This window comes from Zootoca vivipara, chromosome 4 (assembly GCF_965207765.1).
Source record: "Zootoca vivipara chromosome 4, rZooViv2.hap1.1, whole genome shotgun sequence".
NCBI lineage: Eukaryota > Metazoa > Chordata > Lepidosauria > Squamata > Lacertidae > Zootoca > Zootoca vivipara.
The window spans coordinates 49,224,995-49,368,254 of record NC_142587.1 but is presented as its reverse complement, the minus strand read 5'-3'; the positions used below and the strand labels follow the sequence as shown (position 1 = coordinate 49,368,254).

General features: G+C 43.0%; 5 protein-coding genes across 9 annotated transcripts in view; 4 read left to right on the top strand and 1 right to left on the bottom strand.

Moving 5' to 3' along the window:
• Positions 1 to 16,508: 16,508 nt before the first annotated feature.
• On the top strand, positions 16,509 to 58,437 carry BACE2 (beta-secretase 2). Its single transcript, XM_035114869.3, has 9 exons — positions 16,509 to 17,554; positions 36,718 to 36,806; positions 38,624 to 38,840; positions 39,929 to 40,057; positions 42,551 to 42,685; positions 45,777 to 45,878; positions 49,933 to 50,082; positions 52,731 to 52,899; positions 55,281 to 58,437. The coding sequence occupies exons 1-9, from the start codon at positions 17,222 to 17,224 to the stop codon at positions 55,532 to 55,534; spliced, it is 1,578 nt and encodes a 525-aa protein (XP_034970760.1). The 5' UTR covers positions 16,509 to 17,221; the 3' UTR covers positions 55,535 to 58,437.
• Positions 58,438 to 66,330: 7,893 nt separating this feature from the next.
• FAM3B (FAM3 metabolism regulating signaling molecule B) lies at positions 66,331 to 84,413 on the top strand. Its single transcript, XM_035115077.3, has 8 exons — positions 66,331 to 66,751; positions 73,008 to 73,151; positions 74,032 to 74,155; positions 76,209 to 76,267; positions 78,117 to 78,167; positions 78,599 to 78,686; positions 79,958 to 80,090; positions 83,517 to 84,413. The coding sequence occupies exons 1-8, from the start codon at positions 66,730 to 66,732 to the stop codon at positions 83,598 to 83,600; spliced, it is 705 nt and encodes a 234-aa protein (XP_034970968.1). The 5' UTR covers positions 66,331 to 66,729; the 3' UTR covers positions 83,601 to 84,413.
• Positions 84,414 to 88,076: 3,663 nt separating this feature from the next.
• Positions 88,077 to 107,490, top strand: LOC118084932 (interferon-induced GTP-binding protein Mx1-like). Of its 3 annotated transcripts, XM_088667874.1 has the most exons (15): positions 88,077 to 88,136; positions 89,414 to 89,494; positions 90,624 to 90,771; positions 91,539 to 91,728; positions 92,687 to 92,824; positions 93,224 to 93,378; positions 94,248 to 94,386; positions 96,236 to 96,434; positions 97,129 to 97,207; positions 99,673 to 99,795; positions 101,009 to 101,150; positions 101,646 to 101,804; positions 102,935 to 103,011; positions 104,800 to 105,018; positions 106,595 to 107,490. In XM_088667874.1, exons 3-15 carry the CDS (start codon positions 90,679 to 90,681, stop codon positions 106,823 to 106,825), a joined length of 1,944 nt encoding a protein of 647 aa, XP_088524000.1. In that variant the 5' UTR covers positions 88,077 to 88,136; positions 89,414 to 89,494; positions 90,624 to 90,678; the 3' UTR covers positions 106,826 to 107,490. The 3 variants fall into 3 exon arrangements, with proteins under 3 accessions (XP_088524000.1, XP_034970966.3, XP_088524001.1); XM_035115075.3 differs by lacking the exon at positions 89,414 to 89,494; XM_088667875.1 differs by lacking the exon at positions 101,646 to 101,804.
• Positions 107,491 to 115,247: 7,757 nt separating this feature from the next.
• On the top strand, positions 115,248 to 135,760 carry LOC118085300 (interferon-induced GTP-binding protein Mx2-like). 2 transcript variants are annotated; one of them, XM_035115817.3, is made up of 14 exons: positions 115,248 to 115,381; positions 118,135 to 118,438; positions 121,777 to 121,969; positions 122,503 to 122,640; positions 122,941 to 123,095; positions 123,392 to 123,530; positions 124,567 to 124,765; positions 124,963 to 125,041; positions 125,830 to 125,952; positions 128,152 to 128,293; positions 129,936 to 130,094; positions 130,492 to 130,568; positions 133,338 to 133,556; positions 134,107 to 135,760. In XM_035115817.3, exons 2-14 carry the CDS (start codon positions 118,166 to 118,168, stop codon positions 134,335 to 134,337), a joined length of 2,127 nt encoding a protein of 708 aa, XP_034971708.3. In that variant the 5' UTR covers positions 115,248 to 115,381; positions 118,135 to 118,165; the 3' UTR covers positions 134,338 to 135,760. The 2 variants fall into 2 exon arrangements, with proteins under 2 accessions (XP_034971708.3, XP_088523999.1); XM_088667873.1 differs by lacking the exons at positions 115,248 to 115,381; positions 118,135 to 118,438 and adding an exon at positions 119,848 to 119,942.
• Positions 135,761 to 137,304: 1,544 nt separating this feature from the next.
• The window catches only part of TMPRSS2 (transmembrane serine protease 2), a 24,791-nt gene continuing 18,835 nt past the window's right edge, over positions 137,305 to 143,260 (bottom strand). The window contains exons 11-14 of one of the 2 annotated variants that reach the window (XM_060273562.2): positions 142,992 to 143,087; positions 141,680 to 141,822; positions 139,999 to 140,151; positions 137,305 to 138,687 (exon numbers count right to left, since the gene is read on the bottom strand). In XM_060273562.2, the coding sequence (XP_060129545.2) occupies positions 138,676 to 138,687; positions 139,999 to 140,151; positions 141,680 to 141,822; positions 142,992 to 143,087 (404 nt within the window). In that variant the 3' untranslated portion in view covers positions 137,305 to 138,675. Of the gene's footprint in view, positions 138,688 to 139,959; positions 140,152 to 141,679; positions 141,823 to 142,991; positions 143,088 to 143,260 lie in introns of those variants that run through there. The other variant, XM_060273561.2, reaches the window with a different exon arrangement.

Genomic DNA, 143,260 nt, shown 5'->3' with positions numbered 1-143,260 from the left:
GGTCTTGGTGGACCACAAGCTTAACATGAGTCAACAGTGTGGCAGCAGCAAAAAAGGCTAATGTGATTCTAGGCCGCATCAACAGAAGTATAGTGTCAAGGTCAAGGGAAGTAATAGTACCACTCTATTCTGCCTTAGTCAGACCACACTTGGAATACTGTGTCCAATTCTGGGCACCACAAATTAAGAAGGATGTTGACTGAGAGGAGATATGATAGCCAACTTCAAATATATTAAGGGCTGTAACATGGAGGAGGTAACATGCTTGTTTTCTCCTGCTCTGGAGGGTAAGACTCGAAACAATGGCTTCAAGTTGCAAGAAAGGAGATTCCAACTAAACATTTGGAAAAACTTTCTGACAGTAAGAGCTGTTCAGCAGTGGAACAGACTCCCAAGAGAGGTGATGGACTCTCCTTCCTTGGAGGTTTTTAAACAGGGGTTGGATGGCCATCTGACATAGATGCTTTAGCTGAGATTCCTGCATTGCAGGGGATTGGACTAGATGACCCTTGAGGTCCATTCCAACTCTAAGATTCTATGACTATGTGATTTAGAAGGAAAGGCAGCCGTCAGGCTGAAAATGATTCCCCCACCTTACCCCAGTGGAATCCTCACAAGTGGTGTCTCATCTAGCAGATGCAAGGAGACTAATGAAGAGAGCTCAGGGGCTTAGTTGCGGTAGCTGCTGGAAAATTATCTTTTCAGTCGCAATGACTGCCTCATCCCCGTCTACATAGAGAACTGAAAAAGCCTCTTTAGCCAATTCGTCATTAAATGAAAAGTGTGTCTGCATGGAGATCTCAGCCCTTATGCAAAGCAATGCACAGCATGTACTGCCGAAAATGTATTCAGCATCACAAATTCTCCCACTGGATCTGAATGCTGAAGTAATTATTTTGCAGTTTGGTCTGCCAAAAGATTTACTTCTCCTGGAAAAGTGTTTAGCAAATGTTGTGAGGATCAAAGGAGCAAACATTTTCATGACAAAAGGGAATTTATACTCCAGACTACACTAGACAGTGATTAGTGAGTCACACACAAGAAGTGTCTTGTTTTCATCTTTCAGGCCTTGTCGCATTTAACTAAATGCTAATTCCTCAACTAGTAGCTTCACATCCTTCACTGTGACTGCCTGAACTGCTCACCTTTCATCTGCTAATAACCATTCTGTTATGCTGAAGGGTTGTTGTTGTTATTATCAAGGTGTGTGTGTGTGTGTGTGTGTGTGTGTGTGTGTTATTAGCCACCTAAGTGACTCTGTCAAGTACATGTTGAGTGTGTGGATGTCTGCTGAGGATTTTTTTTAAAAAAGATTGTAATGTGGTCAAGTTCTGATGAGGGTCTGATGTGGAGGAAGCAGAAGTAACTTGGCTCAGGAATAGTGTGTCGAAAGCAGATGAAGTAGTGAGGCTCAGTAACAAAGAATGGGTGGTATGGAGGATCATGACAATCCTGTATTCTCAGAGTTCGGGTGCCTAAAATCCTTGTTGTTTTTTGCAGGAATAACTCAGAACAAACGAATAGGGAAGTAGGTGCAAGAAAGCTGCTAATGTTCAAGAGACTGAGTGTACAATACTATCACCCCAAAAGAGGTGTTCAGCATTACAGCAGGTATCAGGAAGAGATCATAGCTCAGTGGTAGAGCACACACTTTATACAGTGGTACCTCTAGTTATGAACTTAATTCATTCCAGAGGTCCGTTCTTAACCTGAAACTGTTCTTAACTAGAGGTGTGCTTTCATTAATGGGGCCTCTTGCTGCCGCTGCACTGCCGGCACACGATTTCTGTTCTCATCCTGGGGCAAAGTTCTGAACTCGAGGTAACTCTGCCAGGTTAGCAGAGTTTGTAACCTGAAGCATTCGTAACCTAAAGCGTTTGTAACCTAAGGCGTTTGTAACTCGAGGTACCACTGTATGTTGAAAGTGTCGAGTTTCAGTTCTGGTGTCTCCAGTTAAAAGGATTGTTCAAAGAGTCAGGTGATAGGAAGGGCCTCTGCCTCAGGCCTTGGAGAGCTGGGATAGAAGAGGACTGGATGAACCAATGGTTTGGCCTGGTATAAAGTAGCTTCCTGTGTTGGCAAAGCAACATGTAATGGGCTTGCCATATCTGCCTGCAAAACCTAAACCAATGAATGGCCTGTCCTGTAACAATATTCTAGTACGATCTGCACTAAGTCAGTTTCACAGCTCAGATATGATTCTAGGGCGATACCCAGGCAGTTCAGGACATCTGGAAGAAAGCTTGTGAACAACTACTGACCAAATGAGGGTTGGTGTGTATTTGTGAGATTTGGTTTAAAAAAAAATCCTTCCAGTAGCACCTTAGAGACCAACTAAGTTTGATTAGCTTAAAGAGGAAATCTTTGTAATGTTGGCTATTTCTTGTGTGGGTTGGGTTTGGTTAATGTCCTGCTTCCATGCCAATGCCCATCACAAAAAGAAGCCAATGGTCTAAGCAAGGTTGATATCAGTAGTTTTGGGGTTCTGGGACAGATTACAAGGCAAATCAGGACCTTGGATAAGGACCAAGCGGCTGTTTCAGGACCATGGTTAGTGGTCCTGCAGCTGAAGCAGAAAATTCAAACAGTGCCTTGGCACCCCCTGCAGAACTTTATTGTCTGGGCTAAGTAGTCAAGATTATCTTAGAAATGCCTATGGCGTATAAATGCCTTAAATAAGGAAGAAAATAAGATGGAAGCCCCACCTCCTGAATGATGTATCTGGCCTTTTTCTGCAGGCATTTGCTTTCCTTAGGCAGTGGGACTTCAAGCTGTGTGGGATGCTCTCCCAATTCTTCAAGGAGTCTGTGGTTCAGTCATCATGATCCAGTGGCAGAGGTGTCTCCTCAGCATTCAAGGGATGAGATGCAGGCTCCAATGCTGCTGGATTCGCATGGGAAGGGATTGAGTTTTCTTCCGAGGGCTCCTGTCGTACAAGGACCCACCACCTGAAAACTCTTGGTCTGGCACCATGACACATGTGTATTTATGCAAGTGGCTTGGGCTAGCGGATAGGATACTGCATGTCACTTATTTAGGAAGGCAAAGCAGTAAGTGATGAATTCAACTCCCTTTGACAATGAAAGTATAATACAGTACTGCTTAATTCTCATTCCCACTCTTCCATCTGCCACCTCCAGTAATTTAAATCCTTCCAAAGGAGACCAAAGCCGTACTGGTAGGGGAAAGCCGCATTAACTAGAGAACCTGTGAAACAAGCAAATGGCAACTTAACTGTCAAACCTTAACAACATGATGGGATTTGTGCAGTGCTTCAAAGTCCAAAATGTAGTACATGGTGCTCTGAAGCTTTGTATGTTTCTACTGTGCAACACAGAGCTGCTCTAGCCTGCTTTGAACACATCTGATTTTTTTTAATGGTTGCCTTTTTTAAAAAAAATTGCATCAACACACAAGATAAGAAAGCTAGTGGTTTAATCATGCTGCAACTGACACATCTGCAGGATATGGGACACACATCTTTGTTACACCTGATTACTACAGAGCCTCATTGCTCTGGCCAACAGAGTTCAGTGCTTGAGAAGGCATTGTAATCATTGCAGCCAGTTGGCTGGGATGTCAATCAAAGAATTGTTCAGTGCATTTGACATTGACAAGTGTTATCCCTGCACAAGTCAGTTGAGAAATCTTCATAGAGGAAGACTGCAAAGTTGTAATGAAAATGGTTATAGAGAATGGATCTTGGTGCAATGAATGCTTTGGGATACTACAGCTTTCTGTTGAGCATGGAAGGCCATGGCAAAGAGGCAGGATACAATATTCCTATCATCATCAATCATTATCATTAAATTTATATACCGTCTTTCCTCCCAAGGGAGCCCAGGGTGGAAAACAACAAGCCATAAAACAATAAAAACATATTTTAAATTATTCCAATGCAGATCCAAACTGGGAGGCATAGCTAATGCCACAGAAGACAGAATCAGGATTCAAGATGACTTTAACAAATTGGAGTACCAGGCCAAAACAAGTAACTTGAGTATCAGTAGGAACAAATGTCAGGTTCTACACTTAGGCAGGGACACCTGGCTTGCCAGTAGTATCTTTGAAATGGATCTGGGGGTCTTAATGAACCCCAAGCTTAATACATATAAGTCAACAGTCTGATGCAGCAGCAAAAAAGTGAATGCTTTTCTAGGATGCATCAATGAAAGTATAGTGTCTCGATTCTGAATTGTTTCAAAATTTGCATAGAGGTTATATGGCATTAAGGGACCCAGGTGGCACTGTGGGTTAAACCACAGAGCCAAGGGCTTGCCGATCAGAAGGTCGGAGGTTCGAATCCCTGCAATGGGGTGAGCTCCTGTTGCTCGGTCCCAGCTCCTGCCCACCTGGCAGTTCGAAAGCACATCAAAGTGCAAGTAGATAAATAGGGACCGCTCCGGCGGGAAGGTAAATGGCGTTTCTGTGCACTGCTCTGGTTTGCCAGAAGCAGCTTTGTCATGCTGGCCACATGACATGGAAGCTGTCTGCGGACAAACGCCGGCTCCCTCGGCCTATAGAGTGAGATGAGCGCCGCAACCCCAGAATCGGACACAACTGGACCTGATGGTCAGGGGCCCTTTATATGACATTGCCTAGTGTTGTTGATATCCCAACTTCACCACTGCAGTTGCCCATCAGTTTTCTTACCACAAAACAAACAGATTTTGTTTAGTTTCTGGAAGAGAATTGGTTGCAGAAGAGCACCAAATCCACATTCATCACACAGCTTACATTTTGCTGGTATATATGATTGAATCATTTCCACAAGACAGTGACAATCTGGAAGCAACCCTAGAAATCATTTCCTTCATTTTATGACATACAACAGAAAGCAAGATACAGACCTATTGAGAGATGTGCATTAAAACAACAGAAAGCAAGTTACCAATGAACTAAAACCAGCATTCTGCTGCGTGCTACCTAAATCATGTCCTTTTATATCCCACTTCCTCCAGAACTTTTAATACTGCTTTGTTATGTGCTCAGCTACAAATGTTAAGCTTAAAGACAGATGAACAAAGTAGCTTTAATGTGCTTAAACTTAATGTGTGGCAGAAGTGGCTTCATGGATGAGGGTGTAAGCTTCTAACATTTCTTGAACAGTAGACCAACGCATTAAAATGTGGTAATCAGACTTGGCAAAACACTTGTGTCCCATGATGCACTCTGTTGTGTCAGGCAATTTGTGTGTGCGTGCATTTGGTTGACTGCAATGCTGGGTTCACCACCAGGAGAGTAATGTAAAGGATACACTGAATGTGTCTCTAACGCCAAAGTGACAAAGGAAAATACACAGTGGTTTTATTTACTTCTTTATTTTAGACCATAAAAATCCAGCTTTTCCACTCCAGAGGAATCATTCAAAGTGGCTAACAAAGTATAAAAACAGAGACAGAAATAACAGCAATAATCGCAGCGTTAAAACAATTACCAAAACCAAACGAAATAAAAGCAGCCTGGGAGGGCAGCAAATGAGTCTAGGGAACCAGGGATAGTAGTACATAAATTAAAGAGTAATGAATAAACAACAGCAGAAGGGAGACAACACTTACATGCAGCCCCTTCTACCCTCTGAAAATCTGCTCTGCAGAGTTGGGGACCCTTTGGATTAAAATGAGAGAGAGTGCAAGAGGCTACAGGTGAAGGGCAATTTGGCAAAACACACACACACACACACACACACACACACACACACAACATCCCTTACGGCGGCGGAATCCTCCACTAAATTTTGGTCTTGTCTGTGAATGGAAGGAGTGCTTCCATTTCCTAGCACCTAGGCATTGTCAACAGAAGATTTCAGAAGTTGATGCCTATGTTATCCACCTCCAGCATGAATAGTGTGGGGGGGGGATGTACAGTGGTACCTCGGTTTGTGACCACAATTGTTTCCGGGGAGCCAGTCGCTCCCCGAGTTGGTCGCTCCCCGAGGCAAGCTTCTGCGCGTGTGCAAAGCGCAGAGTGCTTCTGCGCGCGTGCGCGCTGCACAGATCGTTTCTGCACATCTGAGATCTGCGGCACCCAGATATAAACACTTCCAGGTCTGCGGTGGTTGGAAACCGAAGCGGTCGCTCCCCGAGGCAGTCGCAAACCAAGGTACCACTGTATATGGAAGCACACATAGGATGAAAAAGTGTTGGGAAATTATTGTTGGACTACAGCTCCCATCATGGCTCAGTTGGTTAGAACATGGTGCTATAACAACAAGGTCACAGGTTCAATCCCCCTACAGGACAGCTGCATGTTCCTGCATTGCAGGGAGCTGGACTCGATGATCCTCAGGGTCACTTCCAACTCTGTGAATTGGAATAATTCTGTGAATTATTTCTATGAATTATTTCTATCCCTAAGAACTGGTCATGCTGGCTGAGAGTGATGGGAGTTGAACAAGTCCAGTGACACCAGGAAAACCACAGGGTTCCCGTCACTAAGTTAAACCAATTGAAACTGGTTTAGTTTGAAAGTGCAGACCTGCACTTAAGCCTTACATCTAGGCTAAAACTGGTTTCATGATCAATATTAGTTATGAGCTTTAGCAAGAGCCTATGTTGCTAAGTATTACATATTGCTTAGTATTATATAAAGCTTCTTGGTCAACCAGTTCAGAACATCAGTATTCTGGTCAAAGGAATATTTTGCTGGCACTCATTCTTGATATAGTTTGTGCTTAGGGCATGAACTCTGTTCATTGCTATACCAAAGAGACTTTTGTGGTAATTCTGCTGTGAATGTTCACTTCGAACTGGTGAACCCTATATACACAATCACAAATAGTAGAGAGAAAATGACTTCTTTTGTATTATATGGGGTATTGACTTTGGTGTACATCTTAGATAATGACCACCTGCAAACACACACACACACACACACACACACACACACACACACACACCAGCCAACCAGATTTTGCATGAAAAGGCAAAACATATACAGCCTAATTATATTACATGCAAAATAGGTTGCACTGTACATAAAATCCAATTGATTTGTGCAGGGTTGTGTTCCAGGGATAGCACATATATACAAAAACATGTAAAGTTAAGCCACTCCTTTGGCACTGCCCCTGTGCAACCATCTTTACCGTCTGGAGCTCGAACGCCAGGCAGGTCTTAACCTTTGCCCCCAAGAAAGGCAGAGGGCTTTTAAGGTTCCTACCTTCCTTACTGGGAAGCAGGTGGCACTGTGGGTTAAACCGCAGAGCCAAGGGCTTGCCGATCAGAAGGTCGGTGGTTCAAATCCCTGTGACGGGGTGAGCTCCCGTTGCTCGGTCCCAGCTCCTGCCAACCTAGCAGTTCAAAAGCACGTCAAAGTGCAAGTAGGTAAATAGGTACTGCTCCGGCGGGAAGGTAAATGGCGTTTCTGTGTGCTGCTCTGGTTTGCCAGAAGCAGCTTTGTCATGCTGGCCACATGACCTGGAAGCTGTATGCTGGCTCCCTCGGCCAGTAACACGAGATGAGCGCCGCAACCCCAGAGTCAGTCACGACTGGACCTAATGGTCAGGGGTCCCTTTTCCTTTACCTTCCTTACTGGGATCTGGGGTTTTCTCTAACAGGTTCTGGGAGGCTCCCGCAAGATCTCACAAAGCAGAGAGTTTAAAAGCTCTTTTTGCACATGCTTTTCCTGAAAATGTGTATATTAGAGAAAATGAACATGGACATGTGTATGAATTTTTGAGTGAACTGTTTCCTTTTCAAATGGCAAACTTGTGCAGAATTGGGATGAACTGAATTTGAGGCTGGAAAATGAAAGAAGTAGAAATTGACTGGTTTGCTCATCTCCAACAGGGCCATCCCTGTCGTGCAGCCGAGTTAAGCAACTTGCTTCCTGGGACACCATGAAAGGTGGAATATGTGAAGGCTGGAATTGGTGTCTGAGTGGTACTGCAAGATTTTGGAATCATGTTTAGCTGATCATTGGCCATCGTGGCTGGAGCTGCTGGGAGTTGGAAACCAACAACATCTGGAATTGTCACGGGCATTTGGGCATCTGAGTTCTGCTTCAGGTAGCAAAACAGCCTGCCCTAAATGCTGGCTATATGGCTGTTTCTGTGGTATTTAAATATGAGAAGTATTCTGTCAATTAATCTGCTGTTTGGCCTGAAATAGCAATAGATACCGAGAGTTAAGCATCGTGGTTTTATCACTGTTGCTTTAGCAGTTGTTTGGCTGTTATTGCGGTTATTTAAGGAGATGAAAGACTTTCTGCCTGTGTCAGCAAATGCACCTTGGCTTCTTTAATAATAAATAAATAACCTGACAGAAATTATTGGCTGGAGAAATCCAATCCTCCCTAACCTACGTGAGAGGTGAGTTGGGAGGGGAGCAATGGAAAAGAAAGGGGGGGAGAAGATCTCCACATTTCCCTTTTCCTTCTGTCATAAACATGCTGCACCATGGAAGAAGAAGAAGAAAAACCCACGTACAAAGCAAGTATATTTATTTATTTGCTTTTATATACAGCATATATACCTAACACGATAGCTCTCTGGAGAATGACAAGCAGCCTTCCATTAGCCAATTTGTGGCTCGTTTTCAAGATGCAAGGCTGTAGCACAGCGGGGCAAACTCAGCGTGAATGAAGTCAGAAGAATTACACCAGAGAGAAATTCCACCCCGTCATTCATACTGTTTCTTCGGTGTTTTCTGTTCATTTCCTCATATATATTTTTTAAATTTTTTTAAGTGCCCTGGGAATAATGAATTGCATTTGGATATGATGGCATATTACTTTCAAAAAACAAGTCGAAACACAACCATAGGATGTATTTCTTACCTTTGTCGTGGGAATTCAGTGAAATAACAGAAATAGAAATGGTGAGAAATATTTGTATGATACCCTCTGGCAGAGCTAGGAACCCTGCCCACTGCCTACTCATAGTGGCCCTATTTGTCACGGCCAGGCCATAAAGGTGAGAGCCCTGTTTGCATACTCATATTCTTATAAGATCAACCTATTTCCTGTCTCTCTATCTTTCACACAGCCATTCTAAAGGCTGTTTCATTCACTTTCTGCTTTTAAAAAAAACTGTAAAAAATTATAAGAACATGTAAATTTGCCTCATTAATCATTAATCCATTCAGCTCCATATTACCTACACTGGCTTGCAGCAGCTCTGCAGTGTTTCAGGCAGAGTCATCTCCCAGCCATACCTGGAGATGTTGGGGGCGGAACCTGTACCAGATTTGCATATAAAATAAACAAGCTATAGCTTAGGGTCCCACTGTCTTGGGGGTCCCCCAAAAAATTAAAGAGGAAAAAAACTGGATGTACATTTCCAAAATATAAGATAAAAAACAATTATGTGCAAATGGCTTTAGATATCTATTAGGTCCATAAATTACCATATAGCATATATTCAACATAAAAAAAACAGTGACAATTTGTTGTTGACAAAGGACAGCTGGACATATAAAGGGCCCCATTACCTTCAGTAGCTCAGGGCTTCATCAAACCTAAATCTGGCCCTGGACAGAACCTAGCACTTTCTGCATGAAAAGCAGATGCTGTTCCACTGAGCTAAGGCTCTTCTCCAATTCATTATTTTTCAATACAGTGGAACCTTGGTTCTCAAACATAATCCATTCCCGAAATCCGTTCCAAAACCAAAGCGTTCCAAAACCAAGGCACGCTTCCCCATAGAAAGTAATGCAAAACGGATCAATCCTTTCCAGACTTTTAAAAACAACCCCTAAAACAGCAATTTAACATGGTTTTTACTATCTAACAAGACCATTGATCCATAAAATGAAAGCAATAATCAAGGTACAGTATTATAAAATAAATAAGACAGTATTGTAGATGATAAAAACTAAAATTAATTTTTTTTTCTTACCTGCACTGATGATAATCATTGTTTGGAAGGGGGGCTTTTATCCATTTCTGCAGTCACACAATCGATCAATCAGTAGCTGAACTGCGTTCCACACAGTCACAAAAACCAATTAACCAAAAAAGCCTCAAAAACACAAACACAAAATAAATAGCAAAAACAAAAGTGCCAAACTTAATCCGTTCCAGAAGTCCATTTGACTTCTGAAATGTTCGAAAACCAAGGTGCAGCTTCTGATTGGTGCAGGCGCTCTGGAAACAATAGCCGACAGCCGCATCGGACGTTCGGCTTCCAAAAAAAGTTTGAAAACTGGAACACTTACTTCCGGGTTTTCAATGTTTGGGGACCAAGGCATTTGAGAACCAAGGCGTTTGAGAACCAAGGTTCCACTGTACATAACTTACAATATTTTTTTGGGGGGTGTCTTTTTTCCAGGTATTACCATAGTTGTTATCAGCATCTAGGAGGCCTGGCTTTCACTGCAATCACCATGAATATTCAAAATGAGTTCACAAATGCCCCTGAGAGCAAAGGGACAAGATGATGTGCAATCCCTTCTGGGGACATGACACATATATTGTCCCTGAGATTTATCTTGAATTTGTTGTGTCTTCTGCAGAATCAGCTACTCCTCTCAGCATTCCCCTCTCAGTACGAGGGGAAATCAAGAGAAATGGATAGAGAGCAAGGTATTTAAAAGCCACATGCCAAGAAAGAAACACACACACACACACACACACACACACACACACACACAAGCACTGCATGATTATTTTTGAGATCAAATCCTTCACTTGGTTCAGTGGAGTTATGTAAAAAGTATGTGGCCATGCAATTTTCCTTCACTTTAAGAGGGAAAAGTAATAGCATTTAAATGCAATCCTACGGTAGTTTCTGAGCATTTCTTAGGAGACACTCACTTTCTGTTTAGAATTATATTATACTGACATCTGGTGGACATGGGAATAATTGATTGAAAGGTTTGTGGGTTTAAAAACAACAAGGAGACATTCAATGCATTCACTGAAATTGTTCTACAGTAAATGCAGTGGGGTGTTTTTAGGGGAAAGAATCGTGCTGGTACTCACCATGATGTTGTTACAGTACGTGCCACACTTTAAACATGGTGGACTGTGGGGGGGAGAGAAAGGTGTCAGTACCACAGACCCTGTAAGGGACGCTGGGGGCACACTGTGGTCTAAACCACAGAGCCCATGGCTTGCCGATCAGAAGGTCGGTGGTTCGAATCCCTGTGACAGGGTGAGCTCCTGTTGCTCAATCCCTGCTCCTGACAACCTAGCAGTTTGAAAGCACGTCAAAGTGCAAGTAGATAAATAGGTACCGCTCCAAATGGGAAGGTAAACGGCATTTCCGTGTGCTGCTCTGGTTTTGCCAGAAGCGGCTTTGTCATGCTGGCCACATGACCCGGAAGCTGTATGCCAGCTCCCTTGGCCAATAAAGTGAGATGAGCACTGCAACCCCAGAGTCGTCCATGACTGGACCTAACAGCCAGGGGTCCCTTTACCTTTACTGCAGACCCTTGAGTGCTCCCAGAAAAAAAAAAGCACTGAATAATTGCATTCATTTAACATGTTCTCTAGTTTGGTCCTAAGAAGAAGAGAGTAGCACAGAATTTATGCAAGGAAAACCATTGCCAAGCTATGGTGATGGTAATGACCACCATGACGAAGCACACTTGAAAGGCTTTATGTATTGAAACAGAACTGCTGTGGCATTTGTCCTCTGTGGCTGGAACCACATGAAAGCAGCAGCACCATGGCCTCCTTTCAGGTGTTTTCCTCCGTGCAATGCACTCATAATCATGCAGAGGAAGAGAGTGGGGCAGCCCTGCTTCCACTGAACAACACCAGCTACATTGGGGGGGGGGGGGAGGCCCTAGCCTAGTGCGAAAAATAATGCCTGATCTGATCTATATTTGTAGGCTTGCTCCATGATGTAGAACCCTGAACATGCAAGCTCCCCTCTGATATCTTGCCCCCAACATGTGGACGGCAGAGATGCGATGGTGCATGCTGGGACGTGATGGCGAGGTCAGTGGGTGGTGCCCCACTCTCTTCCTCCATGTGATTTTGACTGTGTGGAAAACAACTCCTGAATAGATCTAATGAGTTATATTAACTACATTTGATATACAACAATGTGTGAGAACAAATGGCCCACTTGGATAATCAAAGAAACTCCTGTAGTCTTTGGGAAACCCTAATTGCTGAGAGCTTACAAAAAATCGGTGCAAGTTCTGAAATTGATGAGCTTCCCTAAGGAGACACAGGAGGGCAGGCAGAAATGCTTCTATGCACCTTTCAGGCAGTTGTCCATCACACTTTTGTTAACATAGGAGGACACTCTCTCCTATGCCTGGCAGAAGAAAGTCTCACTTCAATTCACTTATTCCCACATAAGTGTGCAGAATAACTCCCTTTCCCTAACTCCCCCTCCTCCCCCAGTTCTATAGCTGACTTTGCTTGTTTGTGTGGTTATTTTAAAAAATTGGCTAAACCATACATTTTTTAAAAAGTGTATCTAGGATTGCAACCTAAGAATGTGTTTATTCAGAAGTGAGATCCACTGAGTGAGATCTCAAGTAAATGTGCATAGGATTGTAGACCAAGTTTAATGTTTAGTAACTGGGGGCCATAATATGGAGTCTTAAAACAGGCTTTCTTTCCCAATGAGCATTTACATGGTTATGAAGCTACATGGCGATGAAGAAGGGTGTGGGGAGAAGAGTGTACCACAAACAATGACAGGTCTCCAGTACAGCCGCCAAGTTTCTGAAAAGCCATCCTTTGTGCTCAACTTTCAAAACCATATGCCTTTCCTGAAAAATTCCAGTATCACCGCATCCTTATCATTAAAATGGAAATGAAAATATTAAACCAATATGTAATATTTTGGGGCTTGATTAATGTTTGTATGATCCAGCCAAGAGAATGACTTAACTTTTTGGGATCTCACTAAGCATAGTACCCAATTTGGCTTTTATTGAGTTTGCAACCTAAAATTAATCTTTGGCTTTACTTGGGTGTTGTTGTTTTGCTTCACACTGTACCCTGTGTTTCTATCAGTGCTGGAGACAGCTGAGTTTTGCACCTAGCAAAGACTAATCTCATAAAGTCTGCCTAGCAACTCCTGTGCGTCACCTTAAAAACTGCTACAAGTGGCAGACTTTGGGGCTTCAACTTCATGCTGAGTACTACTTCTTTTTAACATCAAGCCTGAAGAGGAGTTCCAGAGAGGTTAAAGCCTTGGTCATTACTTTGTCACATTTGAATTGATCCTAATGAAAGTTATTACCCTACCGCTGCTTTTGGATCCTGCCCCCACAATAGGCCAGAAAAGCATTTGTGGCTGTTAAAGGAAGACTGCTGTTCTCTGTGGGAGAAGTGCTGTGTTTACTAAACCATTTAGCTCTGACCTAGTTAGATATGAATTAAGAAGGTAATTGCCTAGGTGTGCACACTATTAAGGTATTTCTAGAAATATGTGCATATTATGGAGTGGAATATTTTTTCATTTTGTCTAGCACTGGGGTAAAAATGTGGCACCGACTGGACTTGCTTGCTATTGTGTTTCAAGAGCTTCACTCTTCAGATCACTAAAACTGTCTGACATTTCCTTTTGTGCTACCTTAGAGATGCAAAGACAAATGTCCCAGGGGCTAGCAAAGGTGTAAGATTTCACATCTTTTAAAAAGGATGGTGATGAATAAGATCATTTCTACCGAGAATATCTTTTTAAAGCATGTTATTTGTCAGAATGTTTTACTGTGTTTAAAATACTTTATTCTCTTATTCATAGAGTCTAGCAAAAAAAAGGAGATGGCTCCTATTCTCTGTATGAGGCATGTCCAACAGGTAGATCGTGATCAACTGGTAGATCACTGTATGTCTATGGTAGATCATGGGCTCACCCCAAAGAAGCTCAGCAACTTTGGCTCCCCTAAAAAAGCTCTACAATACATCTTTGCCCTGAAGCCCCCAAAACAGGGCTTTCCTTCCTAAAAAAAAAAAAAAAGCTCAACCTTGACCCAGACCCCCCAAGACATGGATGGCTTTCCTTCCTAAATAAAAGCTCAACAACCTCGACCTGAACCCCCCCCCCCCAAAGAGGGTAGATCACTGCCAGTTTTTAACTCTGTGAGTAGATTGCAGTCTCTTGGAAGTTGCCCACCGCTGCATCTACATCTTATGCAGAAACCGTCTTCTGCATGGACCCACTGTTGGTCTCATCCACTCAGTCCACCGGAGCCTGTCTTTGCATGCAGGGCATGTTCCTAACTTACAGAGGGTTTGAGATCCTCACCTGTTTAACCAGCCAGGTGAAGCCATTCCAGGAGTGTGGCCACTGTCACATGTCGACAGCTTCTAGGAGCCACAGGTGAGAGCTGAGTGCAGGGGTGGACCAATGGTGAATGAACTATCCAGAAGGAAAAAGTAGTGTCCCCCACCAGAGATACTGCCCCTCCTGGCATAGGATTGATTCCCATTCTCTTCCATTTCGTTCATCTTAGGGGTGAGGAACCCATGACCCTTCAGGCATTATTGGACTCCAGGTCCCACCAGCTCCAGCTACCATGGCCAGAGATCATGAGAGTTTTAGTCCAATAACAACTGGAGGGTCAGTTTCCCATTCCTGATATCTGTACAGATCACAGCTTTATCATTCAACAAACTTACCAGACAAAACATTTCTACCACATATTCCCTTTCCTAACCTCTAAATAAAATAATGGTTATTTTGATTTAGAAATGGCAATCCTAACGCACTAGGAATTTTCTACAACAAGTGCTTTGGAGCTGACAGCCTCTGGTCAGTTGGGCTTCACAATATTTTACATTTCCTAAGTAAACAGAAAGGAAAGCATTCACTATTTTCATGGCAGTGTCTGATTGTACTCATTTTGATCTGCCCCCTGTAATTAACAGGATGGGTGGCCTTAGCTATTCATAAAAACTGCATTAAGTGAAGTGTTTTCAGGACTGCCTGTTTGGTGAGGTGAACACTCTACGGAAATGGAGGTATACAGGGATGGATTTTAATGTGCAGTAGGAAGAAGTGATTATCATGCCTGACTCTTGTGCAATGAAAAACAAATGGTAAATTATATGCAGGCACACAACCTCAATCATTTGGTGTTGTAAAACAAGCCTTTTTCTCTCCCCCTCTCTCTCTTTCATGCATTCAACAGTTCACAAGGCAAAGCAGCTTGACTTCTCCTGAAGGTGGAACAAACATGAACAAAACTGCTTCTATGGAGGTAAAGAGCATATCCCAGTCCCCATGTTTCCTGCATTTTGTGTTCCACATGGAGATAATTTACCTCCTGCAAAAAATACAGTATAGATTAAACTTATACATGTTGTTGTTTAGTCGTTTAGTTGTGTCCGACTCTTCGTGACCCCATGGACCAGAGCACGCCAGGCACTCCTGTCCTGCACCGCCCCCCGCAGTTCGGTCAAACCCATGTCCGTAGCCTCGAGAACACTGTCCAACCATCTTGTCCTCTGCCGTCCCCTTCTCCTAGTGCCCTCAATCTTCCCCAACATCAGGGTCTTTTCCAGGGAGTCTTCTCTTCTCATGAGGTGGCCAAAGTATTGGAGCCTCAGCTTCACGATCTGTCCTTCCAGGGAGCACTCAGGGCTGATTTCCTTCAGAATGGATAGGTTTGATCTTCTTGCAGTCCATGGGACTCTCAAGAGTCTCCTCCAGCACCATAATTCAAAAGCATCAATTCTTCGGCGATCAGCCTTCTTTATGGTCCAGCTCTCACTTCCATTCATCACTACTGGGAAAACCATAGCTTTAACTATACGGACCTTTGTCGGCAAGGTGATGTCTCTGCTTTTTAAGATGCTGTCTTTTAAGATGCTACATATGGTAGTGATTATAGATTCCCGAAGTGAGAACTGTGGGTAGGCAAAGCCGGGTCTTAATGTCTAGAAAAAGATGTGTTGGAGTTCTAGTTTGTCTGGAAATACTGTTTTATAATTAACCAATAATCCCCTCCCAATTCTCACTAATCCCGTTTGTGGTGGTGACTATCAGTACAGTAGTTACTCCGGGAGTGGGGAACCCCTTCAGATGTTGTTGGACTCCAACTCCCATCAGCCCCAGCTAGCACAGTTAGAATTATGGGAGTTGGAGTCTACAGACATCTGGAGGGCCTCTCCATTCCTGGATTAATCCGCAGTTCCCCCCTCCCTGGTTGTGATCAGAGCGACCTCCACCTTTCCCAGGGCTGTAAACGAAGGTGCAAACTTAGCTCTGAGAAAGATTAAGGAGGGTTCCTGGTCGGAGGCACTTGTCTTCACACAGGAGTAGTAAATGTTTGAAGAAAGACACCACAACTGTGGTGTTTCCAGCAGCTTATGAGAAATCCTTTGTGTAACTGGAAGCCTTAAATACTCTTAATTGCACAAACGTTGGTTCAAAAACAAAGCATTTTACCACCCAAGGTGGAGCAGCAAATTGCCAGGCCCAGTCTAATTTTGGTCCTGGAGACAGAAACCCCACAAGCGCCTCTTCGCTGCCCTGGCAAGAAAATTACAACCACTTTGTTAATTGTTTAATTGTTCACCTGCTACAGGTAGGTAGCCGTTTTGGTCTGAGTCGAAGCAAAATAAAAAAATTCCTACAGTAGCACCTTAAAGACCAACTAAGTTTTTATTTTGGTATGAGCTTTCGTGTGCGTGCACACTTCTTCAGATACACTTCAAACAGAAGTCAAGAAGTCAAGTGGCTTCTGTTCACCTGCTGCCCGCGTTCCTGGCCCACTCACTCTAGTTAATGGTCGAGCCGGCCCTGCTAAAGAAAGGCAGCCTGCCCACCCCACCCCGAAAGATGTTCTGAACTCTCACTCTTCTCCCCTCCCCACTTGAACTCCCTCCCCCGGGAGACCCGCGTTTCCCACTGCAACGCGTTGATTGGCCGCGTGGAGGAGGTGCGGACGGAGCAGCCCCGGCGGCGGGGAGGGTTGTTTGCGGAGCTGGCCGCCCTTCTGGGGACTTTTCCTGCGAGCAGTTTCCAATCCCGTCACATCCGCTGCTCGGCGAGGTTTGGAAAGTTACTTGGCAATTGTTTGCAGGATAGAAAAGAAAAGAAAAAGAGGAGGGGGAGGCGAGCCGCGGCGGGAGACTTTTTGAAGCGCCGCCTTCGCCAGACGAAACTTTCCTCACGAGCCAGGGGGTTGTCGAGGTTCGTCGAGGCAGGCATGCGAGGAAGAAGCGGAGGCGGCGAGCCCGGGAAGGCGAGATGACGCCGGGGCGTCGAGGCACCGCCGTCCCCTCGCCTCTTGGCGCTCGCACTGAGGAGCCGCGTGTGCGCGGCCGGCCGCTCTCTTCCCCTTAATCGTCGCCGGGCGCCGGAATGGGCAGGTCGCTGGCGGCCGGGTGTCTCCTGCTCCTGGTGGCCGTGGCCGCCGGGCAAGGCCGGGCTCCTTTCAGCCTTCCGCTGCGAGTGTCTCCGCCGAGCGCCCCCGACGGCTCCCTCGTGCCCGTGCCTGTGGCGTTGAAGCCGCGGGGCGGCGGCAACGGGACCGGGACCGGCAGCAGCCCGGAGCTCCAGCAAGAGGCGGAGGGCTTGGCTTTGGCTTCCGACCCCAGCGGCGCCGTCAACTTTGTGGCCATGGTGGACAACCTGCAGGGGGACTCGGGACGCGGCTACTACCTCGAGCTGCTCCTCGGCACCCCGCCGCAGAAGGTACGGGCGGACGGCGAGAGGGACGCAGGTGCCCGGAGGGGGGCGGGTAGAAGGCGGAGGCCGCGGGAACGCCACCCGGTTGTGGGTGCGGGTATGTCGGGCGCCCCTGGAGAAAGGAGCAGATAGGGATTGAATGCCTGTCAAGGAGCTCGCTGGAGCGGGATTCCCTCTCCCCTCCTCTTGTCTCTGTCGGGGATTCCGATTCCTAAAGTAGCTGGCGGCGTTTTAGTATGGATAGCTTACGACGAATTGCGCAACAATACCATAGGCTGTTGTGAGGAGCTTTGGGAGCTGCAGAAGGACATTAAAAGAGCCTGTTTGGATTAGACCAAAGCCTCCCTCCTCCCTACCTTAGTCCAGGGATCTGCTCTCCAGAAATTTTTGAACTGCAGCGCCCATACCTGAACATTGGCTATGCTAGCTAAGGCGGGTGGGAGTTGGATGGCTTGAAGAATGAACTTCTTTCTGTTCCACCACCATTCCCTTATATTGGCTGACCCCGTTCTCCTGCTATGGAAGAAGAGGGATTTTTGTACAGCTTACATAACTTCAGTAAACTTCTATCAAGCGCTCCCCCCCCCAATGTCCCTTTTCTTTTCCCCAACAAACAAATCTTGGATGCTTTCATCTTTGCTTGCAGGGAAAGAAAGTACTTTGTACTCCACAATATGTGGGTTTCCTTTCCCACCTGCAACTTTTCCTGCTTTCAGATTTGGTTTTTGGAATGGAGCGCCATCCTCCAAATGCAACAGCACCATAGATTTATGGGTGGAGAACCTGTGGATGTTCTTGGACTGCAGCTCCCACCATCCCTGACTATTGACCACGCTGGTTGGGGCTGATGGGAACTGGAGTCCAACAGTTTCTGGGGGACGGCACATTCCTTATTCTTGATATAAAGGAATTTCAATACTGTGCAAATAAATGCACACCTTTTTCTTAGTTTTCAGGGTATCCCATTTGCCTAAGCCCTTCCATTCACCCAAAGCATACCTTTAAAGGCCAGAAAGGCAGCCCATACCCACAACAAAACAACCCCAAAGAGCAAAGAACATTCAATTAAAAGAATGAAATGGTAAAGATTGTCTTGATTGGTGTCAAGAAGGGTGCCTCAGGGTACTGTGTTGTCCATGTTGTCCATACTGTGTTGTCCATACTGTGTTGTCAGTATGTTGGGGACACCATTGGTATGTTTTACACTTTATTTTTCCTTCAATATACTTCGTATCCCTCTATACATGAGTGACTGCTTTGAGAGTCGGCTTCTTGGTTTGGGAAGCACTCTTGAGTATTTCAGAATAAGCCCAGCAGAAGAACTGAGTGTTCCTTTGTGTAATTTTACCCAAGTGCTACTCAGAGTATACACATTAAAATTAGTGAGCCTAAGTCGGTCGTATCCTTTAACTTCAACGCTAAGCGAGTAGGACTTGTGTATAATGCCATCTCGTGTTGTGAAATGAGACTTGGCTGGTAATGTAATAAAACTGAGTCGTATGCCGTTGCCTAAATGTTGATCAAAAGTATCTTCTGTAGCTCATTACTGTGGCCAGACTGCTTGTTATATTATGTTCTCTTAGTTACCTCCATTGGGGGGGGGGGGAGCTAGAGTTTTACGACATGAAGTAAGAGGAGGGCCTCCCCTGTTGACAGTGTGTGTTTGTCCCTCACATTCTTTCTCTCTCCTTCCCACCCCCCTAAACATTTTACACATCTTAATCCTGTCTGTAGGCAGAATATGGCCAACTCATATCCCATGCCATTAAGCTGACTTGGAAGGGTTTTTTTAGGCCCATTTTAGTGAGTAGAAATCTGCACAGATTTGAAGGCTGTTAACAAAATCCTTGTGCCTTGAGTCTAGGCCAATGGGGCAAAATCCTCACTTTACGCGATGGTGGTAACAATATTACTGACATAATATATGTGCGCTGCCATATAAACACTGAGGATTATTGCATTTTGCAGGACATTTTGTTCCATGCAGTGCTTTCCTTGCCACCTTATTTCCATTTATTGACCTAGACTCATTCTGAACACAGGGGCACAAAGCATTTCTCCTATACAATGGTACCTCTACTTACGAATAACTCTACTTACGAATGTTTCTACTTACGAATGGAGCTCCGTCCGCCATCTTGGATGCAGTTTAGATAGGATTTTTTTCTACTTACGAATTTTTAGATAGGGTTGCTTCAACTTATGAATTTTTTCTCCCAATGCATTCCTATGGGATTCGACTTACAAATTTTTCGACTTACAAATGTGCGTTTGGAACGCATTAAATTTGTAAGTAGAGGTACCACTGTATTAGCAAGGGTGGTAAAACCTTTCTTTCTTGACTGTGTGAAGCTTGCCTAAGTCTAGGAAGAGTCCAGGAATCCTTGGTGTAGGACGCATGGAGTAAGATATGCGTGGCATCCGCTTTATGCAAAATGTCTCTTAACATCTTTACCCCTTTCTCCAAACCCCACAAACTTGTGTGACACATCAATGTAATATATCGGTACTAGATTCAGTGCATGTTCTGCTTTGACAATGTATAAGCACAAGTGGGAGAACAACAAAATACTGCAGTGTGAAGTTCAGGATGCCAGCCAGCCATGCCCTGTTTCAGGATATTCTGTTCCATTTCAGCACTCCCTCTTTCCCATCCTGCCCCAATAGTCAGCATTCTGTAACCACTGAGCTGTTTTGTGGTTTTCCCCCTTAGGGTTTTTCCTAAACGTTTTTTGTTTGCATGTGTTTGTGCCCAAGCCTGCTGATTTTACCTCCCCATTGTGTGTGGATGCTGCATAATCCTTATGTAATTCAAGGATCCATATTTGGATAATGTGTTCACTATTTACTATATACGATTAATATATAATGTGGAAGCATCAGTCGAAGCAGATTCTCAAAGTAGCTGTTGGAACACGATGCCATTTTAAAATGGTTTCCCTGATCACTGAAGCATTGTTTAGTTGCAAGCATCTACCGGTATATGCCAAAGGGTTAATGGTGTGAAAGTTGGCAAGACTTGGAATTGGTTGTGTGGCCACAGTCAGAAGAAACCTGGTTTGCTGCCTACCTATGAAAACAGATCGGAAATAGTAAGGAACTGACAGCTTTGAGCCGAAATGTGTGTTTGACAACAACAGTTAAGTTATAATTCATCCAAATGTGAGTATCGGCTTGTGAGAATCTTGCCCAGACAGGAAGGACTCCTCTGAGCATGCCATATGTTGCTTTTCTCTGTGCCTTCTGGTGCCACTCATATCACTGTATGAGGAATTGACATGACTGCAAGGGATGGGGGGGAAGAGGCATACACAGTTTGAATATGAACAAATTGTGCCTTCAGCACTTAAAATGCCACAGTTGCAGAGAATTTGGCAGAATTGGCAGATTCCTTGGGGAACACCACCATGGTTTCCCACCAGAAAAACCTGCTGGATCTCAGCCTAATCCGTTGCCCTATTAAGGGTGGGGAAAGATCTCCTAATATTTTAAAATAGCCTCAGGGGTCCTTATATTGGATTGCGGCAGCAGCATTAATGGATGAGGTGTTTAACCTTTTCTGTGTGCCATTTTCCTGATAAAATTGACCCCTCCTAAAACAGCTATTGTTCCCAGTAACAGGAAAATACATACAGTATAGGATACCACTACCTATAGTCTCCATCCTTATAGTGCTAATAGCAGCTAGAGAGGGTACAACTGGAGAAGGGTTAAACCACCCTTTACAGTGTGCTGCTCTGATAAAACCTAACTACCCATTTTTCTCTCTCCCCCCCAGCTTTAAAGGGAAGAAATTTGGGGAATCAATAGCAGATTTATTGTGCCACATCAAAAATAACGTGGGGGGGGGGGTTGATGGTTGATCTCGCAGTTTAGGCTTTAACTCTAAACTGCTGTTTGGAAATGCATGATAAGTCCCATATTCTGCAGCTCTCTAATATTCTAGTTTGCATGTCTACACCACAAAGTTAAACTGGCAGGAAAGTTTTGCTTGTTCTCTGATATTTTTTCTTTCAAAGAGCCTGGGAAGATGGCGAGTATTGTTTCTTAGAGCTCTTTTGTACTTTCTTTCCACAGAATTACAGTTGCTAGAGAACTATTTATTTATTTATGCACACACACACACACACACACACACACACCGCCCTATACCGAAGGTCTCAGGGTGGTTCACAGAATAAAATCAAAATATAACTCCCCAAAAACCCACCACATTTTAAAACGGCATAGGATGCCAATCAAATCAACCAAAGTTAAAAAGGAATGCTTTTGCCTGGCGCCTAAAGGTGTATATTCTTTGAACTGGTTTCAATTTGCATGCCTTTTACATTCAGATCTAGCTGTTCTACCTAAGTATTCAGGTTGGGGAAAATGCTGCAACCAAATTCAGGCCTGAGAACTGTAACTTAATTCCATCCTGTGGTGAAATAACTTGCACTTCCTTGTGTGAAGTCATATTTCTTTTGGCAAATACGTTGCTGGCATATCAGGGTATGTGCTGGTACTGTGTAAATGTAGGACTAACGAAAAACAGTTTAGAAAGGGAACAAAGTTCACTTTCCACATTACTGCTTTCATTTCCTGCATATTTTTCTATTCTGTCAAAAGGCAAGCAAAGAAGAAAATAAGTGAGAACACGTATTAACTCTTGCTTTACTGTTATGGTGAGATCAATTATTTTTAAATTATTCCTTGTTTATAGGTCCAGGCAATATTCTTAGATAGAAAAAAAGCACAGAAGAATGGCATGAAACTGAAATATATTACAGTATATATAAAGAGTGCCTGTCTAGTCCTGCATTTGTTTCCAGCAGTGGTCAACCAGAGATGCCTCTGGGAATCCCACAAGCAGGGCTTGCTATATTCCACAACCTGGAATATAGGGGCTTGTGGTGTCTGATCCTGGAGGTACCGTATCAGGATTGTCCTCTATGCATTTGTTGTGACTTCCCCTAACTGCCAAGTACTTGTATATGGCTTTCACTTCTTTTTCCCTAGAGGACATTCATAAAACGTATAATTTATTTAGTGCTTCCTAAGTGTTCGAAATGTTTCACATTGTTTCAGTAATCCTTACAACAACACTGTAAAGTAGATCAGCACCAATATGCTCCTATTGCAGATGTGAAGCTGAGGCTGAAAGACGGGACTTGAATAAAGCTTCCTAGATACACACTTGACTGGGGATAATCTCCAATGTGGTTAACTTCTGAGTAGCTATTTGGACTATAACCTATAAAATAAAGCTCTGATCTTTACTTGCGTACCTCTAAAAATATTGTTTTCGGTGACTGGTAAGAGACGGGGCAACTTGCCTCCTTTCTCAAATGCAGCAGTGTGCAAATCTTTCTTGGTGCGTTAAGTACTTGATCATCATTCCACATAAAGGAAAGTTTTATCAAAAATGTAACTTGATGTTAAACACAATCTAAGCTTCAAATATCATTCCTTTAAAGCAGTGAGTTTTCTCTGCAAGAGCACATGAGTTCATTGCTAAGGGAAGTTTTCAACAAAATCATGGGATCTCATGTGATTAAGGGATGCATTATTGGGCAGGATGACTAGTCAGATGATAAGGCTAAACTGTGTAATCCCAAATGTCCTCCAGGATTCTGAAGCCTGTTGGAATAAATTGAGTTTGTACTGAAGAAGCCTTTTGTGGAATGGAGCTTTTAATTTTTTTTCTTGAAAGCCTTTTATTTTACAAAGAACTGTAATAGTCCCTTGCAATATGTAGTTCCTAACTGTAGGACAGTACCTATATAAACTGCAGGGGGGGTGATCAGCGGGGAGGATGAAGAAGCTCCACTTTTCTGTTGTTTAGTCGTGTCCGACTCTTCGTGACCCCATTGACCAGAGCACACCAGGCACTCCTGTCTTCCACTGCCTCCCACAGTTTGGTCAGACTCATGTTGGTAGCTTTGAGAACACTGCCCAACCATCTCTGTCATCCCCTTCTCCTAGTGCCCTCAATCTTTCCCAACATCAGGGTCTTTTCCAGGGAGTCTTCTCATGAGGTGGCCAGAGTATTGGAGCCTCAGCTTCAGGATCTGTCCTTCCAGTGAGCACTCAGGGCTGATTTCCTTAAGAATGGATAGGTCTGATCTTCTTGCAGTCCATGGGACTCTCAAGAGTTATCCCCCCCCCCAGTCCCTTAATGTACATTCCTTATTAATTATTGTTACAGCACCACAGACCTCCAGCACCACAGACCTCCAGTATTGGCAACAAAATATTTGCATTCATGGGAAATAGGATTAACCTTGCTTAGCATTGGTGATATGGAATTGATGCTTAAAGGTAAAGGTAACGGGACCCCTGACCGTTAGGTCCAGTCACGGACGACTCTGGGGTTGCAGCACTCATCTTGCTTAACTGGCCATGGGAGCCAGCGTACAGCTTCCGGGTCATCTGACAAATCAGAGCAGTGCACAGAAATGCCATTTACCTTCCCGCCGGAGTGATACCTATTTATCTACTTGCACTTTGATGTGCTTTCGAACTGCTAGGTTGGCAGGAGCTGGGACCAAGCAACGGGAGCTCACTCCATCGCGGGGATTCGAACCGCTGACCTTCTGATCGGCAAGCCCAAGAGGCTCTGTGGTTTAACCCACAGCGCCACCCGCGTCCCTCGAATTGATGCTTAGGGCTACTTTTATTTCAGTCTGCAATCCATGCACCTTTTGTGCAAGCTGCATCCATGTGATTTCCCCCCAAATCCTTTCTTCCAGAACAGTAAAAGGTAAAAGGGCCCCTGACCATTAGGTCCAGTCGTGACCGACTCTGGGGTTGCGCGCTCATCTCGCATTATTGGCCGAGGGGGCCGGCGTATAGTTTCCAGGTCATGTGGCCAGCATGACAAAGCCGCTTCTGGCAAACCAGAGCAGCACATGGAAATGCCGTTTACCTTCACGCTGTAGCGGTTCCTATTTATCTACTTGCTTTTTGACGTGCTTTCGAACTGCTAGGTTGGCAGGAGCTGGGACCAAGCAACAGGAGCTCACCCCGTCACAGGGATTCGAACCACCGACCTTCTGATCAGCAAGCCCTAGGCTCAGTGGTTTAACCACAGCGCCACCTGGGACAGTACCCTGCCCCAATTTTCAGACTTTATTTAAGGGAGATGCTTTGTGGGGAGAGGGGGCAGGGAATTCTCCTTCCTCTTGCTCCCATAGTTTAGTATTCTGAAGCCGTGCACTGAATCGTTTGGTATGTTAAAAGATCGAGGTAGTGATCTACTTTGAATGCTTCCAAATAGTTAGTCATAATGCATATAACTTGCTTCTCACATCAATCTTCTTCATGCATTCAGAGTACAAATATGGGCATGAAGTAATAACAGATTTTGTTCATTCCTCCATTCCAACTTTCACTTGAGTGTAAACTTGAACACTGGCTTTGGCTCTTTAATGTTGGAAAATAAAATAGAAAGAACTGGTCCATGTGTTCCCAACACACCCTTTTTTTTCTTAACCTCCATCAACCTCTACTTTGCTGAACTCACTCACAAATTCTACCTATGGTACTAAGATATTCCCACATGTTTACCTTTTCTTTTTAAAAAAAGCATTTTTAAAAAAGAAGAAGATGAAATTTCAGTTATTCACTAAGTTACTGTCAAACAAAATAAGAGTGAAATAATCAAAAGATTCTTGTATTAAAATGGCTGTGTCAAGTTGATGGTTTAAAAATAATGGGTTATCTTTGTGATTTCAAACATTTGGTTTCCCTTGGGATGAGGGGTGGCATTTAAATTCAGTAAAGAAAAACCAGCTTTTCAAAGAATTATATCTTGGCCTTTGTTTGTTCACAAATACTTTGACAATTGAAATAGCTTGTTGGCGATACACAGCAAAATTATATAGCAGCAGCAGAAACTAAAAATGCACTACCGTATATATAAAACAAGTATTGAATATTGCCAAAAAGGGGTGTGCTTTTAGAATTACATTGAGCATAGACTTCTTACATCACATAGAAAGTGCATCAAATATAATGTGTAGTTCTGATTTTATGATGTTTTGGTTTCATTAGTATATTTTATTCTACCGTCGTATTGAATAAGTGCTATAGTTAGTTGTAGTAGTTCAGGGATGGAATAAATATTCACTTTGGCCATAGTGGTGTGTCTGTATTTGCCAAGTGATTACAACCATGGCATGATGCAAGCATCCTTTTATGCAAAACTTTTCACATGGTTGTATTTAACTTACATTTGGCACATACTCATGGTTTACTAATGTGGATTGGTTATGCTTTGATACTGTTTTCCTGCCCCCCCTTTTGTATAAAGTTTAGGGTGTTAACAGGTTACAAGAGTGCATTTTCAGCTCTTTGAATGATCATTTACTGGTGAAAATCTTGTTCTGATGTGTGGTAGGCTGCTGTTCATCATTCTGACATAATAATAGGAATAGAAGTTTGACTATTTAACACTGCTTCGTTAAACCTGTTCTACAAGCTAACTTGAATCCATCAGGATCTACTGTGCTTGAAAGGCCAACTTTTTAACGGTCTGCAATACTGCAGGAGTCTGTTGGGTGGCCTTGACAGATAATAAATATTTGGGGTGTGTCTTTGTAAAATGTTCCAAATACAGGTTGGGTTGCCTCTCATGGGATCCCTTTCTTCCGGTTTGTTTTTGTAAAAACAAAAAACCCATCGTTAGATTAATTAGCAGTTTCTGCTAATGAATAGAAGTAGGAAATTGGTTTGGAAAGTCCACTTTTATGAATCCATCATGGGTATTTCACGTTATTGGGTTTGCTTTCCAGAGCCACAATGGAGCAGTAGGCACTGAAGAAACATATGAAAATGATTCGCAATTAAATCTCCCAACTAAGTCTCCATGAAAATGCCGCAACTCTCTGGTGAATGTGGATCGTCCCAGACTTTAACTCTTGAACTGGAGATGAGGCAGGGATTGTGCCTGAAGTTGTGTGGCAATCCCCACCACCTCCCCAGTTCCTAAGACTTGGAGGACAGTTGAGGAGTGGTTTGGCCACTGCATTGCCACCTATGTTATATAGCTACCAGGGGTTGGCAAAGCTTACCGGGCATGGGCAGGATCACTTCCACAGAGATCCTCTGTGGGCTGGACCAGCACAGCGCGATGCGTCTGCACAAGTCTACAGCACCGGAAATCGCATCTGTGCAGAAGTGATTTTTGGCGTCTGGGCATGCGCAGAAGCAATTTCCAGAGCCACAGAAGAGAGTCCCTGCACCATGCTGTGCTGGTTTAGCGCAGTGCATGGGGACTCGCCAAGCAGGCAGCTCAGTTTGGGGGCGGCACATGGGCTGGTTACACGGCCTCCGTGGACTGCTTCTGGCCCATGGGCCTTAGGTTGCTGACCCCTGCTATATACACTGCCTCAACAGCATGGAACCAAACTTGTAAGCCCCTGCCATCCTCACCAGTTCAAAGCTGGGGAAGGGAGCCAAGGGAATGTTTTGAATTTACATGGAGACACACAGCACAAGGTTAGGGACAAAGAAAAGGGTGGGGTTCTGGTGATTGTGGATTGTTTTTTGTTTGACTACCAAGACCCGGTGATCCACATTAGATCAGATCAGTGGCACTAGGAGAGGGTGGGGGTCTCAGCCTTCTGCCCTAATGGTTCATTGTTCTAAATGCCCCCACCCCATGCCATTAACCCTGTAGCAGAAAACAATATGGGCATACTTCTGCAGACTAATAGCTTTGGGGTTGCAATTTAGAGGTGGGAAATAACATCTGGTGATTGAACACCCTCTTCCAGCCTTGCAGCTCTGATTAGTTTCACAGTGGCCCTCAGCTGCTTTTTGGTTAAAATGAACTCATCAGGAGATTCAGCCACAGATTGCCTGCCTCTTATCGGTTAGGCCTCGGGACTCCAGTCCTAAACTTACTTTCCTGGAAATAAGTCTGTTGCAAACCAGTGATGATTACTTAGAGGGAAACATTGTTAGATAAATGTCAGTCCAATTAGGAAATAACCTCCTATTATTAACTCCTGTCTCTTCCGAAATCAGATGAGTAATGCAGTTTGTTAAATGCAGCTCTTAAAAGTAATGTAAGTATTTCTTGCAAGTAAATGTGGGTAGAAATTTCAGAGCACAAGAAATCATTGTGAGATCTGAGCCAGCCTTCCTCCACAGTCAGACTCTCATCTCGTCCTTTAAGTGGAAAAACAATCATGTTGTTATGTTCCTTCAATGCCTACTGATCCATTGCGGCTCTGAGAAGAACCTCTAATGGATTGAAGTGCCCATGATGGTTTCGTAAAGGTTAACTGAACAAATTCTTGTACTTGGAAATATCTCTGGGTGCATTAGAGGGACAGGGAAGCAGCTAGCAGGTAAAGCCATAATGTGCCCAATCAAGGCAGCATTAGTAGAGTTTTCTTGGTACCTGGATTTTGCTTTTGCTTCTTCTCGAATCAGGGTGCATAAATGTGTTTTGCTGCTTAATGGGATATCTGAAGTGCAGTGAAACAACTTTGCAGATAAGGCTGAGGCTGGGACCATGTCCCATTTCAGTTGATGGGGCTTGCTTCTGAGAGAACATGTCTAGGCTTGCACTCTAAAATTCTTTAAAATAAGGCACAGGGCAGTTTACCAGAAATGTTCTGACTTTGTGCCACCCACTCCCATGTAGCTGGCAGGAAAGGTGCAAGTTAATTTACTACCTGCCCTTTTGAGTACAGAAAGACAATGTGTTCAGAATAAAAGTCCCCAGAACGAACAGGTGTGGAGCAACGTGGGTAAACTCCAGTGGCTGCTGGTACGTTTTAAGGGACAGTTGAAGGTCCTGGTGAATTACCTGTTCCACCTGTGTGCAGTATACCCCAGGATACACATTTCTCCCCTGAAATACTCCGCTTATTGAAATATGATGGACACATTCTGATACAGATTCCCTTTATGATTGGAAATAACCAGTTTAAGAATAGTGGCTTGATTGTGGCCTGCTTTGTTTAAGGAAGCCTGCTGCAGCCTGAGGGCCAGAATGCATCAGGAATTCCATTATTGATATTTATTTTTTTAATAAATTCACCTGGGGGTAGCTAATTTGACTGGGGAAGCAATATAGGATGGGGCACCTTCCTATTTACTGATCTATATCCCCACACATAGAGCAAGCAACAAATCTGGTGACGTTTCATTCAGGACAGTGATGTGGGAGTAAAGAGTTAAATGTGCCTAACCCCCACACCACTTCTCTGCTCAAGTTAGCAGCCCTGCCTCAGTGGCTGCATTTAAAAGAAGAAAATGGACTTTGGCCCTGACATTGCTCTGAATATTTTTTTAAAACAATTCCTTTTTATATAATCAGGTAGATCTTGACATCTTTTACTGAGGGCATTCTTCCCACCACCATCAGAGATAAAGGGGTGACCAGAGAAAGAGCTTTTGCAAAAATTACAACTGAACCATGCAGATAGCATAATAATTGGACCAAGTTTAATTATTTTATTTTGTGGGCTCCCTTGTAAAGGGTTGATGGAATATTAATCATACCAACAAATATTCTCCTTGTGTGCAATTTTTCATTTAGCCCACACTGGACTTTCAAGAACAGGTTCTTCCCACATTTTTGTTAACTTGAAAGAAACTGAGAGATCAAAAGCTATATTCTGATTTCATTAAAATGAGGCTGCCAGTGCTTCTTATACTCTGATCTCACATAATAAACAAAATTATGCTCACTAATTCTGTGTTTCCCCGAAAGCCAATATGATTACTATGAAGTGAAAGACTCGCATCTATGAACTCTATGCCAGTAATAACATGCAGTAACTTTGGGGAAACGAGACACATTATAGCAGTTAGAGTGCTTTAGCAGTCCTCTGTTATGGTTGCAAGCAGTTCTTCCAGATGGGTTGATAATGTAATTAGAGAATGTTGTGTTAAATGAGCCAGTGTTTTTAAATTGGCTGCTAATTTTCCCACCTATTAACCAGCTTTTTTCCCTTTGCAGAAATCACTGCATTAGAATGACTTCTGGTGGCTGCTCATTAACTACAGAATCTTAAGAACCCTCTGCTCCATCACCAGAAAATAAGCATTCAGGAAGACATACTGTGTGTCAGTCTGGCTGACATTTCCTTATGTTAGAGAGACAAAAGTACCTTTTACTGCTTAGTTAATTTATGGAATTCTTCCCCAGAAAATGGGTGATGACCACTGGCTTAGATCTTTAGAAGGAGGTTGAAGAAGAGAGGCCTAAATGACAGCTATCTATATATATATAAATGTAAAAATCATGAAATTCTGTTCGACACTTTTCTCCGTAACCGCTTGACCGATCGTCCTGAAATTTTGACACAACGATCCAGGCCACTCCTAGAGCGTTGTTGGGGGCAAAAATCCCTCAAATCGCACACCTGCCCAGGTGCAGACCTGCTTTTCCACCAAGTCAAACAGTGCCCTCAAGTGGTGTAGTACCCTCCTCCACCCCCTCCCTTCCTGAGAAATCTAAGCCACACCCACAAACCAAATGACATCATCATCAACCAAGCAACTGAAATACACCAATGCAGCCATTTTATCTAGGCCTTTGTTTTAGGCCCCTGACAGGCTGACAGGCCTCTACTAGGCCCGGGGAGGGGGATAACCCACAGCAACACACTTGGGGGCACGGCAAGGGGTTTTACTTTACCATTAAGCAACACTACCCCCACCCAAAAAAACCCCACCAAAGAACCAACATTGCCAAGTGGAGGTCGGGGCCTGCCTGGGGGGGGGGGTTGCCACAGACCACAGCACGGCCTTCGATTTATGTAGGCCCCCGCACGGCAAGGGGTTTTACTTTACCATTTAGCAACACTACCCCCACCCAAAAAAAAACCCACCAAAGAACCAACATTGCCAAGTGGAGGTTGGGGGCCTGCCGGGGGGGGGGTTGCCACAGACCGCAGCACGGCCTTCTATTTATGTAGGCCCCTACACTGCAAGGGGTTTTTACTTTACAATTTAGCACCACTACCCCCAAAAAATCCACAAGACAAAAATAAATATGACTTATTTTATGGGTATGTCTTATTTTAGGAGAAACAACTGATTGTAAGCCTCTGTGTCTTTTAAAAAAAACAACAACCATTCACTTTCTCTCCCCAGTTTAAGTCCTCAGATATTTGCAGTGCACACACCCCCACCCCATTTACAATTCCCTACCTTCCCCTTGCCACTTCCTGGGTTTTTTTATGGAACTGAACAACTCGGGTACTTCAGAACGCACCTTCTGTTGCCAGGCCCTTGCAGGGCCAGACAGAGGCCCGGCCCAGGTACAGTGGTGCCTCGCTTAACGAATGCCCTGCTTAACGAAATTTCCGCTTAACGAAAGGATTTTTCAAGCGGAGGTTGCCTCGCTAGACGAATGCGTTTTCGTCTAGCGTATCGCGGTTTCCCATAGGAATGCATTGAAATTCAATTAATGCGTTCCTATGGGCAAAAAAAAAAATCGAAAAAAATTCAATGCATTCCTATGGGACTCGCTAGACGAATTTTTTCGTTATAAGAAAAGACCCGTGGAACGAATTAAATTCGTCTAGTGAGGCACCACTGTAGATAAGATAATGTGTCCCTGTTTTTAACCCTTTTGTTACTTTTTCATTTTACTGATTGTGAATATGCTGACCGAGGCCCGCTTTGGATTCGGAGGCCCGCGCCAAGTGGCCCATATGATCCCCCTCCTTCTGTCTGGGCCTGTCTGTTGCTACAGGGCTGTGGGGCTTCGCTATTTGCCCCCCCCTCCCCGGGTTGGGATTCTTTAAGTAGTTCTCTGGGTCCCAAGGCACATCATCACCCCCGATCCTTAATCTAAACATATAGAAATGTTCACGATGCATGTGCAGGGGCCAATGTATGGAGATACAGGGGGGAGGGGACAACAGAGGGCTCAGACAAAAGTAAATACTGGGAAATGGAACCCAGAAACTGACAGCTCTTTCTCCAAGGATGGGGGCCAATGTAGGAAGATACCAGGGGTAGGGGCCAACACTCCCCAGGAACAATAGAGGGTTCAGACAAAAGTGCATGCTGGGAAATAGAACCCAGAACCTAACAGTTCATTTTCGAGGGTGGGGGCCAAGGTATGGAGATGCAGGGGGGAGGGGCCAACACTCCCCAGGGACAACAGAGGGAAGGGTATCCTACGGAAACACAGGAATGAGCTGGGGTGGAGGGAGGAGGGGCAGGATACATCATGGATCGTGACAGGGTGGGGGGGATCACAGGAAAGAACCACAGCAACGCGTGGCCGGGTCAGCTAGTTACTCATATATCCATTGGCTAAGTTGAACCTCTTGTGTTGAGGTCTGCCGTATGCAATAGCCTACAGCTTGTTATGGAATGAGCTTTCATAAATTATGGTCTTATCAGATGCATGAAGTGTTATCCTGACACACAAGGTTTGGACAGAGGAGGGATTGTAAAAAGTTGGAATGGAAAATGGAATGATGTTTCTGGAACTTGGGTAAGACTGCACCCCAAACCCCACGTACTTGGGCGCATATCTGATTGAATTAAGTAGGATTTATATCTGAGTAGACATGGTTAGGATTTCAGCCTTGAGTCATCTTGGGTTGATGACATCTTGGGTTGACTAAGGGTGCAGTAGTGATTAGATGTACTGTACCAGGAAGTCCTGGGAACATAAGCAGAAACAGTATGATTCATTACCTTCTACCTTAAACAAAAACTAACACTTCCATATTGTAGATCGAAAATTAACCATACAGCCATAGAACTATAGAGTTGAAAGGGACCCCAAGGGTCATCTAGTGCAACTCCCTGCAATACAGGATGAGTAACCTGTTTTCTGGAATTCTTGGTGCACCAGTAAATAATTCTTGGTGGCCCCAACTTTCAGTGCAATCCCATGTATGTTTACTCAAAATTAATCCTGCTATGCTCAGTGAGACCTAACTTATAGGTAAGTGTGCAACTTTTGGATGAAGCCATTTAACTGTAGGAAGAGAAAGTCTTCAAGTAGAGGCAGGACTGAATTTCCAGCTTGGGATTTCCTGTATCACGTAGGGGGCTTGATGGGATTGCCTACAAGGCCACCTCCAGCTCTTTGTTTCTAAACTATGGCCTTGGGCTGTGCAAACATTACTGCTTGCTCTGCTTCCAGTGGTGTATTAAGTTGTGTGAGCATTAGACAGAGCTGCCCTATAGTTTCTTCAGAAATACTGCTGTTTGATGTGTTTCCTCTCAAACCAACTCTCAATCTAAAAGGAAAAACTTAGCCACATTCGCTTTGTAAACAGCCATCTGGCATGTGGAGACAACACATGAATAGAAATGTGTTGGGGGAGGCGTGATTGTGGGGGAGGGATCAAAAGGGTCGTGTGTATCAGGTGAGGACACCCCTGCCCTGTCTCTGGTGTGTACAACAGTGTGGAAATGTGACTTGAAATACAGAGGGCGAATCAACCCTGCTGCATTTTAAACTGCTAATGCGTATGGAGCCTTGGTTGCACAACTGCTGTTTCCAGGCTGAGGGGGTTGTCATCTTACAGCTGAAAATGTACATGGACTCATATGTTGTAAGACCGTCCTTCAGTTGCTCCCATCACCTCTCTCTCTCGTGGCAAGGCTAACAATGGGACTGTAAAATCTGACCTTGCAGAAGAGATAGTTGTTCTATAAATCTATAACAACGGGCTTTGTTTTTTTTTGTTCTGTTCTTTTGCCGTAGATAGTGAAGGAATTTGTATGGCTGTATTTTATGAATTCTGTTTTATGGAAAAAGTGTGCATTTTAAGGGATTTTCTGTTAATGCACAATTTTTTTAAAATGCTTTTTCTCTCTGGGTGAAAGCGTGTATGGTCATGTGTTATTTCCTTGTTTCTATTTTTAATAAGACTAATACAAACCCTAATGATAAGGGATAGATATTCCAAATTTATTTTATTTTATTTAAATCAGAAGTTGAACATTTTATTTGGCTACTTGAGGTGACTATGGAAGAGTACAATTTAGTGAGGGATTGCTGGAGGAAGTTCTGGCTGATGGTTTCATGTGGTAAGGATCGTTGTTAGGTAAAGGTAAAGGGACCCCTGACCATTAGGTCCAGTCATGACCGACTCTGGGGTTGCACGCTCATCTCGCATTATTGGCCAAGGGAGCCGGCGTATAGCTTCCAGGTCATGTGGCCAGCATGACAAAGCCGCTTCTGGCGAACCAGAGCAGCACATGGAAATGCCATTTACCTTCCCGCTGTAGCGGTTCCTATTTATCTACTTGCATTTTGATGTGCTTTCGAACTGCTAGGTTGGCAGGAGCTGGGACCAAGCAACGGGAGCTCACCCCGTCACAGGGATTCGAACCGCCGACCTTCTGATCAGCAAGTCCTAGGCTCAGTGGTTTAACCACAGCGCCACCTGGGTCCCCTAAGGATCGTTGTTATCCTTGGTTAAATGAGGCGTTGACTAATTGACAATGCTTCTTAATAATGAGTTTTGGTTGGGGTGGATATCTACCCACTCTTTAAGAAAAATATCATTATGCAAAGATTCCCAGCTAGCCTTAGACCAATACTGTACTTGGCTTTCCCTTTTTAAGGAAGGTAACTTTGTATGTATGTGGTGTGTTAGCATAGCAATAACTTACTATATTTGACTAAGACAGATGCATGGAAAAATCAGATATTAATCTACCTCAGCCTAGTTTGAGATTTTAAGAAGTATATGGTAAAACCACTGCATTTATTTTAATGTGTTGAATTATCAGTTTCTACTATTAAAGTACAGCTGGATTCTTCTGGGTTGTATTGAAATGTCATTGCTGCTTGTCTGCTTGTTAGAATATATATATATATATAATCAGCAAGTTTGAATAATAAAGTTCTCTTTTCTCACTGTAAGTGCCATTTAGGCATTCAAAAACAAGAGAGGGGAGTGTGACCATGATTACTTAGCCTGTTATCGTGCTCTGTGCCAATCCCTATCCAAGGCTGTCTACAAACTGAATCATTTGAACATCAAGGAAGCCTGCTTGAATGTACATATGATGTTCGCATGAGCTGGTAGGATGGTGGGAGCAGGAATGTATGTGTTTGGCCCGCAATGCTGTCCACCTCGCCCCCCGGCAATTATTGTTGTGAATTTTTGACTGCCTAAATAGGGCTCTGACATGCTAGCAATAGTGAATTGGACTCTGGACCGTTCATTTATTCCTTTTATTTCTATGCTGCTTTTCCACACACACACACACACGCTCAAAGCGGCTTACAACAAAGAAGCAGGGATGCATTTCAAACAAACAACACAGAAACAATTTCATAACAACACAGCAAAACAATAATAATTTCATAGTAACATAGCGAAACAATAGCAAATCTAACAACATACAAAAACCCACATTCCAATACTATAACAGTATTACTTAAACAACATGCAAAATAGGAAAAATAACAAGGGAGCGTCACAATTTCACCTTTGTCCTAGAAAATCCCCTCCCATGATGTTGCCACGGCACTGTTGACATCTTGAAGGGTGGTGGAAAGAACTTATAGCTTCTCTTATCCAAAGCAGGCTAGAATTGTGCCTCCCAACGCCATGTAAATGTTTGTGCCATAGGCCATAAGCTTAACTAGTGCCATTGTATGGACTACAATAAGTCAGTGTTTGTCTCAGCTGCCTATAACTAGTTATCCCAGATTCTTAAAGATATGGAATGTTAGACTGAATAGAAATTAGTCATGTGAATTTTCATCATACTAGAGTGGGCTGCATCTTTAATATTCTACAGTATGATGTTTGTGTTATGTGGAGAACATTCTTTGTAGAAGTAGACATGATTAATACTGTACTGCACACTAAGATGTGCAGTCAAATTCTCTTTAAAAGAAGTATCTTTGAATTCTGTAGGGTGGTAGTTAAAAACATTCTTTACAGTTCTGGTAATTTACTAACCCTAGTTTTTGTAGAACTGTTTGTAGTTAGGAAGTGAGAATCCCTGTAGCTTTCATTTTGTTTCTTAAAATGCCCCTGTCTCTCTCAAAGGTTGGGGTACTCCATAATAGCCAAGTATTTTCTCTGTGATTGCGTTTTATTAGCCTTAACTCTAGTAAAATACATTCTTCCTAATTTCATTGAGTTCTTAGTTCCATTCCTATACCCGTAACTTGTTTTGATTACTGACAGTTCAAGCTGGAATGGGGGAAACTGGTCCTCCTGATGTTGTTGTATTCCAGGTCCCTTCAGCCCCAGCCAACCTGGCTAGTGGTCAGGGATGATAGGAGCTGCAACATCTGGAGGGTCACAGATTGCTCATCCCTGAACTAAAGGGGATGAATTAAAATTAAAGGTGGCTTTTGACATTGGTAATGGCTTCCACAGTGAAATATGAAGAACAATGATAAAAGTTAGAAAGCATAATCACTTACATTAGGCCTGGAGGTGTGTCCTGTGGCTAATGGGAACTGGAATCCAACAACATCTGCAGGGGTTCAAGTTCTTCACTCCTGAGCTGCATCATGCTCTTTGGTCCAAAAATGGTCCTGCAAGTATCATTCTAACAAGGAAAGCAAAGGCGATATACTGTACATATCTTTTTCAGGATCTGCTCATTGAAAAGCTAGCAGGATGACTCTTTGAAAAGTTGCCAACAAAGGTCTTGAAAGCAGCAGCAAGCTATTGGCAAAGATTAGGATCCTCTTTAAAAATATTTCTAATTTTCAGATTCAATGAAAGTCATTGCTCCACTTCTCCTGCTTCCTTCAACTTCCTGCTTATTTCCCTACACTTTCTTTCTCTAACCTGTACTTCTGCCTCAAATCTCTCATGCTGCTACTTCAGGAAAGATTAGTTTTCTCAATACCAGCTCATGGCTACTTCATTCCTGTTTTTATAAATAAACTGCAAGTGGATATATGTATAAAACAAAAATAGATACATGAGAAAAGATGGGTCATGGTGGGATCCTAGGCATCTGTTTATACATCTGAGGGGACTGACATTACAGAATCATACTTTAAAAGTCTTAACACTATCTTAACACTATTTTTAAAGATCTGAGAATACTTCCACCACAAAAAAGTTCTCGAAACATAATGTTGAAAAAACAAACACAGTTTTGATTTACATAATTAGAGCTTGAGTAGGAAAACAGGCTAAAATTATGTCCAGGTTTTTTTACGGTATATTGTAATTGACATGAATGATTATTTTTCTTTTATGCAGCTAAATATTTTGGTTGACACTGGAAGTAGCAATTTTGCTGTTGCAGGAGCACCAAATGCAGATCTGACCTCCTACTTCAACACAAAAGAGTAAGTGTATTGATCTCCATCTTGACAATATTTCTGTTGACAAAAAAGTACTCCAAAAATAACGCTGGAAAAAACCATCGTTTTGAATTACATGATTAGTGCTCAGGTAGGAACACAGACAAAACATATGCCTTGTTTTACTATAGTTAATGTGGAGGGCTGCATCTCCATATTTGCAGAGCTGTATCATTGTGCGGTTTTACACACACATGCCCTAGTAATGTATTATGTGTGTCAGAACCTCATAAGTGGCTCACATGTCCAACACTGCCCTCCCTTTTGGCAAAAAGATATTTGCATCTAAAGGCACTATGTCACTGACTGAGCAACAAGTGTGTCTGTGCTGCCAAATGTTATTGGAACATCACAATATACTTCTGCTGTAATGTATTGATCAGCCTTTTGAAATCAGATGATAAGAGTGTGATGGAGTTCATGTCAGTTTCATCACTGAGCTGCTTAACTGTGCTGCATTGAGCCAGTCGGGTTTCCATTAAGCAGGGTCTGTTGATGTGGCAGAATTAAAGACCTCGGGTTGTATTCAACATAGCACTAAGGAGACTGTTCTGTCAGTGCAAACTTTTCTGCTCGTCCAATGGAACAATCTCCCACTCTCCCCCATGCACTGTTCTGAGGGTTCTCCTGACCCCCAAGAGCACAATTTGAGAGGATGTGTGGCTGCACGGCAGGGGGAAGATGGGGGTGAATCATTACACAGGCTTCTGCTAGTGCAATGATTTTGTTGAATACAACCACATACTTTCATTTTTATTTTTCACACACAGAGAGAGAGATCTAAAATAATAGTGTGCCAATAGTTGTTCTGTAGTTTATACATGCTATTTATTTATGTGTTTTAATAAGGTTAAAGAAAGATACAGACAGGTAGTAAAATTGCAGTATGAAATTGCTATTACAACAATGAATGAATATTTCAATGGATTATAGCTGGTTGAAAAGTCCCAGAGCAACTGTTATTTTTGCATTGATTTTCGAAGCTCAAGGGAGCTATTGGTGGTGTAATTGAAATTGTGGTAAATAATGCCTAGACAAAGGTCTAATATTTGTCAAAGGAAATCCTGAAATACATTAGAGCAAAAATACATTACAGCAAAATGCCATTAAGACAAGTTAAAATTGTAGTGCCCCCATGTTCTGCACTAATGCAAGTAGTATTAAGAAAAAAAATATCCCATAGATGGAGTGTTGGTTGCCGCCTTCTGTTTTTAGACTAGGGTCTAATAGACTTCTCAGACCATCTAGCATTTGGGCATCCTTATATTGTTAAAGTACAGTATATCTAATAGACATGTGGTGGGAGGAAATGGAGGCCATATATGACATTTTCTGCAAAGAGATATTTTAGAAGAAAATGAATATATTTTACATCTGAAATAAGTGTTTCATTTTGTCATAAGTTCATACTTGAAATCAAGCATTAGTCTGTTTGGTCTTTTTAGTACTGTAGATCAAAATATTATTCATTAATTCATTCAATTTATAAACCGCCCTTCATCTTAAGATCACAGGGTGGTTTTATACTGTAAACACAAAAACGTACACTACATTTAAGTGAAAAGTTGAAATGGGGAGGAATTGCTCTGGTTGATGTGACTTTTTTGAATATGTTGAGGGAAAGGTGCACTTGAGTTTTCATGATTTATACATCATTCACCTTTTCCTGTTCCAGAATTTGGATGGAGCCCATGGTTTCTCTTCAAATCGTATAAATATTTCACATAAGATGATAATTTGTAGCATGTAGCACATACAGAATTGGTTTGTAAGTTTTCAGTGCCCCTTTCTTCCTTTCTTAGATCAAGCACATATAAGTTACTGGGCACTGTGGTCACTGTTAAATATACCCAAGGAAGCTGGATAGGGACTCTCGGCACAGATGTTGTTACCATCCCTAAAGGAATCAACGGCACTTTTACCATCAACATTGTAGCCATCTCTGAGTCAGAGAATTTCTTTTTGAAAGGTGTTCAATGGCATGGGATCCTTGGACTTGCCTATGATGCCTTGGCTAAGGTAATTTGAGTGCTTACCTACCGACTTGTACATTAAGAGCATATGATGATCCTGCTAGGCTACCATCCCGTTCTCACAATGGCTGGCCAGGTACCGGGGGGAAGCCTGTAAGCAGGACATGGTTGCAGCAGCAGCAGCACTCTACCCACTTGTGAATCCCAGCAACTGCCTCTGGACACTGGAGGGAGTACATAACCATCAGGGCAAGCAGCCTTGTCCTCCGTGAATTTATCTAATCCTGCTTTAAAGACATCCACGTTGCTGGAAGACAGATGAAACCCTCAAAGGTTCCTTATAATAGTCACCACATATACTGGAATAGTATACAGTGGTACCTCAGAAGTCGAATGGAATCCGTTCAACTTCCAAAACATTCAGAAACCAATGCACTGCTTCCAATTGGCTGCAGGAAGCTCCTGCAACCAGTCAAAGGTCACGTTGGACGTTCACGTTCCAAAGAATGTTTGCAAACCGGAACACTCACTTCCAGGTTTGTAGTGTTCAGGAACCAAAACGTTCGACTCGCAAGGCATTTGGGATCCAAGGTACAACTGTATACTGCAATAATTCTGTCCAAGACGATGTGAAGGAGACTGAAACCAGTCTCATTCCTATGCCCGACCATATACTTTTACTTGCACCATAGTAATACTGGTTGAGAATACATGGGCAATTTCTAGATTTTAGCTGGCAAATTTAACACGTAAAATAAGCATACAGGCATTGGAATATATATATGAGAGAAACACTGTCCCGGTAGTGTTGGAGGTGGGGCAGGCATGCTTGATAAGTGAGGAGGTATAAGGCACACTCTTAATCCCATCACATGTAGAGAGATTTGGATCTGGTGTAACATCTGACAGACATCTACAGATGGATCATTAGATTAAACATTGGTTTATTATAATATATCTCTCAGCATGATTAATTTATATGTAAATGAGTTAACTGTTTTATCCAGCAAAATGATTCACATGGGTTCTATATGGAAGGCAATGGAGAAAAAAATGCTTTCTGAGGGGGGATGTACGTGTGAACAGACACCTAAACTTATATACAATTAACCCTTTGTTTTGTTTTTGCTGCAGCCCTCAAGTTCTGTGGAGACATTTTTTGATTCCCTTGTGAATCAAGCAAACATCCCCAATATATTTTCCTTACAGATGTGTGGAGCTGGATTGCCAGTTACTGGAACTGGTACCAATGGAGGTAGTCTTGTGGGTATCTGCCAGCCTGAAACAGAAAATATGACTTTTTACCACTTTTGTAATGCAGTGAATTTAAACCTGTTTACTTGGAATTCAGCCCTTTTCATTGCATTATGCTTTTAATTACCATATCCATTAGAAGGCAAAACAAACAGATTTAGAGTGGCTTACTCAATTTTCCATTCAAATTAGAGAAGCATGCATAAAATTCTCATACTTATTCACATTAAGTTTCTTTTACCGATTTTTCCAATAGTGAATAAAAAAATCTGCCTGTGGGGATTTGAAGATCTGCTCTATTGTGCTAACCGTATGATAAGTAAAATCAGCATCCAGTACTTTGGATGGTGCAGCCTTATTCAGGTGTTACAGGGAGGAGAAAGGCTATACACCCTGACCATGAACTCTAGCCCCAACCCTTATCTTCTCACATTGAGTGGGAATGTCTGAAGGGGGCTTCTAAGTGTGGGGGATTCCAAGCAGTGCACTTGCTTGGAATCCCCCACACAAACCTAAGAACATTCACCTGAATGTGTAGTAATAGGCCTTCCCATTCAACCCAGAATGATCAGAGCACCACAGAAAAGACTGTGTGCTCCTTTACACCCTTCACTCATGTTGGGAGTTTCCTATTTCAGTATTATGTGTGGACATAGATTTTAAGATCCAAGCAGCATGTAAGCAAAGTTCAATGGGTATACATTTCTGGTGTCACATAAATATATATATTCTGTGTATCCTAAAAGAAATTGTATGGGTCCTCTTTTTCTTTTAGCTAAAGTGGAGTAAGAAGTGCTTGTTTGTCTTCGCATGCTCTATTTTTGTCCATTCCCCCCCCCCATAGTTGACATTCAGCATTCTATATAGAATTTGTTTTGTAAGAGAAGCACAAAAAGTGCCATTCTATACATGCTTACACAAATGGGTCCTGTTGCATTCAGTGTGGCCCACCCCCAAGTAAGTGTACAGTGGTGCCTTGGGTTACGAACATGATCTGTTCCGGTACGCAGTTCGTAACCTGAAATGGTCGTAACCCAAAGCGCCATTTTGTGCATGCGCAAAGTGCACGCACGGCGAAAATACTTCCGGGTTTGCGGAGTTCGTAACCTGAGGTACGACACTACATTGGATAGCTCTGTAAGAAAATGTGACCCACAGCCATTAAAATCAGTGAGGCTTCCCCCCCCCCCCATATCTTTTGTGATATCTCAGCTGTTCATGGTTTTTCTTCCCATAAAGTTCAAGTTTAACAAGTAGTCTCTGGTCTGCTGAGAGTTATTTGGGCCACTAGTTTTTCTAAATGAAAATGCCTAGTATATGGATATACTGTTTGGGTCAATATTTAAATACATGGGGCAAAATCATTTGAGAGGGGAGGTAACAAATGTACACATGCTAATCTGCATTTGCTCTATGCCCACGCCCAGTCTCCTCCCCCATAATTGCTGCCTGACCTTAACAAGGGGGAGATGTAATAAAACTGCAGCATAGTTGCTCTAACTCTTGCATTGTGTTTCTCCTCCTGTCTTCCCCTCCCCCCCTCATTGCCAGCCTTCATTCCAAATAGCTTAACAACGATATATTGTTAAAAACTTGGTCAATGTACAAAGATGAGAACTTTTCTGAAAGCTTTCCATATACCCAGAACAAACTTACCGTAGTTGGTCTCTAAGGATGCGGGTGGCACTGTGGTCTAAACCACAGAGCCTAGGGCTTGCCGATCAGAAGGTTGGCAGTTCGAATACCCGCAATGGGGTGAGCTCCCGTTGCTCGGTCCCTGCTCCTGCCAACCTAGCAGTTCGAAAGCACGTCAAAGTGCAAGTAGATAAATAGGTACCACACCGGCGGGAACATAAACGCCGTTTCTGTGTGCTGCTCTGGTTCGCCAGAAGTGGCTTACTCATGCTGGCCACATGACCTGGAAGCTGTCTGTGGACAAACGCCAGCTCACTCGGCCAGTAAAGTGAGATGAGCACCGCAACCCCAGAGTCGTCTGCGACTGGGCCTAACGGTAAGGGGTCCCTTTACCTTTAAGGTGCTAGTGGACAATTTTTTATTTTTTTTATTTCAACTTTCCCCTGTTATTTAAAAACTGTCTGTGACTTGATCTTGAGAGGGGAGGGGCAAACAAACAAACATAAAGCATCTCAGTCATTTTAATAGCATTTGTGACATAGAGAATGTCTGACTTCCCTGGGTTTATTACTCATAACCGGTAATACCTGAAATTATACCTTCTATAATTCTGTTCTCCCATGTATCTTAAGACACAATCTTAAGTCTGAGCAGAAAACTAGCCATGTCCTGATTAAAATATTTTTTAAAACTGCTTTAATTTAAAAAACCTGACTGGGTCCGCAATGCATATGTTAAACAAGTGGTTTTAAAATGCGTGTAAATACAACTTAAGTCCCCTAAGCACCATCTGAGAGGGGGACATGCAAGCTCTATATCTTTACTGTTGTGTGTTTGATTGTGCGGCAACCAATGTTTCCTTTTCAGGTCCTGGGTGGAATTGAACCAAGCCTGTACAAGGGGGAAATCTGGTACACACCTGTTGAGAAAGAGTGGTATTATCAGGTTGAAATACTCAAATTGGAAGTTGGAGGCGAGAACCTTAACTTGGACTGTAAAGAGGTATTTATAGCAAGAAAGCACAATTTAATCTTTCTGCATTCAGGGGTGGCCAATATGATGTTAGTCGGACTGCATGTCGTGCCGGTCAGCTGCCACTTCACTTCCCTCCTAGCTGTGATGCCTTCCCCTCGCTGAAACTGGGAGCAGAGTGTCAGCAAGGGAGAGAGAAGCACTGGGTTGGTGGGTGCAAGAGCCCTTGAAATGTTCTTAGACTCCAACAGTTAGGGAGGGTGGGAGTTGTGGTCTATTAATGTATAGAGGGTGACCACCCCTGCATTCCAAAAATCTAGTGTAAAATGCTAATCGGTATATGTGGAGAACAATTGGATTAGTGTAGAATCCTAAACATACTTCAGTTGTGTTGAAAATGAATTTATTTCAGAGTATACAAATTTAAGTTAGAGTATGTAGATGGTAGGAAAAACACTGTTGCAGATGCCAGCCCTTTTTTCATTTACTGTACAACTGTGTAAGTAATACAGCGTTACGCATGGAGCTTAACACTGTATCCCTGGAAAACGCCCTGTGGAAGCACATATTTTGTCACTGGTTATCACTATGGCACAATCTCCCAAACCTGTATTTGATACAATGTATGTGGAGAGATGATTTCCAGAGCCCACGGGTAAAAATTTTACAACTGAAAATTACGGCGATGGGAATCTCCCCATCTAAATTACTAGAGCAGGACATAGTTCCAGCTAAAAAAATAGTAACCTGTAAACTAGAGGAGATGGACTTGCAACAGAAAATGGTGTTGGGCAATGGTACCTGCTCACCTCTAAACCTTGGTTTATTACCCCCTTTAAAGCTCCCAAATTATTTGAATTCCTTAACTTCTTCAGCTCATAGATACGCCTTTATAAAGGCAAGATTCAACCCCTTCCCATCGAACATGCTGAGTAATAGATTTTCCAATGGACAGATATCACTCTTATGTGATTGTAATTGTGGGGCACCGGAATCGTTGCATCACATAATCCTTGATTGTGCTCTTCACTCATCGGCCAGGAGCAAGTTTCTTGCTCCATATCTAAAGGGAATTGCCGATGATTCGAATGAAGCCAAACTGAGATACCTACTAAATGATGAAGACCCCTTAAGATCACTCACAGTTGCCAGATTCTTGATCAGCGTCCTATCCCTAAAGAAGAAAAACGGACTCGTGTGCGGCTCGGATAACCCTTTTAAACCATGATTTATGTTTTAGGATGTAATTAGGTAATATCAACATTGATGTCTTTTATTAATTTATGAGCAGAGGGCGATGTTTATGTTGCAAATTTATTGTATTGTATGTTGTTGGTTTTTTGTTTCTGTTTTGTTTGTTTTTTGTAGTTTTTGGCTGTTTTAACTTTGGAGGTTTAAGTACATATGTTGGTATGGGAAATTGTTGTGTGATGGGCCAATGGCCGTAATAAATATCAATCAAATTCATTTGCATGCATCTGCTACCCTCAGTTTCTCTTCCCCAAATCTCTTTTCTACTGGACTTTTCCCATGATCCTTTCATGAGTTGTCATGTACTCTGGCATCCCTAGACTTGCCTGTGAAATGTTGTAAGGTGTGCAGGTTTGTCTGCTACATGCAGTTCTCCCTCAAACTGACCAGTCTGGCCAATTTTTATTGCTAACTAAAGGTAGAAAAGTAAAGATTTACCCCCTTTCCCTCAGATTGTCTTTAAAGAACCCCCCCACCACCACCTTTTTTTTGCAAAATAATCTTTGTACTCCTAGATGGTGAGACTCAGCTTCTCAGTAACTGTGGTGGTTTTTTCACGTCTTAAGGTTGAAATAATTTTCTATCCTATTTCTATCATGTTTTATATTGCTGTAACCTGCCCAACTGAAGAGTGGGTACTAAAACCAATCACAACAATAACAGCATGGATTAGAAATATAATTAATCATATATACATAGATACTGGGGGGAAAGCCCCACTGAACGTGGGTGGTGCTGTGGGTTAAACCACAGAGCCTAGGGCTTGCCAATCAGAAGGTCGGCAGTTCGAATCCCGCGACGGGGTGAGCTCCCGTTGCTTGGTCCCAGCTCCTGCCAACCTAGCAGTTCAAAAGCACGTCAAAGTGCAAGTAGATTAAAAGGTACCGCTCTGGTGGGAAGGTAAACGGCGTTTCCGTGTGCTGCTCTGGTTTGCCAGAAGCGGCTTTGTCATGCTGGCCACATGACCTGGAAGCTGTACGCCGGCTCCCTCGGCCAATAACGCGAGATGAGCGCTGCAACCCCAGAGTCGGTCACGACTGGACCTAATGGTCAGGGGTCCCTTTACCTTTACATAGATACTGCAGGGAAAGCCCCACTGAAGTTGATTAAGACTTGTTTCTGAGTAAACCGGCATAAGACTGGGCTGTTAGTTTTACTGTCTTACAAATGTGACAGGATTTATTATACTGTATATGTGTATATTTATCTGCCATGGATTCAGTGGCTGGCTCTTGTGCTAACTGCTCATCTTTCTGCCTCTGCGTCCCTCTGGCCAAGTCCTTGTCCGGTTCTTCTCCCACTTTTAGAATTTAGCGCTACAACCCCTAATGTATCATAATTCAGATATGCATGGAAGTCATCCAACAGGCTACACACCCACACACCAGAGCAATTTTTTTGCCCAGTTCCAGTGTTGGAACTTGGGGTTCCAAGGCAGGCAAGCTCCTGCAACTTTGACATCTGTCCACACCTGCTACAGACAAAGTTATCCAATCTAGACATGGAAATAGTTTCCTCTTGTTCAAATTCAGGCTGTCAGCTGAGACTCTTCTGTGAAGTATGATGATTGCCATCCTGTTCAACAGGCAATACATCTCACAGGACCAATTGAGCCTGGGGTCAGAGCTGGCTTTCCCATTAAACTTCTGCTTAGACTATGCTGGGGGAATCCTGCTTGGGCTCAAGGGAGCTGAGAAATGTCACTGCCTCCATAATGGGGATTTGGAGGAGGGGTGCAGAGAGGACCTGACATCACAGAGGGCCCCTATGCTCTGCCAGCGCAGCACCAGAAGGAGCGGTTGTTATTGACTTTCCATTGCAGTTTGCTGCTACAGCATGCTGATGTTTCGTTCCCCTTTCCCCTGTTTAGTACAACTCGGATAAAGCCATTGTAGACAGCGGCACCACACTCCTGCGCCTGCCAGAAAAAGTCTTCAGTGCTGTTGTGGGAGCAATTATACAGAAATCCTTGGTAAGTTCCAGCTCATGAGACACGTTGCTCCTTAAAGGAACCATTTTAAATAGCTGTCTTAGGACAGCAGTTTCTCAGTGGGGGGTGCCACTAAGCCACCTCTTTCCATCACAGGTGGAGGGAGGCTTCTTAGGTGAGGAAGCGTAACTAATTTTTAATCACCATTTTTTTAAAAATGGCATGATTTTGTTTCACCCTAATGTATTTACAGAGTAAAAGCATTCTAACCTTCTCCAAACTTTGAGGAGTTTGGGCTAAACCTAATGGCTTTGTTGGCAACCGTTCCCAAAATAAGTGCTCTTTTGCCTTGCAACACAGGCTATTGTTCTCTTAAGAAGAGACATTGTGACAGTGAACAATCTTGTTTGCTCTAATGGGTTTTTATCTATGTGTGGCTTAAGGCCCAGTGTGTGGATTGTATTTACCAAAAAAAGTTTGTGTGTATTTGTTATATTGGTGTATTTGTCAGAATGGCAAAACCGAGAATCCAAAATTATGACCATGGTTCTGGCTCCAAACCTCTGCCACAAGGAAAGTCCACTCACATGTGAGCCTCTCTCTCTCTCTCTCTCTCTCTCTCTCTCTCTCTCCACCCACCCCCCGATTGATACATGCGGTGCACAGTGTGCTATGGTAGAAGCTACCTAAGTAGTTTGTCAAAATATAGTGTGTATTCTATATTTCAGAGGTGTGGAAGCTGAGGTCATCCAGATGTTGTTAGACTCCATCTTGCATCAGCCACAGCCAACATGGCCAATAGCTGGGAATTATGGGAGTTGTATTCCAACAACGTCTAAAGAGGCCAGTGTGGTGTAGTGGTTAAGAGCAGTAGACTCATAATCTGGGGAACCAGGTTTTCGTCTCCGCTCCTCCACATGCAGCTGCTGGGCGATCTGGGCTAGTCACAGTTCTTTGAAGTCTCTCAGCCACACTCACCTCACAGAGTGTTTGTTGTGGGGGAGGAAGGGAAAGGAGAATGTTAGCCGCTTTGAGACTCCTTCAGGGAGTGATAAAGCGGGATATCAAATCCAAACTCCTCCTCCTCCTCCTCCTCCTCCTCCTCCTCCTCCTCCTCCTCCTCCTCCTCCTCCTCCTCCTCCTCTTCTTTCTCATTCCCTGTTATATATTAGGAAGGAACTGCAGATTAAATAAATAGGGGGGAGGAAGATGGAAACATATTTTCTCCTTTGCTTCTCTGATTAATAGCAGGAAGGTAAACCAGAATCAGGAAGGATAAACTACAGGTTTCATATTCTATGGATCAGAACTTCTATTCTGAAAAGCATGAAGTGTGGAAATGTCCAGTAGCTGTGAAGGCAGAGAGATAAGTGATGGGAGGGAGGAGACATTGTCACTGGGAAGGGCTGCCCTCTGCTCCTGAATGCCATCTTGGCACTGAATGCACGGGGCAATATCTTTTAGTCCTGCACGGAAAAGGAACAGCAGCACGTGCACTAGGAAGTGAAAAGCTGGCTGCCTCCCTTGAGACTGGACTCCCCCACTGGCTGTTTTCTTAAATGAAAAGAAAGAGAAGGAAGGAACTGAGCCCAGAAATAATGAATGGAGGCTGTGCTTTGATCTTATGTCAGAAGAAGAGCCTATCTAAATTCTTCTAATCTCCGACAGAATATTTCAGCACCACTTGTAGGTTGAATTGCTCAGTGTGAAACTAACCGTATGATTCCAGGTAAACCTATTCACCAATTTGCCTATTTCTCACTTAACAAATAATGAAAGTAGCAAACTGGCTGATCTTTACATGATTTTTGTTCATCTGCAGTAAGAATGGCTAGATCTGCATCCAATGATGGATATGGATAATAATATTTGTAAAATTGCTCCACTAGTGATATATTATCAAGGGGGGGGGGTGTTCTAATGCATTTTGGGGAAAATGTAGGAACTATGGGTAACTCTATATGATGACTTAGGGCTGTTATTTCAATTTGTTAATCATCATAACCTGTCACTTCTAGGTGTTAAATAATATGATAGGAAAACATCCAATGTAATAATAAAACAAAATAAACATAAGAGCCAAGCATCACTCAACAGGTTGCAATATTTTTTAAAAGTGTTAAACCTGTTGTGTGTTTTTTAATGTGATATTTAGTGTTAGTCATACCTAAGCTTGTTGATCTACTGTGGATCTACTGTAATCATGACTGTAAATATGACTAACATTGGCTATTACACTACTTTTAAAAATCCCTATTAAAAGCCTGGGAGAAAAGGAAAGTCTTAGTCTATTCCTGAAATGACATTAATATTGGCTCCAGGTTATTTAGGGAGACTTCATTTCAGGGAAATGAAGGACCCAGGTGGCGCTGTGGTTAAACCACTGAGCCTAGGGCTTGCTGATCAGAAGGTCGGCGGTTCGAATACCTGTGACGGGGTGAGCTCCCGTTGCTTGGTCCCAGCTCCTGCCAACCTAGCAGTTCGAAAGCATGTCAAAATGCAGGTAGATAAATAGGAACCGCTACAGCGGGAAGGTAAACGGCGTTTCCATGTGCTGCTCTGGTTTGCCAGAAGCGGCTTTGTCATGCTGGCCACATGACCTGGAAGCTATACGCCGGCTCCCTTGGCCAATAATGCGAGATGAGCGCGCAACCCCAGAGTCGGTCACAACTGGACCTAATGGTCAGGGGTCCCTTTACCTTTACCTCATTTCAGGGACAGTAGCTTCTCTCTCCTGTTTTTCCCTTTCTGAGAGAGTCCTCATTTTCTGATATGTTTCTCTTATCTATCGCTGTCCCTGCTGCTACCTTTTCCGCGTCAGTTGCTAGAGTTGTCATTCTCCTGTGCTGTGTCTTGCCTTCCCCAGGGTCTCTAGAAGCTAAATATTTGGGGGTTGTCCTGTTGGCATATAAATTCATGAACACTAAGCTGTCATATAGTGCACACATCCTGACATTCCATGTGCTGGTGAGGCTCACTTTATTGTTTACAAAATGTTGGGCTCTCTCTTGTTCTTTCATATCTTTAACAAACAAACACACACACACTTAGACAACAAACACCAGAGAGGACAACGTCTTTGGAGATTGTGCATTACAGCCTGTTGCAGAGTCAGTGAATAGAGTTGAAGCAGCCAATGGTAGCAGCTTAGCAATTGTGTTTTGGGAAGGGAGCAGCTGAAGACAGCCATCCCTTGTATGAGAATAGGGTGGTAGTTTTGTGCAAGCATATCTTTTTTTGTCTGAAATGTCTGACAGTTTGTTAATAAAGTGCTCAGTATCAATGTACACGCTCAACAATAGGACTGTGGAGTTGACCTTTTCTTCTTCACTCAAACCATATTTGTTTTGGTGGGAATGTTTGCTAATGACAAGGTGATAAGAGCTTCAGCTGCGTCAGAAAGCAAACACTGAGCACAAAGGACTCAGCTTAAGGAAGTGTATTTGTCCTATCCTGTATTTGTATATTTGCATTGGTGTATTTTGTGCCTCTCAAAAATTGTAAATGTGGGAAAGAAAGTTAGCTTGACTTGCATGGGTTGTTATATAGATTTATGTTATTATACTGCATATTTTTTTCTTGAATATGTTCTTATTGCACTTGAAATATATAGTTCATGCTAACACATGTCTACTCAGTTCTTTTGAAAGCTTTCTCCCAGGTAAGTGTGTAAGGAACTCCAAAGTTCAATCTGATGCTAACTCAGTAGAGGTGAAATGAAAGAAAGGGCTGACAGGGTTAATTATCAATCCAGTAAAATAAATGGACAGATGTCTTTTTTAGCAGAAAGGCCTTTTGATCTTCAAAAGCTTGAGGCTTTAATCAGCAAGGTAGGGAACAGAATCAAGGCTAGTTATTGTTCAGAGGTCATGATACAATGGACTCTTCTTAGTTATTATATCGCTTGCATAATTTCCCCACTTCCAACGTGATTTGCCATTGCCCTTTGAAACCAGGATCACATGCTCCCAGCTGCTTTTCCCCCAGGAATTTTGCTAATGCTTCTCCTCAAGACTGTGCCTGTTCATAGGTGACAAAAAAACCAGGATCTCATTAATTCAGCCTAATGTCCCCACCCCCTCCATTTTCTGTATAGATTCAAGAATTCTCATCTGGATTTTGGAGTGGTGTACAGCTTGCTTGCTGGGCTAAATCTGAACAGCCTTGGACCTTCTTTCCAGAGATATCTATCTATCTGAGAGATGAAAATTCCAGCAGATCATTCAGGATCACTATCTTTCCACAGGTCTGAACAAACCCTATATTGTAGTGTTTGTCAAGAGAAGCAATAATTTCATTGATCGTACGGCACTTAATGAGTACTTCATTGAAGATTTTGGCATTTGTATATACTGCCTTTTTAAAAACAGGAAGGATTTATAGTGCTGCTATTCTTTCCCACACTAACTCAGAAGGTTGGCTGCCCATTGGTGGAATCTTGCTGGTCTCCTCATCACTAATGGTCCGGTGCTTGCTTATCGTTCTGTAGAGATCTTTTCAGTGGCAACACAATAACTCTCTTCACATGGCATAGCTGTAGTAAGCTAGCATATCCAGCCAGTTGGAATGGGAGGACAGGATTATGTCAATATGCCAAGCCCCCATCCATATGCAGTTATTTCAACATCAACATAGAAAATCAGAGTTTGCAGTCGCCCAGATATGGCTGACTGTACAAGGGTACAGTTCAAAGAAGCATAAATTCCATACAGATATTGTATTGAATATGCACAACCCCCTCCCATTCTGCACATTTGCTGACTCTGCCATGGAGTCCATAACTAAGGGAGCATGTGAGTCCTTTAATCAGCTATGACAATATAGTGAACCATGCACATCCATTACATATCAAAATGTTTTAAATCCAAGAATGGGGACCTTTTGTTAATCTGGATTGTAATCAATAGGCCTGTTCCTATTCTGTGATTCTATATTTTCAGGAAAATGGTGGCTGGTTCACACATAATAATTCTATGGAAATGTGCAAGTCTCTTGCCAGACTTGCTGCCAGTAGATTTTCATGGACAGTCTTTTTGCACCATGCTGGTGTTATAGACCATTATAGAAGTCTTTTCAGTCATTGCTCAGGTGGAGCACCCCTGAATAAATTCAATCTGCCTAGGATCCTGACAGCAGACACTTATACTCCTGGAGTGTCTACACGGGGGTGGGGGGTGGTCATGATGTTTGAACTATCCCCTTGGTTCATGGAAATGACACAATGGGGTCCAACTAGTCTTAGCCAATTTATAAGAAAATCTGCTTTTAGACTAACTGTAGTTAATTCTTTTCACAGGGGGAGGAAGTACTAAAATTCCTTCTCCCCCCCCCCCAAAAAACCAAGAGCATTAATGAAGTGGTATTTTATGAAGCTATTATGATCTTTATCATCTGAGTATGCAAAGATTGTGAAGCCGATTGACGAGAGTCCAGAAATTATTCATGTAAATCTGATTATCTTGAAATATTTCTGTAAGCTTAAGTGTTTCCTTGCCCATACTTTCAAGCAGCTTTAATGAAGCAAATGTGACTTTGAAATGGCCTCCAGTTGTAATTCCAGACTTAAACTTTTAATGAGCAGCCAAGTAACATAGGGACCTGTTTTTGCCTTGATGGCATTGTGCATTCTGAAGCCTAATTTATTTCCATATATTGTTAACAGTATTTTAGGGAAATACATGCACATTGCTAGGTAGAGTCTGGATCAGTTTTAATTTGGAGTATATCCTACACAAAATTGCAGTTGTTTTTCTTATTTCAGTAACTTTGTTGCCGTTGATTTGTGGAATGCAAGCTTGTTACACAGGACCCTGTTATCCTGGCTCCACCATTTCTCTAAGCCAGGTTGTCATGTATGTCCCAAATGCAAAAGGGTGCTTAAAATGCCTACCTGGGACATATGACATACTTCAGAAGAATTGACTCTGGCTCTCATTGATCACAAGGTCACTCCCTCCAAGGTGAGGGGACAGATCTTTTAAAGGTTTAGCTGCTCTTGCCACTTTGGTCTCTCTAACCATCAGGAATCCAGGCAAGATCTTCCACACCACCAGAAAGTTGACCATCCTTCCTGTCCACTTATAGGTAGACTGAGATAATTGTGCTGTTAGTAATTAGGACAAACATTGTCCATTTTTGGAGTGATTGGGCTCTTTTTTGCTTTTAATATTTCCATTGAACCTTATTGCCTTCTTCCTTATTTATTCTTAACGAAGTTTCACAATTTGGACTAGTGGAGTCAAGTGTATGACGGCCACCCTCAGGATTTAGGAATCTCCACTTGCCTAGATCACTTTGGATTTCACACTATTGGAAGTCTTAAGACCAGAGTTGGTAAAGCCAGGAACTTGCCCTATTCTGGGGGAGGACTGGGGGGAGCTAGCTTTACACTCTGAGCAAACCTGCAAGGAATTGGCTGGAGAAGTGAGTTGTGCTGGTCCAGGATTTAACCATTAATTGGATATCTCCAGTTTTCACTCCTGTTTGTGGTGCTATAGGTTACCAAAAGATGGTGGTAGTGGTGGTGGTGGTAGCGGCAGCGGCAGCTACTGAATAGTAATACCTAACTGGCAATACTGCAGGGCTGTTGGAGAAGGGGGGGCACAAGAGGCTGTCATGAGTGCGCTCACGCACATACACACACACACCCCTAGCTGAAGTCAATTGTATATGGTAAGGAATGGTGGAAAGAAGTATGCAAATTTCTGTGTGAAAAGTAAGTAGGGTTTATACACTTTGAGTTCTTGACAACTTAAAACCCGGCATTTCTATAGTTAATGGAGTCATTCTACCATCCTTTGTAATTTGGTTGCATGTTCAGATCTTATCTGCTAATCTTCTAAATTTAGGTATATTGCTGCTCCTTAATTGTCCTTTTTCTTTCCAAATAAACAGCTTTATATTCAGCCTGCTTTTGAGACTAGTCAGAATTTACGCTGTTATCGTTTTGGCATCTCCTCTTCTACCAATGCCCTGGTCATTGGTGCGACAGTGATGGAAGGATTCTATGTCATCTTTGACAGAACTCAAAAGAGAGTGGGCTTTGCATTAAGTACTTGTGCTGGTAAGAGACCACTTCTGAATAGCATATACTTAACAATTTAAGGTAGCATCTGAAGTCTTTTATTTTTATTTTTATTAATTGGATTTATGTACCACCCTTCATCAAAAGATCTCAGGGTGGTTCACAATATAAGCTTAACAATCTGCTTTTAAAAAATCACATAAAAGAACCTTGTCCAAATACTTCAAACACTATTTGCAAATCTGCAAATTATTCTTTAGCGCTGTGTGTGTGTGTTGCAGTTTTAATCTTCACAACAATCTTGTAAAGTAGGATAGGCATACAGATTATTTGCCCAAAGCCACCAAGGAGCGTCAGAAGTGAGCTGGGCTGGTATCAGAAGAACCACGCAACTAGTTCCATGTGCCCAAGGGAACTATGGACTCACATTTCTTCAATTCCTATTCCTTGTTAAAAATTACTTTACAAACTGAGGGAAATGTCAAATGCAATTCAGCATTATGCAGGGAGCTTTCTTGTTTAGAAGGGATTGGGAATCCTGTTGGGCTTCAGCCCCAAAATAATTATTTGAATTCCAGCTTAGGCCTCTTGGTTATACCTGAACCTGAATCATACACACGTGCATGATGGTCTCAGATTAGTACAAGCTTGTTCTGGAAAGTTTGTAATTGGTATGAGCTTTTGTGTGCATGCACACTTCTTCAGATACCACACAAAAGCTCATACCAATGACAAACTTAGTTGGTCTCTAAGGTGCTACTGGAAGGAATTTTTTAATTTTGTTTCGACTACGGCAGACCAACACATCTACCTACCTGTAACATGAATCAATGTGATTGCCCTTTTGAAATAACATGCTTTTTTTGGAAATGAAAAGCCAAAATGTATGTTGGATGTACTTGAATATAGAGTTTTATTAATACTCTTATTGCAACTGTAATAAGATTACTTGATATTCTTAAACTGTCTGTAATATCTTCCCATTTCAGATAAATATCTTCCCATTTCAGATAAATTATTAGGTAGGGGAGAGGTCGGGTGAGTAGAAAACCAATAGATAGAATATGAATCTTTTGATGTACAAGAACAGGAGAGTTAACAGGGACCTGAAATCATTCCTTTTGTAGAAGGAGAACAGAATGTTCACTTTGACTTTATTTTAAGATGAAATACATTTATTTTGTATTCCGTGTGACTTTCATGTGGGAGTAGTATGACCAAATGGGAAATAAACTACAGTGAAAAGCTTAATTTAATGTGTAGCTGGATTTTGTTTCTATATTTATCTGGTTGTTCTTAAATATGCACACTTCCTTTAGCTTATATTTAATGGAGAACTTTAAGTGTTATCACTATATGCAGTCCTAAACCTACCTACTCACGGGGCTTTGCGGAGCAGCAGCAGAGTCCATGGATTGGCTGCTCATAACAGCAGCTGTGGAAGATCCGGGGTTGGGGGTCTGATCCCTGCATCGGCTCCAGGCTGGCCACAGTGATCTGGTTCAGTTCAGAATGGCACAGTGATTGGGTCCAGCAGATCCCAGGTTGGCTTTTCCCCACACCTTGCCCATCCTTGGAATGTCCCATCATGGGGATTTCTGCTGATAGGAGTACCATCAACACTTGTGGGTGGTTGCTGGGAGGCTTGCTCAACTGGGCAAGCTAAGTGGAGGAACACCTCTGGTCAATTAAAAACAAGCCTACAGCCCAGTACAAGGGCAGGTTTGGGTTACTCTCTCCATATTAAACCATGGTTTAGTGTTACGAAAATTAGCTGCAGATAGTGTTGGGGTTACACACGCCTGCCTACAATGGCCTCTGGCACAACCACAAGAAGATCAGAAGCTTCGAATTCCACTTTAGATTAACTAAACTCTAGCATTGCATTTGAACATTAAGCTGTGCTTATTCTTAACTATGGTTTGTTGAAACAAGCCAAACTGGAAACTGTGATTGTCTCAAAACAGCAATAGCTTGGCTTAATAAAATGAGATGTGAATGAGCTTCATGCACCTATACTCAGCTACATCCCATGATGCAGAAAACAACCCATGAAGTCTGAACTGTAGTTCCCTGAACTGGGAAATGATGGTTTTTGGTTTATCCCCAAACCATCCAGAATCTTAAATGGCTTTTAATTGGCTTAATATTGATACATATGAACCAAAAAACTAACAGAAAAACAATAGCAAACTGAAACTTCACCTCACAAAGGAAGGGGTGAGTGGCTTTTCACACAGCTTTTCACGTATTTGCTTATTAAGCAGACAGATGATCATCCAAGCATAGCCATGGTTTGAAGTTGTTGTTGTTGGTTTAGTGTACTCAGCCCTAAATATTTACCGTATATGCATATAACAGTTAAAATATGTAAACCTTTTAAATATTTGTGTCTCTCTCATTCCTGTGTGCTCTTTTAGAAGTTGGAGGTTCTCCAGTATCTGGGATTGACGGTCCTTTTGAAACTACGGATGTAGCAAGCACCTGTGTGTCCACAATATCCTTCCATGAACCGTTGTTGTGGATTGTGTCCTATGCACTGATGAGCTTCTGCGGACTTGTCCTTCTGGTGCTCATTGTCTTACTGCTCCTGCCTGCTCGGTGTCGTCGTCATTATTCTGACAATGGCATTGTAAATGATGAATCGTCCTTAGTACGGCATCGATGGAAATGAAGAATTCAGTCTAAGCTCAAGGAATACTTGCATTTTGCTTAGCAGTACTATGGACAGGCTGTTCCAACCAAAGGTTTGGAAGTCCAGGCTTCACTCCTTGCAAACTTAAGCACATGTTTCACCAGAAGATGTTCTCCAATTCTGCTGCCTCATAATTTTTAAGCTTTTTTTCTAACAATTTTTTTGAACCAAATACATATATAATCACTCCAAGTGCTACTCTGCTTTTCTAGTTGACAATCATGCAGCTGAGCCAATAAGTAAATTTAAAAAAATGCTAAATACTTATTCCATAGTTCAAAAAAGATTGGCTTCTCTAGTCCCATCCCCACTCCACTCTATGAAAAAAACAAAAAATGTTTGCATGTGTTTGGTAAGCCATTATTCAAACTTTGGCTGTCAAATCATAATGATGAACCAAAGGCTTTATTTATGTCTGTTTTTCTTCCTATCCCAATTTTAAAATAATTTTTTTAAAAAAATCAGTTGGTTGATTGTGAACCTACATCAGTGGGCAGTGGAAAAGGAGGTTAGCAATACAGATTTAATATATTTTCCCCACCCCTTCAAACCAAGGAGAGGATCTGTCACTTTCAATGGATCTCTCTTTGTAACTCTCAGGAGAATTGAAGTAGGGAAAAACATTGAAACCAAAACCTATTGTGCAGCCTTAGTATAAAACAAGACTACCTCCGAATATACAAGGATGCCATTCATAAGTATGATGCAAGTAGACCTGTTCTTGATATAGAAAAAGATTCATTTCACGGGAATACAACACAACTACTCAATTTTCTTTAAGCTGTCCTTTCAAGATTTTTTTCCACTTAATGGCATTTGAAAATATTTGACTTTGCCACCTATATTAGCATCCTGTGTTCTGAATCCATGCATAGCTTCAAGCCTTTGTACATGCATCCTGCAAAGCAGATGGGCTGTAGGGGCAAGTGCCTCTCTTTACACCTTTTGGTTATTTCTCTAATGCCTAGCAATTGAAATGAAAACAATGCAATGTAAGGTGAAACTTCAGTTGAAAAGTGGTCCATTTGGGTGTGGCCACAGCTGCGAAAGGCAAAGGGGTGTTTTTTTCATGAATGAACAGTGAGCTAGGAGGTGGGCCAGGTGATGAATATGAACATTTTAATATCTATGGCAAGAGTAAGGCTCTAGGGCCTTATGTGCAGAAATATCTACGGCCATGCCAACTTATGCCCATGTATCTGTACATGCTTAAAGACAGACTGTGTTGAAATCAGTATGTAGCAGCAGCATTCTTACAACCCATTTAGGACAGTTTTTCCCCACCCCAAAGGCTTCTGCAGGCTGAAATACTTGTATGAATAGGCTGTATCCATACTCAAGTCTTGAGACTTTTAGAGAGGGAGGAATCTGTCTGAAAGCACTGAAAACAAAACTCATGGGTTTTGCATAGGTTTCTAGTTGAGAGTCAAACTTGAAATTTATTAAATTAGTAAAGTGTTTCTACTATTTGATTTTCAATTTCCTCTGTACTTAATGATCCAGTGCTGCAGAAGCTAGGAAACGCTTTAATTATGATAAAGACAGCACAGTCTCTTCTCCCTCATCCCAGTGATTATCACACTCTTATTAAAATTCTTCCATGTGCTTGGTTGATCACTCACATGGGATTTTTGATGTCCAAGCAAGGATGTGGAAAATAGCAGCTCTTGCCATATAGACTGGTGGCTTGTATGCTTTCCTCTTCACATTTTCCATGGTTCTGGTTCCATTACACATCACATTTCAATACCCTCATGGATGCTTTTCATACAAGCTTATAGTGCTTTAGTGCACAGGCAATAAAACTGTTCCACCAGTGATGCCAAGTCAGAAACTGTGCTTTGCAAAGGTTTCCATTTCATGTTCATACTGTTCCCTAAATACAATTGGACGAGACTCTTTACCTTCCATAGTTTGTCCTATGATGGATCTGGATATCAGGTACGATGGGACTTTTCTACAAAGTGGGGAAAATTATGGCTCAAAATGTTGATCATACACAGCTGTTAAGCCATTCTGAAACCCAATCCATCATACAGTTTTGCCTTTTATTCTTAAACCAGAAAGGCACGTGTCAGAGAAAACTAGTTTTCTGTTTGTTGTTGTTGTTGTTTAGTCGTTTAGTCGTGTCCGACTCTTCGTGACCCCATGGACCATAGCACGCCAGGCACTCCTGTCTTGCACTGCCTCCCGCAGTTTGGTCAAACTCATGTTCGTAGCTTCGAGAACACTGTCCAACCATCTTGTCCTCTGTCGTCCCCTTCTCCTTGTGCCCTCCATCTTTCCCAGCATCAAGGTCTTTTCCAAGGATTCTTCTCTTCTCATGAGGTGGCCAAAGTATTGGAGCCTCAGCTTCACGATCTGTCCTTCCAGGGAGCACTCAGGGCTGATTTCCTTAAGAATGGATAGGTTTGATCTTCTTGCAGTCCATGGGACTCTCTGTTTAGAGGGAAGTAAATTATTCTGCTCCCCTGCTTCCGATTTGATTTTTATGGATCATAAGTAACATTCAAAAGCAAGCCCTTTTTTCTTTGAAGTCACACACTCTCACACACACTGGTTGTGTGTGTGCACATGTGTATAGAATCTCTTCATCACATGGCAAGCTGTCAGCTATTGTCTGTGTGAAGAATACCTAAAACCCTTGAAGCCTTTGCTGATACTGAAGCAGGGGAACATGCTGGCAGATTATCTGAGCATCATTATAAGTTTTCTTTTTAATGACAAATTTACCTGGAGATTTTCACTTGGCAGTATTTCACTTCAGTGCCTATTAAATACTCTTGATTTCATTTTGAATTGGTAATTAGGACACTGTAAATATAAATACTTGAAAAAAGCATAAGCAATAATAAAATGTAATAAATTACCAGTGGAAGATATTCTAGTAGTTTATTGTTCTGTTGCACTGACAAGGTTCAATTTTTAACGTGAAACACATTAAGAAAATGCACTGTGAAATACGTTGCACCTCTCAGCTTTGCACGCAACCCCCCCCCCTTGCATTTTTCTGTTGTGAAAATTCTTTAAAGAAGCTTGTAACTAAATTAAAACAAGAAGAATGATTGGGACGGGGGGGGGGGGGAGAGAGAGAAATTGCCCAATAATATACATTGTTTTAAAAATGGGTAACGTGCTTTCCACCAGACTGCCGTTCTTGACCTTCAGCTGCTACATCCTGCTCTAAACATTACTCCTAATTTGCCGTAAAATTTAATTTTGTTCCCTGACTTTTAAAATAAAGATATATTAGTGGAAATACAGGCTTCAGACTGAAGCACAAGGTTGTATCAGTGTGCATGATCAGCATACTCACGTGAAGTATCTGCAGCTGGCCAGTATCTCTAAGGGGCAGCAAAAATATGTGGTCATGTGGCTTGGTTTGCTAGCTTTAAAAAACACTACAGTTTCCACATTAGCATACAGTGGTACCTCGGTTTAAGTACACAATTGGTTCTGGAAGTCTGTACTTAACCTGAAGCGAACTTTCCCATCGAAAGTAATGGAAAGTGGATTAATCCGTTCCTGACGGGTCTGCGGAGTACTTAAACTGAAAGTACTCAAACCGAAGCGTACTTAAACCGACATATGACTGTATTAGGCAAGATTAGAACCTACTTCCGGACAAGTGTATTGGAAAAAAAAAAGTTAAGTGTTTTGCTATGGGGAGCGTTCAGATATCAGTTTTCTGCCACCTCCATTCTGAAATGTTTTTGTTCAGCAACAGCTGTATCTCGTGAGACTGCTGAGAATGCTATTGGAAGAAACTCTCTGTTTGACTTCTTGGATCACCTTAATGCAGGCATCCCCAAACTGCAGCCTTCCAGATGTTTTGGCCTACAACTCCCATGACCCCTAGCTAACAGGACCAGTGGTCGGGGAAGATGGGAATTGTAGTCCAAAACATCTGGAGGGCCGAAGTTTGGGAATGCCTGCCTTAATGGCTTTACTGGGAAAGAGAATAGATAGAATGCAGGAAAAAGTAAGCATGTGTTTTCTATAATATACAGTGCTCAGTGAACTGAACCTCAGTGCAAAACATTTTGTTACTATACTTCTGCAATAGGTGCTAATAGCAGTTAATAGTAATCCTGCTGCATCTCAAGATGGTTTTCTTACTGGAATGAAGGCATATTGGAACCTGCATGTATTGTAAGCTAGATCATTTTTCTGCTGCTCTATTAATTGTTTGGATTGTTCCCATATTCAAGGTTTGACAAGGCATTATCTTGAAAGATCATCCAAGGGACCCACTTCCATATGTTAGAATTTTGCATGATGGATTCTGGTAGTATTAGAAACTTGTGCCAAGGTAGAATAAGTAAAATATATGTAATATATGTCAAAGTTGGTGCTGAGCAACTGACAGCACTCTTGAGATGATTTAGGAGCCAAGAATCAAGAGCCATGAGATGGACCAGTTGTCAGAACTGATAAGCAAGGCAGGATTGAGGAACAAGAACAAGCTTGGAGTAGCAACTGATGAACAAGTTGGGGCCAGAGGACAGGCACACACCATGGCTTAGAAATGCCTTGTAGTGCAAGGAAGGGTCCACCTTTTATACTCTGGACCCACTGACCAGCCTTGGTGGGTGGAGTCAAGCCACAAGCTTCTTCACTGAGGAGGCTGCTAGCTGCAGTTCAATGATTTACCACATGAGGCAGCTACCTGGAGATTCCAGCAGTTCCTGACAGCCAAGAGGTTTAACCTCCTTATTTAATGTGGTAACTACTCTAGAAAGAAGTTGTGATGTTGGTAATTTTAGATAATGTAAAGCATCTATGATATTCTGCAGTGTTGAGCCATGCCAGAGGCTTAATCGCATTTTTACTTATTTATTTTTTAAAAGTTTGTTCCTTGATGTCTGTCAAGACTGCCTAAAATGTTATCTTGAGTCTCCTACCTCTCTGGGACCTACTTGAAATTCAACTTGGGCTAGTTCTGTTCCACAACCTTTTTTCCTGATAAGCTTTTCCCCCTTCTTCATATTTAGGAACGGGTGGATTAATTCCATCTTCTGAAAGGGGTGCTTTACATTTCACAGAAGCCATTGTACACAACTACAACATACAAAGCTTTTGGTTGCTTTGAAAAGCGAATTTTAACAAGTCTGACTATATTTTTCCTCAAAACCACAGTGTTAGTACATTGTCAGGGGATGTGTAAAGCATTTGCATTTATTTTCAGCCATATTCTGAAGGGGAAGGGGACGTCCTATTGGGCAAGCAGAAGTCCACTCACTCAACACTGGATTCCACCCATGTAAGATTACAGGAGATAATCTGCCTACTAAAATTGGGATGGATGGATTATGAAATATGTGCATAATGATTCTAAAACTGAAATCAGCCTTCCCTAATATAGCGCACTTTGTATGGTTTTGACTGCAGCTCTCATCCACTCCAACCAGCATGGCCAGTGGGTGAGAGACATTTGGGGTTGTAGTCCAAAACATTCGGTGGTTGGGGAAGGCTACTCTAAATGTCTTGATTTGTTCATACACACACACGACAAAATATTAACTTCTTGTGGCTACCAACTTTAAATGTTTAGATACTTATTCTTGTTAAGGATTATTATCTCAGTTTCTATTATGACACATTGTATTTGAGTCTCATGGAGCCATTCAGGAGACATGCTGTTGTACTAAAGCTTTCCAATGAAAAAACAGTATCTTCAAAATGGAGAATCCTCACAGCTTTCAAATATTCTTTTAAGTGCTTACTGCATTCATCTTTAGTAAAATATGTTATTAATGGATTGTTGTATTGAAGTACATCTTCCCTATAGAAGAATGAAATTGGAACCATAGAATTTGCAATTCTATTAACTGGTTTAAACTTATCTAAATATTGTACTGTTAGCGCGTTCTTATGATTACATACAATTTGAAGTATGTTTCAGAGAAGCAAGCTTCACTCACTGCATTAGACCCTCAGACAGGCACACTATAGGTGTTCATAACCTACCGGTAGTAAGCAGCCTTAATATCTTTTGCCAATAAGAAAATGTTGGGCCTGAGTACGTAGTGTGTTATAGGGGAAGTGCTTTAAGCAATTGGTTACTACAGTATTTCTGTCTTCCATGGACTCGTATCCATGGGCAAATCTTCCTTGTAATCTGAGGACTTTGCATTATTATCAATCTTTTGCTGACGGTGCAGGGTGGGGGTGTTAAATGATTGAAATTACTGTAAAAAGGAAAGAAACTAATCCTGACACGCTGGACTTTTGTGTGTTTGTGCAGCTCCTGAGCATAAAAATGTAGCACACGGTTTGAGAGTTTTGAAACTGTAAGGAGGTGTCCTATTTGTTTTGATACAAGGGTGTCCTGGTGTCCTCCTTTATAGAGGACAGTCCTCCATGTGAAGGGCTTTTTAGTTTTGAACAATAAGGGAGAGAAGGGGCCTTGGCATTGACTGCAGCTGGACAGTATCAGACTGAGCAGGCAGGAACACAGAACACAGTCTTCCCCGCTGTTATGTGGTCCAGCGGCCACTCCCATTGTTGAAACCAAAATAATCCTGCAATGTGTTAGTTTGCTGGTGAGAACTGCACTGTATGTTTTGCTTTTTTTGTAGTTAACAACAAACAACAAACCAATGGCCTTGTAGTAATAATCTTCCTAAAGTATTGCAGAGGAAGGCGACTCCACTGAAAGGCACCAAGCAAATCATTAAGATGTTAGGAAAGAGGATTAAACAACAATGTGTGAACTGTATATTTTGGTAATACAAGCTGAGCTTCTAAAACTGTCTTAAGTTGGTACAGTTGCTTAGCTTACTGAATACGGTGGTACCTCGGTTTACAAACGTAATCTGTAAGTCCGTTCTTAAACTGAAACCGTTCTTAAACCGAGGCGTGCTTTCCCTAATGAGCCTCCTACCTCTAGTACCCTTCCACCGTTGGGTTTCCATTTGTAGACCGGGGTAAAGTTTGTAAACCAGAACACTACTTCCAGTTTTGTGGAGTTCATAAACTGAATCGTTCATAAACAGGACTGTTCTTAAACTGGGCTACCACTGTATCTTTTTTAAAAAAAAAAATCCTGATACACATCTAACTTTCAGACCAATTAAAATCTGTTGCTCTGGAGATGCAGAGTTGAAGGAAAGCACAATCTGGCCTCTGATGTCCACCAGGAGACTAGCTAAGGGCTACTGGGTTGTGCATGCATGCCAAATACAGGGAGCCCCGCCTGTCCAGATCAGATGGTCCTGCTGAGATGATGTCATTTTAAGAACTGCTGCTTGAAACTTGCTGGCTTCCCCATTCCCTCCTCCATTCCTTTTGTATCATGTCTATTAGATTGTGAGCCTGAAGGCAGGAATTGTCTCGTCTTTCCATCTCTTAAAACACTTTTATTTAGGCACTGTAGTTTGATAATAAACCACAGCGGGCCCAAATCTTGCATTACTAACACTTTTTAATATGAGATGCTAGAAAACTTGTCAGTCACTACTAGATTATTATTTTTTACCTGTTCATAAATTTTGTACTTCCAAGCTTTTCTGTTCACAGATGTACCGTACATGGAAATATTTCCTGCTGATTTAAATTAATAAACTTAATTTAACCTCTTCTGTGTGTCTGTGTGTGTGTGTGCGCGTGTACACGCTTAATGTTCTTGATGTTTATACCATGCCGTCAGTGTTCATAATGCCATTACGTAGGCAGCATAGTGAGGAAATGGAGGGAGGCACATGGAAATAGGCAGTGACTTTGGAATGAGAATCTCTTCCTTCACGTTGGGTGATAGGTGTTTGGAGGAGCACAGGTCACAGGCAGTGATGCAAAGAGAATTAATAATGAGTGAAAGAATTCTGAAACTCCTGGAACTGGTACCAATTTGAAAACAAATTCAATTTGAAAACAAATTGTAGTTATAAAGTAAGCATAGAATAGGTCACTGGGCTAGCCTTGCTGAAGTATATGACACTTAACAAAGTGCTGTAGAAAGGAATTAAATGAAGTATAAATGAAGGCAAATTTGACCCAAGGGCAAAATATAAATACGGTATATAGCTCAAGAATACAACAAGCTGGACTGAAAAATGCAGCAAGAAACACTAGCTATGATTTGATTTCACACCCAGGGGAAGGAAAGAATGGGGGGATGTTATGCATCATAAACATAGACATTATTTTCTATCTTTTGTACAATTAAAAATCAAAAGGGGAATAAACTTATTTCTGCTGTTTAAACCCATTCTGCCAGCTACTGATGTTAGCAACAAATACCGATCAACCTGCAGGAAAATTTACTCAAGTCATGTTGTAAGACTCAAATGCTTCATAAGGCAATACTGTATAGGACCAATATGATGTGAGATCCATCTAGATATGGCCCTGAGAGATGAAGGAAAAGTGTAGGTACATAAGAAAGTTATAAGAAAGCATAATTTTCAAAAAAACAAAAACAAACAACTTTGTGGTGCGTGAACAAATTCAAGAGAGCCTTAATTCTGGTCTTAAGCAACATTTTTTTAAAAAAAAAATTGGATGTTTATTATTTATGTTAAACAGAAGTATTGCAGTGACTTACAGCATATTTAAGGGACCCAGGTGGCGCCGTGGGTTAAACCACTGAGCCTAGGGCTTGCTGATCAGAAGGTTGCCGGTTCGAATCCCTGTGACGGGGTGAGCTCCCGTTGCCAACCTAGCAGTTCGAAAGCACGTCAAAGTGCAAGTAGATAAATAGGTACCACTACAGCGGGAAGGTAAACGGCGTTTCAGTGTGCTGCTCTGGTTTGCCAGAAGGGGCTTAGTCATGCTGGCCACATGACCTGGAAACTGGGCTTTTAAGGTTCCTACCTTCCTTACTGGGAAGCAGGTGGCGCTGTGGGTTAAACCACAGAGCCAAGGGCTTGCCAATCAGAAGGTCAGTGGTTCGAATCCCTGCGACGGGGTGAGCTCCCGTTGCTTGGTCCCATCTCCTGCCAACCTAGCAGTTCGAAAGCACGTCAAAGTGCAAGTAGATAAATAGGAACCACTCCGGCAGGAAGGTAAACGGTGTTTCCATGTGCTGCTCTGGTTTGCCAGAAGCGGCTTTGTCATGCTGGCCACATGACCTGGAAGCTATACGCCGGCTCCCTCGGCCAATAATGTGAGATGAGCGTGCAACCCCAGAGTTGGTCACGACTGGACCTAATGGTCAGGGGTCCCTTTACCTTTACCTTACAGCATATTTAAAAACATACATTATAATAAGATATTCATACAAAACAATTCAATTCATTAAATATATGGAACACCCACACACATAACAGCTGCAGGAAGGTTGGATAGCACACTAGTTGCTAAATTTAAAGATGTCTGTATTAGTTCAGTTGATCTAAAAGTAAAATGCACTGTATCATTCACAAGGTGGCACTCTTATACAATCTTCCAAATGAATTGGAAGTCCCCATTGCAAGTTTAAGCTGCCGAAAATGACACACTGCCATACATATCTCCTGCAACTAAAAGAATAAATTGGACACATCTAGTTAATAGTTTGCACCCTGTATTTTCTATTACACTGTCCATAGGACCACCTCCTCTTCTCTTCGGTAAGCTTGACGTTGCAACCTTAGAGGTTGTAAAATGAGTGGCAACAGGCTTATATGAAAAAAGTTTATTGGTAACTCAGAATGGGGGTGAGAGAGGCTTTAGCAATGAAATAAGGAAACACGTGGCATTGGGTGTCGATGTGTAAAAAGTTTCCATGCTGTCTGTAGAGGCATGTAGGTTGCATTACTGAAGACTCATCTGGACACAAGCAGGACCTGAGCCTGCTCCATCACATACAGAAAGTGTATTATGGGAAGTGTGCCCCCCCCCCAATTCATAAATTTTCTTTGTTAGTTTAGGGGTAGGAGTTAATACATTTTATAGCACCTCTATTGATATGAACCTATCCTTAGACCTTCACCTCTTCCTGCTGCCCCTCAGAGGGAGCTATGGAGTGTGGGGATAAGCTAGAGGGCCTTTTCAGCTGTGGCCCCCGCTGCCCTGTGAGGCACCTAAAGGATTTTATTTCTTCTCCTTGCCATTTGATGGGTGGCAACGATTTTGCTGCCTGTTGGTGGTATGCTATATCCTTGCTGCTGCTTATTACAGTGGTACCTCTGGTTAAGAACTTAATTCATTCCATTCTTAACCTGAAACTGCTCTTAACCTGAAGCACCACTTTAGCTAATGGGGCCTCCTGCTGCCTTCGTGCCGTCGCCATGCAATTTCTGTTCTCATCCTGAAGCAAAGTTCTTACCCTGAGGTACTATTTCTGGGTTAGCGGAGTTTGTAACCTGAAGTGTTTGTAACCTGAGGGTAAATGTCAGCGTGTGGATTTCCGTTTAAATATGTTGTACTTTTACTAACTTTGCTTATTCCAGTACAGGGCTGGATTGAGGTTTGATGAAGCCCTAAGCTACTGAAGGTAATGGGGCCCTTTATATGTCCAGCTGTCTTTTGTCAACAACCAATTGTCGCTGTTCTTTGTGCTGAATATATGCAGCTACAGGTACATGGTAATTTATGGACCTGACAGGTATCTAATGCCATTTGCACATAACAAATAGGAGCCTACACAACACAAAACACTGTTGCTGTATGGAGGTTTTATTTTATTTTATTTTATTATCTTATATTTATATCTCTGCATTTTGAAGCCGCGGCTGGGCGAAGCCTTCTGCGTCAATCTCCTCAAAACACCCTTCGCGGCCTAGGGAGTAAGTCCCAATCCATCTCAGCGGGGCTTACGCCCGAGTAGACGAGCCTGGGCTGGACTCTCCCGCGCAGCAATGGGAGCCGCCCCCCGCCGAGCACAGCGGAACTCCTTTTCTCGTGACCCGCTCGCGAAGTTCACTCTGAAAGCCCTTTTTGCTGGCGAGGGTAGAGGCGGCACTGCAGCGCAACCGTCCGCCACTTGACGAGCCCGCACTCTGCTGGTGGCGCCGGTCTCCAGCGGCTCCTTCCCGGCTCTGCCCGCTTGGCGGAGGAGGGCGGCGGCGGCTGCCGAGCGGGCCGGCTGGGGCGTGCCAAGGCCGCCGCAAGGGCTTCGCGGCCAAGTCGCGCTTCCTCCTGCCAATGGGAACCGGGAAGCGCCCGGCGCTGAGGGCAAGAGGGCGAGGAGCGCCGTGGATTTCCTCGTCCGCCACCTGGGACAGCAAGAGTCCCAGCAAGACGGGGGGACGATGGTGCGGGCGGCCTGCAACAGTGAGTAGCTCAAAAGTTTTTCTCCCCCCTCCCTCCCCTCCCCCGACCTTTTCGTTTTTTTTAAACGACCTGTTTCTTTGTCAGAGGCTGAGCAAACTTCCGTGCTTGCTGCAGCGCTTTCTTGATGATGAGACTCGAACCATCTGCTCCCGGGAGCCCAAACTTATTTGCACCGTTAGGGTGTTTAAAATGCGCTCCTCTGAGCCCACACAGAGTGCTTTCCCCTCGCTATTGAGCAGTCGCGGCTTATCGGGGACTGGGCAAGGCGGGATATGAGGGGAAAGAAGCCCTGTTCCCGTCACGTTTAGAAATTAACCTCCATGCTCCATTCACAGAAGGATTTTTTTTCCCCACCTGCTCCCTATACATACCCTCATGGGCTCTATTTAAACTTGCATGATATTCCTTAGGTTAAAACAGAGGTTTATTCAAGCAGAGGCTTAATGTGCTAAAAGGTTGAGAACCTCTGTTTTAACGTAAGGGACATTGTGCATCAGGGATGGCAACTTGAATAAAGTAAGTATTGTGGGGGCCCAGTTAAGTCTCACTCCAGATAATCGCAACATGTGGCAAACACCATTTGAATGGCAATGCCCATCAACTTGGAGGGGCAGCCTGTGTTGCAATTTGTGAGCCAAATGTCTAGCTAATGATTCCTTTCTATGTTGCAGAACAAAGATTGTATGGGTGCATTATATTGTTCTGTTTCCTGAATGACTCTTGGCAACATTTTGTGTGTAACTTGGGAGTTGTCACCTCTCCTAATCCTTAAACTATACATGCACTACAGAGCAATAATATTTATTATTTACTTCATGGGGTGTGCCCAAGCTGCAATATTCACCTTGTTTGTGAGCACTTTAAAAAAATATGGTTTTTTTCTGAGTAATTGGGTGCTCTCTGTGTCTCCTGAACCTTTCTATATATAACAAAGCTTTGTGTCCCCCTGCCTTCACTATAACCTTCTCCCTTTTAGTCAAAGTAGATGGAATTTGCAGGCACAGGAACTTCTCCAGAAGCAATTAAGCCTGCAATATTGCAGACAAATAGGCCCAGGAACTATTGTGGGGATATTAAAGGAATTTGCCTAAATTGCCTTATTCATAAATCCTTATGAGGGCAGACGCAGGGGTTTGACTCTAGTTCTTTCTTATCTTAAAAAATGGTCCCCATATGCATATTTGGGTTTTTAAAGGGGTATTAAGTCTGAAAAGGTTTAAGACACCTGATCAAGAACCCTGTCTGAAGAGTTCTGGGTTGTTTTTAGAGGCTGAGCTGGCCTGAAATCGGCAGGAATATGAACCAGGCTAACCTGTTGTGTGTTGACATTGAGCTGGATTGTCGTGCCCACCCACTCCCACTGCTGTTTCTGGGAGCTTACGTTCTGTGTATGTGGCCATACTGCTCCATAAAGCCCCACTAGTGGTTGGTGGATGTTTGGATTATGCCCTATGTAGCAAACAAATCACTATATAGTGAGGGGGCAAAGTATTTGATCCCCTGCTAAATTTGCCCGTTTGCCTGATGAAGAAATGGTAGGTTTATTATAGCTGTGAGAAACAGAATAACAACAGGAAAAACCCCAGAAACCTAGAAGACAAAAGTCAGAGATTGATGTGCATTACATAATGATTCGTGGCTGGAGTTTTATAGAGATCAAGGCCTAAATTCATAATGACTATGTACTATGTCCTATGTCCTATAGCAAGGGTGGGGGACCTTTTTTTAGCCCGAGGGCCACATTACATTCCGGGCCCTCTTCCAGGAGGAATCCACATGCCAGTGGTGGGTAGGGCCAGAGCAAAACTGGTCAGGGCAGTGAATATACGGTACATTTTACCTTTGTATAATAGGCTGGTTTCTACACATACCCCCACAACTCCCTCTATCCTCTATTTAGGCAAGCTAGGCACATGATTAGAATTCAAAGACCCATTTGAGAAAGTCAAGTACACTTGAGCAGACTGCAAAGCACGACTGTGGAAAGGGTGTGTGACCTGGGGAGGAGGACCAGACAAAAGAGGCCTGGGTGGGCACCTCAGGTTCCCATCCCTATCCTGTGAAATCAAGGTAATGAAGAGGAAAAATGAGCAAGTATTCCAAACAGACATTGTTCAGCCTTTAGGTGGACACCACATGGTATTTTAGCTCAGCTGGTAAGAGCACAGTGCTGATGATACCAGCGTCATGGGTTTGATCCCCATATAGGTGCATATTTTGGCATTGCAGGGTGTTGGACTCGATCAGGGGTAAGCAACCTAAGGCCCATAGGCTGGATGCAGCCCAATCGCCTTCTCAGTCCGGCCCGCAGATGGTCCCGGAATCAGCGTGTTTTTACATGAGTAGAATGTGTGCTCTTATTTAAAATGTATCTCTGGGTTATTTGTGGAGCATAGGAATTCGTTCATTCCCCCCCCCCCAAAAAAAATAGTCTGCTGGCCCACCACATGGTCTGAGGGATGGTGGACCGGCCCACAGCTGAAAAAGGTTGCTGGCCCCTGGACTAGATGATCCTTCGGGTCCCTTCCAACACTGCAGTTTTTGTATTCTATGCAGTATATACGACTTCCTGGTTCACTGGGTGAAAAGTTCATTTCAGCGTAAAATCATGACTTTCTTGGTTTATGGGAAGAAGGGAGGGACATTTCCTGTACTGTTTTCTGCCAATACAATGTCACAGTTACACCTATCCCATTCATGCTGTTGTAAGCCCCGCCATATCGTTTGTCATTCTCCATTCTCCCGAAAGGTCCTCATGCTTTTAGAAGGCATGTAAATATAGAATTCATAACTCAGTCTTCTACAAATGGTTGCAAAATACTTAACACAGAAATACCAAGAGAAATGTGGCTCCCCTCTGTTCTCTTTCCCTCTTTACAGTATATTTTAAAGGAATACATTAAAATGATGAATTAGAAAAAAACAGACTGAACAGAAGTGAATTTGGCATCTCTTGGCAAAAGTTGTGCAAAACACTTGCATTTAAAAAATAAAATAAAACAGTTCTTCTGTTTTGCTTCTGTGAAAGTAAGTGGATGGAAAACATCAAATATTTACATCCATCTGGGAAGTTCTGCAAGAGCAATGCAACTGCAGTATTTAGATTCTCAGCTATATGAAAAATGCCAGCTTTAGACATCCAATGAGCAGGAGAGAATAAATCACATTCAACTCCTAGCTTTAAAAGGGCACGAAATCAGTTCCTTTATAGCACCTTCAAATTTGATGCTCAGAAGGGTCCAGATATACCCATTTGCAGGGCAGTCTCGAGCAGGTCGGGCGCCCTGGCGCTGAGGGGCGGAGATCGCTCCGGCGCCCTCCCAGTGTGCAGCATGGCTTCCGCACAGCTTTGCCGCCCAGCGCCCCGCCTACCGGCCCGGCGCCCTTACACCCCGTGCCACCGGGACTCTACCTAGAGCCGGCCCTGCCCATTTGGGGAAAAGGACCCTGTATGTAAGGAGATTTGTGCATAGATAGGGTGGTCTCAGACGTGCTTTTCAAATCTTAGAGCTTGATTGTGGGGGCCTCAAGGGTGATTGTGGGGCTGTCCCAAATGATATCCAGCCCAGCCCCACTCATAAAGCAGGGCATACTTTGTGTCATTTATCTGTATGTTCATTTTGCATGGGTGGTCTGGATATTGACCGAATTGGTTCCAAGTTGAGCATCCTCCTCTCCCTTCTGATGTAGCTAAACAAACTCCCTAATTCTTCAAGGAACTCTGGGCAATGAAAAGTGGGAGTTGGGATGGAGGGAAACTTGGGTCAAATCTGACTGACCAGAGACTGGAGTCCATATAGGACCTATGCTGTGATGATGACAGTGGCAGCAAAAACACCATACTTCTCTGCTACCATAATTGTCATTGAAATTCTACTCAGTATTGATCCAGGGAAGATTCCAACGTATAGTTAGCAGAGTAAAAACTTAAACACGCTGCAGGATTCCCAAAAAATAGAGCAGAGGCAATTGTATTTCATGCAGCAGAGCTTTACTGCTACTGAAGGCAAATGAGCATAATGGTCACAAATCCAATACATTCAGGATTAGCACTGTCCGTAAGAAATCCAGTTGCAGCAGACCGAACTTAAACTTGCAATAACTTATAATAAGTATAAACCTTAACACTAAGCATATTATGTACAGAACACTACCGTACACCAGAAGGAAAAGAGAGAGAAAGTGAAACCCAAGCTCCTTCTTGCCTTACTTTTTTTTTTTACTTTTATGACTGACTTACTTTTATAGTCAGCATCAGGGGCGAAGGAAGAGGGGGGCAATAAATGTAAAGAGAAAGATGGTGAGTTTTATCATATGTGGTGGACATGCGATAAAATCAAAAGATTTTGGGAAATGATATATAATGAGCTGAAAAAGATTTTTAAATATACCTTTCCCAAAAACCGGAGGCATTCTTATTGGGAATTATAGGAGAGGAAATTGTAAAAGGAGATCAAGTATTATTTATGTATACGACAACCGCGGCTAGAACATTGTTAGCCCAAAAATGGAAAACTCAGGAGTTACCAACGATTGAAGAGTGGCAGACGAAGATGATGGACTATGCAGAATTAGCAAGACTGACTAGCAAGATCCGAAACCAGGGAGAGACAAAGTTCCAAAAAGACTGGAGTAAATTTGTGGATTATATGGAGAAGAACTGTAGAAGTTTAAAGACACTGCAGGATTGAAATAAATCCTACGAATTGACTTAAAGTAAGGGAAACAAAAGAACTGCAAGATTTTTTTTTTAAATCAATAACCTTTATTAGGCATGACAAATTCAAAAGCTTCAGAACAAAGTTATGAATAAAACATTCGCATTGTAAACTTCGTGAAATAAGATACATATTAATTGAATTAATATTTTAGAACAATATATCAATTTTCAATTAGCATCCCCTGGTCCTCTCCACAGTGGCCCAATCTCTCTGCGTGAACCGAGCACAAAAACTCAGCCACCACTAAAGTAACTCCATCATTATTATCTGACAATAACCCCTGAATAGTTGGCATCGCTGCGATCGATGCATCCACCTGCAAAGCATCCAGCAATCGTCTTCTCGCATTAATACCGTAATTACAGGAAAAGAAAATGTGGTCCAATGTATCTGGTTCATTCTTCCCGCATTTACATAAACGTTCGGCTTTTGGGAGAGCTAGATATCTTCCTTCTGTCTCCATAGAGAAATCTATGGAACTGCAAGATAGGAGTGAATAAGAAAACCGGATGGAGGGAGGGAAGTCAAAGCTCGGCAGAGCTAAGGAAAAGAAATAATTGAAGAATTGTAAACAAAGAAAATTTTATGTTTATTGTATGTTGGAATGTTTGTGGGTGAATGTTTTGTTTGTTTTATTTTCTGTTTAATGTGTTTATTTGAAAATTAATAAAATGTTTCTTTAAAAAAAAGGAAGAGGGGGGCAATAGGGGCGCTCCGCCCTGGGCAGCATGATCCCGAGGGTGCCATCGTGGCTGCCCCTCGCCCGCGCTGGTGCCCCGTCCCCGCGGTGGCACGCCATGCCCCCTGAACACCTGCCATGCCCCTGTGGGCAGTGCGCCACACCCCCAGAACGCATGCCAGCCCTACCCTGCCTGCTCTCCGGTGCCGGAGCATGAAGCTCCGCCACTGGTCAGCATGACCTTGACAGAAAGAGATAAGAGAACCAGCTTTAAGCCAGCTGTCCTCAACTTCTCTGAAGAAGTAATGCAAACATCATGAACCATCTGCTTGCTTCTTTCACACAGAGAAGCTTCCAGAAACTTCTCTTGAATTAAGTTCTCTGCACATCAGATCAATACTTTCTGCACTAAGAAGTTTAAACAGAAGAGCTGTTTGGGGTAGTAGAAGGTTTGCTATAAAGGAGCAGGGAGGCTAGAGGATGATCCCAATGCGACAGTTTTGCTAGACATGTTTCAGACACTTGCATCTGCTCTGTTTGGGAATCAGTTGCAGCAAGCATCATCAACATAGCTGGGGCTATGGGAGAAACAATACCTTTTGGGGGTGTTAATGATGTGAACTCAGGTTTTATATTTGTGTGAATAAACCATATATCACAGTTTCTGCTGTGCCTAATTTCCAAAGGAAACATAAACCCTGGTGAAGTGCGTGGAACTCATGGAATCTCACACTGCCTGGCGATTGGGATGGCGTGCAACAATATCTTGTGGCTCAGTGAGCTTGGCAGTTGCCACTTTTCCTTCTGAATGTACATAGATTGTCTTGACTGTCATGTTTGTTTGTTTGTTTTTCAGATTTTATGAAGTTAGGAGGGTTTATCTTTGCATCTGTCTGTGCCTGGTACTTTGGATCCCTATTGGCATCTATTATACCTGAAGACTCCTTAGCATCAGCTTTTAACGACCTTCAGAACATTGCTGAGAAACCAAAACTTAAAGGTACCCTGTTTCTCATATTTTAAGACATACCCATAAAATAAGCCATAGCAGGATTTTTAAGCATTCAAGGAATATAAGCCATACCCCGAAAATAAGACATAGTGATAGGCACAGCAGCAATACCGGCCATGGCAGGAGGAGGAGGAGGAAAAATATAAGACATCCCCTGAAAATAAGCCATAGTGTGTTTTTTGAGGAAAAAAATAAATATAAGACATGTCTTATAATATGAGAAACACGGTATGTGATCACATTCTCCATGTATATTAATATTCTAAGGCACATAGTTATTTAAGTAGAAGTTTTGTATTAAAAAAAAAAACCAAGACAAAACAACAACAATGAGTTCTGTCTCTGTGCTACCCAAGTAAAATTGGTCTGATTATTTAGTAGAGTAGATCCCACCCCTTCAGACCGTAAGAACAATGCTTTGCCTCTACCTGAAATATGCAATCATTGCTGCACCACATCTGCTCTGTACAACTCCTTGATTATTAAAGGAAGCATGTGACCTTACATTTACCTCAGTCTTTCCCCACCCATGTTCCAGTTCATTGACTGCAAAACATTGAGGGTGATCAGATAAACGATCTGGGTTGGCAGCATCCACAGGTTTGAGGAAAATATATATTTTGGCGTCAGCATGACTTGTCATCTGAAGACCCTATGTTTTGAGGAAGAAAAGCCTGCTATACTTAACGGTTATAATTTACAACATGACAAAATAAATGTTGGCCACAATCCAAAATGGAGTTAAACATGGTCAGACCAATTAATTTTAGTGGACATTAGCATGCTTAGCTGTGTGTTGGGTTTCAATTATGAATGATGGTTGCCCAGTGTTCAAAGGCCTTCCTACGGTATCTAATGTACTTTTCAGCACCACTCCCGAAAAGACTGAAATGTGACCACTGGTCTCCATGTTCGCCTGGGAGCTATGCTTACCGCGTACTCAGTGGTGGTGGTCAGAAGTCCCTCGCCAAGATCTGTTTTGAAGATCAGCTGTGAGTACTGAACAACACTTAAGGCCAACTTTGCCATTTATTTATAACTGCATCCATTGGACCTCCAAATGGAAAGGAGCTGCTTCTTTTTCTGATGGTTGTAGTGGTATGAGAAGGTAGGGAGTTTTAACACTATTAAAACTAGGGAGGGGGGGATAGACAATCACTCCAACTGCTGCATGCCTTTCCTCTCCATCTGTATCTGCTTCAGTGTACAAGTATAGACACGGTATATTTTTATTTCATGCATTCCTTTTTGGGGAAAAGAGGGCCCTTTTGGGGGAACTGTACCAAACTCCCCAACCACCTTGACTCGGGCCTTTGGGGAATTGATATATAGACAGTCATGGGCAGTGGTCTCATTCTGTACAGGGCAGCTTCCTGTGGACATGATTTTCGGAACCTTCACACTTATTTTTATTACAATTTATTCTAAACCAACATCTCAAGGTGATTTACACACAAGATATTTATAAACAGTTAAAAACACAAAAACAACAAAAGCATTTGAAAAAAAGACTAAAATTCTAACAAATTACGCTTGCAAATACCCATTCATCCAGCTAGGAATAAAGCTACAATTCCCATAGAGAAGGATGCAATGAGAGTGAAATTGGTTTAAAGTTGGTTTACTCAACCTATTCAAGTGTTCCGCTGATTAAATGGCTAGTGGTGGTGTTTTGTCACAAAAGTGGGTTGTTTTTTCCATTAGTGCATTGATGCTACAATCCTGAATATGCTTAAGGTGGGAGTAAGTTCTGTTGAAAAAAGTGAGACTTGCTTCTGAATAGACCACCCGCCCTACACCTGATGTAAAACATGGCAGAAAGTGAGGGCAGTAACTTCAAGGAAACCACTGGGAGCTTAAAGTGAGCTTTTAATGGTTCCTTTGCTGAAGCTAGGTGCACACCCAGTGCCCATGGGTATTGCTAGTACACCTTGTTTCAGCAGGGGAAAGCAGTTTCCATTGAAACCACTTGAAATGAAGGGGGTAGGGTATCCATTTTAGCAGTGTTTCAACAGAAGGTTCAAAGAGCAGCATGGAATGAGTTCTGGGAGAAAATATACAACGAATTAAAGAAAATCTTTAAATATACTTTCCAGAAAAAGCCTGAAGCCTTCCTGTTGGGGATGGTTAGCGATGATATAAAAAAAAGCGACCAAAAATTATTTTTGTATTCCACCACAGGGACCAGGCTATTATTAGCTCAAGTTTGGAAACAGCAGCAGATTCCCTCAGTAGAGGAGTGGAGGCAAAAAATCATGGAATATCTGGGCATTGCCAAATTAACTGTGATAATTAGATATCAAGGAGAGGAAACTTTTAATAAGGAATGGATGAAATTCATCGAATATACTGAGAAAATATTGTAAAGACCGAATTGACAAATCAGTAGACACGGAACGATGTATATAAAAATCTCTTTATTGATGTTATATTGAACAGAGGCTGGAACAAAAAAAAGAGAGAATGTGTGCATAATACAATAATATACAAACAAAAGTGTAACTAGAAAAATACATAATCGCAAATACTTGTATATAGATTAATAATTGTGCAAGATATTGGAAATTATAAAGGCTGCAAAGAAAGGGGGGAAGTCAACAAAGGACATAAATTTGATATTGTATAACGAAAGAGGAAATGTTTTGTACACTTTACGGAGATTGTGAAATACAGTGCTGTAAATGGTTTTTTTTGGGGGGGGGTGAAACAGAAAACCAATAAAAATTATGATTTAAAAAAAACAAAGAGCAGCATGGAACTGTTAGAAAGCCTTATTGCAAACAAAGGACAGTGTGTGGGCTGATTTAAAGAGCAGTGTGGAGCTCTTTGCAAAAGGTCTTTCAAAAAGGCCCACACTGCTTCAAAGTCCTGACAGCCAAAGCTTCAATGTTGCAACATCGCCTGATGTCACAGCAACACCAGGTGATTGACTCACTAGTCCGGTTTTGTCCACCGGGGTGGGGACAGAGTGGGGTGGGGACGTCACAGGAAAACATCTCCTGTCTGGCATATTTCCCAGATAAACACTTTGTTTTTCCATTTCAGACTTATGAGCAAAGAAAGTCAAAATGTTGGAAGAGGAATAAATGTTGCCATTGTGGACTGTGAGTAAAAAGACACAATCCTGTATGTGCTTTAAAAAAATGCTATGTCAAAGTGACTAAGAGACAGTGAACCAAGAAAGCAACACCTGGAATCTTGTCTCTGCCATTCACTCACTCCACTGGCCTTGTCTTGGCCTATCTGCCATGATTGCCATAAGGAGCTACTGTCTTGAAAGTGTTTGAGCACTCATAAAAAGTGCTCTTTAAAGGCTTTAGCAGCCATTATAAAATGTATAATTTACAACAGTAATACCTGACCTGCTTTGTCTCATTTATAATGTTTATCATAGATTTCCTGAGTGCTCTTCCTTTTGCACAACTTGTAATTCAGTGATTTATAAGGAGCCATGGATTCACAGAATCCTAGAATTGTAGAGTTGGGGTGAGCCACGAGGATCATCTCGTGTCCAACTCCCTGCGGTGCAGGAATCTTGCATCCAACCTGGGCCTCAAACCCATGACCCTGTGATAAAGTGTCTCATGCTTTTCCAACTGGACTTTAACTTTTTGTTTGCATTTCAGGATTTATTTTGTTATAGATTAGGTGATTCCTTAGAAATAAACTTGGCACTGTAACTGAAATTTGTTTATCTTTGCCATCTTCCCTGCCAACTTTTGCAATGGTCTATACCAGGAGCAGGGATTTATTCATTTTTGGCCTTGGGATCTTTATCTGGCCTCACCCCACCAACCAACTTTAACAGGTGGGTGGGTCAGTCTCATGTCACTTAGATGTCACATGATTGTCAGGTGGATTGCCCTCCCCCACACTTGTCGAAATCCCTTGTATTCTCAATGATCCCATTTCAGCATGGGAGAACAGGGACTGTGCACCCTTTTCAGCACTTTCTTCCACCCGTTTAAAGATCACAGCTGGAACAATCTCTCTCTCTCTCTCTCCCTCCCTCCCCCCCCCTTCCAACTCACAATCAGTGGCGGAGAGCAGGCAGGGGTGGGGCTGGTGCGCATCCCGGGGGCATGGCATGCTGCCCAAAGGGGTGTGGCACGCCACCTGCTGGGGCGTGGCACACGTTCTGGGGGCGGGGACAGCCACAATGGCACCCTACCAGGATCGCGCTGCCCGGGGTGGCGCACTCCCATTGCCCCCCTCTTCCTACGCGCCTGCTCACAATGTGTATGATAGCAGTGTCTCACACCAAATGTAACTGACCTGTTGAAAAGACTCTATGAACGGAAAAGAAAGACACTGTGTGTACCTTTCTTATCAATGAAAACATTTCAATAAAAACATTTTCAGCTGGGGGGGGGGGACTGCTGCAAAGGGTGTGTGCTGTAAGCCAGTCCCCGTTATCACATCTAAGCACTGGAGAACGGAGCTGAGCAACAACACAAGTGCCTGTTTCCTCACTGCTGGGTGACAGAGCAGGTTTTTTTCCCAGAGCTGATGTCTAAAGTAGACATAAGCTCCAGCATCAGGGACAGTGCTGTTGTGCAGCAGTGAAGAGGACAAAACTCCAATGAAAGCAAACAGACCAATTTGTTTTGCAAAACCTTCCCCATGCTGATCCTTTGGGGAGGTTGGAGGGATCAGCGAAGGGTGGACTTTTCAAGAAGGTCCCGCACATCAGCTGAACATCATCAGTAGCGCTATCTGATGGGTTTGGGGAGAAAGGCCTCATGGGCCAAATTGTACGCACTGGTGAGTCTGGATTGACTAAGAGGCCAGAGGTCCCCACCCTGCCTAGACCTGCATACATGGTGCATGATGTGTGCTTATTGCCCTCTTCATTCTAAATATTTTTGTTTGGGAGATTTTGGAAAGTAACAGGAAAACATTTTTTTCCTGTCCTGTTTTCTTTCATTTTTTAATGCATTCTCTTTCTTACAGATAACACTGGGAAGCTTTTTGATGCAAAATCTTTTGACATGTGGCAAGGAGGTAAGAGGCATGTCTATGTTTAATATTGTTATAAAAGTGTCTGCCAAAACCCTCATGCATGTGAATAGCAGTTATGACACTTATACAATATCAGAGAGTAGAGCATATGTACAACAGATTGTTTGAATCATGGACATACGACTCAGCCTTTACTGAGGCTCCCATCCCAAGCACTTTCTCCCTATTGCTCTTTTTTCTTTCAGTGGAAGAGAGACATTGAGTTGGCAGGCAGAGGTTTTGGGGAAAGGGATGTCAGGGGAAGGGAGAATCCCTTTTCCAGTTTGCTAGAACTGAGGCCACACTGCTCTAGCCACGAGTGAAACTTTACTCAAAGTTTTCTAGGATCTTGCCTTGTCTGAAAAGAGCAAGAATGCAATGTTTGAGGGGGAAATAGCATTTATGTTGGTTTCTCTCTGCACTGCCATTAACAGCATTCTCTGGACCACTGGCTGATTTTGTCCAAAAAGCACCCCAGAAATCTCTGCTCCTGATGGTGACCTATGATGATGGAAGCTCAAGGTAAGCAAACAGATTTATGGCCCTGTTTTTACCATAGGTAGTGGTTTCACTTTTCAGACTTTGAGAAATAAGGTAGCAAAATATATGGTGGTATGATAAATTTTACCTCCCATCTTACCAAATGCACTTGAATTTTCCTATATAGATACAAGGACCCCTTGGAGGCCACAGTCTTGTGTACATGTCATATTTTGAGGAAATTTTGGCTTCAAAACTCATTTCCTCAAACAGTTGTTTAAAATTCTAAATTTATTTTTTAATATTTCTTTTTCTTTTATTTTTAATTATATGGCACCACAACGAACAAGAGGTTATAAAATACACTGAGACATAGGGTATCTTGAGGCATTGTAACGTAAGAACTCTAAAATTTCTGTATGATCCAGATACAGTCGTACCTCAGAAGTCGAACAGAATCCGTTCCGGAAGTCCGTTTAACTTGCAAAACATTCCACTTCCAAAGCCTGGCTTCCGATTGGTTGCAGGAAGCTCCTTTTTGCCGACACAGCACCACACTTCGGATCTGTTGGGGGGGAGGGAGGAACGGAGGATCCTATGGGTCCTCCGTTCTTCCCTCCCGCCGCCCGACAGATCCGGCATTTGCCTCCGTCGGGCGGGGGGAGGGAAGAATTGCGGGCGGGAGGAGGGAAGAACGGAAGATCCAATGGTCCTCCATTCTTCCCTCCCGCCGCCCAACAGAGCCAAAGGCCGGATCTGTTGGGTGGGGGCAGGGAATAACAGAGGATCCGATGGTCCTCCGTTCTTCCCTCCCGCCGCCCGACAGATCTGGCAACCCCCGGGATCTGTGCTTTCTGTCGGGGGGGGAGAGGAACGAACGGGAAGGGCTGCTTTCTCCCTATTCGTTCCTCTCCCCTCACCGCAGATAGCAAGGAGAGCTGTGGGGCTGTTGCCGCCTGTCTCCCTGCCTTCCAGGGAGCCAAGCGAGCAAGCGCCGTCACTGCCGCCAGTCCCCGGAGCCCATAGGAACGCATTAATTAACTTTTAATGTGTTCCTATGGGAAACGGTGCCTCACAAGACAAATTTTTCGTTGGATGAATTGACCGTCGGAACGAATTAAATTTGTCTAGCGAGGCACCACTGTATTAATGCTCTTTATTTCTATGTGCTAAAAGAAAGCATTTTAGGAAGAAAAGAAATCTGAATAAGAATATCGGAAGAAATCTTTCCTATCCTATTCAGACTTTAGCTTCTAGCAAACATGAGTTGTCAAAGGTACAAAATTCATATTAATCCTTTCTCTCTCACATAGGTTAATGGAGGATGCGAAAAAGGCAATAGCAGATCTAGGAAGTAAAGAAATAAGGAATTTGAAATTTAGGTCAAGCTGGGCCTTTATAGCAGCAAAAGGTTTTGAACTGCCAGCCGACACACAAAGGGAAATGGTAAGACTTGTTTAAATTAAGAGACTCAAAAGTGTATATGGATGTAGATAACACTTGCTGGAACCACAGAACTTTATATACTGATGTGTTTCATGTAGTCTAGCCATATTCTGCAATGGACATCCAAACAAATGAAATAAAAGCTATCCATATTGGCTAACTTAGAGTAATGGAATTATAGAATTATAGAGTTGGGTCATCTTGTCAATTATAGAGTTGACAAGGTGCCCCATGATATTCTTGTAAAGAAGCTGGTAAAATGCGGGCTAGACAATGCTACCATTCAGTGGATTTGTAACTGGCTGCCTGACCGAACCCCAAGGGTGCTCATCAATGGCTCCTCTTCATCCTGGAGAGTAGTGACTAGTGGGGCGCCACAGGGTTCTGTCTTGGGGCCAGTCTTATTTAACATCTTTATCAATGACTTGGATGATGGGCTTGAGGGCATCCTGAGCAAGTTTGCAGATGACACCAAATTGGGAGGGGTGACTAATACCCCAGAGGACAGAATCACACTTCAGAATGACCTTAACAGATTAGACAACTGGGCCAAAGCAAACAAGATGAATTTTAACAAGGAGAAATGTAAAGTACTACACTTGGGCAAAAAAAATGAAAGGCACAAATACAGGATGGGAGACACCTGGCTTGAGAGCAGTACATGTGAAAAGGATCTAGGAGTCCTGGTAGACCACAAACTTGACATGAGTCAACAGTGTGATGCAGCAGCTCAAAAAGCCAATGCATTTCTGGGCTGCATCAATAGGAGTATAGCATCTAGATCAAGGGAAGTAATAGTACCACTGTATTCTGCTCTGGTCAGACCTCACCTGGAGTACTGTGTCCAGTTCTGGGCACCACAGTTCAAGAAGGATACTGACAAGCTGGAACGTGTCCAGAAGAGGGCAACCAAAATGGTCAAAGGCCTGGAAACAATGCCTTATGAGGAACGGCTTAGGGAGCTGGGTATGTTTAGCCTGGAGAAGAGAAGGTTAAGGGGTGATATGATAGCCATGTTCAAATATATAAAAGGATGTCATATAGAGGAGGGTGAAAGGTTGTTTTCTGCTGCTCCAGAGAAGCGGACACGGAGCAATGGATTCAAACTACAAGAAAGAAGATTCCACCTAAACATTAGGAAGAACTTCCTGACAGTAAGAGCTGTTCGACAGTGGAATTTGCTGCCAAGAAGTGTGGTGGAGTCTCCTTCTTTGGAGGTCTTTGAGCAGAGGCTTGACAGCCATATGTCAAGAATGCTTTGATGGTGTTTCCTGCTTGGCAGGGGGTTGGACTGGATGGCCCTTGTGGTCTCTTCCAACTCTATGATTCTATGATCTGGTACAACCCCCTCCAACACGTTAATCTCAACTAAAGCATCCCTAACAGATGGCCCCTCCAACCTCTGCTTAAAAATCTCCAGTGAAGGAGAATCCACCAGCTTCTGAGGAATTCTGTTCCAGGGGCGTAGCCAGGATCAAAATTAGGGAGGGCAAGGGGCGGGGGCAAGGGGAGGGAGGGGAGGGGCCACAGCGGAAATGTGGGTGGGGCCACGTGGCCTGCGCCTCCCAGGTCTTCCGAGGAGGCGGCCCCAGGCTCCCGCAGGGAACGTGGGCCTGTGGCTGCGTCCTCCGCGCCTCCCAGGTCTTCGGAGGAGGCAGCCCCAGGCTCCCGCTCCCGGCGCGAAGCTCCAGACCTGGGAGGCGCAGAGGAGGCAGCCACAGGCTCGCGTTCCCTGCGCGACTCTGGAGCTTCGCGCCGGGAGCGGGAGCCTGGGGCTGCCACACTGCTGCGCCCCTCAGCCTTTGCTTCTAGGGGGGGGCAATTGCCCCCTCCTGCCCCCCTGCCTACGCCCATGTTCTGTTCTCCTGTTGAACAGCTTTTATTGTCAGAAAGTTTCTTTCTTTCTGCTACTAAGTATGTCTTGCTGCAGAAACAAAATAGAATTAAGATGTTGCAAAAAAAGAAAAAAGAAACCTACCAAAACATTAGTGATAAAAGGGGTGGATTGCTTCCATTGTGTATTTTGGAATGTAGGAAGCTGCCCTATGCTGACTCAGATAATTGGTCCATCTAGTTCAGTATTGTCTACACCAGGGTGCTGGCTTTTTCATTTTTTTCTCAAAAATTATTTCCTGTAGCACAAATGGATGAACTTTTGCCTATTAATGACTAAAATGAGGTATATTCCATTGAAATATTTAAAAAGGTTACGCACAAACCGTTTTTAATTTTTTTGTATGCCGTTTTACCATTTCATAAAATTGTATTAACAATTCTGTATATATTTCGTATCAAATTTGGACACAACACCACATTCCACAATGGGGAGTGTTCTTAGCAACATAGGGTATACAAATGTCACACCTGCGCAAGGTAAAAGCCCCCTTTTGGGACCTCAAAACTCAGCCAGCAGACCCTGCCAGACATGCTGGGAAAAGAACCTACAGGAGAGGTAGCAAAACATCGTCCTCTAGCGGCGTCTATACTGCTACTGCAGCTAAAAAAAGCTTCCTTGTGTGTTTGATGACCCTATATAATGTTGTAAAGCAGGGGTCCCCAGACTTACCGGGCTTTGGGCCGGTGCCCGCCGCGCCGACCGCGCGGCGGGCCGGAGGGTAGGGGAGTGCGCGTGCAGCGGGCCGGAGGGCGGGTGAGTGCGCGCCCATGCGCATGCGCACACGGTCGAAAAAAAATCGCCGAAAATCGCTTGTGCGCATGCGTATGGGCCTCTCCCGACCCGGAAGTGCATCAGAAATGACCTCTTCTGGGTCGGGAGAGGCCCATACGCATGCGCACAAAGGATTTTCGGCGATTTTTTGCCAATTTTGAAGATCGCCGTCGCGCGCCGTAAGAGCGGGCGGCAGCCGCGGGCAGCGGGGGTCGTCGCGGGCCGGATTGGGAGGCCAATTGGGCTGCATCCGGCCCGGGGGCCGTAGTTTGGGGACCCCTGCTCTAAAGCTTGGGTTCAATTTTATATCTGCTTACAGTGACTTCAAAAATGGTCAGAAAAACTGATAATTTTTTTTTAATCATTTTGTGCGTGAGGATTTTTTTATAAAATCTCTTTGAAAGTAAGATTTTATCTAATCTTTAATGAAAGCTTATCAAATTGTGATACAGGGAAATGAGGTTGTTAAAAGTTATCACCCTAGTCTACACTGATTGGTAGTTGCTATTTATGGTTCCAGACAAGAGTTATTCCCAGCCTTACCTGGAGATGCCAGGGACTGAATCTGGGATCTGCATGCAAGGAACATGCTATGCCATTGAGCTGCAGCTCTTCCCCGTTCTAAAGTGCCCCCACTTGTGGTTGATTGGAAGCCATACTATTTTCTCTTGTTATGGCAATAATAGATAGATTTTCACACAATTAAATTATTTTGAAGCCATGAACTGAATTGCTATTTATATGTATCTTTTAAACAGATCAACCACTCTGATGCGAAAAAGAATCGATATAATGGCTGGCCAGCTGAAGTCCAGATAGAAGGCTGTATTCCAAAAAACTAACAGTCTGGATTCTCAAGATGAATCAACAAAGGAGTGCACTGCATTTTTACCACATGATCTTGCTGACCATATGACCTGGAAGCTGTCTGCAGACAAACGCCAGCTCCCTCGGCCTATAGAGCGAGATGAGTGCCGCAACCCCAGAGTTGTCTGCAACTGGACCTAACGGTCAGGGGTACCTTTACCTTTACCTGTACCTTTACCTTAACTTTGCACATCACACAAACCTGGGCTCATGGTTTGTCAGAGATATAAACCCAAGAAAAACCTTGAATATAACTTGTGGTTTGTCTGGAACAGGACAAACCATGAGCCCAGATGTGGACAACACACTAAGCCAAACCATGACTTTGCAAACCACAGCAGCAGAGCAGGAGCACAGTCTCCTCTCTGGGAGCTCAGCTCACACATTCACACTTTGGGTATGTTCACAATAGTGGCTTAAAATCAGTGAGGTCATTCCCCCCCCCTCCAGGTTTCAAGCCTTATTATTGGCATGGTGTTATTTGCACCAAGAAAGGAATGGGGATCTCTTCACCAGACACACTTGATCTTTTATGTTTCTCTGCTACTGGAGCTACCACCTCTGCCCCAACCGCCTATTCATTAAGCTGTCATCTTTGCATGTGTGGTGATTGTCTCGATTGTTCACATTACCACATTACCCGGTACTTTCATTGAAACATCTTAAAGCCAAACCTGGTCATCATGATGCTGGTAGTTTCATGGCTTCATGGTTTTATACTTGAATGTATATGCATATATTACTTTATTTACTATGGAATAAATAAAAGGATTTAATTTTTAAATTCAGCAGTGTAGTATTTTATATATAAAATGTGACAGAAACATTCATAAATTCAGTAAATTGCTTGGGATGGAATTTATAGCCTGTTTCATGTTTTGTAGACCACCCTTAATGGAGACAGGAAAGGTGAAATCATACCTCAGAGAGCTTGTTGAATTAACAGAGGCATTAACAAAGTCTGAAGTTAAATGTGATCAAAACTAGCTTTACTCTCCCAAATAAAATCACTTCCTCTGTCAGCAAAATGGAAAGCTTGTGTCCATTTATATTTTAGAATCCCAAATTAGGGTCAATGTGTGTGACAGAGCAGGTCTCATTCTGTAGCAACACTTAGATGATTTTATGTGCTTTTAAAAGTTCTTGGTTTAATCTTGCCTGTACCATTATCCTTGGTTGTCTAAGGGCGAAATACTTCATGTCACAAGTGTAGCAACGCCCTGTGCCTTCATAAAGTCCCTCAGAGAGGGTATGATTTGCATGAGAAAGGAAAAACTCTTAGGTATCCTACCCACGGTTTCCCCTGTTACCCACTCGCCCCTACCACTAATTTTATGTCACCAGTGTGCTGGACTCCTGTTTAGTTTGGAATCTGCAACATCCTTGAAAGGATCACTGAGGTAATGCAATGTGAAAACTCTTAACGAAGTCAGAATCCTGTTTGTTAGCATTTTATTTATACTGCAACTTGTTTCCTAGGTTTCAGCTGTTGGTGTTAATTTTGTTTTGTCTTTTAATGGGAGCGGAGAACTGGAAAATCAGAACAAAGTGCTAAACAAATGTGTAATCATTACTGTACTAGTGCCTGATAAAATGCAAAAGGAGCAGATGGCTGCTCATACTAGTGTGATGCTGATCAGTTTCAGATGCAACCAGTTCAAGGATGTTTCATCATGATGAGAAAGCAATATGTTTTGGTTTCTTTTCTGTGTTCTGCAGCGAGGGAAATAGACACACTGTTGGGACCCTTGCGATATTGCTTTTGGTGTGTGTTAATGCCATTGGTCAGATGCCTTTTAAGTTTCGATTTCCCTGAACAGGAAAGGCGGAGCTGATGCTGTGCACTGCTGGTCTGACACAACAGAAACAAGAGCATCAGGAAAGCAGCATTTTCTCCCAGAACAAGAGATAAGAATACTTTCACAGTATAATCAGCTTGCAGGCTGGATTTTTATTTGGGGAGTGGGAGGGGAGAGCCTAGGAGGAGATGGCAGGGGAACAGTAAGGATCCCCCAGGTAGATCAAATTTCTGCAAGCAGAGGAGTCTCACTGGGTTGTAGGGGGAGGAGGGAATGTTGCTCACTGCTCCATTCAAGGGTAGCCAACCTGGTGCCCTCCATAAGTAGTTGGGTTACAATTTCTATCATCCATAACCATTGTCCCTGCTGGTTAGGGTTGATGGGAGTTGTAGTCCAGCAACAACTGGAAGGCACCATGCTGGCTTTCCTTGGAGAAGACCTACAGAAAGAACTAAACAGGGAAGAGCTGGTTTGTAGCATCCTGGCTGATGCCTGGCCTGCTCTCCCAACCAGCAAGTGTGTATGTGTGTGTTAATGTTTTTTGCCTGCATCATGCTGCCTTGTGAGGTATCCACCTGCAAGTATGAGAGTGTTCCTGCTGATTGCAGTGTGGGCTATTATCTGATCACTGACTGAGTGGACATCACACACACACACATGGTGTGGCCCAGTGCCTGCCTTGCTATAAGAACGGGCTCTGCTACATTTCCCCCCTTGGGAGCAGACCTACAGGTGACTATGGCTGTTTTGTACCATTCTGGCCCCTGTTCCCTTCCTCTGTCAGCAAAATGGAATGCTTATGTCCATTTATATCTTACGATATAACATATATGTATAACACTCCACATTAGGACAATGTGGAGTGACTGAGGAGATCTCATTCTATAGCAACATTCAGATGAATGTATATGCATTTAAAAACCTGAAGGTTGGGAAGTGAGGAAAACTGCTGTGGCATTTGGAGTGGGCAAATGGTGTCTAGGAGAAGGTTTAATATCCACCTACCCCCTGGGGCTTCTTTGTTCCCTATTCTCACCCACCCTAGAAGAAACCTTTTCTGATCTAAATGGGCTGCCACTACATGACCACTTCTGCCTTTTTTCGCCCCACTCTTGTAACTTCTGTGAAGAGGAACTATGTGGATTTAAATTCTGTTTCCTTTCCTTTGCCACTGAATATAGCTCAGTCGGTAGAGCATGAGATTCTTAATCTCAGGGTCGTGGGTTTGATCCCCACGTTGGGCAAAAGATTTGTGCATTGCAGGGGATTGGATTAGATGGCTCTTGGGGTCCCTTGGAACTCTACGATTCCATCTTGTGTCAAGATGAGAGCATAGTCGTCTTATTGCCGTATTTGTAGACTGTACTGACCCAATTCGCTTCTGGACCCAATTCAAAATGCTGGCATCAAAACACTTAACGGGATGGAATTAAGCAGATTTTAGGGACTGCTTCTGTAAATATGAATCCATTTATCCTTTATAATTATCAAGAGATTGCTTGACAATGGATTTGGACCTGTTGCAGTACATACAGGGCCTTTTCAGTGTTTGGTCCAAATATATGAAATTCTGTCTCCTCAAGGTTCCACATTCCCTGAGCTGCCAGGCTATTAGTTGTCAGTGAACAGCTTTTCAGGTTCTCGTGAGCTTTTAAGTATATAGTGGTACCTCGGGTTACAAACGCTTCAGGTTACAAACTCCTCTAACCCAGAAAATAGTACCTCAGGTTAAGAACTTTGCTTCAGGACGAGAACAGAAATCGTGCTCTGGCGGCACGGCAGCATCAGGAAGCCTCATTAGCTAAAGTGGTGCTTCAGGTTAAGAGCAGTTTCAGGTTAAGAACGGACCTCCGGAACGAATTAAGTTCTTAACCAGAGGTACCACTGTACTTCTTATTGAGAGCCAGAGTAGCACAGTAACTGAGTTCTTTCCAAGGAAGTTCTTGGTTCAGTTTTGCCTGTGCCATTATCCATGGTCATCTAAGGGCGAAATAATTCATGTCACGAGTTTAACAAAGCCCTGTGCCTTCATAAAGTCCCTCAGAGAGGGTATGATTTGCATGAGAAAGGAAAAACTCTTATCCTGCCCAAGGCTTCCCCTGTTACCCACTCGCCCCTACCACTAATTTTATGTCACCAGTGTGCTGGACTCCTGTTTACTTTGGAATCTGCAACATCCTTGAAAGGATCACAGAGGTAATGCAATGTGAAAACTCTTAACAAAGTCAGAATCCTGTTGTTAGCATTTTATTTATACTGCAACTTGTTTCCTAGATTTCAGCTGTTGGTGTGAATTTTGTTTTGTCTTTTAATGGGAGCGGAGAATTGGAAAATCAGAACAAAGTGCTAAACAAATGTGTAATCATTACTGTACTAGTGCCTGATAAAATGCAAAAGGAGCAGATGGCTGCTCACACTAGTGTGATGCTGATCAGTTTCAGATGCAACCAGTTCAAGGATGTGAATGAAGAGTTTCGTTTCATCATGATGAGACAGCATTATGTTTCGATTTCCTTTCTGTGTTCTGCAAAACCTTCTGTGTTCTGGGAACCTTGGGATATTGCTTTTGGTGTGTGTTAATGCCATTGGTCAGATGCCTTTTAAGTTTCGATTTCCCTGAACAGAAAAGGCGGAGCTGATGCTGTGCACTGCTGGTCTGACACAACAGAAACAAGAGCATCAGGAAAGCAGCATTTTCTCCCAGAGCAAGAGGTAAGAATCCTTCCACAGTATAATCAGCCTGCAGGCTGGATTTCCATTTGAGGAGCGGGAGGGGAGAGCCTGGAAAGTAATGACCCCCCAGGTGGATTACAGTAAATGTCTGCGAGCAGAGGAGTCTCAATGAGTTGTAGGGGGAGGAGGGAATGTTGCTCACTGCCCCATTCAAGGGTAGCCAACGTGGTGCCCTCCAGAAATTGTTGGGTTACAACTTCCAACATCCATAACCATTGTCCCTGCTGGTTAGGAGTGGGATTGAAGGCACCATGCTGGCTATCCTTGGAGAAGACCTACAGAAAGTACTAAACAAGGAAGAGCTGGTTTGTAGCATCCTGGCTGATGCCTGGTCTGCTCTCCCAGCCAGCAAGTGTGTTTGTGTGTGTGAATGTTTTTTGCCTGCATCACATTGTCTTTGTGAGGTATCTGCCTGCAAGTATGAGAGTGTTCATGCAGTGTGGGCTGATCGCTGGCTGAGTGGACATGCCACCCCACCCCCACCCCGGTGTGGCCCAGTGCCTGCCTTGCTATAAGAACAGGCTCTGCCACATTTTCCTCCTTGGGAGCAGACCTACAGGTGACTATCGCTGTTTTGTACCATTCTGGCCCCTGTTCCCTTCTAATGTCCATCCTTGGAATTAGCATCCCAATCCAGAATTCCTGTCTCAAGCCCATGTGCATGCTACTCGGCTTACTCTATGTGTGGAACAGATGATCTCATGGCAGGCAGAGAGACTGCCAAATTGAATTCAAAGGTTTAGGAAGCATGTCTGTGGCATGTCAAAAGTAAACACATTCTTAATTTACAAATAAGAGACTCAAGAGTGGTTCTTATGTGGCATTCCACTATATATCGCTAAAGATTTGGGGGGTCAGTATGGATGATACCCAGGGATCTCTTCAAAAGCTGTAGTCCAGTTTATGAGAAGGTTACATCTATAAGAGGAAACTTGCTGAACTAGTCAAACAACTTCCTTTGTCAAGGTAATTGCCCTAGCCAAATACCCATCATCTGCATCTTAAAGAGTGAGCACTGTTGCCCTAGAGAGGAATGGGTGAGCTTTTCCCCACCTCATCTTAGGAAGGGGAACAGCAAACTGAGGGTGCAGAGGCTGTGAGTGAGTGAGTGAGTGAGTGAGTTTGATGGATGCTGGAAGCTGGAGGTGCTGTCTTGCTCTATGCTGAACCCAGCATTGTGGGTTGAGGCTTCCCTGGAAACCTAATGGGGAAGCAAGAACTTGTTGAGTGCTAATGCGACTCCATTCTATTCTTAGGTTGTGTATAGGTTGTGACTAACGACAGCACAGGCTCTATAGATCGTCATTCTAAGGAAGCCAAACCCTGGAATAGTGCAGGTACATGTGGACTCTCTTGCTGCTCAGATACTGGGTTGCATGCAATAGAATTTGGTTTTCCTTAACGTTACAGGAATGGTGTAGCCCAATTCTGACTGGGTAGATCAGGGAGGTATGGCTAATGCTAGGAGCCTTGAATGGGGAGGGGGATAGGGATTGACACCTTCTTTGGCGATCTCTCGTAGCGGAGTAAGATTGTCTTCCATAAACACGGTTTTAACAATGGGTTTGTAAGTGACTGTGGAGGCCAATTCTGGATCCACACGTCCTTCCACAGTGGGACGTTGATTTCCAGGCGGGAGTTGATCAAGGTGTGGATTTGCCAAGCGTGCCTTCCTCTTAGCAAATTTCTACCTTGTGTCCTGAGATCTAGTTTCTTCAAAGCCCATGACACCTTTGGTAAAGGCTGTTCTCCAACTGGAGCGCTCGCAGGCCAGTGTTTCCCAGTTGTCAGTGTTTATACTCCATTTTTTAAGATTTGCCTTGAGACAGTCTTTAAACCTCTTTGGTTGACCACCAGCATTACGCTTTCCATTTTTATGTTCAGAATAGAGTAGTTGCTTTGGAAGATGATCATCGGGCATCCGCACAACATGACCAGTCCAACAAAGTTGATTTTGAAGAATCACTGGTGATCTTTGCTTCTTCCAGGACACTGATATTAGTTCGCTTGTCTTCCCACGTGATGTGTAAAATTGACACCAATGTAGAGTCAATGGCTAGGGATCTTTGCAAATACTTAGGGCATCATGCAGTTCAATGGCACCCTTAAACTTCTGTATGGATTGCTGAGCTCACTGCAAAGTGTCTGGCTCATTATCTTGAATGGGAGGTCAGTAAACTTACTACCAGTGTTCATAGTTCTTTAAAATATATCCCCCAAAAAACCCAAGAGATATGTAACAAGGTTACATATACTGTATTCGGATTTAACTTTGCTATCATGGATAGTTTTCCAACCAGTTAACAGCGGAAAATACAAACCACTGACTGGTGTGGGAGAAGGGGGGTGGCTCAGGCTTTAATAGTTCAAGAGCAATTTACTTCCACCAAAGATACTGGCCTCAGAATTTCTCTCAGAAGCAGCCTACACATCAGAATAAAATCAAAATATTTTTTTCTTACTAAGACCAGGCAAACTGATTTTCCAATCTACGAAAATATTTTAATTCTGAGGGAGCAACATGTCGGTCAAGTGTGAAAAGGAAAATGACTCCAATCCACAGAAGAGTAAAAAGGAAAATGATGCCTCTCCACTGAAGAGTAAACTTATAGACGTACTATCAGAAATGCACAGCTATGAATCAACATCTGTAAGGGCAAATTATTTTTTAATTTCATGGGATACCTCTTAAATACCACGACGCAGTAGACTTGGATACCCCAGTAAGGATTCTGGGAGAAAGGAAACCATAAATATTTAAAGTTTGAATCATCCCTCTTATAATGCTAGAGCCTGGGGGTGGGGTGGGGAGGTTATCCCATAAAGCTGAATTTTGGAAGATTCAGGGCAGACCAAAGGTAGTATTTCTTCAAACAACACTTAGTTAATCTTTGGAGTTCACTCCCACAAGATATAGTGATGGGTCACCAACTTGGATGGCTTTGAAAGAGGATTAGACAAAATTTTGGAGGAACAGGCTATGTTGAGGGCTAAGTTCTATCTCCACTGTCAGATGCAGTATGTCTCTGTATTCCAGATTCTGGGAGTCACAAGCAGAGAGAGCACAGTTGCCCTCAAGTGATGCTTGTGAGTTTCCCATAGGCAACTGGTTGGCCACTATAAGAACGGGATGCTGGACTAGCTGAGTCTTTGGCTTGATCCACCTTGGCACGTCTTATAGTGATGCCCATGATAAGGATGTATAGGAAGTACCCATATATTATTGCAGGTATGTGCAAATATGAGCAGGTGGAAGGCACTTCAGAAAACAGTTGCTGCTCCACATGATCACTGATATTTATTGGTGAAAATGGTTTATTGGACATGATAACTAATTCTAGTTCTGGTCACAGGTGCACTTTTGTTTTGTTTTTCTTTCAGAATACAAGTGTCTTGAGCACTCAGTATGAAGAGAAAGTCCGCCCATGTATTGACCTTATTGATTCTCTGAGAGCCCTTGGAGTGGAGAAGGACTTGGCATTGCCAGCAATTGCTGTGATTGGAGATCAGAGCTCAGGGAAAAGCTCAGTTCTGGAAGCTCTTTCTGGAGTCGCTCTTCCAAGGGGCAGTGGTGAGAATTCCCCACCCCCACCCCAGTTTTTCCTCTTTGAAATGCCCAACATCTCCATGAGTCAATGTGATGCAATAATCAATCTCTATATTAAGACTGTCTTCAGAGTCTCTCCTCTGGGGGCTTCCACCATCTGATATAAAGGGAGGTGGTTCGAAACGCAACCTGAAAAAAGAGACAATGCACGTAATTTTTGTAAACTTAAGAAATATATTTTAAAACTAATTATTTTTTTAAAGAGAGGGCTTTCTTGGTGGTGGCACCCAGTTTATGACATGCTTTTCCTTGGGGAGATTCTCTTGGCAACTCTTTTGCTACTTTGGGTTGCCTTTTTATTTTTTCTAAGCCCTATAAGTAACTTTCATTCCCCATGAAATTGGTTTAATACTTTTTATTAGTATTTTGTAATCCACAGGATATTACTCTCTTTATGACTAAACAGCTTTCTTTCTTTCTTTCTTTCTTTCTTTCTTTCTTTCTTTCTTTCTTCTCTCTCTCTCTCTCTCTCTCTCTCTCTCTCTCTCTCTCTCTCTCTGCCATTTGAAGGATGCAAAGACCCAACTATACTAATAAGCCACTTTCTCTGTGCCTAAAGACTTCAGTAGTGTTGTAATGTTATGGGCCACGTCTGCTGTCGGAGGCAGTATGCCTCTGAATAGCAGTTACTGAAAATCACAAATGGGGAGAGGGCTGTTACATCCAGGTTCTGCTTATAGTCTTCCCATGGGCATCTGGTAGGCCACTGTGAGAACTGGATGCTGGATTAGATGGGCCTTTGGCCTGATCCAACAGGGCTCTTGCGTTCTAAGTGTTCTGCCTGCTGATACAACCAGGCTTTCCTTGGCCCACCCATGTTTTGGTGACATTCAAGATAGAGTAGGGCTCCCTTTGCCTTTCCCTGTCATCTTCCATTCCTTCTACAATCCCATTCCTTCATGCTTGCTTTTTCACTTTACAGGTATTGTTACGAGATGCCCCTTAGAGCTCAAGCTGAAGAAAACACACAACACGAAGGAATGGAAAGGGAAAATTTCATATCTGAACACAGTGAAAGATATGACTAGCTCGAGACAAGTGGAAGAAGAAATCATTAGAGGTAACTGTCGCTCACAGTGCGATCCTATGGATGTTGACACGGAAGCACGTCTCATTGTTCAGGAGAGCTAGTTTGCACATCGATGCACATAGAATTGCTATCTAAATTCATTTTTTGTATATCCTCTAGTGGGCAGCCAAAAAGATATTAAATTGTTATTAGGGTTGGGCTATACATAAAACAACAAGAGTTTTTCTGTGATGGTTTTCAGTTTCTTCCCTTGCACCAAGCAGAAATTCCAAATGCTTATCTTTGCAATTAGTTTCCTTTTCTGCCTCATTCTATTACAGAAGAACACATTTCTGCTGAAGTGTTCACTTTTTGGTCTGTACTCTGTAGGAACATATTTCCCCCCAAAGATTCCTGTTCTATTGCTTTGTTTTTCCTCCTGCAATACAGCCCAGAATGCAATGGCTGGCTCTGGATCAGGCATTAGCTCAGAATTAATTAGCTTGGAAATCAGCTCCTCGGATGTTCCGGACCTGACTCTGATTGACCTGCCAGGAATCGCAAGAGTGGCTGTGGGTGATCAGCCAAAAGACATTGGACAGCAGGTAAAAAGAAGATTGTGTTCAGAACTGGTAGGATCCTGAAAATGAATTGGGTGGGTACATCAAAGTATGGGAGTGCCTCCTCCTTTACTGACATGTCCACATGCTAAAGGTATGAAGCTCTTCTCCAAATGCCACCCATTGGAGGTAAAGCTTACATCTACAAAGGAGAAGGGATTTTAGGGGTGGTGCTCCAGTTAGAGGCAGAAGTGGGTGGCATGGTGGAGCACTGGTGCTCCCCTGAGCTCCTGAGAGCTGCTTACAGGAAAGAGAGAGGTGAGGTGGTGGGGAGGTCAGGAAGGTTGAAACACACTAGCAAAACCAATCTGGCACTTCTGCTGGTGCACTTGCACCACACCTCTCCATCCAGGTAAGCATCAGCGACTCAGTTGTCAGGAGGTCGGGTGAACACTGGCTTGGAGGTATGCCTCATGCCACCTTTGATACATTCTAAAACATTTTTACCACATTAAAAAAACACAATTTTAATAGCTGCTTTTTATTTGCTGCTTGCTTTGTTTGCTTTATCTATTGTTTTAATTTTTGTAATTTTTTGTATATTGCACTGAAATCCTTGGTAGACATTGGAATATAAATAACACTGTAACACAGCAGTGGGAAACCTGATGATATTGGACTCGGACTCCCATCATCCCATGCTGGTTGGGCCTGATGGGTGTGAAAGTACAACAACGTTGATCACTCCCAATTCCTTGATTAGTTCAAGACAGCAGTTGTGTTAATAAATCCACTGCTTTGGCACAAGAGATTCTTCTATTGTTCCAGTTTTGTATAAAATTTTAGTTGGCTGTATTTATTCATTTTATAAGGTGCCATATAACACAGCTCTTATTGTCTGAATTTTGTTACAGATAATAAAGTTAATTAAGAAGTATATTAACAAACAAGAAACAATCAATTTGGTAGTGGTGCCAAGTAATGTAGACATTGCAACAACAGAGGCACTGAAAATGGCTCAAGAAGTAGATCCCAAGGGGGAGAGAACACTTGGTAAGTTAAATAAGCACTTAAAAGTGGTGGTGGTGTTTTTAACTACAGGGAGGATAGGTTATTACTGCAGGAATCCTACCACTGTTTGATTTGTGTCATTCAGGATTTTATTTAGAGGTCTTACCATAGCCTATTCTCTTCTTTATCATTTTGCCAAGCATCTAATCAGTTTTTGCTATGATTTTGTGTTAGCCCTCAAATCTACCCTCTTTCTGCTGCATTTACTTAAATGGAGACTTATCAGCTATATATTTTGTGAATATTCTCATGATATTCTAGACCAGCACGCTTCACATGGCAGGCTGAATTCTTCTGGCTAATTCTGTTGTGGCTCTTTGCTGTTGTGAACTGCACATCTGTACAGAGAAATAGAAGCATATTGGGGGTTGGGTGGGAAGGATGGACTCAGCAGCAAGCAGTGTGGTCCAGAATCTGTGTGGGTCAAGGGCAGCAGTCATGGGTCCAAAGGAGCAGAGGCTGGTAACATGGTCCAAGACCATATAGGTTAGGCTCCAGACAGCAGGCATGGTGAGGCAATAGAAATCTGTATATCAGGTAGTGACAGATTGCACAGACTGGGGAGCCAAACCAAATACAGTACTTGTATTGGACCAGCTGGATTCCTACTAGTTCTGCAGCTCATCTGATACAGTCTCTCTTTCAGCTACTATCAGATGGCCAGCCATTTCTTGCAACTGCAAGCTGTTCCAGTAGCACAAAAGAAAGACTTCCAGGCCCTGCTGCTGCTGGATTCCCCAGGCTGAGTCCAGGCTGTCTTTCTCCTTCCCCACTGCACCCTTATGCAATACTTTACTTCCAAATGGAGAACAGATCCACACCATACATTTAAATACTGGGAACTGTAGTTTAGGAGTGCTGGGAATTGTAGCTCTGTGAAGGGGAAACTACAGTTCCCCAGATTATTTCGGGGAACTCCTGTGCAGGGTGTCTGTTGTGGGGGGGGGGGGAGGAGATTGTTAGCCGCTTTGAGACTCCTTCGGGTAGTGATAAAGCAGGATATCAAATCCAAACTCTTCTTCTTTACATGTATGGTGTGGATCTGCAGGTTTCCCATAGTCATGTGGTTGGGTTACCATGAGGACTGGATGCTAGACTAGGTGGACCATTGGCCTGATCCAGCAGGCTTTTCTGATAGGACATAAGAATATCTCCTATTTCCCATCATAGATATATTCTCTGAAACAGCTTTTGCCAACCTGGTGTCTTCTAGATGTACTGGACTACAACATTCATTGGCCTCCATCCAAGATTGCCCAAGAGTCAGAGATGGTAGGACTTGGAAGTCTAAAACAGGCATCCCCAAACTGCGGCCCTCCAGATGTTTTGGCCTACAACTCCCATGATCCCTAGCTAACAGGACCAGTGGTCAGGAATGATGGAAATTGTAGTCCAAAACATCTGGAGGGCCAAAGTTTCGGGATGCCTGGTCTAAAACATCTGGAGGGCAGCAGGCTAGTGAAGCTGTTCTGCAATCTTCTTTGAGTGTTCCATGTGAACATTCTAAAACTATTTTGTAAGAAATAAACTTGTTTTTTTCCAATAAATACTTGAGATGTCGGAGAAGAAAATGGTCTGTCCTCTCAGTCATCTTTGGTAGGCAGGCCTCAAACACACATGCTCTCACTTTGAAGTCCTCTGTTTCCTAATCCAAAAAATGTGGACAGTCACCATAATTTCATAGTGGTGAGGAAGTTTAGAGACATTTCCCCACCCCCCATACAGGCCCCATGGGTTCAAAGGCGACCTGGTTCAGAATATGTACTACCTTTTCTTAAAAAAAAAAACTAAGATAAAATACTTTTCTTCCTATGCATCCATTATTTCACAGGCATCCTGACCAAGCCTGACTTGGTCGACAAGGGAACAGAGAGAGAAGTGGTGGACATAATCCGGAATCAAAGAGTCCCCCTGAGAAAAGGATATATGATCGTTAAGTGTCGTGGGCAAAGTGATATCAACAACAAAGTGACTTTGGGAGATGCAATTGAGAAAGAGAGAGAATTTTTTGAAGAACATGACTTTTTCAGGTAGCCTTATTTTTAAAAAGAAAGAAAGGAATCCCTGCATCATGTTCATTGTGGTCTTACTTGGTTGAAATACAATGCCCAATTACCGTATTTTATAACACGCCCCTGTGTATAAGACATTGGGGGAGGGCTCAAAATTGATAAAATGGGGGGAAATTGCCCACTTGTTGAGCTTTGGGAGGGGATTGCCGAAAACCGCTCACCTGCCTGACCTACAATGCCACTCACATGCATCATGAAAGCCACCAATTGTCTGCGCCCTCGCCACCCGCAGCCACATACTGCCCGCTGAATTGCTGCAGCAACAGCCAGTCGAGAACGCCTATTGCTGCAGCAACAGCCAGTCGAGAACGCCCATTGCTGCAGCCACACCAATCACCCGCCCAATCACCACTCAAAACCTCCTGCTTGTGGCAGCAACCAATCCCTTGTCCCCCCCATGCACTATCCGTGTATAAGACAACCCCCAATTTTTCAGTTTCAAACATAACAAAAAACCTCGTCTTAATACATGGAAAAGTACAGAAAGTGAATGTATGCATCCAATGAGAGCATCAGGTTGACACTTCAGGCTGCAGTACTCCACACACTGGGTCTGATCATTCCAAAGACTGTTTAAACGAGTCCCATTTGACTGAATATTGGGAACTGCCTACCTGACTGCCTGCAATTACTCACTTTTGTTTCCTGCTAGATCTCTTTTGGAGGAAGGCAGAGCTACCATCCCACTTTTGGCAGAAAGGCTTACACAGGAGCTGATAGAGCACATTAGCGTAAGAGAATACTGATACACTTAAATAACTAATGTTGTTAGTGCTTTGAAATAATTGTATGTACCGTACGTTGTCTTTGCTGGGGAAGCATTTCCTCTGTATCCTTTTTTAATGTCCACGAAAAACTTACTTGTTTAGGAAAGCCTATCCAAACATGTAAGTTAATATGTATTTTAATCTGTAATTTTAGTACATAATGTATTTTTCAATGATTGGTTTTATTTATATTTCAGTTTTTTAAAAGAAAAAAAAAGAAAAATTGTTTTCAATCTTTGACTTCTATTGATAATTTTTTGCTTTAAAAAAAGTGGGGAAATGACTGGAGGGGAAAGAGTTAAATAACATCTTCTGCTTTCTCAAGATTTATACTGTTAAAAAAAAACACCAGCAGAGGAAAACTACATGTCACTAAAGTTGGTGGCTTTTATGTTTCACCACCAGTGTTAAGCAGCTGCAATTGCATTTATCTCAGTCAAGTGTCAGATTCTGGGAAGGAAGTGAAATTTAGCCTGGAAACATGGAATAAACTGAATCTATCATGGTGTGGTAGAATGGCGGCTATAAAAATGTCAATTCTACCAAAGTTACTTTTTCTGTTTCAAACAATTCCAATTATCACAGGTACAACACAATATAAAGAGTGGCAAAGGGTAATCTCAAGGTTTATATGGCAAGGTAAGAAGCCCAGGGTAAAATTTAAAATATTAAATGATAAAAAAGAAAGGGGTGGCTTCTCCCTTCCAGACCTTGGTTTATATTATGAATCTGCTTGTATATTATGGCTAATGGATTGGATAAAATTGGAAAAGGTAGAACTATTAGATCTGGAAGGCTTTCAAAATCGATTCAGTTGGCACGCGTACCTGTGGTATGACAAGGCACAAGTCCATAGAGACTTCCTACAACACACCATAAAGAAACCACTGCTGGAAGTGTGGCTGAGATATAGGGAATGGTTTGAAAGGAAGACTCCAGGATGGTTATCACCCCAAGAGGCCCTATCGGTGAAGAAGCTTAATATGAAGGGAAATTGGCTGACATATAGGGATATAATAACAGTGGAAAATAATACATTTAAAATGAGAACATATGAAGAGTTAAAAGATATGGTACAAGGATGGTGGGAATATCAACAAATCTATAGCACATTTGTGAAATGCAAAAGAGCAAAGGGGTTTGAGCAATCAAAGACAGTACTGGAGAAAATAGCAATGGATAATAACACAAAAAAGCTATCTAAAATTTACGAATTTCTACTAGAGTGGAAGACAAAATATGAACAAACCAAGTCTGTCATGATTAAATGGGCTATAGACTTAGGACGTAACATTGATTACGCAGAATGGAAGAAACTATGGAATGTAAAAATGAAATTTACGGCTTGTACATCATTGAAAGAAAATCTCTATAAGATGATGTACAGGTGGTATTTCACACCGATGAAGCTGTTCAAAATGTTTAAGTCCAGGGATAAAAAATGCTGGAAGTGTGGAATTCAAGAGGGCAATTTCATCCATATGTGGTGGCAATGCCAAAAGGTAAAGAACTATTGGGAGAATATATACAATGAAATAAAAAAGATCTTACGATACACAATAAAGAAAAAGCCAGAGGCCTTCCTTTTAGGAATGGTGGGGGAGGATGTAGACAAAAATGATGTAAAGCTCAGGTATGGAAACAAGATAAAATTCCAACAATAGAGGACTGGCGTACAAAGATGGTGGAATACATGGAAGTCGCTAGACTAACATCAAAAATAAGACAGCAAGATAACGAAACGTATGATAGAGAATGGGGAAAGTTTGTGAAATATATGGATAGGATGTTAACACCATAAACAAAACCAGCAAAATGAACACGATCTCACAATTATGGCTTAATTTTCTTTATTGGCAATTTAGGTAGAATAATAAATTCAATGTATTAGATAAAAAGACAATTTGACAAATATATGGAGTGGATGAGTTGGAATGACATAAGCATGAAAAAGAAATTCAATACATGTGGGGGAAAATTGACAACAATAGATCTATGACCTCAAACATAAAGAAAGATAAACCGCGCAAATATAAAGTAAGTCTTTAAAAAGGCAATCGAAGGTAGAGTGGAAGTCATATTTTAATATCTGTATCAATATTTTTTTATATTTAATGCAAATCTTTTTTCCTTTTTTAATTTTTTCTTTTTTTCTTGTTTCACTTACTATTGTTTTTTTTCTCTCTCTTTTCTCTGTAAGTTTTGAGAGGTTTCGCTTTATGTAAAAACAAAGTTGAAGAAAATTTGATGTAAAAGAAATATATTTGGTTGTAAATATGTAAATTAAATAAAGATTATTATGCAAAACAAAAAACAAAAAAAGTGTCAGATTCTGTGGATGATTCTGTGAATTCACTCTAAAGAGGTGTTGAAACATTCTGAGAATTAAGACTGAATACTTTCCTTCTTGGTGCATGTCTGTCTTTCAGAAAACATTGCCAACTTTGCAAAAACAAATTAAGGAAAAGCTAGATGAAACAAATGCAGAGCTGCGAAAATGTGGTCCAGATGTGCCTGGAAGCATGGAAGAGAAGATGCTTTTCCTCATACAGGTAAATACCAGTAAATGTGGGGTTTCCAATTTTATTTCTGGAATGCCTGAAAATTTTAATATGTGCGTTTCTCAGGAAACTGAAAACCAATTACCTAAATATCAGTATGTAATTTTGGTAGAGGTTTCGGCCTTGAACACTGCCAGACATTTCTGAGCTTCAATGCAATAATGCATGTTTAAAAAGAATGTTGATGATGAAAGACCAAATAAACACCAACCACCTAGTGAAGAACAGGGGTGGGGAGCATGTCCCTCTCCAGATGTTGCTGGACTCTTAACAAATGGGTGATGGGAGGTGGTTGCAGCCTAGCACCCTTTTTGCATTAAAAGATTGGACAGCCATATGCTTCAACTGGACTAAAAGCACTGGTACAATACTAAGTTCCAGAGGCTATTATTATTATTATTATTATTATTATTATTATTATTATTATTATTATTATTTTCTATACCGCCCTATACCTGAAGGTCCTATTGTCCTTTCCCATCAATTATCTCTTTTATTACCTTGTGAATAGTGAATCTAAGTCCAGACAGACAATAGTTAGGAGAGCTGAAAGTTATGTACATTGCAAAACAGGTAGAAAGTCATGCTTGCACAGCATGTAATGACTCTGCTGTGGCTTCTCTTTAAATATTATGTCTCATTCACCCTATATCATCTATTTGAAGGATATACTTTACTTAAGATGAGTATTGGCTACTTGTTGAAAAGTAACATCAGGGAACTACTTTAAGATTGTAAAGCTTATTTGTATGTGATTTGGGAACCATTATCTTTGTGGTGGTTTATGAATGGTACTATGGAATATGAATGATGGTGCCTACCCTGAACATTATCCACTTCTCTTTTATTATTGTACTCTGCTCATTCATATAAGCCATAAAGCTTAAGCCATCACGTTAAAAGCCTAACAGGTTGACAGTCTGTGTCATCTAATGTCCCTTCATCCCCCACCCCAATCCTTTTAATGGCTTGAAATGGCTCCAGCATTTTGGTTTGTTCATTCTTTCAACTATTCTCATTTCGGGAGCAATTATCCTCACCTCATCTACTATCCTATGTAAAACTTCATTTGCACGTAATGTTTGGTGGCAAGTCTTGATGCTTTCTGGATAATCACTCACTTTTTCAAAAGATGTACATTGTAACTGGACAGACAGAATTGATATATAGATATTTAGATACAGTATATATATTCTTTTTACAGAAAATCAAGCTTTTTAATCAAGACCTCTTAAATATAGTACAAGGAGAAGATTTAATGGATTTTGAAGAAACAAGATTGTTCACAAAAGTGCGAAATATATTTAATCAATGGCAAGGGGAGGTCAACAGCAATGCACTAGATGGTAAACGGTTTCAAAATTCTTTTTTTTCTTCTGCAAGTGAACACCCAGTTTTTAACCTCAATTCTCATGCAGGCTGTGTACACATCAGTGTGATAGCATGTATGTAGTTTGCACAAACCCATTTTTTCCATATGCACTTTTGTGCATGTTTGTTCATGAGCATTTTCAGTTGAGCTCTGACCTCAATATTTCCTATCCACACTAGTGGGTGGGTGTGGTGCTTGATGGGATACATGTACATTGTGTGTTGTTGTCCCTATCATTCCAGAAACCTGAGGTTCATTTTGGGCATGTGCACAGACATTTGTTTACCTATGCATGCAGCCCCCCCCCCCCTTTGAGATAGACGTCTTCCAATATCAGACTTACAGAAAAGAGCAGGTTAAAAAATGTGTGTTCCATAATTCATGGAGCAGCCATGATTATTAACTTCATCCGTATTGGAGCCTTGAAAGCTGAGGGAGAATACTTAACACAATTTTTTTAATGTTGCAGTAAGAGAAACTATGCTAGATGAAATTGACAGCTATGAAAATAAATATCGTGGCAAAGAACTACCAGGGTTTATTAATTACAAGACCTTTGAGACCATTGTCAGACAACAAATTATGATGCTGAAATTGCTAGCTGATGAAATGTTGACGGATGTAGCAGGTATGTTTTACAGTAACAACATGGTTTCTGGTTCTAATATCTGGTTTATATAAAGGGTTTCATGTGTGATTTTAAGAATATAATTTAGTCTGGAATATATCATTTCTGAATGTTGTTGATGTACTGTTAATATAGAAATAGCAGTTTTAAAACAGAATAGTTTTTTTAATTTTAATACACTTAACTATTGTGAATATTTTGATTGACAAATGCAGGGCAATCAAAACTTGCGGAAAAACAAATTATTCTCTGTTAAGAGCACTACCTTCTATAGTGCAATCTTAAACATGTCCACTCAAAAGTAAATTTCATTGAATTTTATACCAGGTAATTCTATACCAAGTAATTAGGTATAGAATTGCAGTCTAAATGTTTTATTGGCTTTGTGAAAGTCAGTAAGAGCTCATAATTCATTTGCTTACACAAATTAACCCAATGATCTTCATGACTTGTGTCCTTTTTTATATCTGCATGGTGCTTAGCATATATTGACCTTGAAAGGAAATATGAAATATAAAAAAATTAAATAGAGATTGAGCACATTATAAGTAATAATTGTTTATTATGGCACAATATCTTACATGTCTTCTGTCAGTTGATCATTCTGATCCTAATCCTAACAAAATACTTCCTAGGAAGCAATTCCCATTGAAACTATTTACTTGATTTCCCCAGTCTCTCTTTCTCTCTCAACATATTGTAGACACACAAACACTCTAATCTGCAGACATGCCTCTGAGTAGAAGGTTGGGTTAATGGTAGCCAGGAGAGACACGATAGCAAGAGTGGTCATTTTTTTTCTAACATTTTGCACAATTTAACTGTATGTGCAGGGGTGCTGACTTGCTCCCCACATTGGGGGGGGGCAGCGCTTGCCCAGCAGTGGTAGGGGATGGCGGCCCCCTCACTATTGGGGGGGCTCAGCCCCCTGCCCAGAAATAGAGTTGGCACCCCTGTGTGTGTTTGTTGGTAGAGGTGAAGGTGTGTAAAGACACAAGCCCAGGGCCCCAGTTTTTTCCCCAACAATACACAGGACAGTATATTATTTACTTTGGCCAGTTGCTTAGGAATTATAGCCACAATTTATCTCCTAAGATTTCTGCCTTTAAATGGTTCTCCCTGTTTTCTAGAACTTGTGAGGGATAATTTTATTCAAACTGCCTTCCGACACTTTGATGCTTTCTACAATCTTCTGAGAGCTGCTCAGGTAAGAAGTGATGTATTTAGTCATAATCATGATTGTTAAGACAACAGGGGGGCAGGGCAACCCTGTAATGAATCCATAAAACCAGGATGGCTCTAGTGTGCTTGCTGACAATCAGGGCTTTAATGCACAGCTTCACTTGATATCACTATGATGTCAGGTGATTGACAGGTGGGCAGCCAGGGGTGGGAGAATTAAGATCTGGCCCATCAGTCTGAAAAGGTCTCCCCCTGACTCCTGCTTCAGACGAGCAGTGCTTTATGTGAGCTCTGCCCCCAGGTGTAAAAGGTCCTGCCTTGGTCCCAGATTTAAAAAATAAATAAATAGTTTGACTTAATTTTAACTACAGGTAGGTAGCCGTGTTGGTCTGAGTCGAAGCAAAATAAAAAAATTCCTTCAGTAGCACCTTAAAGACCAACTAAGTTTATATTTTGGTATGAGCTTTCGTGTGCATGCACACTTCTTCAGAATTTTTTAATTTTAACTACTTACTTGAAGGAGATGATATGATGCAGGGATGGGGCTACTCTGCTAAAGAGAGCCAATGTGTCATGGACTGGTTGCTCAGAGCCCAGGGAGTGGTGGTGGGACAAGAATGAGCTGTCAGAGGGAGAAAGCTGAGAAGAGGGGGTGTCAGAAACTGAAGAGGTAACAGGGCATAGTGAGCTGGGAGAGTCTGTGGCAGAGGGAGGTCCAGAATCAGAGGCAGACGCTGAAGCAGGGCAGGAGGCCAAGAGGCAGAGATGAGTCTGGCTGGAGAAGAGACACGAGTGTCTCTTCTTCCTGCTGTGACAAGCTCCCTTCCCCGCTTGTATCCCAGAACCAAAAGAGGTATGAAAAGAGCCAAGGAGAGATTAGCAAGGTGTAGATGCAGTCTCTTGCTTGGGGAGAAAAAAGGGGGGGCTTAGGCAACTGTGGGGAGGCAAGGACCTTCAGTCTCAGCAACTGCTTTATGGGGGTAAGACCTCCCAGAGGGGTTATTCCATGTCAGTTCAACCCGGTCATGGTTATGAAGAAAAACAATAAAATTTGCACAAGGCCGAGGATCTCAAGAGGGATAGAAACACAGATTTCATGAAACTTTGAAGTGCTATAAAATTTAAACCGTTTGAGATAGGGAAAATTTAAGAGGGTTTCTTTCAACCATAAGAGAAGGGTGTACACCAAGTTTCATCAAAATCCGAGACTGTGGGTGGTAAAACCCTTGTTTTTTGGGTTGATTTGATGTGGAATGACCCAGAGATGAGTTGTGCTCCTTAGGCCTGACGCTCCTGTGCAGATAGTGTGTTTGCTACTAAAGAGTTAACTCCAACTTGCACAGTGTGATTTATTGCTAGCTCTTTCTTGACACAATGGTAGCTTTATATTTTAAAAGTGGCAGCATTATCCACTGGTATTTCTGTGCAAGATGCTATTCTGTGGTTCTCTCAAAATGTAACTGTTCTTCTACCATCAGTTGTGGAGTTCATGCATTTCAAATATTTGTACTTGAGTGTTGACCTTTCCCAGCTCCCATGGAATTGCTTTGTAATGCCTTACCTTATTTATCTACACATGCTACAGCTTGCGGAAGCGTCCAGTTTTTTTAAATCTCTGAAAACACTTTGCCTTAGACACTGGAACTGTCATTCAGGGTAGTGGGCAAAATGGACTAATGACCTATATTGGTAAAGCAGTTTTAGGTGGTAATTTTTGAGCCTTACTGATTATACTTGGGAACACTGAGTGTAGGGGTTCTCATAATGAATTACTGTGCAACAAAAAAAAAAGATAATATCTTGTGTCATGCAGAGCAATATAGAAGATATAAGACTGAAGCAAGAAGAAGCTGCGGCATCCATGATCAATACTCAGTTTAAAATGGAACAAATAGTCTACTCCCAGGACAGTATTTATGGTGAAGATTTAAGTGCTATTAGAGCAAAAGATGTTGAAGATTTATCAGATGAAGTTCCTGCAAAGCTATGCTCCATGGAGGAAATGACTTACCACTTGAATGCTTACTTCAAAGTGAGTTTCAACTTCTTCTTTAACACCTCAATCTCCCATTACAACATGGAACAACTCTAGTTGTAAAATAAAGAAACACAATATCCAAAACTTTGATCTGAATAGCTTTTCTCCTGGGCTGATATACCCTTCCACCACCTTCCCGCTCCTCTCTCAGGATAGCTGAACTCTGTTTTTAAGTTTTTAAGCTATTGCTTTGGAGTAGCTTGCTCTTAACATAAATGTCACATAAGAACCAAAATAAAGAAGTACCTACACATGCACATATATCAGGTTATTTCTCCTTGGAGGCTCTCATGGTAAAAAAAAAGGGGGGGGGAAGCATTCAAATGATGAGGGAAATCATTTGCTCTATTGTCTGGGCCCAGAAACAAGAGAACTATATATATATATATATATATATATATATATATATATATATAACTTTCTCCGTAACTGCTGAACCGTAATGTAACAAATTTGGCCACAACGTTCCATGCCCATCAGGGAGGGATCTGGCATTTAAAAATTTCCAAAAAAACCCACACCTTTCACACCTAAAATAATGATTAAACATAAAAAAGTGGCACCCAAATTAAACGTCACCACCAGAAGCTCTGAAAACTCCAGCAGCATCCAATAGAAAGGAAGATCGCACCTGCCGCCTCCAAAGCTGCGCAGACATCACAAAATTCCACAGCAACCAACTGAAAACAGTCCTTTTGCAGCAACAAGGGCCAGCTTTTTCAATAGGCCTCAGCATTGCCAAGCAGGGGAAACTGAGTAGGCTGCACCATTCAGTAGGCCACAGGCAAAAACAAACAGAATAGGGCCTTTCACAATGGGGGGGGCACAGGGATGAGGCACAACAACGGGAGGGGGGAACCCATAGCCATGGGGGGGTAGAACCCTGAGTCAGCCAAAGCAGTGGGGGGTGGGAACATTTTCAGGAACACATGTGGTGGGGGAGTCTTATTTTTGAAACTTACAGTAGGGGAGTCAGGGTTGGGACAGGGCAGGTGAGGGGACTCTAAAGGGAGACTCTGAAGGTCCATTTAACAGGAAAAGGTCCATTTAACACAAAAACCCACAGCAACGCATGGCCCGGCCAGCTAGTTTGTGAAATAAATAAGGTCCCATTATCCCTCCTCTTTGGATTGATTGTTAGTGGGAGTGATTGAGGCAGTATAACTTCTTTGGCCAACTGCAGAAGTGTGCAGGCTCATTAACCTAATAAGAGTGCTCAAAAACAGTCCAATGTGACATCACACGTACTACCTAGCTGGTCATGTGCTGCCCACCTTAAGACTGGCCATGCAGTAAATAACTGTGTGATCTCTAGAGGGGGAGATTGCATAGTGCTGATGCATATGTGGAAAGAGAGTGGGAGACCATTGCCTCAGCAGCACAAGAACCCTAAGGGCACTTTCATTTTTTGTAAATTGTGTTTGAAAGTTCAGCCTTCTTCCAGTGGCCTGTGTTGAAGTGGATGACCTGTTGTAATGATAGTCTTTTGATAATGCTTCCTGGTAATGCTGGTTTTGTCTGTCTGTTAATCAGTCTAAAAACCCAAACATTTCTCTTATTCTGTTTGCAGAGTGCAGGAACCCGTCTTGGTACCCAAATTCCCATGATTATTCGGACATTTGTTCTCCAGGATTATGCTGACAATTTACAAAATGCAATGCTGCAACTCTTGCAAAACAAAGATCAGTTTGACATTCTCCTTCAGGAGAGGCATGATACTTCCAATGTGAGGGACACTCTAAAGGAGAGGATCAAGCGTCTCACCAAAGCACGACAGCATTTAGCAAAATTCCCCATGTAATCAAGAGGTGTGTTAATTCCCTCTTCCAACTGCAGATAGAAGGGATCCTATTCATTGCTTGTGTATGCAGTGGTACCTCGGTTCTCAAATGTCTTGGTACTCAAACAACTTGGAACCCAAATGCTGCAAACCCGGAAGTACAGTAAGTGTTCTGGTTTGCAAACTTTTTCCGGAAGCCAAACGTGCTCCATTTTGAGTGTTAGGCTGACTATTTGAATGCCACACTTCCAATTTGAGTGCCACACTTCTGTTTTGAGTGTTACACTGACAATTTGAGTGCTACACTTCCATTTAAATGTTACGCTGAGGTCTGTCTGTCTGGCTCTTTTACTAATTGATTGATTGTCTGACTGCAGTACATTGTTTATTGCTTTCTTTTCATGGATCAGTGGTCTCGTTAAATAGTAACATTCATGTTAAATTGCTGTTTTAGGTGTTGTTTTTAAGTGTCTGAAACTGATTAATCCACCTTGCTTTTGGAACGTTTTAGTTATGGAACGGATCTCCGGAACGGATTAAGTTTGAAAACCAAGGTACCACTGTATAAACAACTTAAGCTTTTATACTACCACCACCCCAGTAATAATTGATTTTTAAAATACTAATTTCTAGACTTATGGTGGGAAACCTTGTTATTCTTTTAAAATAAAGTATTTGTTACTGAACTGGTCTCAAATTATTGCTTTCCCTCATATTCTTTGTTTGAGATTTTAATGCTGGTTTTTTATCCAGGTGAATTATTACTGGTTATTTGAAGTGATTTCATGGTCTACATAATCCTTGCAATTAAAACATGGATGAATACTTTCCACCTTGAAAATGATAGTCCACCTAAACCTAGGAATGTGCAATCAGATCAAGAGCATGCATTGTCTAGAACTACTAGATCAGTGGTTCCCAACCTTTTTTGGCCATGCCCCACCTAAGCATCATGGCCATGCCCCATGACATACAATTATTATCATTCAAAAAGTAATCTCCTATTCACATGGGGGAAGCCTAAAAGGCCATTAACTATTAATAATTCATTCTCGAATTGCCCCCTGTGGGTTGTGTGCCCCACATTGGGAACCACTGTTGGGCATCTGCACCAACCGAGTGTCTGCAGCGGCAGGGACAATGAAATAACAAACTTGCCCGCAATATCTTTGCTTGCTTTTTATTTTTGAATATATACAATACACATTCTCAAAATCAATGCCTTCCAACTGTTGATATCCTCTTGCCACTAACCTAGTTTTATATCTCATTATTTTATTTTTATCATTAAGTTTTACTTTGAACACCCATCTTGAATCTATGTCTCATATCAGGTGTTTGCTTCACAAAATTCCAGGTGTTATTTTGATTTAGAGATGCAAACTCAGAGTCTATCGCTCCTTTCCAAAGCTGAGCTTGTGACTTTGGCATAGTTTGTATCTCTTTAAAACTTTTTGCTTCAAAATTAGCTTGGTTACAATATACATTGCTTGTAACTTCCCCTTGTATTTCCTCAGCAACTGTAGCAACAGTTCTACGTCTAAACAACTGCTCCTTTCGTTTCTGCTTCTATAGCTGTTGTTCGTTGAAGTAACACTGTGGCTGTCCAGTTATCCTATTGGAGCGTCTAAGCTCCTGTAAACTTTCACTGTCAGCTTTTAAATTTCCATCTGAAATTTTTGAAATACTGCTAGTATTTTTGAAGTACTGCTAGCTTTGGACTTAACGTATGGTCTGAGTAGTCCATTGCCTCCTGCTCCTCTTTAAACTCATAGCCCCCAATCTCTGACTGCTCACTATCAGAATCGGTATCAGATGGCTGCTTGTTAGCATCAGCTGTACTCTCTGGGGATACTTCATTTAGACCAGGCATCCCCAAACTTCGGCCCTCCAGATGTTTTGGACTACAGTTCCCATCTTCCCTGACCGCTGGTCATGTTAGCTGGGGATCATGGGAGTTGTAGGCCAAAACATCTGGAGGGCTGCAGTTTGGGGGTGCCTGATTTAGACCATCAATATCTTGAAACTCAGCTACACCATCCCAGTGTACTGATGGCATAATGCTATGGGTAAGGTGAAACTTTCTTGTGTCTGGTAGGTAAATGTGATAATTCCCTTGTTGATACCCCACAAGTTTACCAGGGATACCTCTTTCTTGCAGCTTGCCTTTAGCTGGGTCATAACATCATAACATCACTGCCCCAAACGCAAAAATATTTTAGACAGGGACGTTTTCCAAAAAGCATTTCATAAGGTGTTACTGTTAATGCAGAATGATAAGAACGATTTTTCACATGGGTATAACAGTTAACACTCAGCCCAGAAACTATCAGGAAGTTGAGCATCATGGAGCATTCTTTTTATCCCAGATTGTAGGTTCTTGTTAACAACCTCAGCAATCCCATTCTACCAGGGACTCCTGGGTGATGACACTTGGTGCACTGTCCCCTGCACATTTAGGAACTCTTCAAAATCCTGAGACATAAATTCACCTCCAAGGTCAGAGTATAGATTTCGTATATTTTTACCAGAATGAGTCTTAACCCAATTACAAAACCTTTATACATTTCTGGTGCTTGAGACTACTTGGAGATCACATATGTCCAAGCATATCTGGTTTTCTGGTCCACAAGTGTTAGCCAGAATCGGGACCCTCCAAGTGCTGCATCAATAGGAGTATAGCATCTAGATCAAGGGAAGTAATAGTACCACTGTATTCTGCTCTGGTCAGACCTCACCTGGAGTACTGTGTCCAGTTCTGGGCACCACAGTTCAAGAATAATACTGACAAGCTGGAACGTGTCCAGAGGAGGGCAACCAAAATGGTCAAAGGCCTGGAAACGATGCCTTATGAGGAACGGCTTAGGGAGCTGGGTATGTTTAGCCTGGAGAAGAGAAGGTTAAGGGGTGATATGATAGCCATGTTCAAATATATAAAAGGATGTCATATAGAGGAGGGAGAAAGGTTGTTTTCCGCTGCTCCAGAGAAGTGGACACGGAACAATGGATTCAAACTATAAGAAAGAAGATTCCACCTAAATATTAGGAAGAACTTCCTGACAGTAAGAGCTGTTCGGCAGTGGAATTTGCTACCAAAGAGTGTGGTGGACTCTCCTTCTCTGGAGGTCTTTAAGCAGAGGCTTGACAGGCATATGTTAAGAATGCTTTGCTGGCATTTCCTGCTTGGCAGGGGGTTGGACTGGATGGCCCTTGTGGTCTCTTCCAACTCTATGATTCTGTGATTCTAAGTGATTATGGCAGTGGTCCTACTAGATCACAGTGAACCCTTTCAAAAGGCTCTGCTACTTCTCTCATAGTGCTTTTGCCCTTTCATGCTACCTTAATTTTATGTTTACAGCATGACAGGCATTTCATGTAAAATTTACACTGTTTAATTTCTAGACCACGCACCATATCCCGTGTTTTCAAAATATCTTCAAAGTTTTTATGGCAAAGCTTGCCATGAGCTTCATGTAAACAGATTTTATGTGGCTGGCAATTTGCAAACCCAGTCTCAAATCTTCCATTCTTGGGCAAGGTGATTGAGCGAGTGGTTGCTGAACAACTCCAGGCACGCCTGGAAGAAGCGGACCATTTGGATCCCTTCCAGTCAGGATTCAGGCCTCATCATGGGTATGAAACTGCCTTGGTCACACTGGTCGATGATCTCCGGCGGGCTAGAGACAAAGGTGAGAGCTGTTTCCTAGTTCTGCTGGATCTCTCAGCGGCTTTTGACACCATCGACCATAACATCCTTCTGGACCGTCTAGAGGGATTGGGAGCTGGGGGCACTGTCATACAGTGGTTCCGCTCCTTCCTCCTGGGCCATGTTCAGAAAGTGGTGGGGGGGGGATGAGTGCTCAGATCCCTGGGCTCTCACTTGTGGGGTGCCTCAGCGTTCTGTCCTCTCCCCCATGCTTTTTAACATCTATATGCAGCTGCTGGGAGAGATCATCAGGGGGTTTGGTCTGGTCTGGTCATGAGTATGCGGATGATACCCAGCTCTACCTGTCTTTCAAATCAGAACCAGTGAAGGTGGCGAAGGTCCTGTGTGAGTGCTTGGAGGCGGTTGGAGGTTGGATGGCGGCTAACAGATTGAGGTTGAATCCTGACAAGACAGAAATACTGTTTGCGGGGGACAGGACTCCCTGGTCCTGAATGGGGTAACTGTGCCCCTGAAGGACCAGGTGCACAGCCTGGGAGTCCTTTTGGATTCACAGCTGTCCATGGATAATATAATAATAATAATAATAATTTATTATTTATACCCCGCCCATCTGGCCGGGTCTCCCCAGCCACTCTGGGCGGCTTCCAACAGAAAAATAAAACACAATAATCTATTAAACATTAAAGGCCTCCCTGAGCAGGGATGCCTTCAGATGTCTTCTAAAAGTCTGGTAGTTGTTTTCCTTTTTGACATCTGTTGGGAGGGCGTTCCACAGGGCAGGCGCCACCACCGAGAAGGCCCTCTCCCTAGTTCCCTGCAACTTGACTTCTCGCAACGAGGGAACCGCCAGAAGGCCCTCGGTGCTGGACCTCAGTGTCCGGGCAGAATGATGGAGTTGGAGACGCTCCTTCAGGTATACTGGACCGAGGCCATTTAGGGCTTTAAAGGTCAGCACCAACACTTTGAATTGTGCTCGGAAACGTACTGGGAGCCAATGTAGATCTTTCAAGACTGGTGTTATGTGGTCTCGGCGGCCGCTCCCAGTCACCAGTCTAGCTGACGCATTCTGGATTAGTTGTAGTTTCCGAGTCACCTTCAAAGGTAGCCCCATGTAGAGCGCATTGCCGTAGTCCAAGCGGGAGATAACTAGAGCATGCACCACTCTGGCGAGACAGTCTGGAGGCAGGTAGGGTCTCAGCCTGCATACCAGATGGAGCTGATATATAGCTGCCCTGGACACAGAATTGACCTGCGCCTCCATGGACAGCTGTGAGTCCAAAATGACTTTCAGAAGCAGTTACCCCATTCAGAACCAGGGAATCCTCCACACCTGCCCGCCTCCTGTCCCCCACAAACAGTACTTCTGCCTTGTCAGGATTCAACCTCAATCTATTAGCCGCCATCCATCCTCCAAACACCTCCAGGCACTCACACAGGACCTTCACTGCCTTCACTGGTTCTGATTTGAAAGAGAGGTAGAGCTGGGTATCATCCGCATACTGATGAACACCCAGCCCAAACCCCCTGATGATCTCTCCCAGCGGCTGCATGTAGATGTTAAAAAGCATGGGGGAGAGGACAAAACGCTGAGGCACCCCACAAGTGAGAGCCCAGGGGTCTGAACACTCATCCCCCACCACCACTTTCTGAACACGGCCCAGGAGGAAGGAGTGGAACCACTGTATGACAGTGCCCCAAACTCCCAACCCCTCTAGACGGTCCAGAAGGATGTTATGGTCGATGGTGTCAAAAGCCGCTGAGAGATCCAGCAGGACTAGGAAACAGCTCTCACCTTTGTCTCTAGCCCGCCGGAGATCATCCACCAGTGCAACCAGGGCCGTTTCAGTCCCATGATGAGGCCTGAATCCTGACTGGAAGGGATCCCAATGGTCTGCTTCTCCCAGGCGTGCCTGGAGTTGTTCAGCAACCACTCGCTCAATCACCTTGCCCAGGAATGGAGGCGCAGGTTAATTCTGTGTCCAGGGCAGCTGTTTATCAGCTTCATCTCGCCAGAGTGGTGCATGCTCTAGTTATCTCTCGCTCGGACTACTGCAATGTGCTCTATGTGGGGCTACCTTTGAAGGTGACCGGAAACTACAATTAATCCAGAATGCGGCAGCTAGACTGGTGACTGGGAGCAGCCGCCGAGACCACATAACACCGGTCTTGAAAGACCTGCAATGGCTCCCAGTATGTTTCCGAGCACAATTCAAAGTGTCGGTGCTGACCTTTAAAGCCCTAAACAGCCTTGGTCCAGTATACCTGAAGGAGCGTCTCCACCTCCATTGTTCTGCCCAGACACTGAGGTCCAGTGCCGAGGGCCTTCTGACACTTCCCTCGCTGTGAGAAGTCAAGTTACAGGGAACCAGGCAGAGGGCCTTCTGGGGAATGCCCTCCCACCAGATGTCAAAAAGAAAAACAACTACCAGACTTTTAGAGGACATCTGAAGGCAGCCCTGTTTAGGGAAGCTTTTAATCTTTAATAAATTAGTGCATTTTAATATTTCTGTTGGAAGCCACCCAGAGTGGCTGGGGAAACCCAGCCAGATGGGCGGGGTATAAATAATAAATTTTATTATCATTATTATCATTATTATGTTCAATTGCTGAGGCAGAGGACGTTGCCACCGCCAAAGACAAGGCGTTGGTGGCGTGAGTGGTGGCGGGGTGGGTGTCCTTTCAGGAAAGGGGGGGCTTTGGGAGAGGATGGGTCCGCCCCCCCCCAAGGTCTGAGGGACAGTGGCTCGCCCCCCTTCTGAAAAACTTTGCTGACTCCTGGCATAGACATTGCACTAGAAGAGTTCTGAAGAACATTAAATCTTATTCATTGGTTTGTTGCTAGATTGGCTAGTCCTGAATACATAGCTCACAACTGGCTCTATTTACTCTCCTGCAAAACCAATCAGGGATTAGCTTGGAGCTACCGGTATTGCATTCTCCAGATATTTTATTAGCTGGTTCTAATAAAGCTATTATACAACTTAGTTTTGTACTGAGTTTTCATCTCTCAACTGAACCAGCACAGGCTGCTTGCTACCTGTTTTCTGAGCTTGTCTTTGGCTAAGTAAAAAACCAGCTTTGTCTGTTCTGCTAGGGAGTGGCTGTGGTCAATCAGAGACAACAGGGTTCACACAGAAAACAGATAGCTTGTGGTCTGCCAGTTTGCCTTCCCACCCCCTAAAATGGCCAAAAATACCCCTCACCTTGCCTTGAGAAAACTGCAGGCTGCATTGTTTTAAATGTTGCTGGCTATTAGATATTAGAGTTAATAGTTTCAGTTGGGTTTAATTTAGCCTTTGCTTGGCTCCATGTCTGAAATGGAATGATTTATGTACATTAAGACTCCTCAGAACTGTTTTAAAAGTATAATAATTCAAAAACAACATTCAAGGACAGTGTACTGGTGGTTAACAGTAGAAAGTGGGGCAAAGACAGAATGGAACAACAGAGTTCAGGAAACAGTCAAAAGGATGGCTACCTTTGTGGGGGTGAGAAAGTAGTATATGAAGTTGCGTGTGTAAGAGAGAGAGACAGGGATGTCGCAGGGGTGAGTAAAATCTACTTCCTTAAATCAGTGGAGATCTGATTTAGCAAGCTTGATGTTAGCTTAGTGACTTTTTTAATAGTGACTTACCATTGAAACTCTTTAATTGGAAGGCCTGTAAATATTTTAAGATGTGAAAAAGCCATAAGATCCAGGGCAGCACACAGATACGACATTTAAAAACAAAAACAAAGTAAAAATGTTTTAAAACAAAACAATCCAAGAATAATTACAATTAAAAACACCTGAAAGCAGTTAACAGTTATAAAAATGGTCTTCCATCCAATGATATTGGGGTTGCCAGGCACAGTATTCTCCAGCCACCAAATGCCTGGGTGAAGAGGAATGCTTTCAACTTCCTCCTGAAAGTTAATATTAACAACAGAGACAAACATAACATACTAGCAGGTGGGTTCAACCCAGTCAGCCAGCACAACCCCAGCCATACCTACTCAAGCAAGTCCTATTGAATTCAGTGGGACTTATTCCCAGCTGTGTGGTGTTAGGATTGCAATCTTAAGGAAACTGAACTTCAGTACCATTGGAATCAAAGGGAAATATTGTCATGTCTTAAATCCCATGGATTTCAGTGGGAATGAAGTGCAATGAAGTTGGGCCTGCAACCAACCCCATGGGTCGAACCCCTCCCCCCTTGCATCTATATAACTTATTTATTTGTTTATTTATTAAAATGTGGATTTGTTAAATATGAACTATATCATGCTTCGAGTGCATCCTATCACCATTTAGCTGGCTATCCTCGGCTGCCACTGCTCTTATAGTCAGCCCTACTCGGGTGGGGTGAGGAAGCATCTCTGCAGTGTTTCTGGATTTTTCTTCCATCTGATGCTCTTCCAGCTCAAGCGCGCAAGATATTTCCTGATCCAGAACCTACTGCAGTTGGGCGGGCCCAACTTTCATCATGCACCCCAAACCTACAAAGAAGGCGGGAGGGGGTATAAGCAGGTAAAGATGCAGGGATCGGGCCTAAGCCCCTTTTCCGGCATCGGGCCCCAAGGTGCCTTCTGGGAAGCCTGCCAGCAGGATCCGACCACTTAACTGCCCCTTCCCGCTTTTGTTTCTGCCCAGATTTTACTTTTCAGTTTCATTTCCCCAGATTTCGTCCCAGATTTTACTTTTCAGTTTCATTTCCCCAGATTTCGTCCCAGATTTTACTTTTCAGTTTCATTTCCCCAGATTTCGTCCCGGGGAAGAGGCGGGGCGAGGGATAAAGCCAAATTGCCGGTCGGAGAAGACGGACTCGGAGTCGCTTCGGTTTCGGTTACTTGGGTGGGGAGCTTGGACGCAACAGCCAGAGATCCGGCGGCGGGACAGATCGCCACCCCAATATCTCCGTTCCGTAAAGGTAACTTTTCCCCTCGATCCTTTCCGCTCTTTGCTGTTAACCGAGTTATATGCAAAAAAGCTTCCAGGAGAGATTTCGTATTATGCCAGTCCCAAACCAGCCCGTGGGAAGAGGGCGGGCGACGCTGGCTGCGACCCCACCTCCCCTTCCTTCCCTCCTGGAAGAGCCATAAGACCTCGCTCGGTCCTTGGAGGCGCTGCAGCCATTAAGTTTGGATGGGACGAATAAAGGCTTCGTGGGGAGGGAAAGGCCATGTTCTCGGGCCCCTGGCTTGGGGTCTGGTCGCCGCAGAGCGGGGGGCGGAAGGGCGGCGTTGATTGGCCCCGTTGCGCTCGGCGTTCGCGCCCCAGCCGGCGCTTCCCAAGCGGAAGACGCAGCAGGTGGAAAACCTAACGCTGCTAACTGAGCTTCAGCCAGAAGCCCTGTTGGATACGGGGGTGGGAGGGTTACTCTCTTGGAAGTGAAGTTGGGATTAAGAAAGGGGGCATGGGATTTTGGTTAGGGGGTGCAGAACCTCAGATTCGTATTGCTTTTTATTGATGGGGGGAACCCTTGGCTGCGCCCATGGAAGGGGGCTCAGTTTCCCTCAGGAAGGCACGCGGAGCTCCACAAAGCCTGGGTGACGCAGTCGGCTTGTCGTTCTTTCGTGGTCATGTAGTACAAGCCCAGAAGTGATGCTCCGCTCAGGGCTAGTCAGGCTGCCCGGTTCAGAGAGGCGAAGACTGCTGGCGCCGCTTGTGGCAGAAGCGAGTAGCGCTCAGGGGGACCCCGCCTTCTTCTGGCTGAAGCCCTTTTTTCACCTGATATGAACGCTCATTGTAGTTTGGGGCGTTGGCTGGGTCTTGTTTGGAGCTGTGCTAAAAGGTTCCAGGCAGATGCAGAGCTTGATTCCCCCTTGGTGTGGGGAAGACGTGAGGATGGTGTGGGAGAATGCTCCGGAATAGATCATTATCATTCCTGCTGTTGTTGTTACCATTACTATTATTTGTTGGGTTTATATACCACCCCTTCATCAAAAGATCTCAGGCTGATTCACTTTCATGTGGCCTCCAGGCTTTTAAAGGTTCTCTAACCATGTTTTAAAAGTAATAATTTGAGTAATCCTCCTCACAGTTGTGTATAGGACCACAAACTAAATATAAAGCAGGAGATTTGCGATCAGGACCTCCTATGTTTGTTTGCCCCCGCAGCTGCTGTAATGAAAACAAATCAGATTAAAAACTGCAGCTTTGGGAAGGGGGTAAGTCTTTCCCACAGTTCTCTCAGTTAAAATCCCCCCTCTAGCAGAGTTGCCATGTTTATCCCTGTAAGGCAGACTCAGCAGCAGTGTATGTAAAAGTAGGAGAAAGTGGCCGGGGGGGAGGGGTATTAAAGCCCCTCCACCAGTGTCATGATCTTGATCTGATTCCCCTCTCCCCCTACACACATGACTGGTTTTCTAGCTAAACATTTGTTTTCTAAAATGTGGGAGAACTTCCTTAGTGTAAGAATGGTACAAGAAAACCTGGGAACATTGCCATTTTATCAGATTCGGCTTACTGTAAATGGAAGCATGCATTACAGACAACAGATAAATGGGATAAAAATCGATTTTTATACAATGTCCAGGAACAACAAAATATATTATACTATTCAGCTGCTTATCTTATGTTACTACAGTTACATCATATGTGTAATGATGTAATCATGCTGTGTTGTTGTTTTCCCAACTTTGAATTAAATGTTGTAGAAATCAGACCATAAGGTAATCATTTGAAACACATGCCAGGACATCTTTTATTTTTCTGCTATGCATGTCAGGAGAATCAGCTTGCACCTTTGTGCCATTGACGTTATGAACATGATACAAAGTGCAAAATATTTACACAGTAGTTGACAAAAAACAGGTGCATGTGTTTATTCCTCAAAAATACTGGAAAATTACAAAAGTTGGAAGAGGATTTTGGCAAGTTACTAAAATAGGGTTGCCTTTTAAATATCAGCTTGTCTAGCAGCTTTCTTTGCGTTACATGGCAGTCTTTTTGCACAACTCTGTTCTTGTGGTTAGAGCAGAATATGAATCAGACACCTCCTGTACCCGTGTCCTTTGTTTCACACACAGTCAGCTGTCAATTATCTAGAAGTCTAGGCCTCATTGATTTCTCTAACTTTTTTTTAAGTATGGGAGAACATCACCACTTAGCACTGAGCAAACTCTTGAGGGAACTGTGTAGGAAACTGAATGAAAATGATGTATTGTATTGAGAAATGACAACAGGGTAGAAGGTAGGAACCTGCCACCTAGTGGACAAAGACTGAATTATTGACATTGCCCTTAAAAACTTACACAAAAGTAGGACAATACAGTGGTACCTCGGGTTACAGACGCTTCAGGTTACATACCCCACTAACCCAGAAATAGTACCTCGGGTTAAGAACTTTGCTTCAGGATGAGAACAGAAATTGCATGGCGACGGCATGAAGGCAGTGGGAGGCCCCATTAGCTAAAGTGGTACCTCAGGTTAAGAACAGTTTCAGGTTAAGAATGGATCTCCAGAACGAATTAAGTTCTTAACCCGAGGTACCACTGTATTTAAATTCAAGTTAAGTTGAGAATAGTGGAGACAAATCATTCTAGTGTATCTTCTGCTTCCTGCTCTCCACAAATGTGTGCATGCCCCATTTTCACCCACCCACATCCACAGTTCCAATCCAGCCCCCATCACTGCTTTGAGCTTTTCTTATTCTTAGCAAAATGTCTAATATCATTTCAGGAAACAATAAAGAAAAGTCCCAGAGAACTAAATGCCCTTTTCCCGGCGTGATACTCCATCTGACCGGCGCGCTCGGAAAATTCGGAACAGACACTCTTCAGATGAGGAGATGGATAACCCAAGGAGAATGCAACAAAATGGGACTATAGGCACCATCCCATCACTGTTGCCAGAAGAAGCTAGACCTATACCACACTTTGCTGCAACAAATGTATTTTTTCCATCAAACAAGGAAGGCTTCGGGTTCAGTCCCATAAAAAAAGAGGATGTGAATCAACTGGGAGAAAAAAACCAACCTAATAAAGTAAGTCTTTTGAGTTAATATGCACCTTGTTAGCACTGAAATCCTGCATTTTAGAGCCAACCTTTTAGTCAAGGTTGTGCATTCTTGACACTAAACAAATCTAGGATTGTATGCCTCAGACATCTAGATTACTGGCCAAGAAAATCTGAAATATTTGGAAAAAAAATTCCTTCAGTAGCACCTTAAAGACCAACTAAGTTTTTATTTTGGTATGAGCTTTCTCTGAAAGCTCTACTGAAGGAATTTTTTTTATTTTACTGAAGGAATTTTTTTTATTTTACTTCGATCCAGACCAACACGGCTACCTACCTGTAACCTGAAATATTTGGGTCTGCATAATTACTCTTATTTTCTGAAATTTATCCTGCTGCTTCTCCCTTAAGCCCTGCTTGTAACTACAGTCATACATTGGAAGCCCAAACACCTTACAAGTCAAACATTTTGGCTCCCAAATACCGCAAACCTGGAAGTGAGTGTTCTGGTTTGCGATCATTCTTTTGGAACCTGATCATCTGGTGTGGCCTCCGATTAGCTGCAACAGGAGTTTCTTTGGTTTCAGAATGTTTTGGAAGTCGAATGGACTTCTGGAACAGATTCCGTTCGACTTCCAAAGTACTCAGCCAGCCCTCTGGCTTTGGAGAGTTGATAACAGGTATTGCCCACACACTTTCAAGAGTATAGGCTCCTAGCCATAAGAGCCTGTGTGAGGGTTCAGGGAGCAGATGTTGGAACAGGACCCATTACAAGACAAGTAGGGGAAGGAAGGATGGATGGAGAGGGGAAACCACAAGGGAGGCCACTGTCTGCCTCTCTAGACAGCCAGATGTCTTGAGTGAGAGGGAATCTTTCTCATGGAAAGTAACCTGCCTGGTGTGTTGTCCCTTTCTAGAAGGAGACTGGTTATGAATCAACTACGTTAGTGACGTTTGAGAATGATAAGGAACACAAATGCTGCACATGGTCCTGTTGGAATAAACTTGTAAATGAAACTTATTTGCTTTCTTACTTGTAGAAGAAACTTGTAAATGGCCTTGAACAAGTTGCTAGGCCTGGGGTCGGCAACCCGCGGCTCCTTTACAGCTTTGCTGTGGCTCCGGGGGCGCTGCACTGGCCAGCCTGGCCGGTGCGCGCCCGCCGCCCGGTGCCCTGTCCGCCTCGCGCTCCGGCTTTTCTTGAGCGCGAGGCTAACTGCCGTTCTAAGTGAGAAAGTGTGAGCCAGGCAGCTCTCTGCCCCTGCCTGGCTCACGCAGCCTCTTTAACCCTATCGGGGCTTCCCACTCGCCGGCTCCGAAATGGTGGACTTGCCGAGGCTGGAAGAGTTGGGTGGCGGAGGCACGGATAGCCCAGCCCTGATGGGGTTAAAGAGACACGCTTGCTGGGAAAGAGAAAGGCAGGCGCGGCTGCGAGAAAGGGCAGCTTTTGAGGAGCCGCTGAAATGGTGTTGTTGCTGCTGCTGCTGCCGCCTCTCCTGCTCGGGAGGTGGAGGTGGGGACGAGCGGGAGAGGTGTGTAAGGGGTGGGGGCTCGTCTCTTTCCTAGGGGGGAAAGAGGGGTAGGAGGGTGGTCGAGTGCTCTTGGTTCGCTTTATTTATGAGTTCTGTGTAGCAGAGGGGAGCTGGCACTGGAATTTTGTGAATCGGTTAAAATCTCAATTTTATATTAATTGTTAAAGTAAAGCCTCCTTGCTGGCTGCTTTTCGTTGATCAGTCCATTGTAACATCAGCGGGTTTGGAATGCACACCTATTGTGTTATCTGATCTCTCCCAATTGAGAGTGTCAATTGAAAGTGTAAACACATAGCACCTTTGAAGTCCAGAGCTGAGAAAGGGGTTTCCTCAGTCTTAGAATCCCATCTCATTCATAAAATGTATAAGGTCCTTTTTCCTGCCCCCTTTTGATGACACAACGGAGGAAATAACAATTAAATGTTGGGGTGTTTTGACCTTTTGTTTGAATGATAAAAAAGTGGTTTCCTTTAACAAGATCTACCATTTGAAGTGTATTCCACAGGATGCAAGGCTGTTTTCCAATCCAAACCTGATAGTGACTTTTCTCTTTTATTTTCTCTTTCCACCCCTTTCCCCATGCTTCTCTCTCTTTCCCCACACTCCTCCTCCCCCCAAATTCCTTTGAAAGTAATGGAAAGTGGATTAATCTGTTCCAGACGGTCCGTGGAGTACTTAAACTGAAGCGTTCATAAACTGAAGCGAATTTTCCCATTGAAAGTAATGGAAAGTGGATTAATCTGTTCCAGACGGGTCTGCGGAGTACTCAACCTGAAGTGTACTTAACCCGAAACATGGGTGTAATTGGTTCTGGAAGTCTGTTCATAAACTGAAGCGTTCATAAACTGAAGCGAACTTTCCCATTAAAAGTAATGGAAAGTGAATTAATCCGTTCCAGATGGGTCCGCGGCGTTCATAAACCGAAAATTCATAAACCGAGGTGTTCATAAACCGAGGTTCCACTGTATAGTCATACCTCTGAAGTTGAAAGGAATCCGTTCTGGAAGTCCATTCGACTTCCAAAATGTTCAGAAACCAAAGTGTGGCAGAAAGTTCCTGCAGCCAATCAGAAGCTGCAGAAACCCTGTCGGACATTTTACTTCCAAAATAGTTTGCAAACCGGAACACTCACTTCCAAGTTTGTGGCTTTCGGGAGCCAAAACATCCAAGAACTAAGCTGTTCAAAAACCAATGTATGTGAATGACTCAGCATTAGGTCTCTGGCCAAATGGCTAAAAAGAGAGAAAGATGTTGCTTTATTTGCTTTGTTTATTAATGGCCAGTGAAAAGTTTTGTAAATAACAGAGACTCTGAGAAACAGAACCAAATTATGTTTATTCCTGTAATGGGAATTTCACTAAGTGATACCTGGAATGCTGCTGATGCTATAAAGAAGTAAAAGATGCAGAAAAACTTTTCTGTAAAAAGGAACTCCCTGCAGAAAGAAATGAAAACCCAAGAGTAAGATGCAAAAACAAGTGCATAGCTTGGTCTAGAACCAATGCTACTTTTTGTGGGTGTTCAGTCAGTGATCTTTTGATCCAAGCTGCTCCTATGAGTGTCACTCAGTGTTTGATATACAATTCTTAGCTTTACATCTGACCCATGGGCGGTTCTTTTGTTTCTTCATCATGATTTGTTCAAATGAAACAAGCCCCCACTTTAGACATAACTTCAGAGGTTGTGTTTTGTGGTCCCATTTGCGCTAAGGGAGGAACAAAGCAGGAGTTTTCTCCCTATTCAAAGCAAACCATTAACCACAGCTCAGGTGATGTGTGAATAGAGCCACATACGTACTAAAATGGAAGTGAACTGTGTATGTATTTTTAACCAGAAACCAGAAAACACCTTATTCAACCAATACGAAGAGAAGATCCGCCCTTGTATTGACCTCATTGATTCTCTGAGAGCCCTTGGAGTGGAGAAGGACTTGGCATTGCCAGCAATTGCAGTGATTGGCGATCAGAGCTCAGGAAAAAGCTCAGTTCTGGAAGCTCTTTCTGGAGTCGCTCTTCCAAGAGGCAGTGGTGAGAATTCCCCCTGGCATGTCCTTCTGGGAACCTTTGAGGATGTGCAAGTTCAGAGATTTTTTAACTTTGGTGTTCCTACTTTGTGAGAGGCATCTTTATTTTCTGAAGTTACCTTCTCTTTGGTGTCTTTGCCTGCGTTATTTTAACATCTTGGTGGGTTCGGATACACTTCAAATAAAGCAATGTTACCAGTTAGAAGTCTGTCATTTCTTAGAAACTAAAATTGATTTTAAAAAAGCTTGGTGTAATATTATCAGGGGGGAAATGGCACTGTTCACCTATAAGGTTAAGCGGAAAACATTTTTTAAGATAACCTATCTTTAGCTGCCTACATCTGCAGTATTGCTCAAATTATTTATGGAGGTCCATTTTTAGGAGCTGATTTTACTCTAGAACTAGGTGTCATTTCATCATAATCCATGGGATTCTGCCCGTTTTTAGCAATCTTTAGGAAGTTTCTGTGAATCTTTTAATTCACTTCGGATGTTTCTGTGAATACTTTTAATGAATTGGGTTCTCTTCATGAACAGGTATTGTCACCAGATGTCCCTTAGAACTCAGGCTAAAAAAGCTGCTGCCTGGTGAAAAATGGCATGGGAAAATCAGTTACCTGGAAAAAAATATGGAACTTGCAAATCCTTCAATGGTAGAAATAGAAATAAGAAAAGGTGAGTGTTGTGGTTTCCATTGTAGTCAATCTAACATCCACAATTTCTTTCTTTTTCTTTTTAAAATCTTTTAACGGTTCCGTTAACTATATTAACTATATAATATATTAAGCTATATTAACCTTTCCAGTCTCATAACTTCACTAATTATAAGATACTGATTTTCTAAAGAGTTTTCCTTCCTGCCAAGTTTGGCACTTGTGTTGTATAACAAATGGTAGCCAGAAGATGCTGCCAGTCCTATGAAATGAGTATCTGAAATGTTGATGTTAAACTTTTTTCTTGCTTTCTTCATTCCAGCTCAGAACATAATAGCTGGTGATGGATTGGGCATTAGTGATAAACTAATTAGCCTTGAAATTAGATCTCCAGAAGTTCCAGACTTGACTCTGATTGATCTACCAGGGATTGCAAGAGTGGCTGTAGGTAATCAGCCAGTAAATATTGGAGATCAGGTAAAACGCCAAGTTATCTTGCCCAAGAGAGCTTTCTCCATAAGTGTACTGCATTCTTTACTAGGTTTCTGCTGCTTTCCTGCTGCCTATTGCAAGCTCCCAGTCCTGGTGCTTTCTGCCTACCCTCCTGAACTGGCAGCCCTAGTCCTCTTTCAGCCTTGCATCTTGCCCAGTATAAGATCCTGCCTTGACTCCTGTATTGGCTTCAGCTTGGCCCTAGGCAACTTTCTATCAACCAGTGAAATAACTATACAGCAGCTCTAGCAGCAGTTCTTTGTGTCTTCATTGTATTGCAGATCAAAAAGTTGATTAAAAATTTTATTGATAAACAAGAGACAATAAATTTAGTGGTGATTCCAAGTAATGTTGATATTGCCACAACAGAGGCACTGAAAATGGCCCAGGAGGTGGATCCAAATGGAGAGAGAACACTAGGTAAGGAGGCAAAAGAATTCCCCTTACCTTTGATAATCTTGCACTGTTGAAACAAGAACATGCTTTTCAGATCCCAAAATGTCAGTATTTGAAGGCTGTTGTTGCTTTAAATGGTTCATGGTCACTATTTGTTTAGTCCCTTAAATAGTCTTTATCTCAATAACCCACATGAAAACTTGGAAGGCTTTATATTTCACTTGAGTTTCCTCTCTTCCTCATCATGAAGACAAGCCAGTATGTTTCCGAGCACAATTCAAAGTGTTGGTGCTGACCTTTAAAGCCCTAAACGGCCTCGGTCTAGTATACCTGAAGGAGCATCTCCACCCCCATTGTTCTGCCCGGACCCTGAGATTCAGCGCCGAGGGCCTTGTGGCGGTTCCCTCATTACGAGAAGCCAAGTTGCAGGGAAATAGGCAGAGGGCCTTCTTGGTAGTGGCGCCCACCCTGTGGAACGCCCTCCCATCAGATGTCAAAGAAAAAAACAGCTACCAGATTCTAGAAGACATCTGAAGGCAGGCCTGTTTAGGGAGGCTTTTAATGTTTAAAGGATTATTGTATTTTATTTTTCTGTTGGAAGCTGCCCAGAGTGGCTGGGGAAACCCAGCCAGATGGGCGGGGTATAAATAAATTATTATTATTATTTATTAAAGGTCCCTAATTCTAAAGAGACTTTTGCTGGACTGGCAGGTGGACTTTATTCAGCACTGGCAATGGGACAACATACTTCATCGCACCTGAAAGTTAGCTTGGGGAATTCAGGAGAAGTGGTGGTTCTCCCTGACACCTGCTTCCTGATGCAGCTGTCTCTTCATAATGTTTCAGTTGGCCCTGGTTCAAAGACATAATATTTTGCGTAATTCTACTGCAAGAAAGTATAACTTTTTGTCCTGCATGATGGTTTTTGAGCCCTTGATTTTGCCAATGCAGACAAGATGATTTCTCTGCAAGTGAGAACTTGTATTCAATTATGTGTCGTCTTTGCCATTTTGTATTATGTTGGGGTTTTTCCTAATGTCTTTCCGCATTTCATCCCAAGGGATCATGACAAAACCTGACCTGATGGACAGAGGAACTGAGGGGACAGTTGTGAACATAGTGAGAAACCAAGTCATTCCCTTGAAAAAGGGATATATGATTGTGAAATGTCGTGGGCAGCAAGATATCCATTCCAACATGACCTTGGCCTCTGCAATCAAGGAAGAGAGAGCATTTTTCGAGAAACACAAATGCTTTAGGTACTCATAGACTGGAGAGCGATTTTTAAAAATATAATAGTATAATTACAGTTACTTAAATATTTATCAACCACACTTTTCACAGGAAGCAAAGTAAGATTGTGTAAAACGTAATGCAACACTAATAACATTGGTGAGTTTAACTGCAGTTGTTAGCACCAGATTTTCTAGTAAACATTTTCTTTGTTCCCATACAGTATCCTTCTACAGGAAAAAAAAGCCACAGTCCCCTTACTAGCCGAGAAACTGACAAGTGAGCTTGTGGAACACATTTCCGTAAGTTAGCAAAATGACACTTTAAAAACAAGAACAATGAAACATCAACCCCAAAGTTTCTTTACTCATTACAAGTCCCCCCCTCCCCAGCACTATATACAGTGGAACCTCTACTTACGTATTTAATCCGTTCCGAATGCACATTCGTAAGTAGAAACATTTGTAAGTCGAAATGATGTTTCCCATAGGAATGCATTAGAAACGGATTAATTCGTTCTGGGGCCTTCAAAAAAGGCACTTTAAAGACAAGCAGGAGGCCTGCGAGGGACAGCGAGCGCGGGGCAGCAGGAGGCTGGCTGAGCCCTATGGCAGGTGGCGCCGGCCTGTGGTGGTGGTCGAATCCCCCGAGGCGCAGAAGGCCGGCCTTGCAGCGGCAGCACCGGGCACGGGACAGTGAGGGCCCGATCCCCCGAGGCTGGCCCTTGCAGCAGCAGCGGAGGCGGCGGGGAGAGTGCGATCGCGCGTGCCGCAGCAGCAGCCGATCACGGCCCCAATCCCCCAAGGCCACTCCTTGCAGCGGTGGAGGGGAGAGCGCGATCACGGCCCCGATCCCCGCCCTTGCAGTGGCGGCGGGGAGAGCGCGATCGTGCGCTCAGCAGCGGCGGCGGCTGATTGCGCGAGGCCGGCAGAAGGCCGGCAGAGCAGCTGCGGTGGTGAACGCGGGGCAGCGTAAGTCGAAGAAATTCGTAAGCGCTTGGTCATTTGCCCCCTTCGTAAGTAGAAAAATTCGTATGTAGAGTCGTTCGTAAGTCGAGGTACCACTGTACATCTTTCTTTTATCTTTTTAGAAATCTTTGCCTGCTTTAGAAGAGCAAATAAGCTTTCAGCTCCAAAAAACAAATGCTGAAATGCAGAGATATGGCAAAGGCACGCCAGGATCCGATGGTGAGAGGCAGTATTTTTTAAGAGATGTAAGTACACTGATGAGGACTCGCGCTAAACTTTCCTAGTTTTAATCGTGTTATGCAGACAACACCTGTCAATGTAAGAGTATGTGAGCCTTGGAGGCATCCAGAACCAGTAGCCAATGTAAGATAACCTTAGTCATGAACCTGTCTTTGCTGTAAATCGAAGATGCTTTTTGTCATTTGAGTTTCTGACCTACCTCACTCTGTGTACAGCCCATTTAGCTACTTTTCTGTTCTGCCTACTGGAAAGTTATGTAATGAGTTCATAAGGGGGAGAAAGCTTAGTATAGTTATGTACCAACAAGAACTGAACATAGTTTGTAGCTCTATTCCATGGGTCTGCAAACGATGGCCTGCGGGCCGAATCAAGCCCAACTGCCTTCTAGATCCGGCCCGCGGACGGTCCGGGAATTGCCGCATGGCTCACCAGCACGTGCATTCTTTCCTTCTCCCTCCCTCTCCCTTACACAGTGGGGCTTTTCTCATCAGGGACAGAGCAATCTTGTCCCATGCCGGGCGCCATCAACAGCGGGAGTTGGCTCGCCCACCTCAGCAGGGCAGTGCTGTGAAGGGGGCATGTGGTGCTGACTGCCGGCTGCTGCTGCGTTTTCCTCCTCCTCCCTCTTCCTCAGTCCGCCCTTCCTTCCTTTTCCGCGCCCCTTTTCCATGCCACTTCCTTTGTCGCCACCTGCCTGCCTCCCTCCCATGGCATTCAGGTGAATTGTTGCGGTGGCTATGGCCACTGCTTGCAGGCTGGCGGGCGACTCTGTCTTCTTTGCGGGTGAGCGAAAATTGTTCATTTCCCCCCAATATATATAGTCAAGCCCCCCACAAGGTCTGAGGGACAGTGAACCGGCCCTCTGCTTAAAAAGTTTGCTGACCCGTGCTCTATTCCCACTTACCTGGGAGGAAGCCTGATTGAACTCAGTGGTACTTCCTTCATAATGGATACACATTTGCATTCTTACATACTCTTACATATTCTCAATTATTTTCTGGGATCAATACTTCCAGTGACTACATTCAACTAATCTTAGGCCTCCTTCAGATAACCTGTTTATTAAATAGTCCTGATATGCTTGTGCAAAGCTTACACGGAGGTTAGATAATGTCCAGTCTTCATTGAGCATTCATTCATATTTGTTGGTTGTTTATCCCACACTTTTGGGGCCTGACAATCTGTAGTCAACTAAGACATATGCATTCTTTCTTACATGAGCCATTCAGTTCCAAAATGATTGCATTTCTCATAGCTTTATTGTCACAGGGTGCACGTTGCGACTACTCTAGAGTAACGACGCTGCACGTTCTGGCCTTTTCATGCTTTTATTATGTGCAGTCTATTTACAGTGATAGAGCTATACAGGATACACCCGTCTAGTCCGAACCCGGAACCCTGGAATGGCGCGCTCCGCGTTTTCTTCCAGCATAAGAGTCTGGGCACGCCAAATTGCCTTCCGTGTTTTCTCCTGCGTAATTCCGGAACCGGAGGGGAAAGGGGCCTCCTTTCCCTGTTTTCCTTCTCCCCCTTTCCCCCCTCGCTCTCTTCCTCTCCCACGTGCAGCAGGGGCTCTCCTATGCTGCCAGAGCCCCGTCTCCTCCTTCCTCTTTCCTCACTTGACTCTTTCCCCTCCCCGCTGGAACTACTGCTGGTGGAGGAGCTGCTCCTCAGGATGGGAGGGGGCTCTCTGTACGTTTTGCTCCTTACATTTATGGAGGCAAGTTCTGGAACAAATTTTGGATACTTTTTCAAAAAATTGGATGAATGTGTGCTTGTCTGCTTGGACAGGTTGCCAGGCAATTTGCTTGATCATTTTAACATGGACTTGTTGTCTGAGTTGAATTGAGGTATGCAACATATTTATTTATTTATTTATTTCATAAAATTTATATACTGCTTGATTGTAGGGGGGAAACTCAAATTGGTTTACAAAAAGATAACAAAATAAAATTATTGCTAAAAATATTACACCATAATGAAAAACATTCAGAATGTTAAAGCCACAATAGAATAGACTAAAATAAATTAAAACTAATAAGAGCAGGACTTTCTTAATATTGCTAACATTGCAACAAAAATAACCACTCATTTTCATTGCTGAAAAAATACTTTGTTCAGATTTGGGGGGGGAAAACGCTAATCAAATTGTCTTTATAATCAACAAACCTAACTGCATTTCTTTAAATTGTTTGTTTTCACAGAAAATCCGGTGGTTTAATGCAGATGTTGGAAGCACAGTACAAGGAGAAGAAAGACTGTCTGGAAATGAAGCCAGACTGTTTACCAAAGTTCGTAAAGAATTTCAGAAATGGGGCGAAAAAGTTGCTAGCAGTGGCTTAAAAAGTAAGTACAGAATAGTCTGTGTCTAGAACAGCTCCTGTTTTGATAGCATCACATGTCCCTTCTAAACTGAGTCTCCAGGATTAGAAATGTCTACCTTAAAATAAAAAGGTGTGTGCATTAAAAAAAAAAGCTGTACAAAGAACTTTGTTTTCAGGTAAGTTGTTAAGTCCAGCTTATTCTTGTCTGGAGATTTTATCAACCTTAAATAGAAGGGGCGATGGAGCTACATACATGATTAGGTTTTAGCAGGACACATCCTAAGCTTTTTAAGTTATCAAGCACCTGGGGAAAGCAGTGGAGGGTCTTTGGTTGCTTTTAAACCAACTGCAAGGCTCCTACCGGTAGCTCCATTAGAAACACTTAGAATAGGAAGAAACCTAAACCTGTAATGGAAAATGATGGTGTAAATCAGGGGTGGCCAACTCCCAAGAGACTGTGATCTACTTTCAGAATTAAAATCTGGCAGTGATCTACCCCCGTTTTTTAGGGGTTCTGCTCAAAGTTGTTGAGCTTTTTTTTAGGGAGGAGAGGGGGTGGGTGATATGCAGCCTGCACGGATGGAAGACTGGGGCGTGGGGTGAGGGAGGGAGATGCTGCCTGCACAGATGGAAGACGGGTGTGGGGTGAGGTGGGGGAAATGCTGCCTGCACAGATGGAAAACTGGGGTGTGGGGTAAGGGGGGGGGGAGATGCTGCCTGCACAGATGGAAGACTGGGGTGTGGGGTGAGGGGGGGAGATGCTGCCTGCAGGGATGGAAGTCTGGGGAGTGGGGTGAGGGAGGGATGCTCGGCTTTGACTGAGGACGGAGAAGAGCAACCACCACGTTTTCCATGGCTGCTCTTCACCCACATACACCCACACACCCCCTTCTTTCTTGGTTAAATAAAGGCAACAGCAACCGAGCCCAATGGCAGGGGAAAGTTTGAACAAGGGCAGAAAAAAGTTTGATCAAGTTGCAAAGAGCGGCAATAAACTCCCCCCCCCCCCTTTTGCAAACTGTCTCCATGTTTGCATGGGTGTGGGTTGGTCATAAAAGATCGGGTGGGTGTTTCCCCCTCCCCCTCTTTCTTTTCACTCTTTAAGTTCCTAAATAAAGGAGAGACACCATCTCTCTTTCTGACATTTGCATCCACAATCTTTTAAGAAAATAAAGGGGGCAAAAGAGGGTGGTGGGGCAGGGGAGAGAGAGACAAACCTTCCCCCTGCTGCTTCTTAGCAATGATTAAGATCGCAGTTTCCTAAGAGACGTCACACATTTTCCTAGGTTCGGACGCACGCGGGGCTCCTTCCTGTACTCGTGTGCGTTTCCTCCTATAATCCATTTAGCCCCAGGCTAAATTTTGGGAAAGGGAGGGGCCACTGGATGCAAAAGCTCTGCTCTTTGTTCCACGGAGCAGCATAAAATGCAGGAAGGAGATGGGGGCGGGGCCAGGTGCTCCTAGGAGCCAACGATCGACTGCAAGCCTCCTGGGGATCTACCGGTCGACCGCGGTCGACGTGTTGGCCAGCCCTGGTGTAAATTAAACAAACCTAACCCTATCCCGATTTCAACGATTTCCCAGGGTGATTTACTGAGTTTTTTGTAAATCCGTGACAGGTTTTGGTGTTGTTGTTTTTTTTAAAAAAAATGTTCTTACTGCAGTTCAAGAATCCCTATTCCATGAGGAGTGGAAATTTGAAAATCAGTATCGTGGCAGAGAGCTTTCTGGATTTATCAATTACAAGACGTTTGAGATTGAGATAAGGGATCATATCACCAGGCTAGAAGAGCCAGCTGTTGACATTCTAACTAGAGTTACAGGCAAGTCCATTTATTAAATTCAGATTTCTGGCTACTGGGACAGTGTACATTGTTTTAAATCATTTTAAATGTTGCAGTTTTACCCGCCATAGGACTTTAGGCTGAAAGGTGGGTAATAAGGAAGATTGATTATACATAACAAAAAAAATATGAAAGGGGTTTTCAAATACTATGTATATATAATAAAAGCACATGCAATGTAAGTGATTTTGCTTGAGCTGTGAAACCTCCAACATTTATATTTTTTTATAAAAGGGCTGTAGGAAAAATGAATGCAATTGTTAATGCTTTGGGTGTGTGCAACATTTTTACCAAAATGCATGTGGGAAAGCAAGAAAAAAAATTTCTACACAGATTCTGATCATTTGGTGTATTCTCTTCCCCCCTCTCCTTTCAGAAATAGTGCGTCAAGGTTTTATGGAGATTGCTAAAAGCCATTTTGAAGATTTTCATTATCTTCATGTGGAAGCCAAGGTAAGAACAACATGGTATGATGCAGATCAAAACTCTCTTGGATGTGTGGAGCAGCTGCCTTTCCTGAGCTTCCCCCATTCATAATCTAACGTGTTTCCCCTTTTTTAAGACACCGTCTTATAACTTTTTTTCCTCAAAAAAACGCAAGGTGTCTTATTTTCAGGGGATGTCTTAATTTTCTATTAGGTTTTTATTACGGTTTTTATTATGGACCCACCCTGGGGAGCAACTTCTTTTAAAAAGAGACAAGGGAAAAAGTGCAAAGGCAGCGGCGAGGGAGGCGCTTTGTGCATGCTCAGAAACCACCCCATCCCGAGCTATAAACCCACCCCGGCTTTCCAATACGCCTTTTCCCCGGCACTGGACTGGCGGGGGGATGGGAAGGGGGTGTCTCTCTGTGCATGCTCAGAGGCAGCCTCGTCCCTGGCACTGCTATGGGAGGGGAGGGCACTCAACCATGACCCAGATCCCGGCCACGACGAGGCGCCGTGCGTTGGCAGCAGACTGAGCCAGAGCCCCTGGCGCAGGCCAGCGTTGAGCCCACTACCGGCCCCACTGAGTGCAGCCACTGTCCCATCGCCCAGCCCGCCTGCCTGCCGCTTCCCTGCCCACAAAAATCTGGCAGCGGGCCATGCAGTCCACGATGCTCCGGCGGGGCGGAAGGGGCCAGCAGCGCTCCCGCCGCCGTTCGTGCCCCGCCACCGCGGAAGGGCCCATGGGCTTCCTGCCGCTGCTCTGCCTTGGGCCATGCGGCCCACAACGTTCCGGCGGCACGGAAGGGGCCAGCAGGGCTTCCGCCGCTGCCCGTCACCCTGGCAGGGCCAGCGGGAGTCCCGTCGCCGCTATGCCTCAGGCCATGTGGCCCACAACATTCCGGTGGTGCAGAAGGGCCAGCGGGCCTCCGGCCGCCGTTCTGCCTTGCCGCTCTGGCTGGGCACTTCGCCCGGTGCTGCTGGACGTTCCGAGCGCTCGGTGCTGCGGAGCACTCCACTTTGCAGCTGCCTGTTCTGGTGGCGGGGTGGCAGGCCTCCTCGGCCGGGCCAGGAAGAGGCCAGGCCGCTGGCTGGGCGCTCCGCACGGCGCTGATGTGCGCTCCGAGCGCTCGGCGCTGCGGAGCTCTCCACTCTGCAGCCGCCTGTTCCGGCAGGTGGCTTGCCGCTGCAGCAGCCAGTTCCAGGCCCCGCTGGCTGGCTGGGGCACTCGGCGGTCTCACTGTACACGGTATGAGAGGTATGTCTTATTTGGGTGTGTGTGTGTGTGTGTGTGTGTATATATAGCAACTCCTAAAAAATGCTGCCATGGCTTACTTTATGGCTACGTATTAAAAAGGGGGAAACATGGTAAACATGATAATCTAAAAGGAGTGTCCCTGCCTGAAACCATCCTACCATCTGCTGTTAGCCAGCCATGATTACATGTAAAGATGGGCTAAACTATGGTTTCATTTCGGGGGAAATTGTGAATTCTTGGAATTTGCCCCTTTTCTAAAGAAAAAGCAGCTGTGCGGCCCACACCTGAAACATGCTCACTGGGACTTGTCACCAGTTTTCTGCTGAAAATCATCCCCCTCCTTAGCAGTAAACAGTATGGAGGATAGAGTGCATCCCTCACCCAGTGGAAAAGCACATTCTGGGTTGCTCGCTCAATGTGGCTTATTTTTCATCAAAATAAACATGAGCAGATTTTAAAAAGTTATGATAATGTAACATTCAGTTGGCCCTAGGTACTGTCATGGTAGGACAATCCCCATTTGTTTTGTTTCTGCTATTTGTTGCGGTTGGTTTCTCTCTTTTTTTGGATCATGTCTAGAGGTATTGACTTGTATTCTGGCATCATGCTAAACTACAGATCAGTGTGACATGAATGCTCCTCACTACCTCCTCCTTTTGAGCAGCTGGGAGGATGAGTTCATAATATTTCACTTTTCAGCCATTCCCTGTGCTCATAACTTGCTTTACCCATTATTGATACCAGCTAGTGCCCAGTAATGCTTTGTTGGATATGGGCCCTAATTTCTGTGTAATTTGATATCCGCTTCTTGTGATCTGTTGAACCATTGTCCAGCTGTTAGAATAAGTCTGCTATTTTCCTGACTTGTTAATTTCATCTCATTTATCTCACTCTGTCTTGGATCGTGCCATCTTCTGTGCCTCTTGGCTTGTGGCACTCCCTTTTATTCAACTCACTGGACAGGTTGGGATGGGACCAGCAATTCATGATCAGGAGAGATATATTGCTTGCTGCTGTAATGAATAAAGTTGTGCCCTAATTATTATCCACACACTGGTCTAGTCTGTGTCACTCCTTTGGTGCTTGGTGTGTGTCAAAGTTGTGCATATACCACGTTTGCATTTGTTCTTCTGCATCGTTTTCCTTTTAATCTAGCTCTTCTGTTTGTAGAAACTGGATGGGCAGTGCTGGAAAAATTTCACAAGCTGGAGGAGGGGTGGAAGTTTAGTTTTCCACAAGCAGCTAGCAAAAGCAAGAGAACTTGTATGCAATGAAGCAGAGAGTCCCCCTGAAATGGTCAAATGTTAGGCACATAGAAGCTTCCATTTGTTGTAGTCTTTTACACTGGAGGCAAGCTTGCAGAATAAGTGGATTTAGGGAGCTTGAGTGAAATGTGTGGTAAAGGAAGGCAATTTGAGATTAAAGGTCATGGGGAGTACATGTGGGAGTGTTATGTCCAGTATCTCTGTATGGAATAGCCAGGTGTGATTCCTTCTAGGCTACATCACTGGGAATGTCTGTTATTTTTGCCTATCACAGAATAGAATTGAAAGTATTAGAAAGAAACAAGCAAAGGAAGCTGAAGCTGCAGTCAAGATCCATTTTGCAATGGAGCAGACCTTATACTGTCAGGACAATCTCTACCAGTGGTACTTAAAAGCTGTAAAGGAAGCTGCAAAGGAGAAAAAAACCACAGAGACAGCTAAAGAAGGCACTGCAATCGCTGAAACAGCTTTTCATTTGGAGGCATACTTCAAGGTGAGTTACATGGCGTTCCTGAACCTATTTACTCAGAAGTAAGTCCTGTTGAATTTGATGGGGCTTACTCCCAGGTTTGCAGCCTCGGTCACTGATATCATTTGTACCAGTTTGACTGATTATAATTAATAAGAATATTGCATAGTAAATCAGATTGAACTGAGAGTTCATGATCACATTCATTCCAAGATACTCCTGGTTTATTGTGAGCCTCATTTATAAATACATTAAGTCAAAGCCTCCCACAAGGTGTGGGGACCACATGACATCTTCAGTGCTGTGAGGTTACAATGCTAGCCTTCCTTGCCTGGCCCCCATGAGGCTCAGATGCCATTATGGCCACCCAATGTTTTATCTCCAGCAGTGAGTATATTTTGCTCAGTCGCAATTTTTCTCCCCTGCCATTATTCCACACTTATTCCCCCCTCAAGCAAGACAGTGCTGGGTGACTGCCGAAGCCTATCATTCTCTACCACTGCTCATTCAGAAACAGAATTACCCATACGTGGAAGTTAGTAATTGCAGTGCATGCATCTTTTTTTCATTTCAGAGTGCAGCCAATCGTCTCTCTTCCCAAATTCCCCTCATTATCCAGTACTTCATCCTCAAGGAATACGGAGATAAGCTGCAGAATGAAATGCTCCAGCTCCTGCAGGAAAAGGAGAAGTTGAGCCTTCTGATCCAGGAGCGCACAGATGCTGCTGAACAGAGGCAGTTCTTGTCTGACCGCATTGATCGTCTGGCTCAAGCTCGGGACCACTTAGCAAGATTCCTTGGCTAAAAACGTGTGCTGCTGCTGCTTCCGGAAGGCTAGTGCTCTAGGCAGCTATTTGGTAGATTACATCTCTGTTATTAAAAGGTGTGGTTCATCACCAGCAATTCGTGAAGCACCTGCTTACTCGCAAAGAACCCTTCGTGCCCTGCTGTGTCTTACGCATTAAACTTCTCAAGGACAAACTGCCTCACAGCCACTTTGACTTAGATGCCATCAGTTTGAATTGTTCAGGATAATGGAAGGGGGGGGAGCAATATACGTAGTATTTTTTTGGTTTTCAAAAAGGAGTGTGGGTACTCAAAAATTGATAAAATTGGCAGCACAAAAGGGTTGTAATGGGCAGCAAAAAAACAGTGCTGTGTGGCTGAGTACTGTCACCCAAAAAGTTTTTATGCTTGTAAGCTCCATCAGAGGCAGATTTAGATCAGCTCAACCAGTTCCCCATGCAGGGGCCAAGGGACACCTTCCCAAAGCCAGTAAGCGCTGGGGAGGTGGCAGGAGACTGACAAGAGCTGTGGAGTCCTCCCTGCCTCCTTCCCAGAACCCCACCTCTCTTACCCAACTTTGGGAAGGGGGAGCAGTCATATTTTGACCTATTTTTACAAGATTGCCATGCTCTTCATGCAAAGAATAGCTGTGGCAAGCAGGCAATAGAGGTTGTGCCTAATTAATGTGCCTAATTGTTGCCATTGTGCCTCATTAGAAAGTCACATTTCTCTGTGTCTCTTACTTGCTCTGCTTTAGTGCTGATGTTTGCTATTTTAGCTGTGTTTGCAGTTTGCAATTTGGTAGAAGGAATGTTCTGGGCATCATAGTCACAAGACAAGGTAAGATGCTCATACAACAGGATGTCAGGATGTTCTAGTTGGACGGTCGCCAGCAGGATGTCTGATAAGAAAGGGTATTTTTGCTTTATTAACACATACCACAGCACCTTTATATGTGCTTTATATGGATATATAACAGAAATGCTAAGCGTTTGCAAGAAAAAGGAGAAGTAATCTTATAAGGCAGAGGGCCTTCTCGGTGGTGGCTCCCACCCTGTGGAACGCCCTCCCATCAGATGTCAAAGAGAAAAACAGCTACCAGATTTTTAGAAGACACCTGAAGGCAGCCCTGTTTAGGGAGGCTTTTAATGTTTAATAGATTATTTCATTTTTCTGTTGGAAGCCGCCCAGAGTGGCTGGGGAAACCCAGCCAGATGGGTGGGGTATTAATAATAATAATATTAATATTATTATTAGGACAAAGGAAGGGTTGTGTCCAAGCTTATTGGCTTAATTTTGCTTCAGTATATGAATATGTAATGCCTAATGCTGCCTGGAAAGGGTGTATAAATCCAGAGTACTGATGCTCCATGCTCAGCCTTTTGAAATTATTCCACTGTGCCTATTGCCGTCAGCAATAAACTTACTTTCTGTTTTTCCAACGATTGTGTCTGTGATCCTTGAGAAGCCTTCCTGCCATAGGCCTCGGGCCTGAGCCTACATAGCGACTACTTATCACATATCTGCTCCTGTGTGTTGGAGATGGGTGCATTAATTTCTGAGTAGGGGATATCATGCAGTTTTATTGAAATCTGTTATTGTGGCCAAAGTACTTTAATGGGATGCAGCCTTGAAGCTGCTTGTTCATCTGCTAATTATGTGTCCTTTTTTGCTTTTTTGTTTAGGTGCAGGTGTTTTTTCTAAATTTGCCTTGGGGCCAAAAAATATGGGACAGGGAAGATTACTTCGGATGCACTAAGTTGCTGTGGCTTCTGCATGGAAAGTACTGGAAGTGGGTGATGCTTGTGGGTTGCAGTTTATTCTCCATGCAAAGCCAGGTAGGATTTTGGGTGACATCGAACTCTTGCACACACCATTTGGTCAGCTCCATCACCTAAATCAGAAGACGACTAATGATCCTTTGACCCACTCTTGCCTTTCTGGCAGCGGGCACACACTTTTATTTTACCAGTGCTTCTTAAATGATACTGGAATCTGGTGTTCATGTGTAGGGCAGTAGTGTCTCCAGTTGGTTCTATTTTTTTTATTAACGTACAATAAAAGGGGGGGTAAACTACATTTTATGCTTGTTGTCTGGTTCTATCATAATGCTCAAACAGCACCATCAGGAACTCTTGATTTTTTTTCACAGGCTTCAAAACAAGTACCATGTTTAAAATGCTTTTTAAAAAAAGCATTTTAATTTTTCATTCCGCTACAAGCTCTTTTATAGTGGTGATCGCTGCTACAACCTCCTGAAGTATCTTCTGCTGTATTTCCACCCAGCTTGTTCTGATGCTGGAGGTTCCTGTCTTAAGCTTGTGTGTTAAAAACAATGATGCAGGAAAAGTTTTTACCTAGGCAGCCTCTGCCCCTCCAGATGTTTACGACTACAGCTCCTATAATCACCATTCGGCATGCTCTGTGGCTGATAGGAAATATGTAAGGGGGGTCACACTTGCTTAGCCAGAATGTACAATCCTAATTCATGTCATGCTAAAGATCCAAAATAAGATTCCAAGTATGAATACAGTCATACATTGGATCCCAAACAAATCGGCGCCCAAAAGTGTTTCAGTTTTCAAAAGCCGAACATTCAATGGGGCTTCCGATTGGCTGCAGGGAAGCTCCTGCAGCCAATCAAAAGCTGTGCTTTGGTTTCCAAACGTTTTGGAAGTCAAATGGAGTTCCAGAACGGATTCCATTCGACTTCCAAGGTACGACTGTAGTATTCTTCAGTAGACAAAAATTTTAAAGTACAGTAATGGAAAACATTGTTACTGTTGTGGGCAAAAGTCTGTTCTGCAGTTACTCTTAATTTACATTTTCAGGGAAACTGACCATACAAGTGCTGTCCCATTCCCATCAGCCTCATCCAGCAAGGACAATGTAAAAAGGATGTTTGAGGCCCAAGTATTCTCCAGTTGTAGATGCCCATTTTTGCTAATGGTCCTACTATAACAAGAAATATTAATTAGCCAAAAGGTTAGGAGAGTAAAAAAATTATTTATTTGTACATAAGATACATGCTGTATTTCAATTCTGAAGTAAAGAAATATTTGCTACTTAAAATAGTGGCACAACTATTTAACAATTCAGCAAGATTTATATTCATAGTATTATCGGTACGTCTCCTTTAAATAATGATTTGAGTGGCTCATTACTACCCAACTTTATCGGCAAAACCCCGAAATGAAAGTTGCTGCGGTAACAGGCACATTTTTAAAAAGTGCAATTCAATAGCAGCAGTTTGGTAATTTCAGTCCATGAGAATCAGAAGAAATCCCAGTTTGCCAGATTTTATTGCTGTTTCACATTCCATATTTAAGTTTATTTCTGAACTCATTATTAAAACTAAATCTTAATTGTAAAAAATCCCTGCTTAAAATATTAATTTTGCCGCACTCTTACAAAATGAGGTAGCTGTAAGATTAAGTGGTTACTTTTCCAGTGGCATGTGGGTTAACAGCAGCCAACCGCATGTAATAAATATTCACAATAGTGTATTTAGTCTTTGCTCAGGAAAGAGATTGGGAAAACTGTTGAATTGTTCCCTAAGCTACTCTCTGCAGGCTCTAAACATGAGTAAGCACATAAGTAAACAACATATCCAGTTGGTTGCTTACTCAGGCTCGGTAGTTTTATCCTTTCTACATCAGATAGGCCCTTGGAATATTCTAACAAAATAAAATTCAAGGGTTTCCCATTTTCTGAACCAAACTCTTATTTTGATATCTTCATATTGAAAGGAGGGGAGGAATTCAGTATAAACCTGAACATATACTGTACTTGATTTCAGAATCAATATAATACATATACAGAGCACAAGGAATTAAAAGTACCTGACCACGAGATAATGAAAAGTATAATTCATCTCTCTGGAGTATTGGAGGAGGTCTCTTCACATGTTACAGTAAGACATTACCCTCAATCTTGAAAAACTGGGCTAGCCAGCAGCCCAGATATTCACAGATAATAATGTATTAAAAGTTAAAATAAAACCAAGAAAATAAACAAGATGCTGTGCTATTCCAAAGACAGCAGTAACAATTTATAAATATGATTTCTAATAAAACTTAAAAAACTGGTTGGGAATCCTCCAAAATGAAGAAAAGTTTAGCAAGTTGACCAGGGGCACTTACACTGAAGGAAAGATAATCTTGTTAAACCTACACCACTTGATATTAAGACAGTCACAGTGCAAATGGCACCAAATACTTTGCAAGCATTCAGAATTATCAAGTGTTTAGGTCCTAAGAGTCGCTTAATACAGGAATGAAGAAGACCAAGAAAGCCATCGGATACATCAAGGGCACCATTCATTCCATGGAGGGCAGGGGTATATGGCTGAATATCATCATCTGTTCGCCTGTTGGGAAAAACGCAAGTTTCAGCAACCTCAATCCAAAAATATTGAATTTATTAATGTTTACATGAACTTTTAACGCAATCAGTTATTCAAGCTAAGAAGCAAGTGGTGTCACTGAATTCTTGCCTGCGCCCACAAGATCAGGTTGCATGCAGGATCATGAGTAAACCATAGCAGGGCTGTGGCAAGTCTTTCTATGGAACTATAAATTTTCAGGACATGGCAACCTGCAAATGACCGAAGGTAGCAGCCAAAGGGTGTGCCTGAACACACCTTGTAATTCCTACCTCAGAGACAAAAGACAGTTGCACGAGAATTGTATCTGCATTTTGACTGACTAAACATCCCCCCCCCCAAAAGTTAATTTGATGGGAGATAACACATTTGGAATCGTATTGTGCCTCGAGAGCCAAGTGCAACGGAAGTGGCCAAATGGCATTCCAGAGTAGACATGCCAGTGCACACACTACACGTCTGCTCTCTCCTGCCTTTTCCTTTGGTCCCTATGCCATTGCTGGCGCCACCACCATCAATTATTTCTCTCACAAAAACCAAGGAGGGATACATTTTAGCCCTCCAGATGCTATTAGATATGGAATTTCTTGCATGCCATTCACCATGAGGTCATGGAAAAGATTACAATTTAAAATTATATCAGTTAAAACAATTTGAGCGCAGAAGAATATGGTGGCTCCTAAAAATAGGTCTGCAGTATGAAAGGCCAGGAGTGAGCTAAATCTTCAGCATATGGGAAACCACAATGAAAGTGCTATATATATGAGTAGATAGATAGCATGGCAAGTTTGAAGCTACTGGGTAAAAAACCAGGCAGCTCTGCAGAGCACATGAAGTCACCTAGCTTTCCCCAATCATATTGGGTGGAGCAGGCTAGAGATAATTGTTTGGAGCAAAAGTTATGCCAGTCCAGCCCCACATGATGTGGAGGAGGACCAAGTTTTCATTTCCCTTTTAAGAAAATGTTTAAACAAATTTGTCTATAAAGAGCCAGTTCCCCGACTTCCATCTCTTGTCTCTGCTCCAGCATGATTTAAGCAAATTTGATGCACACTGAACACCTGTGACAACACAGACCGAATTCTCTGCCTTTTCAAATGAGCTGCCCTGTCCGCTTGTGGCAACCTGGACCTGCAATCCCTGCTTTGCTCCTCTTGTTACCAGGCAGCAGCTTGGCTGGCAGAAAAGGGCAGGGAAGGCTTCCATCAGCCCAGTGGCCATTTCATCATCGCAATGTATTTGACAGCCACAAACCCACCTCGGAAAGTGCTATCAAAACATTTCAGAGAAAGTTACCTGCATATTTCTGTAAATCCAGTCTGCAAACACAGTCATATTACCATAAACTCCAGGTCTGTATCTACTAGCACAGCCCGTTCCCCAACTTGTGTCACCCACTAACCACCACAAAGCATTCTTCCGAGTTACCAATGGACCACCACTGTCACCCTGAAACAAGAGAGGAAACACATTCTACAGTTATACCCCCATAAATCACATGCAGAGTTTTCTATAGGAAAATTGTAATCATTTTCATTGCAACCCACAGTAAAGTTACTGCTGCTTTTAAAGCCTTTGTTCAGCTACTGCAGAATGAAACCTCTTGCCTACTAATGAAGAGATCCAGTGTGACTATATTAGATGGGTTTTACAGCATTTGCATTGGCAACGTGCCATATATGAGCTACTTGCTTTGACCTGAAAAGGCTCTGACAGTCTAGACCCTGTATACCTAATTTATCTCCTTGTGTTTGCTCAAACACTAGATGCCAGGTGAGGAGCCCTGCTTAAAATTCCATTCATTTTGCATAACTCCACTTGAGGTCATTGGGACCAACTCGTGTCTGGCTTCTCTTCTCCCACAACTTTCTCAATTGCCCATTATGTAGCTAAGAAATTTTGGTCCCTGAATTTGCTTCTTCTTATCCCTTTCCCCTTCCTATCCCTCTTTCATTTCATATTTTGTTTTGGGGCTTTTAAGCCCAAGGGCAGGACCTGTGCAAATTTCTTAACCGCCATATGCTACCTAGAATCATCATCTGCTATATAACCTATTTCCCTGAAAAATAAGACATACCCATAAGCCATAGCAGGATTTTTAAGCATTTGCACAATATAAGCCATACCCTAAAAATAAAACAGTGATAGGTGCAGTTCTGGAGGGCGCCAAGGAAGAGGCGAGGCTGGACGCATAATAAAAAAATAAGACATCCCCTCAAAATAAGCCATAGTGTGTCGTCTTGAGGAAAAACAAATATAAGACAGTGTCTTATTTTGGGGAAATAGCCTCCTCAGTGGTGGCACCAATGTAGTCTGGCAGGGAGCCCTACGACATCTGACTAATACTAACTGCTGAAAGATAAGCCCTTTAACAGTTATTGAATGTAGACGGAAAACATGTAGGAATAGGAAAATTAGAGAGGAGTCACTCTCCATCAGTAAAATAAGTTCACCAAGGAAATGAGAAATGCTTTTAAATCAGTCAAACATGTTTTTCCATTGAACCATTATTTATTTGTATTAACATTTTTATGGTCACCTACCAATAAACACAATGGAAGACAGAAAAACTACCTCCCTTCCATCAACTCAGCTTATATTATTATTAAAATGTGTAAACCGCCCTATACCCACAGGTCTCAGGGTGGTCTTGCAGGCCAGATGTAAGACATTTTAAAAGCCTGGGTAAAGCACTGGGAAGACACTAATGAAAGTGCCAGGGTGAGTCTCTCTGCCAAGGTGCAGAAACCAAAAGGCCCTGGTATCCACCCACCTCACTTGACTTGTTGAAGGTAGCCAAAGCAGAACATGTGAAGATGCTCTTACGGTGTGGGGAGCCATATGTGGGAAGATGCAATCTCACAGGTAACCTGCTCCTAAGCTTCATAGGGGTAAACTAGCACTGTGTCTTATTGACCACAAGAGCTCATGCTAGAATCTAAGCGCTGTTTTCTCACTTTAAATACAGAGACATTACCTGACAAGAATCCACCTTTCCTTCTAAGTATCCAGCACAGATCATGGTAGGCAAAATCAGTCCATTATAGATATATTTATCATTACATATAGCCGAATCTATCAGAGGTACTATTGCTGCATTCAGTTCTTTTGAAGTGTTACCTAAGGTTGAAAAATAGGTGCAAAAATGACATGTTAAGAGCCACTCAAATACAAGCTACTAAAACTTTCAGCTGCAGGATGTTGACATATAGGCAATGGACTCAGCAGTAAAAATAGAGTTCATTGGATTGACAAAGCACTGCAACTTGTCTCCAAATGTCTTTTTAAAAGCTGCATTAAACAAGACATTTCATATAAATAAAATACACTAATATCTGTTCTCCTCTTTCCTGAGCTGTGAGAAACCTCAGGGGCAGTGCATACCTGCATTTTCCTTCTTTTGGAAAGAATACTCCCTGGAGACTTATGCAGCATTATAATTTTTAGATTCACAAATACAGTCGTACCTTGGAAGCCGAACAGAATCCATTCCGGAAGTCCATTCGACTTCCACAACATTCGATAACCAAGGCGCAGCTTCCAATTGGTTGCAGGAGCTTCCTGCACACAATCAGAAGCTGTATTGGACATTCAGCTTCCAATGAACGGTCGCAAACCGGAACACTCACTTCTAGGTTTGTGGCATTTGGAAGCCAAAACGTTTGACTCGCAAGGCGTTCAGCTTCCAAGGTACGACTGTAGCAGCAGCACTGCTGAAAACAGATCCTGACAAACTCCTTAGCATCTTGAGACGCCTTCCAGTTTTCAGCTAACTAACTCTCCTGAGTCTCAGACTGCAGCCTTTGTTGCTTTCTCCCAAATTTGGCACCTGAGATGTTGCTGAAGTGTAACTCTCACCTCCAGCCAGAATGGCCAAGAGTCAGTGAGGATGTAGGTTATATGTAGTGCAGCAGCAACTCTGTGTCACTTTCCTCAAAACACCTGGAGCCTTTTCCCCATTTAGAACATTCCAAGGGGTTCTCAGTATTAAGGTACCATCTTTTCACTGTCAGCTCCCATAAAGACATAGGCAAATTGCTTTGGTAATGGCTCAGGGTGACAAAAAGATTCATAGCAATAACAAAAATGTATAGGACATACGGTATATAAGGTGACATTGAGCTAACAATCTAGTTCCAACATAAAGAGGTACTGTACTTTTAACTGGGTCACTTTAGTTCATTTGTTGCAACCAAGGCAGTTATTTTAATATTTTTATAGTAGCAATTCCAAAGTGCCACAACTCATAATTAAAGGAAAGCCCAGACTTGGATAGAAACCAATTTTACCTCGCTGAAATTTTGCTCCCCATCCAGTTATCCAACATTGCTGGTCAGGCTGAAACATCATTCCAGGGTTGGGCAAACAAACTGGACGTGTAAATTCTATGAGGCAAGAACATATTGCTAATCAGTAACTGTGCAGAAATAAGAATTTGATAGAGAGTTGCCAAAACAGCACTCTCAGCCTTTGTAACATGGAAGATTGGGGGATTTCATAGTAGCTGACTAGTACTAGCGCTCTAATTTCCTTGAGGAAATGAGCATTTTTGTTGATA

Excerpts from the sequence above, each read along its gene's own strand:
- BACE2 (XM_035114869.3), top strand. The coding sequence starts at position 17,222 with ATGGGCAGGTCGCTGGCGGCCGGGTGTCTCCTGCTCCTGGTGGCCGTG. Across the intron at positions 17,555-36,717 it reads TCGGCACCCCGCCGCAGAAG|CTAAATATTTTGGTTGACAC; the intron begins GTACGGGCGGAC and ends TCTTTTATGCAG. Across the intron at positions 38,841-39,928 it reads CCTATGATGCCTTGGCTAAG|CCCTCAAGTTCTGTGGAGAC; the intron begins GTAATTTGAGTG and ends TTTTTGCTGCAG.
- FAM3B (XM_035115077.3), top strand. The coding sequence starts at position 66,730 with ATGGTGCGGGCGGCCTGCAACA. Across the intron at positions 74,156-76,208 it reads ATCTGTTTTGAAGATCAGCT|ACTTATGAGCAAAGAAAGTC; the intron begins GTGAGTACTGAA and ends TTTCCATTTCAG. Across the intron at positions 78,168-78,598 it reads TTTTGACATGTGGCAAGGAG|CATTCTCTGGACCACTGGCT; the intron begins GTAAGAGGCATG and ends TGCCATTAACAG.
- LOC118084932 (XM_035115075.3), top strand. The coding sequence starts at position 90,679 with ATGTCGGTCAAGTGTGAAAAGGAAAATGACTCCAATCCACAGAAGAGT. Across the intron at positions 90,772-91,538 it reads TGAAGAGTAAACTTATAGAC|AATACAAGTGTCTTGAGCAC; the intron begins GTACTATCAGAA and ends TTTTTCTTTCAG. Across the intron at positions 96,435-97,128 it reads GAAGAACATGACTTTTTCAG|ATCTCTTTTGGAGGAAGGCA; the intron begins GTAGCCTTATTT and ends GTTTCCTGCTAG.
- LOC118085300 (XM_035115817.3), top strand. The coding sequence starts at position 118,166 with ATGCCCTTTTCCCGGCGTGATACTCCATCTGACCGGCGCGCTCGGAAA. Across the intron at positions 124,766-124,962 it reads GAGAAACACAAATGCTTTAG|TATCCTTCTACAGGAAAAAA; the intron begins GTACTCATAGAC and ends GTTCCCATACAG. Across the intron at positions 128,294-129,935 it reads TGCTAGCAGTGGCTTAAAAA|TTCAAGAATCCCTATTCCAT; the intron begins GTAAGTACAGAA and ends TTCTTACTGCAG.